Source organism: Melampsora larici-populina (assembly GCF_000204055.1).
Source record: "Melampsora larici-populina 98AG31 unplaced genomic scaffold MELLAscaffold_66, whole genome shotgun sequence".
Taxonomy (NCBI): Eukaryota; Fungi; Basidiomycota; class Pucciniomycetes; order Pucciniales; family Melampsoraceae; genus Melampsora; species Melampsora laricis-populina.
The window spans coordinates 170,805-288,668 of NW_006768830.1; the positions used below are offsets into that span (position 1 = coordinate 170,805).

General features: G+C 41.4%; 19 protein-coding genes across 19 annotated transcripts; 9 read left to right on the top strand and 10 right to left on the bottom strand.

The window, feature by feature from the left end:
• Positions 1–9,958: 9,958 nt before the first annotated feature.
• Positions 9,959–12,638, bottom strand: MELLADRAFT_112452 (uncharacterized protein; the record flags this gene model as incomplete). Its single annotated transcript, XM_007416976.1, has 7 exons — positions 9,959–10,129; positions 10,207–10,374; positions 10,445–10,774; positions 12,090–12,192; positions 12,247–12,266; positions 12,342–12,398; positions 12,594–12,638. The coding sequence occupies 7 exons, from the start codon at positions 12,636–12,638 to the stop codon at positions 9,959–9,961; spliced, it is 894 nt and encodes a 297-aa protein (XP_007417038.1).
• Positions 12,639–25,036: 12,398 nt separating this feature from the next.
• On the top strand, positions 25,037–26,569 carry MELLADRAFT_94116 (uncharacterized protein; the record flags this gene model as incomplete). Its single annotated transcript, XM_007416936.1, has 1 exon — positions 25,037–26,569. The coding sequence occupies one exon, from the start codon at positions 25,037–25,039 to the stop codon at positions 26,567–26,569; it is 1,533 nt and encodes a 510-aa protein (XP_007416998.1).
• Positions 26,570–50,454: 23,885 nt separating this feature from the next.
• On the top strand, positions 50,455–52,375 carry MELLADRAFT_68360 (uncharacterized protein; the record flags this gene model as incomplete). Its single annotated transcript, XM_007416921.1, has 4 exons — positions 50,455–50,724; positions 50,751–50,821; positions 50,873–51,347; positions 51,539–52,375. The coding sequence occupies 4 exons, from the start codon at positions 50,455–50,457 to the stop codon at positions 52,373–52,375; spliced, it is 1,653 nt and encodes a 550-aa protein (XP_007416983.1).
• Positions 52,376–53,618: 1,243 nt separating this feature from the next.
• On the bottom strand, positions 53,619–54,227 carry MELLADRAFT_112454 (uncharacterized protein; the record flags this gene model as incomplete). Its single annotated transcript, XM_007416975.1, has 3 exons — positions 53,619–53,647; positions 53,798–54,030; positions 54,091–54,227. The coding sequence occupies 3 exons, from the start codon at positions 54,225–54,227 to the stop codon at positions 53,619–53,621; spliced, it is 399 nt and encodes a 132-aa protein (XP_007417037.1).
• A 5,084-nt stretch (positions 54,228–59,311) lies between these two features.
• MELLADRAFT_94118 (uncharacterized protein) lies at positions 59,312–59,650 on the top strand (the record flags this gene model as incomplete). Its single annotated transcript, XM_007416937.1, has 3 exons — positions 59,312–59,458; positions 59,554–59,598; positions 59,639–59,650. 3 exons carry the CDS (start codon positions 59,312–59,314, stop codon positions 59,648–59,650), a joined length of 204 nt encoding a protein of 67 aa, XP_007416999.1.
• Positions 59,651–60,725: 1,075 nt separating this feature from the next.
• On the top strand, positions 60,726–62,407 carry MELLADRAFT_40147 (uncharacterized protein; the record flags this gene model as incomplete). The annotated part of the gene is made up of 5 exons (XM_007416905.1): positions 60,726–60,871; positions 61,115–61,225; positions 61,306–61,650; positions 61,942–62,114; positions 62,202–62,407. Coding segments are annotated over 5 exons (981 nt in total), but the record flags the coding sequence as incomplete, so codon positions are not given.
• A 3,279-nt stretch (positions 62,408–65,686) lies between these two features.
• Positions 65,687–66,514, bottom strand: MELLADRAFT_112456 (uncharacterized protein; the record flags this gene model as incomplete). Its single annotated transcript, XM_007416974.1, has 2 exons — positions 65,687–66,238; positions 66,338–66,514. 2 exons carry the CDS (start codon positions 66,512–66,514, stop codon positions 65,687–65,689), a joined length of 729 nt encoding a protein of 242 aa, XP_007417036.1.
• A 3,022-nt stretch (positions 66,515–69,536) lies between these two features.
• On the bottom strand, positions 69,537–70,408 carry MELLADRAFT_79403 (uncharacterized protein; the record flags this gene model as incomplete). The annotated part of the gene is made up of 2 exons (XM_007416934.1): positions 69,537–69,622; positions 69,725–70,408. The coding sequence occupies 2 exons, from the start codon at positions 70,377–70,379 to the stop codon at positions 69,537–69,539; spliced, it is 741 nt and encodes a 246-aa protein (XP_007416996.1).
• Positions 70,409–71,694: 1,286 nt separating this feature from the next.
• On the top strand, positions 71,695–72,417 carry MELLADRAFT_40132 (uncharacterized protein; the record flags this gene model as incomplete). Its single annotated transcript, XM_007416904.1, has 1 exon — positions 71,695–72,417. A coding segment is annotated over one exon (723 nt), but the record flags the coding sequence as incomplete, so codon positions are not given.
• A 7,539-nt stretch (positions 72,418–79,956) lies between these two features.
• Positions 79,957–81,025, bottom strand: MELLADRAFT_94122 (uncharacterized protein; the record flags this gene model as incomplete). The annotated part of the gene is made up of 4 exons (XM_007416938.1): positions 79,957–80,204; positions 80,306–80,624; positions 80,696–80,736; positions 80,821–81,025. 4 exons carry the CDS (start codon positions 81,023–81,025, stop codon positions 79,957–79,959), a joined length of 813 nt encoding a protein of 270 aa, XP_007417000.1.
• A 1,058-nt stretch (positions 81,026–82,083) lies between these two features.
• Positions 82,084–87,742, bottom strand: MELLADRAFT_94123 (Hypothetical protein; the record flags this gene model as incomplete). The annotated part of the gene is made up of 18 exons (XM_007416939.1): positions 82,084–82,229; positions 82,308–82,351; positions 82,422–82,454; positions 82,537–82,709; positions 82,783–82,852; positions 82,923–82,986; positions 83,054–83,143; positions 83,240–83,354; positions 83,427–83,498; positions 83,570–83,650; positions 83,716–83,908; positions 83,980–84,073; positions 84,218–84,773; positions 84,849–84,921; positions 84,987–85,258; positions 85,336–86,940; positions 87,011–87,094; positions 87,167–87,742. 18 exons carry the CDS (start codon positions 87,740–87,742, stop codon positions 82,084–82,086), a joined length of 4,341 nt encoding a protein of 1,446 aa, XP_007417001.1.
• A 177-nt stretch (positions 87,743–87,919) lies between these two features.
• MELLADRAFT_50605 (uncharacterized protein) lies at positions 87,920–90,324 on the top strand (the record flags this gene model as incomplete). Its single annotated transcript, XM_007416906.1, has 9 exons — positions 87,920–88,035; positions 88,102–88,264; positions 88,340–88,411; positions 88,502–88,619; positions 88,687–89,088; positions 89,153–89,431; positions 89,503–89,604; positions 89,712–89,719; positions 89,823–90,324. The coding sequence occupies 9 exons, from the start codon at positions 87,993–87,995 to the stop codon at positions 90,121–90,123; spliced, it is 1,488 nt and encodes a 495-aa protein (XP_007416968.1).
• A 356-nt stretch (positions 90,325–90,680) lies between these two features.
• MELLADRAFT_112462 (uncharacterized protein) lies at positions 90,681–92,377 on the bottom strand (the record flags this gene model as incomplete). The annotated part of the gene is made up of 6 exons (XM_007416973.1): positions 90,681–90,785; positions 91,265–91,342; positions 91,478–91,564; positions 91,643–91,793; positions 91,925–92,245; positions 92,334–92,377. The coding sequence occupies 6 exons, from the start codon at positions 92,375–92,377 to the stop codon at positions 90,681–90,683; spliced, it is 786 nt and encodes a 261-aa protein (XP_007417035.1).
• Positions 92,378–98,770: 6,393 nt separating this feature from the next.
• On the top strand, positions 98,771–100,938 carry MELLADRAFT_73326 (uncharacterized protein; the record flags this gene model as incomplete). The annotated part of the gene is made up of 9 exons (XM_007416927.1): positions 98,771–98,904; positions 98,976–99,049; positions 99,154–99,183; positions 99,266–99,377; positions 99,463–99,783; positions 99,913–100,051; positions 100,121–100,207; positions 100,326–100,406; positions 100,489–100,938. 9 exons carry the CDS (start codon positions 98,810–98,812, stop codon positions 100,561–100,563), a joined length of 1,014 nt encoding a protein of 337 aa, XP_007416989.1.
• A 948-nt stretch (positions 100,939–101,886) lies between these two features.
• Positions 101,887–102,861, bottom strand: MELLADRAFT_68368 (uncharacterized protein; the record flags this gene model as incomplete). Its single annotated transcript, XM_007416922.1, has 1 exon — positions 101,887–102,861. The coding sequence occupies one exon, from the start codon at positions 102,859–102,861 to the stop codon at positions 101,887–101,889; it is 975 nt and encodes a 324-aa protein (XP_007416984.1).
• Positions 102,862–103,211: 350 nt separating this feature from the next.
• On the top strand, positions 103,212–104,543 carry MELLADRAFT_94126 (uncharacterized protein; the record flags this gene model as incomplete). Its single annotated transcript, XM_007416940.1, has 8 exons — positions 103,212–103,225; positions 103,296–103,325; positions 103,408–103,435; positions 103,521–103,586; positions 103,793–103,866; positions 103,983–104,076; positions 104,149–104,375; positions 104,465–104,543. 8 exons carry the CDS (start codon positions 103,212–103,214, stop codon positions 104,541–104,543), a joined length of 612 nt encoding a protein of 203 aa, XP_007417002.1.
• Positions 104,544–105,314: 771 nt separating this feature from the next.
• On the bottom strand, positions 105,315–108,457 carry MELLADRAFT_94127 (uncharacterized protein; the record flags this gene model as incomplete). Its single annotated transcript, XM_007416941.1, has 2 exons — positions 105,315–107,954; positions 108,053–108,457. The coding sequence occupies 2 exons, from the start codon at positions 108,455–108,457 to the stop codon at positions 105,315–105,317; spliced, it is 3,045 nt and encodes a 1,014-aa protein (XP_007417003.1).
• A 1,980-nt stretch (positions 108,458–110,437) lies between these two features.
• Positions 110,438–111,373, bottom strand: MELLADRAFT_57774 (uncharacterized protein; the record flags this gene model as incomplete). The annotated part of the gene is made up of 3 exons (XM_007416910.1): positions 110,438–110,841; positions 110,905–110,952; positions 111,019–111,373. 3 exons carry the CDS (start codon positions 111,066–111,068, stop codon positions 110,631–110,633), a joined length of 309 nt encoding a protein of 102 aa, XP_007416972.1.
• Positions 111,374–112,764: 1,391 nt separating this feature from the next.
• MELLADRAFT_112468 (uncharacterized protein) lies at positions 112,765–114,508 on the top strand (the record flags this gene model as incomplete). Its single annotated transcript, XM_007416960.1, has 2 exons — positions 112,765–114,012; positions 114,419–114,508. 2 exons carry the CDS (start codon positions 112,765–112,767, stop codon positions 114,506–114,508), a joined length of 1,338 nt encoding a protein of 445 aa, XP_007417022.1.
• Between the last annotated feature and the right edge of the window lie 3,356 nt (positions 114,509–117,864).

Genomic DNA, 117,864 nt, shown 5'->3' on the forward strand with positions numbered 1-117,864 from the left:
ATTGGGTTGTCTGTTATAATAGGTACCTCATCTCAGGAACGGATGAAGAGTGTAATGAACACTAAGCAGAAATTATTCCGAACAAAGTGGAAGACATTCCACAACCTTGTTGCAAAGTATAATGATTCTAATCCAGACAACCCTCCCATGATAAATTATACTCTTGATGAAGTCAAAGCTTTCCCACTAGGCGATGTTTTTTGGAACTTTGGGCATCTCATGCATCCTAATGAGGCTTGGGCCACAGATTCTGACACCCGGCAGGGGATCCAAGCTTATTTTATATCGTCGCTCCGAAGAAGAGTTGCAAAGAATCTCACGTGAAGTAAGACAGATGCTGAAATGATCTTTGGCAACGGATGCCAAAATCCAGAAGGTTCTGACACTTTCTCGCTCAAGTAGGTCCTTTATAAATATACTCTCAATCTTTGCATGCTTTGTCTGACAATTCTTATTTCTAGCGTGGGACTCAAGGGCGGCGGTTCTGCCAATAGGATTGATTACTGGAGGTACATCTTTGCATATGACAAAAACAGCGTGGGAAGATTGTACCAATGTGTTGAGTTTGTTATACCACGGTCTCTTCGTTGACCATGCAAGACTAGTATTCCAATGGGACACCCACCTCTTGTCCTTATTGCACTGCACCCAAATCTATTGTGGAGCAACTGTCGATGAGGACAAAGCCTTAGAGACGAGGTGGAAGGATATGCTACATAGAACTATAACACGATTTTATTTCATTTCTATCTTTTATACATTGAATGATTGATAATGCATTGTATTTGATTAATTGGTGGTGAAAAAGTGAGACGGTAAGATCTAAATAAATGTGAGGGTTGCTCAGTTTGATGGGTGAGTTGTGAGAATTGAGCGTCTCAAGAAGACAGATCAGTGCAGATGAGAACCCCCCTCAAAACTGTCTGTACATACACACGCTCGATCTAAAGTATGCAGATCAGGACAGATGAGTTGACCCCTTGTTTGTACCCCTTTTTACAATGCAATACTACATACGTATTGTGGAGTTATGAGTTGCCAGATGAGAGCAGATGATTTTACCCCTGATTGTAATGTGCAATAAAATGATTTCATTTCAAGTAATATAATACATTTTGAGTCTCATCTGAATTGATGTTGTATTTGATAACAGATGAATCTGTGTGCTTTCATCAGATTGATCTGCTGGTTATATGTTGATAGACATGACTGTAGCAGATGAATCTGACCATAACACATACATTTCGAGTGATAAGTGTGCAGTCTCATCTGAGTTGATGATACTGCTTATGACAGATGAATCTATGTATGTGTGCTGTAGACAGACTCAATCTGGTGTCATATTGAGTCAGAATCGGTCAGATGAGCTTGGCTTTGGCAGATCTTGGGATTCTTGCACTGCTACAAGCATTTCAAGGTGTTGGGGGTCAAGATGGTCTCTTAAAGCCTTTTTTGAGTGCTCAGGAAGTGCATGAACACTCATGAAATGAATATTAGGCATAAGGAAATCTTTGAAGAATTGACTTCACATTTCAAAAATTTTCCTCAGATGACTCTGCCGCATCTGTCTTCATCTGCAGGGGGGTTTTGGCTATAAGCCCTTAGTAATGCACACTGACAGCTTCGGGTCTGGGCCGGACTTTCTGGGTGCCATAGGTGTCGTAGAGGATAGCAACACCAAGCTGCAATTGAAGTGACACATCTGATATCTTTTCTAGCAACCAATCAATCAAAGTGTGGCTAAAGTGTGCCCTAAAATCACCTGTGTGTAATGTATTCCTCCAAGTGTATAGGATGATACACACCCCTGTATCATCCTATAGCCTTTATTAACCCCCTTTTAGAATTTGTTAGAAAGCTAGGAGCTCCTAGGGTATCCTCAAAATTCTGCTAGGTCCCAATGCTATAAGGGGAGGGCCTTTGGCTCTCTCACACCTCAAGGCAACTATCACCACTAGCCTACAATATCACCTCTTCAGCAAAAATATCACCACCTGAAACAAAGTATTACCACCGCACTTAAAATATCACCACCAAAGAGCCCACATATCACAAACATACAAAAACTCACCACCTGTTATACTTGTCACTTTGAGATCTTACTACAGTAGCCCTACGGTCACCACCTTGAACAAAATATCACTACCAGACTCATACTCTCACCACCATGGAGCCCAAATATCACGAACATATGAAAACTCACCACTTGTAACACTTGTCACCCTCATATCTTACCACACCAACCCTACATTCAACACCTCAAAAATCAGAATAACAATAACCCCTACCCCCATATGTAAGATATTGAATCACTACTCAAACTCTTCCCTTTCAAGAACTCATCAAATCAACAATTTCACACACCCTTCAGAAGTCCCAACTCAACTCACTTGATACAACCACTCCCGACTTCACAGACTCTGTCATATGCTTCCCACAATGCCCACAACACAACAAAACCAACCTGGCCCCCAAGAAGGTTGTGTGCGCTCTCCAGCTGTAACCTCTTCCAAATCGCCCAAACATCACTTGACCATCACCACCAACGCAAAGAAACAAAGAACAGCAAACCAATCCAGCCTTTGATCAACCAACAAAAAGCAACGTCCAATGGACAATAACAATGAAGACGCGGCCAAAGATGACTACACAGATTACGACGCCAGTCCAGAACAGGACACAGATTACGGCCTATATGATCCACTCCCTGTGTCAGCCCTGAATACTAAACCAGAGTACCAATGGGCAACGTATTATAATAAAAACCCTAAAAATAGCAATTACAACTCAAGGCTCAGTTTCAAGAGTCAAGTTACATATGATTTAGCATATGTAACATGTGCAGAACTTAAATCAAAGGGTTTGAACATACATAAATTTGATGCAAACCAAAGCTACATATATTTCACAGCCGTAACACATATGTAACAAGTGAAATATACTTATAATACAATAGTAACTGTCTTACTGTAATTAACCTGACCATAGAACCACAATTTGTGCGCACTTGTAGTCCAAAGATTTCCAAGGTTCAGACTATATAAACCCTGAAAATCCAGCCAAATTGAGAGGATCAACATCATCACATTATTATTCAACAACTACACAACTTTGATTTTATTCATCTTCCTAGAACCTTTAAACTTTGCTTATCAATTACCAAACTTTAAAGGCCTGATTCTACGAACCTTGAAACTCAAACCTTGTGTCTTGTTGCTTATTCTGTGTGCTCATTCAACTTTGTTTCTGATTAGACCCCATAATCAGTAGTTCTTGTAATATCCATTTGGTGGAATTACTTGTAAGGAAGTAGTCCTTGGGTACTGCTTATATCAGATTTGGGATTCATCTGATATAAGAAACTCTAAATCTACGGGGAAATCTCTATTTGTCAGAGTGTAAAGTTCCCGGTGTTATAATAGACTTTAACACCACCTTCTTTGACCTTTCTTTGAATAAGAAGAGGATCAAATTAGGATTGAGAACTGCGCGTCATTTGCTCTTATTTTTAATTATTGTAAAGACAATATTTAACCCAAAATCCCTGGGCTAAAGCCTTTGTTTAAAGGTCAACTAACTGTAGTCTTTACTTGTCTATGACAAATAAAGCTCTTACGCCCACGTCTCTACCCGTTCATACTTGTAGATCTTGATCTACACAACTTTAGTAGAAGTTATTAGACCTTCTACAACATTTTCATTGACTCTACTAGCCTAACAGACGCTAGTAGACTCACACCCTGATACGGAGATTTCTGACCCCAAGTCACCTGTCTGACCAACCGTTGCAAATTACCATGACCTTGGTGTAGAATGGGGCCAGGCATATGCTGAAAAGATGCTTGCATCACTAGACCCCCCGAGAATAATGGGCCTTTGGCCACAGGCCTCCTTGAGGCACAAGGGCTGCAATCAAATCACAACCTAGACAAGACTATGCTTTGCATTGTCTTAAAATGCCGCAGAAATTTAGTTGCTTGATGAAGCTTTGTAAGTAAACTAGTAATTTTCTTTCCATATGTGACTTATTCAGCAGACACTCACTTTTTTTATATCTTTGCAAGCTACCAGGTTAGAAGGCCCATTGACTTGCATACCAAATATGTATACAAAATATCAAACCTACAGTAAAGTAGCGACAGATAACCCGAGTAAGAGAAATTGAAACAGCACCTGAAGCAATCCGCTTTGATCCGCTGTTTGGCAGTTTCTTTGTAGAGGGGCTTTTTTCCACTACGTAGGTAACCCTCTGTCGATGCGCTCTCAAGACGCGCCCGCTACATGGCTTGTGTAACACAGCGGCTGTTGGAGCCGCTCTTGCCCTGCTTTGTCCGTTTTCAAGCAGAGGCAGCGGGCCGAGGCAAGTTGATTTGCAACCTTATTTATTCACATATTGTTTCAATGTTGACAAAGCAAGAAATGAGCATGTTCAAATTGACTGAAGAGAGAAAAAATCAAGCATAAAAAATAGAATGAACAGGAATTAACGAGTATTTTGAAAGATTAAAGAAGAAAAAAGTCAAAAACAAACCCTATACTAAGGATGACAATGAGTGACTTGAAAGGTTAGAGGAACAAAATGAAGTGAGAAACAAGAAAAAAGAAAGAGAATGAGATGAAAGTTGGAAAATTAAATAGTAAGATCGAGATCAAAGATCAAAATGTACTACACACCACAAAAACTGATGAGCGACAGGAATCAATCAGATGAAATCAGAATGAGAAAGATTGAGATAAGGGAACTAAGATGAACCCAAGAACAAAGGTCAGACACAGGGGAAAAATCAAGACAATCACATCATTGATCTTTGTGTGCATGACTTTCAAACAAAGTGTTTGGCCTTCAAAGACAAGAAGAAGATGATCAAATCTTACCTGAGTTGACATTTTCTTTGATTTGAGACCAGGATGCAACACTTGGCCACTATCTGGTGAGAAAAAGATGAGATTTGGTAACATATGGAGGGTTCTGAATTGACCTTGAAGGCTGTTTGAGGTGTCCGAGTCGGCCATGGTGTGAAAACGCAGTCAGTGTGATGAGGCGTGATGTCCATCTTGATATCAATGACCGCTGCGACCCGCTCTAACCAGTGGCTGCGGAGCGCAACTTTATCCTGCCGTGCTAATTCCACAATCCGCTGTGTGGCCAACCCCAAACAGAAAGCGGCGGCGGGTCACTTTAACCCGCTACCCCAAAGATTTGGAAGCAAATGCGTGCGGCCGCTCCACTCCCGCTTTTTGTGGCGGGTCGCTTCAAGTGTTGATTGAAACCAATTCTGAAACTTCAGATAATGTACCAATGTATTCAAAGTAATCTTTTCATCCCAGTGCCACCCAAGGGAGTGTCAAAGGGTCTCAAAGCTTGCAACCGCATTGTGGGCTAAACATGGTCATCTTACAATCCCAAGGAGCAAGATGTTTTACTCCTTGTCTATTTGAGAGGCTCCGTGTAGCAACCAGCAAGGCATTTGCACTTACTCAAACACCCCTTGGTATAACACCATTATCATGTGACAAGCAAAAGGAAACCACCAATACACCCTCTTCAAATCCTCCTGCTTCTTGAATTGAACCCCTCAGCCCAAATGAGTTAGAAAAACATGCATCAATTTTTGAACACTTAGTCAACTCCCAGAAAGTGGCACACGATCTGCACAATGGGCGGCTCTGGAGGCATAGCAGCAAATCCAAAATTAGAACCATGGAACAGCTGATGACGAATGAAATTGGCAAGATAGGACGTCAGGTGAGTTAATTAGCTTAATTATCCCTCTCTTGACCATGACCGGCAGGACTAATTCTTCACTTTTGTTTTTGATCAGCTACACATCTTGACAAACCAATTCAACCTGCACTTTCACCTACTGCTTGCAAGATGGATACCTGAATCTCCCGCCTCTCAAGTGCTCTTGCCAGAAGAGTACACATCATGTGAAAGGTGGGCATGTTCAGAGCAGAAGACTCATATGCTCAAACATTTCACTTTTGAAGCAACAAAGGCTCCACATCATCTTTGCCTAAAAAGTGATGAACACAAGCATCAGTCCCCTGCTGCCATACGGCAGGCTGAACAACACACCAACCTGGCAAAAGCCTCCAACAATTTGATTGGTGAGCTTTTATATTATATTTCATTTGTTTTTTTTTCTTGTCCAATCCATTTAGGAGCTGATAGCACCATTCTGTCCACATAGCCCCCTATCTGCATGCTGGTTATAAAGGAAGGGGTGACAGGCCAGAGATTACCATGGCTTCATGAAATATTCCTGAAAGATTCAGGAAGATTTCAAAATTACTTCAACATTATATCATATGGGGCCATTTGCCTGTCCGACCAGCAAAATTCTGATGACATCATGTGATGTCATAAATGTGTACACACCTGCTCCTGTATTCACAGATCAAGAATATATAGTCCATCAAACTTTGTCATGTAAATTGACTGAGTTATTGAGGTTTGAAAAAAAAATCACGGAACAAAAAATACTATTGTTGTACTATACATAAGACTTGGATCTTGAATGTCTTCAATCTTTGTCAATATATATATACATTAAATTTGATAATATTATCCGCACTATGTTTCGCCACATTGATGTTCCCTACAGCCTTTGTCTATGGGTAGTATTTGTATATGTAATTGTTGATTATATACAGAAGTTGGATTTTCTGAAGTTCTTTGACCTTGAGGCAAATTGTGATGAAATGTAGGGCCCAAATTAGGCACAAATAGACTGATATGCATGTAAAGAATAATTTCCAAAAGTTTCTGCCCTCAATTTATTCATATCCTTCCTAGAATCAACAAATCAGGGAAAGATTGGACTGCTCATGTAGAATTTACAATTACATATAGAAGTATGCCTTTTGGACGAAGGCTGCAAAAATAAAGAATGTAGAAACATGTAATGTACAGTGGAATATAAAATTTATTTTGTATGTATAGATTGCGCTATTTGGCGCCCGGTTTTGAAAATACCCAACACCCGCTTTTATTGGTACTTTCCCGCGCCTCCAAGCCAAATTTGGGAAACCGGGCGTCAAATTCTACAATTGGGCAGTTAGACTGCTAAAACCGGGCATTAGTCCTGAAACCGGTTATTTCCTGCAGTATATCTTTTGATTGTCTATGTCTCTTTCAATTCCCTCCTATGCTCAGCATTACACCCTACTCAAAGACAAGGTATCAATATCAAATCCGACAGCCATCTTTCGACTTACTCATCATCATTGTGTAAGGTTCAAGAGATGAACCTTCACTGTGGATTGTGGAGACAGCTCGAAAGCTTGAAGTCACCTATAAAATATCTCTATCTGGTTTCCAAACTGGCTCCGAGTTGGAGAGTCTCCTCCAATCAGCTACCACACTAACACAATACAAAAGCAGAATATAAGAAAGAACTAAAGGATAATGTGCTTACCTGGCTCCGAGTTGGAGAGTCTCCTAAGGAGAAGATTCACTCAGGAGCCAGGGCAACTTGATGACTACACTCTTGATGTCTAAACCCATAATCCATAACAACTGAGATCTACCTGTAAGGTTTACCCTTACACCCTCCCCCTCTAAAAAAAATTGACCCGTATATATAAAAAAAAGAAAATAATTCCTCCTAAGATGTACCTTGAATTGTTTTTGTGATTGGTAAAAATGAAAAAAAATTGGCATGACTCGCCCCTAAAAAAGTTGGCATGACTCGCCCTAGAAAGAGAAGTAGATAAAAGAAACAAAGCAGAAAAAAAAGAAACCACAAAATGAAATGACAAAACCATTGAAATCGTCTTGAGCCTAATTCGTCGAATTCATAATTGTGCCAATCCCTACTTGTCAAGAAGCGGTCCAAGGATGTGCTCACAAAGTGGCCGTGGAATTGCTTTTACAACGTGTAGAAGGGTAGTGGCGGTGCATACTAGGAGAGGAACTTACTTTTGGACAATAGTCCCCAACGACGAACCCTCTTCTTCCTCCCTCCTGTACGGCTTCAATTTTGAGATGTGAAAGATTGGGTAAGTCTTGTCCTCTTCATTCAGTCGTAGTTCGTAATTTCGGCCATCATTCATAACTGATTTAATTTCATAAGGACCATCAAACCGTGCTCTCAATTTAGACACACTACGCCCCTTCCCTCCAACAATACTTTGACGATCTTGACTGTCTATAAGCACCCAGTCCCCCAACTTTAAATTCTCACCCCCTCTTCTCCGTTTATTCTACTGCAGCGCCTGTTCCACACGACTTGCCCACAACTTATCTCTCCAATTCTGCCAATCTGAGCGCCTCTTCTCAAGCCATCAATGAGCATCGCTATCTTGAATTTGTGATTCTAGCCGAGTTGGGAATAGTCTAGGTTGTCTTGCAAAGACAAATTGAAATGGACTGACCCCCGTCGCTACATTCACCGATGAGTTGATAGCATACTCCACTCCTGGCAGTGATTCTAACCACTTCGTGTGACGCGACGCAGCTAAATGGCGTAGAGGCTGACCTAATGTCTTGTTAGATCGCTCACTTCTTCCATCCGTTTGAGGGTGGTACAATGTCGACAAGTTGACCTGAGCATGTAATCTTTCATTTAGATGTCTCCAGAAACGCGAGACCCAGATTTTATCACGATCACCTATCATGGATGATGGTGCACCAAAGATTGACAGCCACGAAGCAGTGTTGGGCCGTTGCGTTGCGCTGCGCGCAACGCAACAATTCAATTTTGTACTCATCCGCCCACAACGCAACGGGCAAAGGCAACACCTGTTGCGTTGCGCGCAACACAATCGTTGCGTCCTTTGCTTTTGCGCCGTTGCTTTCCATCGTTGCTCGCCGTTGCTCACCGTTGCTACAGGCGTTGCTCACGTTGCAAGCAAAGAAAATAACTTGATGGGCATACATTTCAGCATAGTAGAACATAAAGGAATAGGCATATGGCATAAGGAAAGAGTGAACAATCAAGGGATGGGCATATGACAACTATACTTTGATAATAAAAAGTAGAAAGAGATTGATACAAACAATGAGCAAAGGAAATGTATCACTAAGTTTAAACTACAATTTAGACTTTCTATTTCTACCACCAAAGGCTTGTATGGCCTCGTTTACCTCGCTATACATGTGTGCTAAGGGTACACCCTGACGCCACCAAAAGCGTGAACCTACACAGGTTTTTGATGGTACGTGGTACAAGACGGACTCTGTCAGACGAACATATATCAGCCGCCGCTGAGAATGTTTGTTCCACTATTGCTGAACTCGCAGACAAACTCAGGTAGTCTTGTGCTAATGAGGCAAGGACTGGGAAAGCCCCACAGTGCAACTGCAACGTTAGGAAATGTCAGTGTTCCGATAAATGAAAATGAAAACAAAACATGTACATACATTCCACCATGGCAAGACGGCATGAGTCTGGCGTGCATTGTCCTTTACTGACATCGGATGAGATCCCTTGAGGTAAGCATCAATCTCGTTTGGCTCCACCTCAACATCTTGTGACTTGAATAGTTCAAACAGATTGTCGGTGTTCCTAATTGGTGAATTATCAATGTCTTGAGGCACATCCTGAGGGTGAGGGGCTGCGGAATGCTCGGTCTTGCGATTGTCAAATTTATCTTGTAGTAACTTGCGTGCTTGATTGGTGATTTCATGGTCCTTACCAAACGCACGTTCAAAAAATTGTAGTCGGAAAAAGGGATTCAGAATTGTGGCCATGACAGTCGTGTCACAATTCAAAGCCTCTTGAAAATACTTGTCCACACGAGCTTGCATTGATCGAATCATGGGAAGCAGAGCATCTCCCATGAAGAGTTTGTCCGCTTGCAAGGCAAGGTGAACTTTGAGTGCATAGAACTCGGGTATCACAATGCAACCAGTGGGTCCGTCCCCCTCCATACGTTTGGTCAACTCCAAGAAAGGCTGGATAAATTGAAAGGATGTGTTAGTGTTAGTTAGTTAGTTAGTTAGGTGATAAAATTAAGAAACATAATCACTTACTGATAGCTCATTGGTCAAGTCCTCCAGCGCACTCCAGTCATCTGGGGTGAAAAATATCTCGTGAAAGTACCCACGGGGCTTCGTGCTACCCTTGTGTCGTTTCTTTGACTTGAGAAGTGCAAGGTCATCGGCAAGAAGTTTTTTGACAACCTGTGATGGTTCAATGCATTAACCTCTCTATGTAGTAAATCATGATGACTGAAACATAAATAAATACAAACACTTACTTTACGCGCTTGGACCAACCGGTTGAGAGAATCAAACTCCGCATTCCACCGAGTCGCATTGTAACCAGGTGTTAAAGGAAGGATCTTCAAATTCATGCTTTTTGCAATCCTCGAGAAATGTCTCCTCCATGCCGCTGAACGAGCCACTCGACGAGATATGAAATTGGCCTATGGAAGAAGCATACACCTATTTGAGTTGTAGAATGAAATAAAGATACTTTTTGTATTAGCAGCGTACCTTACTGATCAATGCATTCAACCGGTTTGCGTGCTTCCGTGAAGCAGTCGTGTGGTACTTGCTCGAGGTTGTATTTTCCAAAGTAGTGTCAACTGTGGCTTCAACTTCGGGCTCCTCAGTTTTGGTTTCTTCATCACAGTCGGGTTCACCGTTGACAAAAAATTCAGCTTCGGAATCATGATTGGTATTGATTTCTTCAGGCGCAGGGTCGTCGTCCAAATTGGCATCTATAACAATAGTGGTTGACAAGGTGTGATCCTCTTCGTCTTCCTCAGCAATAACTGGCAGAGTACCTGAAAATGGAAATACACCCAGGAAATCCTTGCGTTCCTGGGTACGTGAAGGCGCGGTCCGGCCAAGCTCCTCCAGACCGCCTTTGACAGTGGAAGAGATCTTGTGTAAGAAGCATCGGGCATAGTCGGTATTCGGATTCCAAGTACACGATTTCGATTGTGAAGAGGTGACCTCCATGTCGGATTCTAGTATTTCTTGCTCATGCAACAAGAGTTGAGTATGCATTTCATTTGCCATCGTGACATTGTTTGAACCGGAATCTGTAACCTGGGCAAGCATGTGGGTATCGAAAATAAAAAGATAAACATGAAATATCATTCTGAATTCAATTTGAATGAAAAACTTATCTTGTATTGGAGTTCATGTTTCTTCATGAAGTGGACCAAAGGCTGGGCATGCCATACCCCCTTGTGATGCCACGCAATCAACTTCAAGGTCAGATGGCGAACCTTGTAATTCCAATTGTTGTCTATGAAAGTGACTGCGGCGCCTCAGAATGCATGGATATTGTTGTGTGTTGTCCAACCGTCGTGGATCAAGGTAAATTTGCCAATATTGTCCTGTTGATTGTGTCATGAGTAAGTAATTGAATTATAATGAAAATGAATTGGAGTATTTATCTTACCTTGATTTCTTTCAGGACAGTGTCCTGAAACAAAACGTACATTCCAGCAGCTTCTCTGGCCACCCATGTACGACCAAAAATCTTTGAATCACGCCAAGCATACCGAAAAGCCAGCCAAAGTAATGAATCCTCAATTCGGTTCCAAGGCAAGGCCTCCGCAAGGATCCATACAGCCAGGATCTGATTAAGTACCTCGTTCTTGAAAGGGAGCTTGCTGTTGAAAAAGTCTGGCATCTGATGTTGTCCATTGGAAACAATTTTGGTTTTGAATACAGTAGGAGGCAGTTTGATTCCACTATCGATAGCCTTTTGACGTTCTCGATAAGGTAATCGATTTCGGCCTTTATTGTACCCATCTCAATGGATTTTGAGGTTATTCAACAAGTCTGCAACCACACAGCACTGCCAGCATAGATGCCTTGGGTTGAGAAATCCGAGGCATCATTGGAGGCAAATCCTCGGACAGACCTTGTCCGAGGTTTTTGCCCAAGGTATTTTTTTGCCCTGGAAATAACCTCGGATCAAACCCTCGGGAAGCTTCTGTCCGAGGTTTTGCATCCGAGGATACCTCGGATTACAAAATCCGAGGTAAATATGTTGGCGGTGCAGACTTTCTTCTTACACCATAAACAAGGCCAAGACAATTTCTTGCTCGATTTATCCGTGAAAGAAAACATGTCAGTGAGAGAAATCTTATGGCCAATGACGGAAGTGAGTCCTACTGACCTCATCTGGTTTGTGTTCCGGTGGCCCAAAGTATTCCGTGACAGGAGCGTAATCAGCGTCTTCAGATTCGCCTTGATTCTCCAATACTTTAGCTTTCTTAGCTCTTTGTCAATCATTTAGGCCATGATCAGAATCTTGAGCCATTTCGCCTTCGGACGGGTCATCCGAATGATTTGCCTATAAGTTGTGTAAATCAATTACATCATTAGCAAGATTCAATGATGATAATACCAATACCCAAAGATAACTCACCGGTGTATTCTTTGAGTTCGAAGCTGCCTGTTTTCGCTTCCTTCGAGGTGCTGGTGGCTGTGAAGAGGGGGAATCAATTGGTTCACTTTTGGGTGGCTTTGATGCTCGTTTCTTTCGCGCAGTGGTGATGGAATTCCTTGTTTTGGGGAGAGAGATGGACAATCGGCTATCAGAGGAGGGCTGGACCATTCCAGGTTGGCTCTTACAAGGTGTCGGTGGCCTGGTTGAGCGACGAGCAGGTGTTGAACCTACTGCTATCGACATGCTTGATCGTTGGGAAGCTGGACTGCTGGACATGATTGACAGTTGACTGATTTTCGAATGAAACGATTGGTGGATAGAAGATTGTGAAATGACTGGCGCAGGAGGAAAATCAAGATAGGTATTGATTGGGATGTGTTTGATAACAATGGAAAGCGGGAAGGTTGATGTTCAGAATCGAAAGAGAAGCTTGTGACTGATCAATACTGAAGACCGGAATATTGAGAACTACAAGAATGAGATGGAAACGATTATATACGAAAACTTTCAAACGAATCTGATCAATATGTGATTTATCAAAAGATGGAACAATGATAATGAGAATCCAGCGAGACTTGGAACTATCAAACTTGGAACTATCAGTAATCAACACATTCAAATCTGGAGTTTGAAAGTAAAAGTGTGAAAGATGAGGTTTTGAAGTAAAAGTTGGAATGAACATCTGAGATCGAGTTGGGCTGAAGTTGTGCTGCCAATAGCTTTTCACCTTGCTGAATGAGGCCATATCTGGTCTAATCGGGATGTGCATTGAGGCAAGGGGTAGCTGTGAAGGGTTTGGTTGATCGAATTGGGAGATGGTGCGATCGGAAATCAAAATCTTGGATGTACCAGGCCAGGGGGGGGGCGGCCTTGGGGCTGCACCCATTGCGGGGTTGCGTTGCTCACAACGGAGCCACAACCGCAACACAACAGGTCCAAATGTTACAGCCCGTTGAGCTACGCACCGGGCAACTGCCTATTCCGGTGCGTTGCGCTGCTTTGCGTAGTATTGCACGTTGCTCAACGTTGCTGTACGTTGCTCCCTCAAAGCAACGCACCAGCCCAACGTTGCACAAAGTGAACATCCTTCGAGCAGTCTTCTCCGCATTGTCTTTCTGAGAAACCGGGATGAGCCGAACAAAACCGGAAAGGCGACATGTACAGGACAAGATCATATCATACCCGTTCACCTTAGGAAATGGTCCTACAAAATCCAAGCTGATGTGTCCTAAAGGCGCATGAGGTACTGGTGTCGCTTGAAGTCTTCCTGATATAAGGGTAGTTCTTGCTTTATTACGTTGACAACTGTCACGGGAAGATACAAAGTCTTTTACTGTATTAATCATCCCCGGCCAGAAAAATTCCTTATGTAATTGTTCAAGTGTCTTCAGGAGTCCCATGTGACCAAGAGTATCGTGGACTCTAGAGATTAGATCACATTGCAGTTTTTGAACTTCCGGGATCACCAGTCGACCGTCAAGATACATCAATTTGCCGATCCAAACACTATCCTTCCGGAGTGGTAAAGTTTGGGATAGTTTCAGGCAAAACGGGTCTGACTTATACCCTGCCACAATCATTTCCTCCGTTGCATCATCCAATTTTGCCTTAATTTCCACAGCTGCTATCTCTTCCTTTCGCGATAAGGCATCTGCAACAGAGTTGCTTTCTCCTTTTAAGTATTTGAAATCCAACTCGAAATTGGCGAGGGTCTCGAGCCATCTTGCTTGCCTTTGACTGAGATTCCGCTGCTTCAACAAGTGGACCAGGCTATGATGGTCAGACATGACATTTATCTTGAGACCTAGCAACAAGAGTTTCCATTTTTGTAAAGCATTGATTTCTGCCAAGAGTTCCTGTTGGTGAACAGGATAGTCACGCTCAGCCGGTGACATTGTGCGGCTTTCGTAAGCAATGGGTAATGAGGTTTCCCACTCTTTACCTTGGAATAAAGCAGCACCAAGACCATAGCCGCTTGCATCGGAGAATAGCCAAAGTGGGTCATTAGATTCATAATCAATCTTTTTCAACACTGGCAAGGTTGTGATTAACCGTTTGACATTTTCAAATGCCTTGTCTTCTGCCGGGCCCCAGTGAAAGTCTGAAGGTTTCTTCTTCGAGCTAGTTAAAGGCGCTAGTGTTGCAACATATTGACCTAACCCATCTACAAATTTTTACAACCATTGTACCGTTCCTAAAAATGAATTGAGTCTTTTAGCTGATGTCGGGGTCCTCCAAGAAGTTAATTTGTCAACCTGTTTTGGGTCTGGTTGAATACCATCCTTGCTGATTTCGTGACCTAAGAAGGATATCTTTTGCCTAAACAACTTGCTCTTCTTTGCTGAACAGTAAAGATTAGAATCCTGCAACTTTTTCAGAACCTCTCTCAAATGCACCTCATGTTCTTCTACTGAATTTGAAAAGATCACTATGTCATCAATGTAAACTACACAAATCTTGCCAATCAAATCTCCTAATGCTTCTTCGCACCGTGCTTGATGCGTTGCGGGTCCATTGCAGAGTCCCATTGGCATTACTACCCATTTGTACATACCCCAAGGTGTCTTTACAGCTGTCAGAGGTATGTCTTCCTCTCTCATACGTGTTTGAAAAAAACTATTGATTTGATCCACAACTGAGAAAAGCTTTCCTGTAGCAACGCAGCAACAGTTACGGAACTGATTCCGTACCTGAGATACCGGTGCAGTAGCTGAAAAAAGGTACTGCAGAAAAGCAGTACCGGGTACCGTGCATGGTTACACGCACAGTACTCGGTTCCGTGCCTTCCGGGCGCGCTCGCCTTATGACCTAAACGCCAGTATCGTAGCTTTTTCATAGGGTAGGTACGGTACAGTACCGGTACCTCCCTGAGAAAAAGCGGTACGGTACAGTGGGGTGTCTGCGCAGGTACGGCACAGTACCGTAACTAGTACCTTCACGGTATCTTGAACCATATCACAAAACAAGAAGATATTCACATTGTAAAATGAAAAGGAAAAAAGAGGATTAAACAGATAACAGGACAATAGAGAGAATACACCAAATAGACCTTATTATCATGATGAAAGTTGAGAAAAAAAACAACTAAAGAGCAATACTGATAATAATATTAACCCCCGTCGTTTCCGAGCCTTTCCATCATTCTCAAGACAAAGTTTCATGGCATCTGATGCCTGTTGAAACTTACCTTTGATCTCTACGCCTTCTACCGACCACATACGTCCAGAAACCAGCCTTTCGATTGGCCGAGGCAAGAGGGAGCTGCGATCAGCTGTGCAAACATCGGCCGCCGATGAGAAGGATCTCTCAACAGCGCATGCCGTCCCACTGATTGCCAGATAGTCGCGTGCAAGGTGGCTGAGGATTGGATACTTCCCTTCGTTCACCTTCAAAAGGACAAGACATCAGTCAGTTGGTTGGATGACAAAGAAGTAGGAAAATAATTACTCACACTCCACCATGCCAGAGCTAGGTGCGGATTCTCTCCCACCTCCAGGGCGGGCTCTTCTGCCATCTCTAAGTAAGAACGAAGCTCTTTAGCTGTGTTCTTTCGATGCTGCTCTTTGTGCCAAAGGAAATCTTCATCGGTCGTGCCTAGAGAGTGTCCTGATTTCGCAGCATTTGAAGATGATTTTGATGTGTATGGACCGTGGACTTCAAGTTCACTCTTAGTTTTTTCATAAGCTGATTCAATGAGATTTTTGGCGTAAGTTGTTTGAGTTGAGCCGGTTCCAAAGGCATAGTCAAAATAATCTAAGCGCAGACTTGGATGCATGATTGTAGCAAGGATAAGTGTGTCCGAGGCGAGAGCCTCTTTGAGGTAGGCTTCAACACGCACTAACATCGCGTGATACATTGGAAAAAGTGGTTCGGCCCGTGACTTGGTCCCATTGATTTTCTTCTGGATCTTCTTCTTAAGCTGAACATATTCACGGATGACTAAAGATCCTGTCGGTCCGTCTTGTTCAAAGAATTTGGTGAGATCTTCAAAATCCTGAAATAACGTCATGATACATTGCTAGTGTCAATGCCAAATTATCTACTACATGTCCCAGAAGAAAGTCATGAATATTTACCTGAAGTATCTCCATGATATCGCGCACTTGACGCCATTCATCTGGAGTGATCATCACTTTGTTGAAAATACCACGGGGACGATGCACATCAGGTGGTAATGGTGCCTCGCCAGGACGGGCTTGATGGTTGCCTTTTCGAGGTGGATCCATCTGATCTTCCTTGAGGATTTGATCAATCACCTAAATTTCAACATAGTAAGAATCTTTAGAGAAAGATAGAGATAGAGCTTCAGACTAAGCACTTACCTCACACGCATTATAAAGTCGTCTCCAGCATTGTAGTTTGATATTCCATCTGATTCCATAACCAGGAATTGGTCGAGGGAGCTTTTTGGAAAGCATAGATAGACACATGGCGTCAAATAGCCCACACATGACGGCCGAGCCGCCGATCTTTTGCCCAATCACATCAAGCTAGGAACAAACATTGATTTAAAATGTCAATATAAATCGAAAGGATTCGTCAATATGATAAGATAATTGATTACCAACCTTATTGATCAAACTGTGGACTGCGTTGGCCTCATTACGATCGCTAGCCTGCATCTTGACATCCTCACGTGTCACTTCAGGATCAGCATGCGGGCCGTCCTTAACTTCATACCAATCCTCGGAGTCTTGAGCTTCAGATGACTTGAGATCAGCGTCGTCAACCTCTGCATCCAGTTGGCCCTCGTCCTCGGGAGACTGGGAGGTGGCTTCTTCACCGTTGATCGACTCTTCTTCCTTGGGGATAGATTGAAGAGTGTTTGTTGGTATAGGAAAGCCGCCCAACATTGTTGATTTGACCAGGGGTGGTGGTGGAGCTTTGAGTCCCAGGCCTTGCAGTCCAGCGTTGACCATTAGTGCCAGCTTGTGGCAGACACACCGAACTTGGTGCTTCTCATGATTCCATTCAAAGACCTCATTAAGATCGGAACTGTGCTTCGTCAATCGCACTTGCATGGCTTCGGCTAAGGTATTGTTGTTGCTGCCGGAGTCATGAGTCTGTGCCAACATGTGGATATCAGAAATCAGATGAGCAAAGAAACAATTGAATGAAATGAAAGTAGAAAAACGAGACAACTTATCTTTGTATGGATGCCGTGTTTGGTCAAAAGATTGATCAACGGCTCCGCGAGCCAATCACCCTTGTGGTGCCAGGCAATCAGCTTCAGGCACAGGTGACGTGTCACAAACCTCCACTCCTTCGTGACAAAAGTCACAGTGGCCCCAAGGAATCCATAATGATTGCCCTTGGTGGTCCACGCATCATGTATCAGACCGAATTTGCTGGTAAGAGCCTGAATAAAGACAAACAATATATACATCATTATTCATGTTTATAGAGGAGGAAAATGAGGAAAATCTAAAATCATCGCTCACCTTGAGTTCGCCGAAAACAACAGCTCTCATTTCCATATACGCCTCATGCGCAAACCGGGCAACCCACATTCTGCCCAACAAGTGAGCGTTGGGGTTAGCATACCTGAAAGAAGCCCGCAGATACGGGTCTTCGACTCGGCGCCATGGTTGAGCCGTCCGGATCACCCACATTCCAAGCATCTGATTAAGGATCTTGTTGTCGAACTTGGGAACAACGTGTGCATAGGTCGAGATCAAGGTTTGACCTTCTGCAGTGTTGGCAGCTGCATTTCGACGTTTGAATTCAGTGGGAGGAAGCAAGCATCCAGCCTCGATGGCTGCATTCCTCTGCTTGCATCCGGCCTTCCCAGACTTCGTTAGCTGCTTGGATCCATCGCGGTGAACCCATAGGCCGGAGGTACCTCCTGCACTGCGAACGTCGGCTTTGCAAAACTTGCAGCAAAAGGTGCCCTTTACACCCGGGGGCTGAAGATCGTGGTGAGAAAGAATTGAATGCGAGATGATAAAAATGAAATGAATCAATAAAACGTTAAATAAAATCACGCTTAGAAATGAGGATGAATGAAAATTCTTACATCTTTGGGACCTTGGAACCCCTCATCATAGTAATCCCTCACAGGATCGTACCGATCATCTTCTTCAGTTTCGTCAACGTCTTTGATTTCTTTGACAACTTTGCGGTTCTCATCGTCTGAGTCTTGAACCAGGTCGATCTTCAGCTTCATTGAACTCGAGGCAGGTGCAGCGGCTGCTTGGGTTTGTTTTGTCGCTTGGCTGGCGACTTTGGAACCTCTCGAAGCTTTCTTGGGTGCCGACTTGTGTTTAGAGGAAGTCGAAGAAGTCAAAGATGATCGAGATTGAGAAGGTTTCAAAGCAGTCAAAGTTGATTGAGATCGAGAAGGTTTCGAAGCAGTCAAACTAGATCGAGATGGTTTCTTCAATGCCGGTGGGAGGATTTCTTCAACAGCAGATTCGGATTCATTGCTGTGGTCCTCAGAGTCATAATCTGATGGAGTTCGTTTTCGTTTCTTACTAGTACTGCGTGGTTGAACTGAAACATCTGATTCGGATCCAACATCTTCACGATGAAAAGAACGGCGAGAATCGCCAGGTAATGTTATCATGTGAGATTGATTTCTAGCTGGAGAGGGCCGAGTACTACGGCGGTTTGTTTGCGATGAGGAAGACATGTTTAGGTGTTTGGACAAACTGGATAACCTAGGATTGAAGAGTAAAGGAAATAGAGGGAAAATCAGACGATGAGGACTATGAAGGAGAATAAATGGAATGGAAGGAAAGAATTAGAATGAGAAACGGGACAAACGTTCGATGTGGTAGCAAGGGCCTGCTATTATAGCAGTTCCCTCCACTTCGTGACACTCGAAAGTGGAATAAAAAACCCATGAGCCTGGAAGTAGAATATCATACATTAGTTCGGTGAATGAAACAACGCAAGGAGTTATATTAGCTCGAAACGACTTACTTGTTGGCCAGATGGGTATCTTGGTGGTGTTATGCTGAAACACACCAGTTGCCCTCAATTGCCCCCTGGCTGGTTTGGGTATCTGGGTACTGTACAGGTACGGTACGGTACAGTAGCCTTGATGACGGGTACCAATACTCTGCAGTTCCGGTACCTTACCTGTATTCCCGGAACTCTACCTGGTACCGTACCTGATGACCAAAACCCTGTCTCAGCCCTTCCAGTACCGTAGCCAACACCGGGTACGGTACACCTAGGTACGGCACTCACCTTACTAGTGACGGTACTGCACGGTACCAGTACCAGTGCAGTCACTGTTGCTGCGTTGCCTGTAGCCACCATACGGATTGCTTCATCCGGATTAGGTAATGGTGATCTATCTTTCACGGTTACTTTATTCAGTTCCTGGTAGTCACAGACCCAACGTGGATCAGCTTCAGGGTCTTTCTTAGGAATAATAAGAGAAGGTGACCCATATTGGCTAGTTGATCTGCGAATACAACCTGCTTTAAGATGTTGATCAATGAGTCTGCGCCATGCATCTCTATGCCTCAAGGGATATCCATATTGCTTCCCATTAATGACTGCATTCGGGTCCGTCAGGCCTATCTTGTGCCGGACTTTCAAGGATTTGTTTTGCTCAGTGGGAGGGAAAAAGTCGTCCTCCCCTTCCGCCACAGCGGGCAATTCATCAGGAAATAACTTTTTAAACTCTTCAAAAACCGCTTCTTCTTTCTTGGCCACCACTCGCGCACTCTCAATTTTACCCAAATTCTCCACCACACACGCTAATAATTCTTCCTTTGGAAGCTCCTTATCAAGATTCATCAATTGGTCTTTTGATTCTTTGCATTTCAAGGTTTTGGAGTTACGATCATAAAGCATCAGTCCGCTTTTGTTATGAATTATACAACGACGGTGAACAGATATATCAACTTTGTGTAATTTCAAGAAAGGTGTGCCACAGATCATGTCGTATCCACCGTTGAGTTTCGCGACTTTGAAGAAATTTGCTCCAAATCGAATGGACGGTTCCTTAGAATCCAAGTTAGCAAACGTGAAGTGAGTAAGTTGCTTCACTGGCCCTTCAGACTCAAGAGCGAGACCCACAGTTACGGGTTTAACCAGAGGACATTTTGGTAACCGAGCCTTCTGCACCAGATACTTGTCCATGAGGTTTGTTTCGCAAGCTGAATCAAACAAAGCACGTATGGGAACACCGTTACAAACAAGGTCAACAATGATCGATGGTTCCCTTTCACCAGGTACGCACCTCTCTTGCTTTTCCTCTTCCACGCGTGCCACTAACACCTTATCCGCTCCTGCATAACGTTCCAGCTCCTCATCCGTAAGTTCAGGCAACTCGGTTACACTACAAGAAAGATGATATTTTCTGCACGGAAAAGAAAAGTCTTGACATAAAAAACTATTGAGATCTCAGGAGGAGAGCAAAAAATACAAAAATATATGCACCTTGTTGCCTGCTATCAGAGCTTTAATCCAACTTTTTTTTGGTATTTTTAGAGTCTCTTTTGATGAATGTACTAACAATAAACCTTCAATTTCATCAAATTACAACCTGTAACAAATGCTGAGATTTGGCTCACAAAGATCAAATGGACATTTTGATGTCTAAGAAACCACATAACTTTTGCATTTGGGCATGAAAAACCTTGATTTTGAGTTCATTAGAAAGCTGAACATCTGCTCCAGAGCTTTCATTGAAGGTGAAAATGTGTGGCTAGTCTGGTAAGGGCGTTATGGAGACATATGTGTGAATTGTTTCAAACTTCTATAACTTCTTTCACTCAACAGCCAGAGCTCTTAGTCCATAACAAAGTATGTCCAGAATGCATTCAGCTTTCTAATGAGTTAATGATCAAGTCCTTTGGAGCGGAATTCAAAAAGTTATGAGTTTTCTCAGAAATAAGAATGTCCATTTGATCCTCATGAGCCAAATTTCAGTCTTTGTTACAGGCTGTAATTTGATGAAATTGAAGGTTTATTGTTAGTACATTCATCAAAAGAGACTCTAAAAATACCAAAAAATACTTGAATTAAAGCTCTGATAGCAGGCAACAAGGTGCATATATTTTTGTATTTTTTGCTCTCCTCCTGAGATCTCAATATTTTTCTATGTCAAAACTTTTCTTTTCCGTGCAGAAAATATTATGTTTCTTGTAGTGTTAGTGCCGCAATGCGCGTTGGAGCCGTGTTACTGGTTGTCGGACAGCCTGCCGGTTTTTGAAGTGCGGCTCCAGGTAGAGGGCGAGGTTCGTTACGGGGTGGACGAGGTCCAGCATTGAACTGATCTGGTGGTGGGACGCTTATGAAGGTGTTGGAGAACTCGGTACAGCTTGGATTGCCACATTTCTTCTTGCAATTCATGCACAAGCCTAAATGCTTCATCCATTGTTTGTACCTCCATGCATTCTCAGCTTGTTCTTCTGGATTTCTGATTGATGTTCTAACTCCATTTCCAGTATTCGACGTTGAGTTCAATGCAGGTTGATTCGTGATAAAGGGATTTAGAGAAGATCCACGTAATTGGCCTTCCTTTACTTGACCACCATCTACCAGTCCTCGCCAGGTCGCTTTAGCACGGGATACAAAATGAATCATATTGAAATTATTATCCATTAATAACCGGTCTTTCCTAACCATGCTGTCGAAAATCGGCGGAAGTCCCCAACAAATGTATTGTGCTAATTCCTTCTGAGTGATACGAGAAAACCGTGAGATAGTGCGATGAAGTCCTTGTGCCCGTTTGATGAAAGTATCAAAAGATTCGGTAGGTCTGATTTGCAACTTTCTTAATTGTTGTTCTATGTCCGCCACCCAATCTTCCGGTAAGGTACCTAACGCGATCAAATCCATAACCTCCGACCAAGATTTGCCTTCTAACTCTGATTTGGCTGATTGATACCAGGCGGAAGCTTGTTGATCTACTAATAAAGAACCTAATAATTTCAACCGTGCTTTATCACTATTCAGCTCCTTTACATCAAAGTATTGTTCTGTGAGCCACTGCCAGTGAAATAGTTCCATGGGCTTCCCATAAGGTCCTTTATACTTTGGCACTTCAGCTAATCGTATCTTACTTGCTGTAACAGTCAAGCTCGAGTCATTGCTGTTGCTATCCGAGTTATCACTTGATGGTGTCTGAGTCGGCACGATTGGGGCAGAAGGAGGAGGAGATAATGCTGGTGACCGTGGCGATAATAGCGGAAGTGATACAGGGGCTGTTTCAGGAGGCACCCAGCGTACCGCTGGCGTTGATTGAACCCAAGGGTAGGTCCATGGCATCGCAGTTGGCGGCATCGCAAGGGTTTGACCAGATTCGGAATTGTAAGCAGGCGGGGCAGGACCAAAGTTGGAACAAGTTCGTGACGAAAGGTTGATCGGTGGTGGACCGTCTTGTTTCGCCGGCGCGTGTGTCTGGTTCGCCACAATCGGTGAAGGCGAGACTGTTCCGCTGCCCATGAATTGAGCAAATGGATTGTTCGATCGAGAAGACTGTAAGCTAAAGTCCTCAACCCGTGGTCTCGATTCTCGGCGTTCTTGAGCTAACTCCTGAACTAACGACTCCAGCGCGTCAATTCTCTCACAACGGCGTTCCAAGATTTCATTCTGATTTTGAGCTTTCTGCAACTGTCTGTTTAAAGACTCAATCTGATCTTCGTCTGGGATCTTTGACATTGGGATCTTGCCCTTTCCGGCCGATGTCAAAGGTTCTGCCATAATTCGCTTCACCGGTGCCGGAGGTGTAAATATGAAGGCGCCCGGTGGTCTCGGTGTAGCCTGCACGTCGCGTGACTTGCGAGGTGTGTTGTTGTCCGGCAGTAATCACTTGAAGAACAACTGGACAATTTCTTTGTCACTCGATCGGGATAAGTCACCGTAAGTATTTTGTGCAGGTGTCTCAAGAATAGCAGGCTTAGTCTGATTACTATGAGCTTCAATATTTTTCTGTGGTTCACTTGCAGATAGTTCACGGTATTCCGAAGCAGGAGTTTCCGGAACTTCCGGTTGCCAATTTTAGCGAGGCGGTTTTGGTGCTGGTGGACTAGAAAGCGGCGAGATAGGGTTTTGAGCAGCGCGTGATCGACGGAGTAAAGCGTTGGGATTATCAGTGTAATTCGAAGGAAGATTTCGTCGATCGGACATCCGAAAACAGAAAAGCAGACAGCACGTAGAACAGAAACAGCAGATTTGACAGCAGGGATATAAGACTCAGTCGGAGTGATTACACAGCAGGATTCGGAGATTAATAAGGTTTGTTAAAAAAAAGTATAGGTGAAAAAAGTGTAAGGTTCAAGAGATGAACCTTCACTGTGGATTGTGGAGACAGCTCGAAAGCTCGAAGTCACCTATAAAATATCTCTATCTGATTTCCAAACTGGCTCCGAGTTGGAGAGTCTCCTCCAATCAGCTACCACACTAACACAATACAAAAGCAGAATATAAGAAAGAACTAAAGGATAATGTGCTTACCTGGCTCCGAGTGGGAGAGTCTCCTAAGGAGAAGATTCACTCAGGAGCCAGGGCAACTTGATGACTACACTCTTGATGTCTAAACCCATAATCCATAACAACTGAGATCTACCTGTAAGGTATACCCTTACACATTGACATGATTGGAGTAGACTCAACCGTAAAGACAATTGCACACTTTGGTCGTGCAATTGTGCAACCAAGATCACTATCACCGCACCTCAACCACCTCCTTTTTCACCCTACCCCTACTTCTACCCTCCTTGCATCTACATATCTGTTCACCCTGACTACTGTTGTGTAGATAGACGAAAAGATGCTTATAAAAATCTACAAAAGAATGCAAGAAAGATGACCAGTTTTTGATTTGATTGACTGGTTGGAAAAGCCTAGCAGTGTTTAGACTATACTTTTCTTGAAGAATCAAGTTGGTTCTGAAGAAGTAAGAATAGCAGTAAGTTGATTGATATTTGAAGTCCGTTCTGAGTTAATCAATTTGATGGGAAGAATTGTGAAATGACAGACCGGTTTGAAACTGGGCTACAAAAAAATTGAAATTTTGAAAACCTGGCATTGTTTTTTCGAAACCGGGCGCCAAACAGTGTGATCCTATATGTATATTGATAAAGATTGAAGATCTCCAAGATCCCAGTCTTATTTATAGTACAAAAATAGTATTTTTTATCCGTGATTTTCTTTTCAAACCTCAATAACTCAGTCATTTTACATGATAAAGTTTGATAGACTATATATTCTTGATCTGTGAATACAGGAGCAGGTGTGTACACATTTATGACATCACATGATGTCATCAGAATTTTGCTGGTTGGACAGGCAAATGGCCCCATATGATATTATGTTGAAGTCATTTTGAAATCTTTCTGAATCTTCCAGGAATCTTTCATGAAGCCGTGGTAATCTCTGGCCTGCCAGAGCCTAGTATCTGGGGGCTGTGCACAGGCTCGCCCCCCCCAGCCCACAGGGTCTTCCAGAATCTATCCTGGCCAAGAAATCAAACCCTGCACGCCCTGAAGCCGAGTTGATCCATGAACCTTGAGAGAGGTTGGAGCTCAGGAGGAACCCCCCAGGAGGCCTTCTAGATCTCAAAGCGAGAGAAGGCGGAGGGGGCAGAGTAATTTGGTGCTCAGCTGAACCCCAGGAGCCCATAGCGGGGGGGACAAGTTGTGTCAACATCTGGGGAAGCATGTAATGATTCAGAGGTCTAGCATACACACCATTATTGATTGTTAGTAGGGATGGCATTCTTGGCATACCCCAATGTCAGAGTCTTGCAATTATTCAAGGCCGGTAAGTATGCTGAAGGGCAGGCCTTACTCAACCACCTGATGAACCTCGCACACCCGGGCGCAATGGAAGGTTCAGCCCCTGAGGGTAGTGGCACAATAAACCCGATCCAAGGCGGTAGCGGCATTGCTAGGTCAAGACCACAATGGTTGATACAAGAGGACCCCACGCTGAGCTCAAGTGACCTGAGCAACCTCACTTTTGCAAAGCGGCTAAGGCAGAGGGATCCCCTGACAGCCACTGCAATACACCCCACCCTGAGGTCTAGAGGGGCGGCAGTATCCCAGCATCCAACAAGATCATCCAGTCGACTTCACCCAATCTTTGATCAGCAACCCCAAGTCGGACAGTTGTCAGCAAACACGGTCACTCACCAGACACCACTTGCAAACGTCTTGAGAGAGCCACCAGCAGGTGTCGCGGAAACAAACATCAAACTAGAACTTTGGGAAGAGGCGCAGGTGAAGGTGCTGATGACTTCAAAGAAAGGCAGGCTGGTACTGAAGAAGGGAGATGTGGTAGAAAATGGTCTATACTTGGTGGCGGATCCTACCAATGAAATGGAGAAAGGTTTAACACCCTTGTCCCCGGTGCTAACACACTGGCTGCGTACCTTCAAGTCGTACATCCCCCTGACTGTATTCAACCGGGTCTTCCTGATTGACAACCAGCAGGAGTGGAGCCGTAGGAAAGCGCCTTCGGAGCCGAAGATCAAGGACGGAGCATCTTCATTACGGGTCTATGGCGGAGCTCCCCCTCCAGAGGAACTAACAATGCAATTTGAGCATTGGATTGACGACATTGGCCTCTTCATAAAATATGTGACGTTGGAGGTATGGGAGACTCTGGCAAAAAGTTTCAAAGGACATAGAGAGGTGGTAATGGAGCTTTGGGAGTCATATGGATGGATGATAGCACTTTGCTACTGTTGTCGCCTGAGACAGGGGATGATGCATGAGACCGTGGACAACAGGATCAAGCATTGTAGTACTTTACAGTCAGCAATCTTTGATGAGGCACGCCTGATGGCAGACTCACTGAACAAACGTGCATACCGGACCAATCCGTACGCGCCAGATGGACCCCTTGCACACCTCAACCCTCTCACAGGCCTGCCAAGAGTAACAAATTCATCAGCAAGCAGTAGGAAACCGGTAACAGAGGTGAAGGCGTACTCAAAGACCAAGCTGAGGGGGGTAACCAGTACAAGAAAGGACACAGACTGGATCCCTTTTTCAGAATGGGAGCTGATGAGCCAGGAGCAGAAGAGGGAGGCGAAGCAAGGTATGATCAAAGAAAAATGTATGATCAAAGCGGTGGTTCAAGTCGGTCAAGAGACTACGGTCAGTATAGAGGACAGGAGCATGAGGGGAGAGAAGACCGTGGGACTCACAAGTGTTGTAGCAGGTCTAGAAGAAGGAGCCCAGGAGGAGGCAGGCAAAAGAAGCCAGGTAGTGGAGGTAGACATCAGTGATCTTACCTAGGTTTTGAAATGCATCACAGATTACGCAGCTTAAGTGCCCAAACAAAAATGACTTGAGTGTCACTTGAACAACACCTGACACCCCTGCAACCCCCTTTTGTGCCTCTCCACCATTGTTGATGGTCTCTAGACCCATGAGTAACGCACTCCCCTATGAGGATTGAAGCCATCCAGCACCTGAGACACAGAGAATACGCCAGCGCTGGCCACCGTCCGCGCACCGCAAGATGAACATCTTGATGTGGGAAGCAGAACTCCTGAAAGCTGGTTTGTCAGCAAAGTATAGTGAAATCCCTGTTGGGTTACGGTCAGGTTTTGATCAAGGGGTAGGCATGGAACTCATACCAGGTTTACCGTACTACTGTCCCCCAAACCACGTGTTGGCAATGTTGGCTTGAGATAAGATTGAGAAGTCATTCCAGGAGGAACCCAACAAAGGACGGATGTTCGAGCCGTTCACAAAAGAAGAGGTCCAAAAACACATGGGCATCTTTCAAACAAGCCCTTTGGGGCAGTGGTCCCAGGGAACGGCTCAATGAGGCCAATCAACGACCTGTCTTACCCTTGGAATGACCCACTCCTCCTGTCGATAAATGCCGGGGTCAACAAAGAAGACTACGCCACCACCTGGGACGACTTCAAGGTGGTGGCAAGATTCTTGCGGATAACGCAAGGCCAGCTGGAATGGGCCAAAGCGTACCACCAAATCGCCACGTCACAGAGAGTGTGAGGACCGACCTGGAATTATGGCTAGAGGTGTTGCACTTGGCCAAACCAATGAGAGTAATCCCGGACTACAAGATCCAGAACATCAACTGGGTTGGCAACGCGTCTACGTTGTATGGTCATGGCATCATTGTCGGATGCAGATGGGCACAATTCCGGCTTCAGGAGGGCTGGCAGGAAGATTCAAGGCAAGCCCAAGCGCAACATTGCTTGGGCGGAGACAGTCGCAGTGAGGCTCAGCTTCCTGATGGTGGTGAGGTTGTACAGCGTGCAGGGCAGGCGCTTCCTGATGCTCACTGTTATTTCAGTGACGGAAGGTGCTGTTTGGAATGGGAAGTCCAAGGATTGTCAAGTGAATCAGGAGTGGGCGCGTCTACAGAAGATGCTGATAGCAAGCCACTGTCAGCGGGAAGCAAGGAGGGTGCAATCCGAGGACAACGCAGCTCACTTACTCTTGCAGGGCTGTGATTCATCAAAACATGTGTCAGACGGGATGTGGATCCCGGTTCCAGAGGATCTGACACATCTGTTGCACCAGGAGTAGAGGCAGGTGAGTCAGACTGGAGTCAGGGAAGGAGGGATCCGACAATTCTCACCATAAGACCTGTGTAGATGACATCAAACTTACCAAAGCACTTTCAAGAGGCAGCAGCCAACACCTCAAGGGCTGGTAGACATTCAGCGAGAGGCAGTTGGGTTGGTTCCACTCTAGCAGGTTATTCATTGGGGGTGACAAAATTGATCAAGTTCAAAACAAAGACAGATGGAGAATTTGAAGAAATTTGGCCAATCACGGACTTGGAAATCTATGATTTCATAGCTTGGGCTAGTGAAGGTAAAGGCAAGACGGAGGACGGACCTGCAAGAGTGATAAGCTCGGTAACCATCAAGAAGTATCTGGATGGGATACAAGCCTGGTATAGGGTTAAGCATACTTCTCGCCGCTCCGTTGACTCAGATATGGTTAAGACCCTCCTGCAGGCAACAAAACAGTCAGAAGAGCAGAAAGACCTGGTCTCAAACAAAAATCCGATAACAATACATCAACTATTTAACTTGGTACCGGGATGCAACAGAAGATCCAAAATTGACAAACTTACCAGTACAGTAGGCCTGGTCATGTTCTGGGGGATCACTCGTCTAGGGGAACTCTTGAGGAAGTCAGCCGCAGAAGGAGCTCTGTTGCGGCGCCATGTCAAGTTTGGAACATCAAAGGGTACCCATTTCTTTTGACTTCCCCCCCGGAAGGCTGAGACAGCCACCCCAGGCGAGGTGCAAGTGATTCACTTGCAGCAGCAGCTACACATCCTCAATCCGGTAACCGTGATCCATTGTTCAATCCACCGAAATCTTCAAATGTCCCCTGATGACCTCCTATTTGTGTCGTACAAAACCGGAAAATGTGTACCACTGACAAAGAGGAAGTTTCTGAATGGGGTGGAGAGCATTTGGGGTAGATCAAGCTTGGGTACATGGAGTGGTCATTCTTTTTGGGTTGCGGGGGCATTGCTACGGTTAAACTTAGGTGTGAAAATGGAGGCAATAGCGCGGCAGGGGCGGTGGAAGTTGTTGACGTACTTACGTTATTGCAAGCCGTTCCCGCAGGAGGAGATTGATGACTGTAGGAATTTCCTGGAGGCCATCGAGGACCCTGACTGGGTCTGTAGGTTTGACGCAGGAGAGCTGAACAAGGGGTGAGCAAATGATCAGATTGGGTGACGCAGGAGGAAATAGGGAGCAATGAATAAGATACCCAATATTCACTGTTGTACACACACCTTAAACAGGAATAAGGTTTGAGCTGAGTAACTCTAAACCAGGGAGCAAATCTGTGTGGCGTCAAGAGTAAACAAGCAGAGTAGCCACCAGAACACTCAGCGATTGTGCGTGGGGTGCACCCCTTTAGGGCCCAGGACGTTTGTTCCAAGCATTCCGGGGTTTTGGGAGTTTGGGGCACACGCACACACATCAGTAGGGGGCGGGTGGGCCTGGAGAGGTCACTTACCCAGAGGATGACTTGGTTGCAGAGAACCAAGAATTGGTTTTGTAAAACCAAGCCCTGGTTTTGTAAAACCAAGCCCTTGGGCCGGGGGCCTTTGTCCCCTGTACCTGCCCTCCTGACAGCGGTAAGGAGGGCAATGTGGTGGGTTGTTCCAACCCAGAGTGTCCAATGGAGACACAGACAGACCCCCTGCGGGGTCTGGCAGGTCCAAGACCCTCTTGAAGCTCACGTGGCAAGTGAGAGAATGGATCTTAGCATCATCAACTGATGGACATGTTATTTTATCAGTCTGAGCAATTTCATTATGTTTGTCAACCTGTGTCTTTTACAAAGACCATTTCCTTTTGAAGATAAGTTGCTTCTCTGAAATGAATTTCGTAAGGCTGTGTTGTTTCTTTGTACCTATACATACCACAACCCCTGTGTTAGAAAATGCAAATTCAATTAACAATATTGGAGTGTATATCAATTTCATCTGACCCTTTGGGTGTAGGAACTATCACTGCGAGGAGAGTTCTGTAACTCAAGCCTGAGTATGCAGTGTATTACTCAGACTCTCAGAGTGCATACTCAAAATCTGAGTGACAATTTGTCACAGCGCTGACATGTGAGTTCAAAGCAGGTTAAGCACCTTCAAGTCATGGGTTTTGCCACCCCCCTTCCCCCCTTGTATTAAACTGCCTTAGATAGGCCTTTACATACATACATATGGAAAATTGCCTAGCATACACATGTACATTCTGCTCCAAATGCTTGGTTTTACCCCTATTTAAAACCTTGTAAAATACCATACTGCATCACGACAATTATGGTAGGTGTCCGCCTTAAGGCTCCTTAAGGTCCCTCTTGCAGATCTGTCAAACCTTGGCAAACTGCAGTTTGCTTTCTTTTTGTTTTTTTTTGCAGTCAAACAAAAGCTGCAGTTTGCACCCTTCATGTTTCTTTTTATGTCATATTTAAGACTTTATCACAACTGACACAACAGACTCAAAAGAACTTTGTTCTGGATCTTCCAATGATCTCATTCATATCCTTACTCAAGCCAGATCCTTGAATTGATCTTACCATACTATCACTTTTGATCAAAAATCAAGATTAAATTACAAATTTCCTCAAACCTCAACTCAGAACCAAAATTCCACAACTTGAATCAAATTCAAAGCAAAGTTCACCATCAGATTGATCACAACATTCCTAACATTTACCATTGTTCAGCATTTTAGTCAAAGCAATGTTCAACTTATCCTCAAAGTTCATTAGAATCTGATTTCAAAAATAATTGGTTTCATTAAAAAATCAAATCAAATCAAAGAATCTGGTGAAAATCTTGTGAAAGAAATGGAAAAGAATTTAAAATTTAAAGAACACAAAAAAGTTGTATCTGGGATTCGGTTTTAAATTTGATTCAAAAGCTTGGTAAATCAAAATATAGTGAAAAGAAAGTTATTACATGATGATACTTAAAGATGAAAGTTTGTTCAAAGTAAAAAGGTTGGACACTCTGTGATTCTATCTGATCAACTGAATTGTATTTACAAGTATACAAATATGTAATTGTTTTGATTGAAGTGTTGCATTGTTTATATGCAATAATTGATCATTGAAATTAAATCAAAGTGAGCAACAATGACATGCAGTGATGAGTTAGTGATTCACAAATACCTGTTGTGATGTCAATGTTGAAGGAGGAGCACACGAGTGCAGGGTACGTTGTTGGATTGCCTGAGTCCAACTTGCAAGGGAGAAAATTTTGGCTCCAAAAGGAACCAGACGGGTCCAAACTGCAGTTTGTTTTGGTGGCCTACATGGTACATACAGAGACCTAAGCCGGGCTACATACCTAATGTACTTTTAGCTATGTGGTATGGTTTAACTCAAGATAAATTCAGTATAAGGGCAAAATGTATAGTAAGTTTTCCGTATGTGTATGTGATAGGGCCTATGTAAGTAGTTTAGTCCGAGGCGTGAAAACCCATGACTCAAGAGCACTAAGCGTGCTTTAAAATCACACGTCAGCGATGTGACAAATTGTCACTCAGATTTTGAGTGGGCACTCTGAGAGTCTGAGTAATACACTGCATACTCAGACTTGAGTGACATAACTCTCCTCGCAGTGTACCTTCCTTAGATATCTAGGGAATGTTCCAATTTATGCTCAAGCGCAACCGTGTTCTGGCTCCAAGGGACACCGCAAGAGGGACTTTGTTAAGTTAACTCAATCAGGCTTCAAACCTATTAGGGGTTGGGCGAAAAAGCGACCAACCGGTCGCTAAACGCAGTTCAATCAATGTTCAAATTTTTGGGAATGCCCTCAAGATGGCTTGAATGTACAGCTATTCCAAAAATTTGTTTCTTACTCCAAAGTTTTTTTTTTGCACTTAAGGTTTACACTAAAATACTGTCAATACCGCCCTGCATTAGTTCCTGTCCATCAACCAACAGAAGCTAAAGAAGGCTGCGCACATTAGATTTACCATTTTGCCTCCCTTCCAACACCAAATCTCACCACCCACCACCGCCAAACCTCACCTAACACCGCCAAATCTCACGTCCCTATCTAGCCAATCCCCATAGTTTCACCCTCTTACCACTTCTTCTATAATGGTCAGCATTTCTTCCTCTTTGTTATTCCCCACAACTGTTTCACTAACTCTTCTTTCAATCATGATTGTGATTTAGACATGAGAGTGAGACCAAGACCAAGATCGGGCAAGTATGATACCAGAATCAAGGTATTGGCAATCCATTACCTTTGAGAAGGCCTCGCTAAGTTGCAGGTTCAACGCCGGCTGTGATCTTCTGTCAGCGTGCGGACCCTCTCACAATGGAAATTGTTGTACCCTCAAACATATGCAGTCAGACAAAATCCGGCTGAATATGAAACCCTTGGCCGTGAGACAAGGTTGACTGATGAGGAACGTGATTTCATGCTGGAAATGGTTGATGAAAACCCTACCTCGTATCTGGATGAACTTCGAGACACCGTTTATTCAAAGACAGGAAAATGGGTTGCTCTTCCAACCATTGACGAGGACCTGAAAACCCGTCTCTCACTCAGTTTGAAAAAGACTCGCACTGTTCATCCTAATAAATTGGCCAACCTATGCGCCCAATATTTACATACCGTGAGTGGTTTGCAACCTGAAACAATGGTCTTCTTGGGTATTTCTTCTTCCTTTGGTTTTGGTATTTGAAAATCAAAGTGCTGATGTTATGTTTTTGATAGATGAATGTGCCATTCAAGAGATGAGCCTGCAAAGAGAGTACGTTTGGGCTAAACGTGGCTATTGCACAAAAAGGATGCCCTGGACCCAGGGCGGTAAGTGTTATTCTCTTGGAACCAGCAATATTCCAAGGGGGTGTTTTGCCTATGGCTTGCCAAGAGGGCAGCTTCCTTCAAAAGGACTTTGAAAGCTTCCTTAAACATCAATTGGTGTGTATTTTTGATTTCTCTACTTGTTTTTTCTCATTTTGAACTTTCTTGGTTGCAGTTTCCTGTCATGAATCCATACCCACAGGCAAATTTGGTTTTGATAATGGATAATGCGTGAATGCATCGCGGCGGACAAATGGCTGAAATGGCCGAGGAGAAGGGTATTCGCATCATATACTTACCTCCCTACTCACCTGATCTGAACTCTTTTGAGAAGGCGTTCAGCGTGCTCAAGTCCCATTTTCGCCAATTTCAATCTCTTCACCGGGCTGCTGCAGATGCAAAAATTGAAACAATTGAGAACATGACTTGGAAATCTTTCACAGCGCGCCTCATGCATAAGTTATACGCGGTCTGTGGCTATTGGATGTAGTGTCAAATTTTGTACACCTTTCCTTTTCTACACCCTTTTCTCTTTCAGACTTTTGTTGTTTCTTTTTGCCTTGTTTTTTTTTATCTTTATGAAAGGTCGTTTTTGATCTCTTTTTTGATCTTTTTGAAAGGTCATTTTGGATATCTTTTTTGACAAGCTTTTTGAGAGCTTGTTGTTTATTTTTTAGAGAGGTTATTTGTTTCCTCTTTATTCCTTTGAATGGTCAATTTTTCACTCTATCATCTTCCCAAAGGCCAAATTAGGGTGAAATGAAAGCAGGCTTGGATTTCGCTTCAACAAAAGTGAGAAGAAGTGGAAGTTCTCACTTCACAAGCCCCTGTGTTTTCTCTAAAGTTCATTTGAACTTGTCAACAAATGGAAATTGAGCACAAAGACTTCACCAGCTAGTGGTCAATGAATTCTGATGTTTCAAAGAACACCACAAGAGGAAAAGACTGATATGTTGAAATATCAGGATTGTTGGCTCGTGTGACTTATGACCTTCTTGATGGCACTTCTGATCAAGAACAGCAAGTGATTGTAACTTATTGCGCTTTTTAAGAAGCGCAGTGGGAGTTGGGATTGTTCAACTCCCTAAAAAACAATGCAGTTTCAGGTTGTATGATCAACCTGAAACTCGGTGTTTGTGAAGAAAAGATAAGTCAATGGCATTTCATTTTCATACATGTGCTTTAATCTTATGGGGACTATTACTGTACACAACTTGGAACAATGCGCCTTGGCACTGGGAAAGAACAACAACGGAAGGGATGTAAGATAGAAGGAGTGAAATTGGCACATGTGCCTTAGGATAGTGTGAAAGGAAGGAAGCACAGATTGGGGATGTAAGATAAAACAAGTGGAATCCAATCAAAAAAAACTTCAACATAAACAATTTGACAAAAACATAAATCATTAGTAGAACAAATCAATCTACATTTTTTGATTTATGAAGAAATCTTGGAACGGCCTTGAATATGTCCTCCGCATGAGCAAAGGGAATGCCCAGAGAGGGCAAGTTGGTAATCAAGTATGTGTTGCCGTAAAGCAGGCGTTCAAAGTCTTCAATACCCTTGCCAATTAAAATATCACGTCTTTTCTTCTTTCCTTCATGAATTCCAGCAAAAACTAAAAATTTGTTAAACGGTGGATACTCACCACTTGGAACAGGGGATAATCAAGACTGAGCCGGCATGGGAGAGGTGTTTGGATCTGGATGAGGATGAGCTGGGGACATCATCATGTTGGGAGTGGTGAACGGGTTGAGGCCTGCAATTCCAGGACTGGGGAAATTTTGCCCATAATAGTTATGGTATATTACCGTTCCAGAGGTTGAGGACACAGATTGGCTGGTAGTTGTGTTATGATGATTTCCAAATCCAAGGAGTTCAGCCTTTTCCGACTCATAGTTGAAAGCATTGATCAATTTGAAACCACGATGTGCCATGGGAGGATTGACCTTGTGAACCCCAGGAACACGGCCAGCCTACAAGAGAGATGTGTAAGTGGTAAGAAAATGCATGAATGAAGATAAGATCATTATAGGTTGAAGAAACTCACCCAGTCATTGGCCCAAGTGCGAATGCAAGCAGTACTAAGGAGCACCACTTGCAATGGGTCCTTGGGATTGACTGCAGTAGCAACATTCTAGCCAGCCTTGAAAGTGTTGGCAAATCGGGTCATCAATTTCTTGTACAGTCAAACCTGTGCAAATGCATACCTGTGCAGATGCATAACCTGTGACAATGCATAGAAAAATTCCTAGATCTTGATACAGTCATTTAAGAAAAGCTTGCCCCAAATTCCCCGCCAATTCGCTCGAGTTTTGCGGGCGATTTAGGGCAAGCTTTTCTTAAATGACTGTACTTTTTACCGCCAAACTAGACAATGGAATTGCATAACCCGTGAAAATGCATAGGAAAAGTCTTCCACCCAAATTATGCAATTGCACAGGTTTGACTGTATTTCTTTTCAGCGTCAGTGAGGATATCAGACTATGGTGGGACAAGGTACCTGAATTAAGTAAGAAAATGTGGAAGATTCATGAGAAGAGAATGAAAGGAAAGTCAGTATGGACTGATAACAATAAACCCAAATAGTAAGAGATACTCACACCATCAGACTCTGATCCATTGTCTTCGGAAGATGGCTCAGAAGGATCATTCCCACCTGCACTCCCAACCAAGGCTTTGAGAGTACTTGCCAGGGATCGATTCACATCCTTGTTTGTTTTGGGGTTCGGATGTGTGATTTTGATCAAGAATGTTGCACTAGACGGGGCATCAACAATGGCAGTGACAAATCGGGTGAAAGTGACAGTGTTGGTGAGGAAAATTTTGAAGTTGTTGGTTTTTTTGCAATTGGTACTGTTGAAGTTCATGATACCTTGAATCGCCAAATAACAGGTTTTTTCAGCCGCATTCAGGGCTCCTGATATGCCCGCAAGATGAGAATTACACACATCAAAGAGTTTAGCACGCCAGCCAGGCCAGGAAAATGATCCAACAGGTAAATTGTGATAGAGATGGACAAGAGGTCTGAAATTGGTCCATTGCGCTTTGGCAGGCTTCAAAGAGTTCTTGACCGAGCAACCACAAGCCTTTTTGGTTCTTCCAGTAACAGAGTCAACTTCGGGAACTTTTGGTTGATAGACATTGAACTGAATCTCAAAGTTGAAATCTGGAACGTTCTCAGGATTTACCAACGGGTCAACTAACCGGTTGCTTTGTTGACCGATGGTACCGACTTCAACACATGGACTATCAAAAATATCACCAGGAAATTCTGCAGAAATCAAAATTGTAAGAATCAAAATCAAATCTTCAGGACATATAAAAACTTACCATTGTCATCATTCTCAATGTGAATACCTGAAGCATGGGTGTCCTTCAACACCCACACCGCACCGCTCCACTCCGCTATAATCACCTTTTTGCCAAGCATAGTGATTTGGCGCTATGACAAAATCACTCTCGCTACGCTTTTTTTTGAAAGTGCTATAGGAGTTTAGAGCGGTGGGGCTTAAAAAACCGCTGTGCTCCGCTATGGTTGAAATTTGGGCAAGGTAGTGTCCAAAAGCACGGTCAAACAGTGTTTTGGTAGCCAAAGGCATCTTTTGATTGCTTGTGTGTCTCATAATCAGATGTAGAGTGGGGATTGGTAAGAAAACAAAGAAAAAAAGAAACAAAATTGCGCACAAAGTGTTTTTTCTAGATTTTTTTGACATTAAATTTTGACATTTTTTTTAAAACGCACACAAGATTCCATATAAGGTTTTAATTGATTAGTTGAAGGGTAACACATTTTTTTGTAGTTGATACTTATTTGAATTGAAGAATAGGAGAGAGGTGAACAAAAAAACAAGATTGCAACAAAGTCACTTTTTGGCCTTCTTGGCAGAGGCATTGTAAGCCTGAATCAGCAAATTTCCCAGAGAGTAAAATGTTTGCCTTTAACCACTTGTGGACACCCACAAGTCTCAAGATTTCCCTTGCCGTTAGAGAAGCACAACCAGGGACTGCAATACCGGCGGCTGAGGAGAAAGTCCTTTTGCAAGGGCAAGAGGTGCCAGAAATCCCAAGATAATCACGTGTGAGTGATGCTAGGACAGGGAAGTCTTTCTCATGCTCCTAAATGTAGTGAACAAAAAGGTCAGTTTAATGTTTTAGAGATGACATAGATGAAGAGTCAAACTTAAATTCCACCAGTCTAGCTCAGACTGACCAGCAAGCAACAAGTGAGCCCCTCCAATATAATCAATACTTTCCTCCCGGTGTTTATCAGCGGGTGACTGAGCTGTCACATCCTTGGTAGACACATCAAATTGAGAACAGTTGGGACCAAGTGAGATGGAATCAGCTTGAGTTTGAGTCGGTTGATTGTGTCTGAATTGATAGGGTCTTCAAACCATTGAGCCAGAGCACCTTCAAAGGCATCTGTGAATAACTTCTTGGCTCAAACGGTGTCTTCAGGGTAATTAAGGTCAAAAAATCGGATCCGGACCCTTGGTTTGAGCACCATGGATGGACAATTGCGTCGGAGGCGACTGCTTCTTCTTGGTAGCCCTTGAGCTTCTTGTACATTACCTCAAGCATAGCCTTGAGATCAAGATTGTTGGTGGCATGAATGAGATGGTCGATATTGTGGACCATTTGTGAGTACTTGGCAAGTAAGATGCAACCAGTGGCAGAGTTACCCTCCATTCGTTTGGTAGCATACGTAAATAACTACAAAAATATAATGTCAGCAAGAGGTCAACAAAAGAGAACAATAGTTAGAAATGAAATAAAGAACAAACCTCAAGAATCTTGACCAGGCTCTCAATTGAGTCCCACTTGTCAGCAGTGATATGAATACCTTGACAATAACAAGTTTTGCGGTCACTGAGTAGAATCGCATCTACAACCTATGCATCAATTCAAATTGGAAAGGAGTGAAAGAAAGAAATAGATGTGATAGATGTGATGGTACTTACATCACAAGCATCACTGAGTCGTTTAAGTTAATTGGCATCCACATTCCAAGGTACTCCCCATCCAGATATGGGTGAGCGACCCTTGTAGTCCAACTGCTTGGCCTTGGCTATAAGCTCCTGTCTTCTAGCGGAGCTCCTGGTGCAAAGACCGTTGAAACGTTTGGCCTATGATGACTGAGAAATTAGAAATATAACTTATAAAGTTATGAAAGTCAAATCTACTTACTTTACAAACGGTGCGGGCAACAGCAGAAACAGATTGTGGGTCACCATCTTTGGAATCAGATCCCCCAAATTTGTCCATAGGTAAGTCATCAGGATTGTGATCATTGTCATCATCTTCCTTGTCTTCGGATGAGTTGAATGTGATGCTATCATCACCGTTGTTCACAATCATAGTGGGAGTTGGTAATGTAACTCCTGGTGAAGTTGTGGGCTTGATGTGACCGGCACTCATACCCAACGAATTGAGGCCGGCTTTAACTACAAGCCCAATCTTGTGGGTGTGTCACTTCACCTGATTGGCCGAGGGATCCCAATCAACAGAATCCTTAGCATCCAGAAACATACTGGATAGCTTGTTAGCCATTGTGGCATTTGAACTAGCTGAATTGGTTGTTTTAGCTATCATGTAAGAGAAGAAAGTGTAATGATTAGCTTTGATTAAGAAAAAACAAGAATAAAAAGGGAGAAATAGAGAATAGACAAGATAAAAGACATATCTTTTTGTGTAGACCGTTGTCAATTAAAAATCGCCCAACTGGCTGTGCCAGGAGACGTCCTGCATGGTGCCAGGTGACCAATTTGAGGGTGAGGTGAATTGTTTGGAACTTCCAATTGTCGTCGATATATGTAGCTGACACCCCGATGAAAGCTTTACAATGTCCCTTAGTGGTCCATACGTTGTAGATCAGACAGAACTTACCCCTGTTAGACTATCAGAATGAATGTCATAACATTTTGATGATAGTCAGCAAACAAGTCAAAGTTTTATATTGATGATATGAAAGGAAGGAGTGAAAACCATACTTACTTGAAGCTTGCTGATAATGGCTTGAGAGAGCTCTTGATAGATACACTTGGCGGTCTCGGATGCCCAGGTGGTGCCACAAATGTCAGCCAATTGGTTGCTAAGCTTGAAAGCAGCTCTGAGCGGGGGATCATTGAAACGTGAAAACGGAAGAGCGTGTCTTAAAATCCAGATTACCAATACCGTGTTGAGAAGCTCAACACTAAAAGTCAATTGAGATAAAAAAGAATCCAAAGTGGCTTTTGGGTTGGAGGAAGATACTCGGACAATATTGTCTTGCTGCTGTTGCCAAGTACGAGGCAGTTCTTGACCCTCTTTGATTGCAAGATGACGTTTAGGGCATTCCGGTCAATCCTTTGCTCCATCATGATGCAAATACAAGTTGTAATAGCTGTGTTTGCCTCTTGTGAAGAACACCAGGCAGTATTTACACTTCTACCTACAAGGATTGTTGCCAGTCTAAAGGAATTAAAACAATGGTCAAAGATACAAACTCATCAAAAAGAAAAACAGATATATATATTAAAATCAAATTTGGACTGACCTCCCCTTTCACATGAATAGGGTCATGGTAATGCTCCAAGAGTTTTGCAACCCGGCCAAGACAAGCCCGTCGAACCCCTGTGTAAGGTCTTTGTAGACCTTCACTAGAGTCCGGAAACTTAGTCCGGCACGACTTCTCGAGAGAGCAGATTAACTTAGAACTTTGGTTTGATTACGAACTAGCTCCAAAGGAATCCCAAGTGTGCTCTCTGAGGAGTCAGCAACACAACAAAGATGAAGAAGATATACAAGAGAAATGAAGTAATTGTGAAATACTCACCTAGCTCCAAAGGAATCCCAAGTGTGCTCTCTGAGGAGTGAGGATCCTTTGAAGCCAGGCGTTGACAATGAAAGCTATAGTGCTCCTGTATAAACCCATAACCCTTTAGCCATACTCCCGGCCCACACGTGTACCCTTACACCCTGGTGTCTTGATTTCTTCAAACTCGGATGTTGGTCACTTTCAAGACCAGCAGGTACATCATAGTCCTATGATTGTGATATTAAAAAAGTCAACCAATCTATAGTTATATAGATAGAGATAGGAGAAAATTTCATACCTGAATTACTGTGGTTGATTTTCGTTTTTTCACCATGACAAGATCACGAGATGGTGATGAGTTGGAAACATTATGAGAGCCAGATCCTTTGCGCTTGCCTTTCACAACATCACTTTTGCCACTCTTGGGAATTTGTTTCTTGAGGTGTTTTTGAATTCAAGCAGGAACCGGTACCTCTAATTGTGAATGATCGGATGGTTCTGATGCTTCTGATGCACCGTCTTCAGTTACAAACCCATCTGATTCATCAGCAGGTAATCGAAGGGCTTGACGGGAATTGGGTGACTGGATGACAAAGCCAGGTCAAGGCCTTACAGGACTAAGGACACAAAGTGATCGAGATGAAGTTGAAAGTGGAGCAAGAGCAGCCGTAGGTTCAACTTGGAGAGTAGACTGAGTATAATTTTTGGTGTTATTGGAGGTAGAAGGAGACATCGTTTGATAATCAAAAAAGAATCAATTGGACAGTACTATTGGTAAAGAAATGGAATTGTTTGATTAGAGGTATAAGAGTTGGCAAAAGCAAACAATTCTAGATATCTACGAGATGGATATGGGGAAAGGAAAAACTTACCATTACAAGGTCCTCTTAGAGTCAAATCCAAGGGATCCAAAAGCATACTTTGATGCATATGCAATTCTATTTGTTTCCAGGTTGCGTGGAATTAGATTAGGTGAAACGGGAGAAGACGTGATGAGGGCTTCTGGGGTTGGTAGGAGGAAGTAGTTGAGTGGTGTGGGAGAGTATGATCTATTCCTCATCGGCGATGAGGGGGATTGAACGGCTGGGCTTGAGGGTTGTTGAGCTTCTGAGGTTATTGCAAGGAAGGAGTCAGGTGATGGGGGAGGGTATGGACTATCCGTATTGACGACAAGGGGGATTGAATGGCCGGGATCGAGAGCTGTTAAGCCTTGTTGAACCGTGAAGTGGGGTTTGGTACAGTAACCAGGTTGAGAGCACAAGGAAACCGTGGTCACAACCTGTGGCGCTAGGTGCGCTAGGAGGCGCCCCATCGTGGTGCAGAATTCTGCTATACATGGCTTCAAAATAAATTGCTAATTTTTTGGGGGTATGGCCATAGCTATAGCTATGGTAAAAAACCGCTATACGGCCATATCCATAGCCCGGGTGGTGCGTCCGCTCCGCTACTGCCCTGTTGCCGCTTTTTTGGGTGGTGCGACGTGGGTGTTGTGTCCTTTGTACTGTAAATTTGATTGGTTATGTTACCTAAACTGGTGGATTGGTGGCCAAAGGAAGTGCTGTTGTTCATGATTGCAGGGTTGATATGAACATTGACCAATTCCGAGATCACTGCGATACACTGCAATATCTGACCAGTTTTGGATATCGTAGTGTTAGTACAATATGTTATATCTTTTCACCGCTGCGATATAAGCCTTCACCGATATCTGGATCTTATATCGCAGAGGTGGTCCACTTTAAGGGCACTATATAGTTGCTATAGTGGTAAATCCCAGAAAGCCACCAAGGCTTAGGGGTCTCTCGCTGTGCGACACACAAGTTTAATATGTACAAAGAAGTTTTTATTATCATCCAATAAGTGAGCAAAGCAGTTTGAGTAAGGACAGACAATGAAAGAGAACAGTAAGACATCTATAAGGTGTAAACAGGGACAGAAAAGAAATTGAGTAAGAAAACAAAAGAGAGTATAAAAGACGAGCCAGAACAGAAATTCAGGTGAAAATAAACGAGAGTATAAAGACGAGACATAAAAGAAAACAAGGCAAAAACAAAAGAGTATACAAGACAAGACAGAGAAGAAATTGAAGTGAAAACAAAAGAGAGCATAAAGTATTGGACGGAATTGTGTTTGCGCACTGAGAAAAGAGACAGAAAAGAAAACACAAAGTGAGGCTTTGAGGAGTGGGGATAAAGAAATTCAATCATAACCAAGATTAACAAAGATAAGAAGTGACGGGAAACAAAGATAAGAAGTGAGGAAAGATAAATAGAAAATTATAAGAAAATCATTTTTTCTTAGACTTGTACTTGCGCAACAAAGCTTGTGCCTCAGCCCATTCCCCAGAAACTTCTAAATCCATCTTCATCCAAGCACTAGAGCCCACTGACTGATCAATAGTCTTGGAAACCAGGCCGCTACGAGCGTTAGTTGGATCCGACCAGCCGAGGAAAAGTGTCGTTCCTCGCAGCAGGACGTAGCAGTGAGGGAAAGATAATCCCGAGCAATTGTTGCCAAAACTGGGAAGCTACTGGAGTTCTCCTGATGAATACAATTACACAAAGAAACCAGTAATGAGAAAGTCAGTATGAGTGACAGTGAACTGAACAAAAGACCACACCAAAAGTTGCTTACCTGCCACCATGCGAGGTGGTCATTTGACTTTGCAGGTTTCTTACCACCTGTGTACATGTTGAGTTCTTCGTTTTCATTGGTGTCGAGGATGGTATCAGATGCATACACATCATACTTGCTGACTGAATCAGATGTAGATTCCAATGTAGAGGAAGGTTGAGAGATGCATAGGGTTTTTTTTTCCAAGACGCTCAGCTAGAGTTTGTGAAAAAGATTCACGTAAAAGGTTCTTAGCACGCTCAGAATGAGCTGGGTAAAGCTTATCAAAACAGCGGGTTTGGCAGCAAGGATTAAGAACAGTGGCCAATATGACCGAATCACAACAAAGAGCTTTGTTTTGGTAGATCTTCAACTTGACCATCATGATCTTGATCATGTGGTATATACTAGCATATGATGTTGATCTCAAGAGTGAGGTAAGTTCATCAAGAACCTGGTTGTAATCCTGCAAGAGTAGTGCGCCAGAAGAATGATCTCCTTCCATCCAATGGGTTGCACGCTGAAATATCTGAAACAAAACAAGAAGAAGGTTAATGCAATTGTGATCATGACATACAAGTTGAAGATGAGACACTGACTTCAAAAACTTCATTGAAAGCTGGAATCGCAGTCCATTCACTTGAGGAAATCATGATCTCCTTGAAGTAGCAGTCAGAGTCCTCGGAGAGCATCTTGTTTACTACCTAGAAACGCAAGCAAAATCATGACTGAGTATGAGGTACATGGTAATAATAAGATAAGATAAAATGAACTTACTACCGAAGCATCACACATCTGCTTCTGATTCTAGTACAAAGTGTTCCATTGTTGGGCATGTGGAGGTTGAGGGTGTGGTCCAAAATAACCAACTTCCTTGGCAAGGACATTCCATTGACTCCTGCGAGCAGCCAATCGAGTTGTCAACTGACTGACTTGATTGATCTGCATATAAGAAGATGATAGTACAAGATCAGCTTTCAGGATTCATATCAAAGATGTGAAACAATACCTACCTTATCAATTGCTACCTTAACCACATCAGTCTTGAACTTTTGTACATCCAAAACCGGGAGGTCATCTGACTCAATGTGGGCAGATACGGCTGCTAAATCAAACTCATCAAGGCCATCATCATCCAACCCATGCTCGGATCCATCTTGACTTGCTTCATCTTCTGGATGATCTTGATAAATTCAAGATTATCACAAACAAAATATCAGAAAGGGTCAGAAGGAACCAAAGATGCGAGTGAGTTGAACAAGTGAAAACAACTTACCTGATTCATCATCAGAGTCACTCATTACAATGTCATCTGCTCCAGAATTCATTTCAATAGCTGGAATAATTGCAACATGTGGCAAAGGTTGAGATGGCTGGGTTGTTGGTTTGACGTGCCCAGTAGGAACTTTGAGGTAGTCAAGACCCGCTTTCACAACACAAGCGAGCTTATGACAATAGCACCGCGCATGATTCTTCTGTGAATCCCAAGTCGCAGGTTCAGGTGCTTCAGAAAACATACGGCTCATCTTGAGCACGGCTGGAAAGTTGTTACTGCCCGAGTCAGTGGTCTGTGCAAGCATGTGAAAACATGAAGAGAAACTAATTAGCTAATCACAAAGGTTGGAAGATAGATATAATTGAAATACTAATCAGGTGGTGGAGGTTGTGTCGGATAAGGAAACAGGCGACTGGTCGAGCAAGCAATTCTCCAAAGTGCCTCCAAGCAAGGAACTTCAGACCAAGGTGAAGTGTCTTAAAATTCCAATTACGGTCAACAAATGTAGCTGAAAACCCAATGAATGCATGCCTATTTCCGGTGGTCGTCCAAACATCATGAACTAAGGTAAATTTGCTTCCAGAGTCCTAAAAATGAGACATCAATCGAAATAACTCAGCAAATGAAGAATGGCACGAAATGAAGAATTACAAGAGGAGAAAACAACTTACTCTCAAGAGGGTTAAGGCAGAGCTTTTCAATACCATGTAGAGCTCTTTAGCGGCCTTTGCAGCCCAAGTCAAAGAGCGAATGATTGCTGAAACGTTAGAAAGATTGAATGCGGCTCGAAGCGCCGGGTCTTGCATTCGAGCCCAAGCAAGCCTTTCTTGAAGCAACCATATGACTAAAACACGATTTACCTTTTTGGAGCTGAACTTCTCTCTTGATACAAAAGCATCAAGGGTACCTTTTTGAGACGACACCTGGGAAGCTTGAGCCTCTTCCGCACGTGCTTGTTGATAGGTTTTGGGGAGGTTGTAGACTACAGGATCAGCAAGATGACGCTTCGAGCAAGTGGGTCGACTTTCAGCCCCATCACGGTGAGTATATGAATTAGAGTAGCTGTTGAGGCCTTGAGTAAAGGGTAACTTGCAGAACCAACACTTGTAGGAACGGGGAGGAAGACCTTTATTTCTCTGAAATCAAACACTGTGTCAGTACATGAATTTGATATTTAAAGCAGAATGAAATAATTTACCTCTCCAGGTAGATGTCGAGGAGCATGAAAACACCTGAATAGATTGGCTAGGCGCTTGCTTACACTCTTTCTTGATCAAGGATTGGTATTTGGCTGGACCTCGGGTTCTGAGTCTTGATCAATATCCATATCCTTTGCTTGGCCATCCTACGTTAAGACAGTCAGAATAGGAGATAATTGAGATGATTTAACTCAAGCACACTTACATCCTTGTGTGATTTCTTCTTCTTGGGCTTCTTTTGAGATCGCTTGACATGACACCCAGAGCGCTTACGAGTTTGCCGGACTGGACTAGGTGATGGTGACTCTGAGCAGGGAGGATCTTCATTGGAGTCATTGGAATCACAGTTGAGCATCAAAAACTCTGGATCAGAGCTTTGACTGGGTGAGCGGGAATTGGATCTTTGACTAGATGTGGAGCAAGGACACGAGATAGATCTTCTGGAATCAGGGCATGGAAGTATGAAACCAGGACGGGGACGAATGGGGCTGCGGATCCTCAAAGTACAATCAGATTGTTGACTGGGCAGGGCTTGGGGAATTGTGAGGCGGCTGGTACTAAAGGATAGATTGGTTTGGGTAGGATCTTGGGAAAGCATGATGAGTTTTTGGAAGTAGTATGTGGTGAGGGAAGAAACCTTTCAAAAACACTCACAATATATATTTGAGGCTGGTGTTTGGTAGGAATTGATCGATGACGTAGTGGAATCACTCCATTTGACAGAATGGAAGTTGAACCTGAAAAATTTAACAAAACATTTGAGAACAATGTTGAAGGAACCAAACTTTCCAACACATACCTACCTAATCATGATCCTCTTTGAAACGGTGGCAGATGCCGTGTTGGTTGAGGAAGTAAATTGAATGAATTGGTGGACTGGGCAAAGTTGACGGTGGTGGTTGATGGACTGGATGCTGGTGAAGCGTGGTTCACTAAAAAGGACGTAATAGGACTTAATGGAAAGCTGGTGTCACTCTTTGGCACTTCTAGAAACTGGCGTATGTAACAACTATTGCCGATAAATATCAGAGATCACAGCGGTATCGTATCTGCCCGGCCGATATCCCACTGCCCTATTTCTCATAGCGTAGTGCTCACACAATATAAGCATATGCCTATAGTGATATCGCAACTGCGCTACAATACACCTATGATACAACTATCCCTGTTGCAGCAATCTCAGCATTGCATTGAAGTGAGATAAATAATGTTGGGGAGGGGATTTTGGAGCAAAAATTGAGGGGGATGGTAAGATGCCTTGCTGTTGAAGAGTCACAGGTGAGACACTACTATACTATACTATACTGTGACTATACTCGGTATAGTATAGTTCAACTATACTATACTTGAACTATACTCGGTATAGTATAGTACAACTATAATCATCTATACTATACTATACTGTGCAGTATAGTTGAACATGCTGATGGAAAACTTGTGTAACCCTTGTCCATGTATAGTTGATCAATTAATACTATACTGAGTATAGTTGAGAAGAGTATAGTTCCAACTATACTATACTGGGTATAGTGTAGTACAAGTTAAACTATACTATACCCAACTATACTCATACCGGTATAGTATAGTGGCACCCTTGCTTTTAATGCCAGACCTCCTGCCTTGGATGGTCTGGATTGAGAATTAATGGTGCTATGTGAGTTTGGTCCCAAGATACTCCGTTGATCCACGTAGTGTTTGAACCGGTCAACATGGTAGGTCATTGCATGGTTGTGATTGCTTGAACGGAAGCGCTGAATTGGAAAGTTTGTGATGAGTTGGGTGAGGATGGATGTTGATTGATTGATCTTTGATTTGATGAGAGGATCGGTTGGTGAATGGCCTACTGAATGGTCTACCACCAATCCATTTGGTTTGTATCCTAGCCTCTAGGTGGTGGAAGGCCAGGGGGAAACCTAATGCTCAGCCATCTTTAGGTTCCGCTTCTACAGGGACTGGAGGTAACTCAGATTGGACTATGTACAGCACTGTACTGACAGTATTTTAGTGTAAACCTTAAGTGCAAAAAAAGAACTTTGGAGTAAGACATGAATTTCCAGAATAGCTGTAATATTAAAGCCAACTAAAACAAACCAACACTTTTATCCCACTTTTTGCTTTGCAAAAAAACAGACCAGTATGAAGTCCCTCTAGATCACGTTAAAGCTCTAACCATTCAAAAGTCTTACAGCAAAAAGGAACTTGCCCTGCTGGAAGCCATGAAAACGCCCCCTTTTCTCCATAGACAGATCCCCAGGCGCTCCTGTGAAAGGTGCAAAAGCTTCTGGAGGAGAAAAATGAGACCCAAAGACTGCTTTGGGTCTCTTTGGGTAACCTGGCACAGCAAGGGATCTGTGAAACCTGCACCCAGTTGATCTCGGCCATCTTTGGCTGTTTTCCACTTACTTCACAACAGAGCAAAACCGGTTGGTTGCTTCTTTGCCCAACCCCTATTCACAGCCCCCATCTACTGGGCTCTGGCAGGCCAGAGCCTACCACTTACTTCATGAGAAATTCATGAAAAATTCAGAAAGATTTCATGGAAGCTTCAATATGTTGTCAATCAAGCTTCAATATAGCTTCAGCTGGACATATGACCCAGCACAACTCACATGCATTCATCTGACATCAAGGAATCAATTATGGGCCCAGTCTATGTTATTCTCTCCTGCTCTCAATTGTCACAACAAGTTTTGACTTGGTCATGTATAAATTTGAAGCATATGGTTTCCATGTGGTCACATAAAAACCATATGACATGACAATTACATGTAACTCCACTTGTACAGGAGGTTTCCATGAGGCCTCATGGAAACCATATTGCATGACAATTACATGTAACTCCACTTGTACAGGAGGTTTCCATGAGGCCTCATGGAAACCATATGACATGACAATTACATGCAACTCCACTTGTACAGGAGGTTTCCATGAGGCCACATGGAAACCATATGACATGACAATTACATGTAACTCCACATGTACAGGTTGATTGGGCTCTGAGTCCACAGATATAGGTTTCCATGTGGCCACATGGAAACCATATGACATGACAACTACATGTATCTCCACATGTACAGAACCGTGTAATCACTGGCCCTCAGGATATAGGTTTCCATGTGGCCATATGGAAGCCATCTGGCTTCTTGATTACATGTTACTACACATGTGCAGCCATGTAATTACTGGCCTCTTTGGTCTGGAGACCTGTTCAGATTTTTGCAGGCATCATCTTAAGCTCTTTTGAAGCTTCTCTGAAGCTAGCATAATGTTTTGGTGAAATCTTTTGGAAACTCAAGTTCTGGCCTGCCAGAGCCCAGTAGATGGGGGCTGTGATTCATTCCCGCTGTGTAACCCATTCCTTGTTCGACACTTAGTGGCTCAGTAACAGGTAACACAAGACCCTGGAAAGCGCCTACTGAGGCATCTGATGCAAAACCCGACATCTTGTTGGCAAGGCTTTTGGGCACTAAACATCACATTCAAGAGACCTACAGTAGTGCAAAATGTGAGTGATATACAAGGCTTTCATTTGAGCTAGCTTTTAGTCTTGTAGCACCTATACTTCCGGAGATAATTGGATGTAACAGTCAAAAACAGCCTCAAAATTGAATGTTAGGATCAGGCCTCTGAGGCACGGAAGAATTTTGTGCCAATTGATTTTGCGCCCAATTGAGCGAAGTTGAGAGCCGCGGAGTAGGCGTGTTTGATAGCCCTACTCTATGCGCATCCTTTGAAGTGCTCTGGACCTTGAGGGAAGGAGTGGTGTGTTGTGTGGAGCCCAAAAACTGAAAAACAGGTTTCATCAGACGCCTCGGTTCAAGTTGTGGGCACCAGGGTGGGTGCACTGCACAGGGGTGCGGAAGCACCCTGCGACGCACCTGTCGCACCCAAGGAGCCAAAAAAGGGGGTGCGTGGGGTGCGACAGGGATGAGCTGCAAGGGATCCTAAACCTGCCAGTGCCAACAGGCAGATTTTTTTTCTTCAGCTCCCTCTCACATACTTCAATGTCAGGTCCAAACAGCTCCAAGTGGAGTCTGCCCAACTCCAAACAAGGGCCCTCAGGCCAAAAAACAAGCTTTGAAAAGCGATATCAATACTGAAGAAGCTCTTGCTGAGCAAGACTTGGGCCTGGCCGAAGAATTGGAATATTTTGAAGGTGTATTCGCTCATCTGGACCCTATTTATTCCAGTCTTTATGTGGAAGAAACTGGATTTATCACTTCCATCTTTGATTTCCGATTATTTGAGAAAAGTTGTTCATCTAGTCTGGCTCAAGAGTTGCATGTTATGGATGTTCCAGACAGTCCTGGAGTGGCCTGGAGTGCCAATGATCTCTTCAAATGATTTCCTATGAAATTTCTCAATTTATCCTGTCTGATAAAAATTTCATCCATAATAATGTACAAGTTTGTATGATGAAATATATGTATTCCGCTGCTTTTATCTAAAACAAAGAGACTCGAGACGAGGGTGCGTCGCACCGTCGCACAGGGGTGCAAGGCAATTTTTTTTGTGAAAACAGGCGCACCGGTGCGCCTGACTTTTCAAAACACGCGCCCACAACTTGAGCCTCGGTAGGAGTTTTCCAGGGTCCTGGGAACACACATGGTTTGTACGAAATCCTTTCACAGGACTCATTTGAAATGATGATAACCCATACACCAGGGGGTAATGGTCCTCGGCCTCGGCCGGTTCCTGTGACGATTTCAAAGGCTTCGTCACCAGAACCGCCCAGGAAGGTGTGGAACCGGGTTCGCCGAAACCGTTTCGGACCCCGTTCCACGACCGCTTCTGGAACGAGCTGCATCTCGCAACCGTTTGAGAACGGCTGCAGAGGCGGTGGTGAAGCGGTTTGTTCGACACCGATTGCAATCGGTGTCGAACTGTCTCTCCAAGCTAAACCGATTCCCAAGTTTTTACTCATGATCAAATCTAAAGTCAAAATAGATAAAAAACTTGAGATGGTCGAAAATGAGATTAAGATAGCCATTTGAAGATCAAAACAACTGATTAAAGTGGATGCTAAAGACATCAAACTGATTAAGATCGGTTTGAAATAATGAGTTGAATGGAATTGGTTTGTAAATGATAAGATGGAGATTGATAAACATAAACTTCCTTCAAGGTTAAAGAAACAAACACCTAAGAGTTCAAGATAAAAATATAAGAGATGATGATGATGAGGCGGATGTTGTTTTCTAAAGTTAATGATCAAAAGATAAAGTGTAAATGAAATCGAAAAACCAAAGCCAAGTGAAGCGATCGATTTCCTTGAAGACTTAAAAACCAAGAACAAAGTCAAGAAAGTTGAAAGAAACAAATGGAAGTACGATTCGAAAGCATCATGGTGTGACATACGGGGTTTCTTCTTGTGGTTGGTATCACCACGTGCATACAGCTGACGTAACAAATGTTACGTCGCGCTGACGTATACACAGACTCCGCGTGGGAAACAGCGCGTGGTACAGTGTGTGCAACAGCAACTGCGACACCCGATCCTGTCTGCTCTTGTCTGCTACACCTCACTTTTTCCCACACTCCTCGATCATATTCATTTTTGTACATTATACATCTTGAAAATCCGAGTATCAAGGGCCAATCCCAAAATCCGAGTATCAAGGGCTAATCCCAAAATCCGAGTATCAAGGGCTAATCCCAAAATCCGAGTATCAAGGGATAATCCCATGGAGCTGCGATGACATATTCGGAATGTAAACACGTAAACACGCCGCTCGAACACCTGCAGTGTCCATCTTAAGAACCCAGTCAAACCATCACTTCCCCCTCAGCTTCAGTTCCCTTTTCCCTTTAGTAGTATCCTTTGGTATTTGTTCAATCTTGGTTAATCGTTTAACTTCTGTCAAATATCATACTATTTCTGTCGAATACCTCTTGGTGGTCGAAAGTCTTCTAGCTTTATCAAACTCTTCTATCTCTGTCTTCAATCCCTGAATCATGTCGGAAAACTTATCTTCCGAACTCAAAGCTTTTGTCGCTAGCCAGCTCGCCGAACTTAAAAGTCAAGTTGAATCAAAAGATGAAGATATTGCTCTACTTCGAAACCAGCTCAATGAGATGAAGATGGACAAGAAGTCGAAGGCTTCGTCATCTTCTCGAAAGGCAACGACTACTTTCTCAGAGGAAACCATCTCCAACAAAGCCTCCACTTCGAGGAAGTATTCAGAAACACCTACAAGGCCATCGTCTAAGAAGCACCCAACACCTGTTCGATCTGCATCCACTCCAATCAGAACTGTCTCAAAATCCAGCAAGAAGGTAAAACCTCCGACTCCGAAGCGACACCCTTGCCAGCTGCTGGAGTGTGAGTTGGATGATAATGTCAAGCCTGTCAAGGTAAGCACTTTGTATGTAGTTGTTGTCGAAAGAAGTCAAATACTGATACCATTTACGATACTCAGGACGCGCTCTTTTTGACAATCCAAGTTCTCTGGGGTCTGGTAGACAAGGGTGCAGTTCCAGAGGCGCCAGATCCGAAGACATTGAAGGAGTTCTATTCCCGGTTCACCACACAAGCTGAGATTGAAAGCGTCGCTCAGAATGCAAATTCACTCGCCCTCATCGCACACAACGAAATTACCACTCTAAAGGACAAACAACTTACTCAAAAGGCCGGTCGTGGGACTCTCCATCTCAAAGATATACACATACTGTTCATTCATGCCAGTCTTGCTAAGCTAGGTCTTCGACGTTGGGGACCAGACCTGAGTGAAGCAACCGATTCACTTCTCAACTCCGCCTGTAGAATCAGTGCGATTTTGGCATTTCGCCAAGTCGCTGCCGGTGGAGCGTTTGACACTGCAAACATGGATGAGAGTTATATCAACAATGTTCCACTTTTAATTCAAATTTACGATCACTATGTACATTATCTTATGGCTGGAAAGTTCAAGAAAGAATTGAAGGAAGCTGGGAAGTGTGCAGAGGATGCGGCACGTAAGGCTGCACAAACAGGTAGAAGACGTGTACGTACTGAATCTTCGTTCATCTTGGACATCATGCTGACTTGATGTTTGTTTAGCTTCGAAATCATCGCTTGGCTTTTGCTACCGCCATGAATTATCAGCAACGTTATAAGAACTTCTTGGAGGATATTGTGTCTCATAGTGACGACGAGCCCAGTAAAGATGGTAATTACTGGATTATCAAGAAGTTAGCTTATCGTTCCGAGAACGCGACTCAATTACTGCGCCGTTTGGATCAAGAAATCGCCAATGCCAACCCAGCTCTCATCAAACCGACTCAATTTCGTACCAGGAAGGTACCAATATTGCCCAGAAAGTCAACATTTATCCGTCCACCTCAACGTTGCTTGCTTGATACTTTGTCACCAACTTACTTCAATTCACTCCCACAGCATCTCAAATATACACTTGTTAAGACGGACAAGGTGATATTCCTCCCTAATGCTAAAAAGTCATTACTCCAGAAACCCCACACCCATCCCGGCGAAAAATTGAGTGATTCAAAGTTTATCAAAAAATATTATGAGAAGATATCGGCTCCTTACGCTCTGGATCCTGTCGAAACGTCTTCATCTTCGTCTGCATCCGAGGAAGATGAAGATCCTCGTGGTAAAGGTAAAGCTAAAGCTAAAGGCAGCGACGTTGATACAGACGAAGGAACCAGCATCCACTTGAGCGACACTTCGGGCGAAGATGAAGATGAAGCCTGTTATGAGGAAGGAGAATTTGAAGATGACGATTTTCTTGACTCTGAGGAAGACAAAGGCTCAGAAGTGGATGAAGATTTTGACCCTACTAAGCATAAAATCCCTTCCTCTGGTGATGAATCATCCAAGAAGGATCAACGAGATGATCAAGGTGACAAGTCTGCCATGATCATTGATGAGGACTGAATCTAAGGTATGTCAAGACTGCTTCTTTCTTAACTCACATCCCTCTCTCTCATTGAATTCTGACCCCTAGCTTTTGTTTTGGCCATTGGCTATACAGTTTCTATCCCAGCTACCTGAGGCTCTGTTTTTTATGGTCATAGTGTCTATAGTTGTTCATAGTGTAAATAATCTCAAGCAGTCGCAATTTTCCATGTCGAGTCTTTGTTTTTGTTCATAGTGTAGATAATGTGAAAGAACGTAGTAGTATATAGCTGTTCATAGTGCACATAGTTCAAATTTGGATATGTTTCTTTTCTCAGTGATCAAGCAATTAACATCGTACACAAAAAAGAACAAAAAAGAACCCTACATCGCGCACATAAGAGTCACTTCAAAAAAGAAACTTGAGTCATACAAAAGAAAAATACCGAGTCATATAAAAAAAAGACGAGCCTAACTAGCTAGAATATGAGAATACGACTAGCCAATGTAGTACACCTCCGCGTTGGAAAACCAGCGTTTGGGAAAATATTCCCTGGGCCAAACAAAATTCATGACATATCCTTTCTGGGTAGCTGGTATACAATCCCAATGCCATGCATTCATTCGAGCCAATCTATTCGTATCATGCACGAGAACCAATCTGGTCATACGCGTGAGTTCTGGATGTTCCAGAGCAGCCATGTTGAGTTTGACTAAAGCCACCAACCCATGGACTTCAATTTGTTTCCATGCCCTACAAAAACACACGTTAGCACGGCATCTACTCTACCAAATCATAGTGCACAAAACTCACTCTCGGATCATAGCACTGTGCCAGTTCTTGCACACGAGGGTGAGACCCACGCGGTGGATGCCGTAGTAACGATCTGGAACGTATGCAAAGATGTTCGCCAGGATGTGTTTGGGGAGATTTCCCCAATGCATCCCTTGACTCATGATGTAAAACTAGTGATTTGATGGACGTATATCAAAAAATAGCTACGAGTTATAGCCAATAGCGGGGATTATATTATAACGGGGAAACAGATGGGGGTGGATTGAAATTTGGTATTGAAAATCTAATAGATGTGGGTGGATTGAAGCCCATCTATACGAAGCTTTTGCTTCTTTATACGCGAAGACGCGCAGTGGACAACCTCAAACGTCTCATGGGGGAACATTTCCAATCTCAATCGTCCCTTGTGGAACTCTCGTGGAAGCGTTTCATTGCATTTCCAATCTCAATCCTACTTTTCAAATCGTACTTCATTTTCATTGACATTCATTCATTCACACCCATACAGACGATCACTATTGTTCAAAGAAGACACTGGAACCAACGATTGAAATCTATTGAGAGATGGATGGATCAGACCTTGTAATCAGCAAGTGCGAATCAAAGTGATTACAAGACTTGAGTACCACGTACAAAGGTTTAACACAGCTACATAAGATACGCACCACCACAGTTGGGGGTCCATGAGAAGCAATAAAAGTCTGGCCAAACAAAATTGGCAGCAGAGCCTTTTTCCTTGGGAGGTATCGACATCCAATGTTCTTCTGAAAACTCATACCATTTCACATTGTATATTTCAAGCTCGGTGGTCATTGCTGCAAGGTCTGGCCGAGCAAAAGCGATCTTATTAAGTTTGATGGTGTTCACCAATCCGTAAATCTCGAGATTTTTCCAACAACTAATATTTGAAATGTAAGTCTTACAGACATATATCATATTGTGGATGATGTTAACTCACACATAGATGCCTTCGTCATACCAATGCTTACAGACTTGTGTAAGAAGGACGCGATGCACCCCGTTGAACCAATTGGGAAGAAATTGAAATATTCTCGACAATATTCCACGCGGTAGGTTGGCCCATGAAACTGGCATTTTGGATGAATAATCAAGTGTGGTAAGTTTCTTTTTGGGATGACAAGATTCTGGGATGGTATAATCAAGAAAGGATAGGCACAAAGCCTTGATATTTATACGGAAAAAGGAGCATTTGGTCACCCCCTATCTCTCAAAAGATTTGTCGACCTCAGTGATGGACCTACCGAGCCGGAGACAATTGTAGACGTTAATTGTAGAACTTTCACAAATACCTAATGACGTTTCCTTTTGATTTACAAAATAGTAAAAGGTTGGTACCCAACATTATTTACGAAATAGTAAAAGGTTGGTACCCAACATCTTCATATCTTCGCTTAAAAGTCAGAAAAACGTGACTTTGGCTACTTTAAACCTTGACTCTGGCTTCCTCTACACCAAGTTTAATCGTATCAGAGCGAAGATGTCGCTTTTTGATGCCCATGCTGAGGGTTCCTATTCAAGGGAAAGTTCGATTTGGACCTTTTCATCAAAGTTTCTAAGCCACCCCGTGAACATCACTTTGGACGTCGTCCTACGCCTGGCAACTTTATTATCTTATCGATGGACCGTCAAAACCCACCTTTTCCATATTGAAGGGGCCCTCAGTGTTATAAGACCTACTTGGACTCTCACTATTTCATTTGGCATGGGTTTCACAACAACCGTTTTCAATTTTGAATTCAAGCTCACGCTGGCTCTAGCGTATCTTTGGTCCCGATTTGTGGCCATCCTGGGGTACTTGTTTTTACCTATCTAACTTACCTCTGCAGCCGTGAGTCACCAATTCATTTTCATATAAATGACTTCTTCGCCGCGTATATTTATTTCTACAATATGGATTTAGATGCACAAGTTCCGATGCGGCACTTTATCGAGGCGATTTCTTACCATGGTGGTCGATTAATTACATGAAAGTAGCACTTATGATTCATTCACATTTATTCACAATTCACAAGAAGTAAGAAGATAGTATTTACAGTATTTACATAGATGATGGAAATGAAAAATGAAGCGAAATATGTACATGACCCAAGAAGCCTAAGCATCCTCCATTTCCACATCCTCGTCCAGAGTGCCAATGAAATTACCAATTTCTTTTTCTGTTAAATCAATCTGCATTTCCGTATCCTCTTCCAGAGAGCCATATGAATTTACGACTTTGTTGTCCTTTACAAGATGAGGATCAAGCAAGTTCAGCTCAATAGAGCGGAGGATGATTCCACCTTCAGGAATTGCAAAAGTATGAGGAGGAAGATTGCAATAGGCAGCCACGCCAGTAATCTTCTTTGGTTTGAGAAATATGTACAATTCCTCGTCCTGTACAGCTGTTCCAACCACGCATCGGAGATGTGAAAGTTGTAGTCAAAATGCGGTAGAAGAACTTTCGGTCCGAATCTTTGGGTAAAGATTTGTGATTGGTGCGACCCACACTAGAGTTTGGGGTTTGATGGACCCCGTGGTAGTTAACTTGTAGATTTGTTTGACAAATCCGTACTTTCGTACCCCGGCTTCCCAGTAAAAGATTAAATTATTCGGGGCCATAAGTGAGATTCGGAGGTATTTAGAGCAGTGATGGACTGCGACTGGTATTGCTCGGGTTTGTAGGACTGAAGATGAAGGTGGATGGGGGAGCATTTCGTAGTGGCGAATATGTGGGTAAATGGTACGTAGATGGTTCAACAACCGGAGATACATGATATCTGTGAGCTCAATCTTTGCTGAGCTTGGTGTTTTTTTTTTCGGTTCGACAGTTACTTCAATTTGATGACTCGCCTGCAAACGCTGCAGTTCGCACGTTTTACGCATCATAGTCCCATCCATCTGATCTGGATGCAGAGGGATGTATGTAAGTGCGAGTTGAAAATGTGGTCAACTTCTGATCAACGTGACTTACTTAGATGTCGATTTGTCTTGAGTTTTTGAAGTATCCCATTCATCCTTTCTCCGGCAAACTCAGAGATGCCCATCAATGGACCCCAATATCGAAGTTGATCTGGTATATGTAGGGCGTAGTGATGGTTGGGTGTAATTCGAAGTTCATTAAATAAGGCCTTAGACGTCGATCCATAATGATTGTATAGCTTCTCAAACTTCGCGCAGTCTTGTTCTGTCACCGCTTTTGAAGCAACAATGTTGGTGCATGAAATCAAAGCAGATATGTTGTCCAGGATGAGAGCACGGTTCGAAATCTCCTTGAAGTCATTAACATCGATGATTAAAAGATCAAAAATCGCGAGAGGTAAACAGATGGAAAATAAAGAATGCCACTGGGATGCCTTCAGTTTTCCGTGTGACACTTGACCAAGATTTTTCGGAATTTTTGTAATGCCTGATGGTAATACTGTTTGCCTCAGTGCTTGTTGAATATGATCACGCTCTTTGGTGGTGAAGAGAGGCAACTTAGACCCTTTTTTTAGATCAAAGTCATCGGACCAGGTATCTTCATCAGTTTTCATGTTGAACCCGATATCTTCTGAATCACTCTCGTCTGGACGAGGGATCGGAGCTTTGCTGGCTGACGTAGAAGCGTTGTATTCGTTTTCGAAACCCCACCGCTTCCGGAAGTGATGCTGGAGTACCCCTTTGAACCAGTTATGCATGACTCCAAGTGGTACATGCATAACTGGGTCTCGGGAAGGAAGTTGATTGAGCTCCGACCATCAGAGTCCAGTGGCTTTCGTGATCTTGTCCTGTTCTTCGGATGTCTTTGAATCTTTCCATTTCAACGCTTGCGCCAAAGTTTCGTCCTTCTTTCGAAGCCGTCCAATTCTCAGTTGCTTTACATCCTTCCTTGTACAATAGCACAATGCACAGAAATATGTATGTGAATGAGATGCAAATCCAGCAACTTTGTGAGCGGCCACGATATCCGCAATCAAAGGAAGGATCTTAACTTGAACGACTCGTCCTTTTGGATATTGATGTGTAGAAATGATTGTACCTTTGTCGAGTATCAAGAGTTGCTCCATGAATGGGTCTAGGACATGGCTTATAGTGACGTTGTTGGGTTCGCGAGGCCCAGGAATTATACCAGCAATGCACGTGTTTGTTGTTTTCCATCGACTTTGGATTGGAAGGTTGAGACAATTGAGAGCTTCTAGGCCAATTGACGCTTTCTTTCCGGCGATCTTGTTACCCCAGGGATTAAACCAATCAATGAAGACACTGAAGACTAGTCGAATTGATGGAGCTGAGCTTTTGAGATTGGGCTCATTCCAGTCAAGACTCTCCCAAGCTGGAGATTGCTGAACGTCGTATATGGCAGGTCCTTCAGAAGCTGACAACACGCTAGTCCAGTTATCAATGTCTGATTCTACTTCAGGCCTTCCAAGAAACCAGGTGATCCACGTTAAAAGATCTTGTGTTACATATACACATCGTGGTATCTCAGTTGAGGAAAAGAAGTTGAAAGGACGAGTTGAGGACGATCCTATGCTGCTCTGGCCTTTGTCTTTAATGGCTCCAAACGTTGTCTTCGTTTCGAAAAGTGGCTCGCCACACTCGTCAGCATCTGATGCGCGCTGGTAAGTACAGAAAATCGGTGCGGATCGAGGAGTGTATATTTTGAAGCAAGAAGGACAGCAGATCAGTTGAATCAGGGTGGGGGTAAGATTGAGCTGCTTGATAATAGTTCGAGTGTCCTTTCGTATCAGAGGTCCAATATCAATCCCGGCTGGTATCCTCTGACCACCTTCGATGATCTTCACGATTCAATCTCGCGCAATTCGACAGTTTTGCAAACTCACATTGCAGAATAAATGAAGCCAAGCAATGAATACCAATACAATAACTAAACAGGTATTGTCATTAGTGATTTCGACTTATCAATGACTTTCTTCACGTATGTATGTACTCACGGGTATAGTCTGCAACTGGCACTCTATCGTTACTAGAGCAGCTACCTGAATTGCTGGTGTGGTCGGATGAAGTTGACGGTGGTTTCTCTACAGCTTTTTTCTTCACAGTCACAGGCCTTCTCTCATCCTCTTGGAGGTGTTTATTTCTGGTTGACTTTGATTGAAACCTTCCTACTCGAACCTGACCGCTGGTGTCTTTCCAGGAATGCTGAGTGCACTTCAAACACGAACAAAGCTGCATCTCAAGTTGTCTGATGAATAAGGGAATAGGGATGGGCTCTGGGACTCGACTTTCTCAATCATTGCTCACTTATGAACCTCTTCAGGATGAGCATCATACCCAGCCTCTCTCGTTGCAAGGGATGATCAAGTCTTGAATTTCATCAGAGGTCTATGATTCCTCATTTTTGTCGAATGAGGATGAGGACTGATGAAAAAGATTTGATGAGTCCCCATCCGTACATAGAGTCTCACTGCTGTCGCCGAGGCTGTATCAACGTGCGTGTTGATACAGCAGGCGCTGTATCAACATTTCTGACAGCTGTATCACACGCGAGGCGTGTGAATGCTTCGGCGCGACGTCGGTTTTGTGTGCTACACCTGTATGCACGTGGTGTATAGTGTAGAGGTGAAAGACTGGGGTTTGCCCCGGGGTTGATCAGTTTTGAGCCTGTGTTCAAGCCCCACTGCCTTATTCCCTTTTTGCAAACTCTACGCCGTAACTCAGAACGTTCCACGGACCGTGTTCGAGGGGTCACCGAGGCGGTTTGCTCGCACCGCCCAAAACGGTGATGGGAACCGCATTCTTGTGGTCCCATCTGAAATTGATTCAGAAACGTCGCAAGTAGTTAAAAACGGACGGCAAGAAAACGGTTTTCGAAACCGTTTTCTTGCCGTCACGGTTTTAAACTACTTGTGTCGTTTCTGAGACAATTTCAGATGGGACCGTACGAATGCGGTTCCCATCACCGTTTTTGGCGGTGCAAGCAAACGGCCTTGGTGACCTCTGAACACGGTCCCTGGAACGATCTGAGGTACGGCGTAGAGTGTGCAAAAAGGGAATCGGGCAGTGGAACTTGAACACAGGCTCAAAAGCGAGCACGAGCCCAAACCCGAGTCTTTCACCGCTACACCAAACCGACCATACTGGAGGGTGCAATGCTGGCTACAGTACTAGCAGGTACAACAGATTAACTAGGAGAATATTATTACAATGAAGGTAAACGACTCGAGACATACCGAGGGATGGGAAGTCTAGATGCTATGGAACATGGTAAAGCAGCACAACAGGCAGTCAAAAAGGAAGCCCAAGCTTCTAAGAAGGCTGAAACGTTCGACAATGCGACTACCTCGCCTTACTTTTCTGAAAGTGATGCAGTCCGTGTAGCACAAGTTGAGTTTATCTTTTGACTTCTACTGATCCAGGATGAGTAATGAAGACATTTAATCTGAATACTAATCTTGACCACGTTTACTTTTTATACCAGGGAGTGACGGGAGCAGTAGTAGACAAAGGATCACTAAAGAAATTTGTGCCATATCTTTTTACTGGTTTACAACATTCACTTCAAGATGTTGGAATGAAATCGATTGGAGATTTGTCACTTTGTTACTGTTCATATATTGACAGTTCGACACCGATTGCAATCGGTGTCGAAAAAACCGCTTCACCACCGCCTCAGCAGCCGTTCTCAAACGGTTGCTGAGGCGGTGGTGGAACGGTGTCCGAATCGGTTTCGGCGAAACCGGTTCCACACCTTCCTGGGCGGTTCAGGTGACGAAACCTTTGAAATCGTCACAGGAACCGGCCGAGGCCGAGGACCATTACCCCCTGGTGTACCTGTATGATAGTCTGAATTCTCACGAAGTTCATCATCTTCAGTTTCTCCAACTTTCACTTTAAACCTATAATCATGTCACCTTCATCAACTTCTGAATCGAAGCAATGTCAACCAACGTACTCAGAACCACCCTCATTCGAAATCCCTACAGAACCAAGACGAACTGACTGCTTACCTAGAAATCCCGACCAAGAATCCGAAGTTGATCATGATGTGAAACGCGACAAAAACCGCGACTTCCACGCGCAACGACGTGGTCTTATTCAATCAGGACAACATGATATTACACACTCCCATCGCAATGAATCTTTCGAGCGGCCGCCAGAGGAATTCGCCCGTAGCACAACTTTACGCCGAAATTCGACTGGTCGTGAGAAGAGAAACACATCAGGATCCACGTCAAAAGCCGCGGCGAAGAATCTTCATGCTACTCTCGAGGATGTAGATGACCAACATGTCTCCAACAAAAAGCAAGACGAAGCCGAGATACCGAACTCTCAGCTTAAAGCTTCAACCATGCTCCCCCCTGCTGTCCACTATTTTCAGCCTGACCGCAGTCTCGACTCAAGGAGAAAGGATGATGAAATCAGCTACACAACTTCACAATACGTAGAAGATCAAACTGATGAACCCGATAGTCACGTTCAACCACATGAAGCCAATGCTTACGTCACATCAGAGGCCGAAGATGGTGACGGCGATCTCCACGATCAATCTCAAGAAGACGATGAAGACGATGAATCCCTGGATGATCGAACAGATGCCGAATTAGCTGCCATTGCTCTGGAGATCAAAGACTTGGAAGATTCTGTCCCATTATTGAAACCTCGTATCATCTTCTAGATAGACTCGGAGAAGGGACTTTTTCATCTGTTTATAAAGCTATTGACCTTCATCATAACCTATATGACAATTCAAACTGGACTTCTCATGACGAGGTAGATGAATCCATTCCCTCTGCTTCGTCGGATGTGAGAAACTTCGCTTCAACAAACACCTCCTCAAGCTCCGGCTCAATCTTTGATGATCCACGTTCTGCGACCAAGAAGACTTTATCCGCTAATCCGTCCCTCCCAAAAGATACTACGACCCCTCCTGATCCTTTCTCTGCTCTTGTTGGTGAACAAGCCACCAACAAATTTGCTGAAACTCTACAGCGACACGCTCTTGAATGCGGTAAGTTGCCTAGCGCTTATAAGACTGGCAGTAAGACTAAAAGGAAGAGCGAGGGCAACGTGTATGTTGCTTTGAAGCGAATTTACGTCACGTCAAGTCCTCAAAGAATAATGAATGAATTGGAGCTAATGACTCAGTTGAGGTTGGTACTGTTCATATTTGACTTGATTGAAGAGCTGGGGAATTCAAGTTCTCTCAATTTTTGGCTTGCAATGTTTTCAGGGATGCACGTTATGTGGCGTATCTGATTCAAGCTATCCGACACGAGGACCAGGTGATTGCAATTATGCCGTATAGAAAACATCAAGACTTTCGGGAATATTACCGTACGGCTTCGCTATCAACCATTCGACGTTATCTTTTTTGTCTCTTTTCTGCTCTACAAGACACGCATGCCAAGGGCATCATCCACAGAGACATCAAACCTGCCAACTTTCTCTTCAATGTGGAATCTAAAATGGGCGTCTTGTGCGATTTCGGACTTGCTGAGCGATTTCGACCCAACGATTGGCACGGGAAATGCTTACACTCCTTACCGGAGCCAAAAATGAACGATTTTCATGGGAAGTTACTAGCAAGGCCCAAACCGACACATGAGCAAAAGATGGAACAGTGGAAGAGATGGAAAGCTCGGGTTCACAAATGTAAAACTAACTTCATTCAACGTCTCGGCCGACCACTCAAACATGATAACGAGTTTAGCGACTCTCATGAGTTTGAAACTCTTTATGCTAAAATACCTTTTGACCATGAGCCAGATGAAGATGATTTGACAAACGCACCGAGTGATGAATGGTACGAGGCCTGGAAGCCCAATAACAAAACTGGGGGGTTATGGGGCGGTGGGTTTGGTAAAAGAAAGCTTCAACAATCGCTCGGCAACACACATGATCATACCTATCATGGCCAAGGCTGCGAACGCGTTGGATTCAAAAAAGATGACACTCGACCTGGCGCTAAAGCAAACCGTGCCGGAACTCGAGGCTTTCGCGCTCCTGAAGTCCTCCTGAAATGCCCGGACCAGACCGGAGGTAAGTTGATGATCTTGTACATTTAAGATATCTGAGTAGCGAGTTGATATGGTGTTTCCTCCCCATTCCTCGCTCTCGAATTGTTAGCCCTTGATATATGGTCCGTGGGGATCATTCTGCTATGTTTTTTGACTCGACGTTTCCCCTTTTTCAACTCCAATGACGACACTGATGCGCTGATGGAGATTGCTACATTGTTTGGGCGGGCTAAACTAGAGAAAACTGCAACTCTTCATAGTCAGTTGTTTTTGCTTCATTTTCTTTACCGTTCACTTTACCGTTCACTTTACTGATTATACAATTCCAGATCGTACCTTTATCAGCAACATTCCAGAGGTCAACTCACCCAGGTTCACCTCATTCCATACGCTAGTGAGAACTTTGAACCCCAGTCTCTACGAGGAACAAAAGATCAAGTTTGACACCTCCACAAATCTTAGCGTTGAACGTTCAACATCCATCATCTTCCAAGCGCACAAAACTTTTTCTGATGCCGTTGAGATCCGTGGCGAGGACTTGAATCCGTATGAGGAAACATGGTACTTAAGGAGCGAGTTATGGTACTTAGTAGACCTTTTGAAAAAGACTTTGGATTTGGACTGTACGCAACGTATAACTGCTTCACAGGCACTGAAGCACAAGTTTTTCTTGCTATCCAGTTAACAGTGGCTCTCTTTCTAGTTCTTCGTTTTATTCTCTGTAATGTTTTCATCTTTAAGAATAATTATTTATTTTTTGACTTTCAAAATACCTTCGCTATGTTCATGTGCATTATTAAACTTTTGGTCCTAATCTATAAAGCTTCGAGGGCTATAGACATTCATATCATCAGGCAGTTTGTGGGGAGAAATCAAAACTAACTGCTCGGTCTCAAATTCTCTTGCCTTGAACAGATTGTTGCCCAGTCAAAGCATAGAGACCTTGTTGACCGTTACTTAATGTCTATCGTGGCCTATTAAGCTCATCATAGTCATCGCATTTGAGAATTACAAACCAAAAATGCCTTTGTTTATATTGAGTAGTGAGGCAAACAGGCGCCTTGCAAAGAAAAGTAGGCAATGTAGTAAAGAAGAAGAGTTCCATAAACTTGACTCAAATGCACATATTCAAAAAATATGTAATACAAAATGCTGACCAGACTGATAAGAAGGTAACCTTCTACACAACCCAGCAAAATTTGAGGAAAAGTTGTCAGGAGATTTCCAAAGAAATCCAGTTGTAGCCTGTTCCTGGTCAAGACCGCAACATGACCCGGGCTTCAAGTGGTTCCTTTATTTTTGTCAGGAGGTGACCCTGGCAGTACTGCTCAGGCTCTCAGAGGAATTGGATAACCTGAAAAACTCTAAATTCATATAAGTCCCTCTGTGTTCAGAGTTGAAAGAACTTCAAAATATCAGTAGGTGGTATTTCCCTTGATTAATCAACTCTAGAGTAGATTGTTTTTGGCTTGGGCACATAACCAGACTGTAGTTTCTACTTGCAATCTTGCCGGAACACTTTTAGTCTTGCATTATTTCCTGAATAAAGATCAAAATCCTCTGTTAAGAGGTCTTGACTGAAGTCGGTGCTGATTTGATCACACTACTTCCTCGATAACTGTGTTTGGACCTTGAAACAAAGCTCTCACACAATCAATGAACTCAGTTTATCAAGGAAACCTTATCTGTTGGTGTTTTACTTGCCCAAAAGACGCTAGTAGCTCACAACTGTAGATTTTTCTCAAGTTTCTGCTCTCATTGTATGTCTGTGATGTGCCTGTGATAGATTAAATTTATGTGTGTTTTGCCAATAAGCTTTCTTTTGTGCATCTTTTTTTTATCAATTCAATTCTTGTCAATCAAATATGTGGTTCAGCATTTCACTGTGAGCCTGTAAGCAAAATGGTAAGAAAATAGACACTGAAAGACTGCAAGCCGGACAAAAAAATTGGGACCACTCCAATGTTCCACTTCCTTGAAACCCGTGAAGACGTGAGCCTAAGATTTTGGTATGTCATAGGTTCAGCAGGGCTTGTTGGGTATATGTTCTTGCCCAAGCAGCCAAAATCAGTCCTTGCCTGGGGGTCAACCTGGTTTTGTGGTATACACAAACAACCACACCAAAGACAAAGAGTGCCCACATTACAACAAGATTGAACAAACATCAAATATGCTGCATAGTTGCATTGTGTTTGTATGAGAAATGTGAACACACAGCAAGATTTCTGAACAAAATTTAAAAGGTTTTTGAAAAATCTTGATTGGGGAGTATCACTCAATACACTCACTGGTTTGTACTCTGGATCAATCCTAATCAACGACGTCATTTGGCTTGATCTTCAACGAGCCGGCTGTGCGGCGTAGGGGTTAGCCCAATAGCTCACAGAGTTTGAATTACAGTCAATTTCACAAAGCTTGGAAAGAATTCCAACGCCAATTTGCCCAAGTTTGGCGGGCAAAAGTTTCCAAGCTTTCTGCAATCGACTGTATCTCTCACTTTTCCTGTCAATTCAATATTCTAGGTTGTGCGACGATTTAGGACCTCTCAGCATGTGCTTATGATTCCTTTATGGCGTGTTCCGAAGCCGTTCATTCAGTTTTTTTTATCAAACAAGTTCGCTTTCACTCGTTTTTCAGTGTCTGATGACCTCACTCCAGCGATTACCGCCAGTCTATTAGTATCACCTTCTTTTCGTAGCAATTCTTGCTATTGATTTCATCCTATTCCTTCATGTTGCTGTTAATTCATTTTCTGAGCCTTATCTGAGGCCGAGGGCAGAGTCCGGGAATGGTACTCCAGTCCGAGGGAGAACCCTTTCTGGAAAGTATCGATATAACGGCGTGTTTGTATGCACGATGTCTGGAATGTAAATAACGGCAGAGCTACCCTGAGGTATTTCAACACAAAGGATAAGGATTCAAAGAGGGTTTAAAGAATTGATATCAAGTAGATATTTATGTATCCACATGTTTCACCGATTGCATGAGGCTACATCCCCTCATACAATTCCAGATCTTCGGATTTCGCAAGAGAGAGTTTTGCCGAAGAAATTCAACGAGGCCTCATCCAGCGTGCTGCGAGGTCGTGCCTCTGGTGGTATCAATCATAGAACAGTGATTGACAACCCACCAAAGATCAATGGGATATGGTTCAACTTCCATGATGGGTGGAAAGCAGAGAAGTTTTGTTTTAAATCAAAAAAGTCGCAGTCTAATTTAGAGAAAACGTTTCTTATCATTCAAATTCTTTATACAATCCGAAAATATTGGTTTCTTCCTGTAAATATACTTACAAAACTCAAAGAGTACAAACACTGTGAATTGATTCTATGGTACATATGAACGTTCTTTTTTTGTTTTTTTTTGCTAAAGGATCCAAGTTGATTATCCAAATGTGTCAGAAGAAAATATATAATAATGGGGGAATGAGGAACTTATACAATAAGTGGGAAATAGAATTATATGTACAAAAAAAGTAGTTTGATATCCTAAAGAAAGATTAGTTACAAGTCTCTTAGAAATCAATTTAAAGAGTATGAGAGATCATCCTAACCAGCTTCAAGATTTAGAAAAAAACACTGAAAGATGTGAGATTTAAGCTTGAGCAACCTGAACAGATTCATTTCTTGTGACTCTGACCAATTTAGGTCCAGAAGGTAATCCGATCTTCCTTTTGTTCATTTTCTCCTGTTTAATTCTCTTTTGATAAGAATTGATGAAGTGTTCCCCATTTTTTCTATAACATGGACCAAGGTAACTTTCTAAACAACCTAAAGCTTCGTCTGAAAGTCTATTCAATCCTACCATATCTATACCAGCGATTTTATCCATGTATCTTGAATATTTCTCTTGGTATGATAAGCTTCTAGTTCTGAATGTGATAGGTTGATCTTCAACTAAAAAAGTTTGGTAAGCTTTTGATGCTCTTCTAGGTAAATCCGCGTTTTCTGATGTATATAAAACTGCATCAGGATTTTCAATCAAAAGTGATGGTATAATCGAGCTACAGGTTTTAGTGACGTGTCTGACTCCATTTGTCTCTGGAATCGAATCTGGACTGAAAGGTTCACTAGAGAGAGGTGAATATTCGTGAAGTTCCAAGAGGCAAGGGAAAGCTGTAGTCGAAACTGGATCAAGATCACATTTCTGAATAATTGAAAAGAAGCAAAGTATATCAGTATATTGATAATGTATGGAAAAAAAGGTCTCCCTTCAATAAGTATTGAGGAAAAGACGAAAACTTACTTTGATTCTTACATCTATTTCTTTAATGTCGCCATCCAAGTTTTCTCTAGTATTCAAATGCTTTGACTTCATATTTTCAAATCCTATTGGGATTGGAGAGGATATTTCTGAAATGGAAGTGGTAGAAGTATTGAGAGTAGGACAAGTGTAAATCGATTCAACTGTTGTTCGCGACATTCTATTTGTCAAAAAAAGAAGTTAAGGATGCGAATGGAAAGTTGATAATTTCGATGCTTTGATATAATGTAGAATTGAAAGTATGAAAAGGACTTAGAAAGAGACGCGAATTGGGTTTGATTCGATTTTTATATGAACAAAAAAGTTATGGTAATGGGAAAGGTGATTATTTCTCCAGGGTATGTTGTTCTTCTTGAATATGAACAAGATAAAATGAATCCTACTATGAACAGGTCAAAATATCCTATGAACAAACTCTTAAAATGTCTTCAGATGATTTCAATTTGTAAGAGAAATTAATTCTTCACCAAAAAAAATTCAAGACTGAAAAGTAGTAGGTGGAATGGGAATGTACAATCTTGAAATCTATATACGAATGATGGAGCAGGGTGAAAGAGATGAATCCAGCAAGGCTCTTATGACCTGATGAAATTTCATCAAGACATATCTGTCAGTCAAAGTTGTCTTGGTTCGAGTCGATACTACGTTTTACCCAGTTGGCTGATGACTATTTTTTCGTCACCTTGGTTGTTGAGGCCTTGGTATCAAGATCGCATTGAGCCAGCGACATAGTCACTGAAACGTATCTTCTATTCATTTGCAGAAACGATGCAATTTGCACTCTAGGGGATTTTGATGTCAGGTTGAAGCCGAATGTCTCGACACAGAACAATGTTAGAACGAGCATCGCATATCTCCTAATTCACAACGGGTATCAATAAATTCAAGATCAATTCATCCATCAGGCCACTTCCTTCTGACATTTATCTAAATGGAGTTTTTCGTCTCCCTTGCTTCCGTTATCACAAGTTTGACAATAGGGCCAGTTTTGCTCTTTGCTATAGAAATGACGTGCGTGCAATCAAGCAGACAAGTTACGGTCAAACAAGTTGAAGTTCATGAACACATATAGTGCCTACACCAAAACAAACAGAAAGAATCAATTGTGGTTGGTACCTGGTTATCAACAAAAGGGAACGTGGGATAATTTGGACCTTTATCATAACGGTACTAATATCTCGGAGACTTTTGCAGCTATTCTTTGGTCAACAGTGATGCTGTCATGGATATTCCCCAGCTGTTTACCACCATTGCAAATTTCCAATCAAGTTCACTTTTGTAAAAAAAAATCTTTTTCTCTATCATCATTCACAATTATTGCTTACTTTTTAGTGTCCCTCCCACCTCTTATCCCTGGTTATTTGATTTGGTATTCATTTTGTATAAATACTTTTTACATTGCAGTTTATTCAACAGTCTAAGTTTACTTCAATTTATGTGTGCTTTGTCCTTTTTTGAAAAAAACAGTCATGTTCAAATTCTATTGGTAATCAGTCGGTTATTTATCTTCTATTCATATCAAGTACTAAAATTAGTATTTATATGATTGATCTATTTTGTTCATTGCTTTTGTTATCCTCAAACATGGGCTAATTTTTGTTAGGTCATCTTTTCATTGTGTCCACTACCCCCATGTAGGGTGTGTTATGAAGGAATTATTTACCCCAGGCATTACGCCTTGGGTTTTTTGCCCAAACACTTTGCTTTTAATTTAAAGAATTTCTGCTTAGTCCAATAGTGAGTTTACTTATCCAAGTTCATTGAAAAGGTTCAAGGTTTGAAACATTCTGTATGAAGGTTCAAGACATTAGGGCATGTCAAGTAGGGCCTTTTTCTGCTTGTTTCCAATTTACCTATTGCTCGAATGTTTTATTTTGAGATTTATTGACATTTACACGGACCTCCCTAACTAAACCTAACTAAGTCCCTCTTGGATGGATGAGTAGTCAAGAGAGGGACTTATAGCTTATCCACAAAATTTGGTGTGTGAGCCTGTGGACCTTTGGCTGGAGCATTTTTTCACCTTGCTGCCACTGTTACCAAACCCAGTTCCAGTAATTGATTGCTCCAATGCTCTGAACCCTGAGTATTTGGAGCACTCACATACAAATAACAGCCACTGTGTTTGATTTTGCTTATGATGCCACTTTGCTGATGGGATCAAGATCAAAGAGTTTACAAAAACTGCAAAAGATCAGGGGGTAGCCACAAGGGATGCGGCTATCACTTGTGATGATAAGCGTAGGTTTCTGATCACCTTTTCACAAAATTACGCAAGACGTAATGTGGATGATAATGAGATATCTGTGATGACAAGAAGATAAATTACTCCAGGGGTTTCAATATCATGTAATTAGTTTAGGAAAAGCTCACCTTCAGTAAACTACCACACTAAAGCTATTGTGCTCTTCTACAATCATTCAGCTGATTGTATCACACAATACACTACTGTACCATCTTTGCCTGTTCTTCCAAAAGCAACAGAACTTACCCTATACATGGTGTATCATAAGGGTGTGAGGTGTTAACAAAAAAAACCTACTGAATAACATGGTAGAGATTTTCTGGATAACAGATCTTGGACAAAAGATAGTTACAGCACTCCAAGGATTCTGATACCATGATATTAAAAGTTTAGTGATGTATATCCTTCAAACTCTCCTAAGATGAACAACTGCACTACATACCACTTTCCTGCTCATTTACTCTGAGTAAGCATTACACATACAGATTTTTCCTTTGAATTGCACTCCTCAGGTATGGTATATTTCGTGTCATTCATCAACTATACTCCAGAAGAGAATAAATGTCACTAAAGGCCTAGTAACTGAAAATGTATACAAGGGTCAAAGACTTCATGAGAAGATCAGGTGAATAACCTCAAAGTGTACTTGGGCTTAATAACACTGATCAAAGGTCTACATAGTAACTGAAGTTCTTTACAGGATTGAAAGTTTCTCATGTGAAGATCAGTTGAATAACCTCAAAGTGAACTTTAAACTTCAATAGTTTTTATAGCAAAACAAAGCAAAGAAAACCAAAAAAGGCATTCTAATTAAACTTCATCTCACCAAAACAAAAAATCACAATCTCTTTTCTTGTGAAGAAGATCAAATCCATTTTTTTGTTTGGTTTGAAAAAAAACTGCTTTCATTTCAATCAAAATTCCAAAGATCAATCATCAATAAGGTTTAAATTTTCTAGAATTTCTCATTCTTTCAACTCTAGCTTTATCTTCATCAAATTTCTTCCTAAGTTCAAACATTTCTATCCAAAGAAAAAAACAAAGTCAAAGTCAAATCATAAAATCCATCAATTTAGAAAATCAAAAACAGAAAAAAGAAGTGAAAGTTTTCATAGTTAACTTACTATTTTTTTTATTTTCATTCACATTACTTCTATAAAACCCAGTATTCAATTCACCACCTTTTCGTTTTGGATTGTTTTGACTTTCGAGTTCATCTTTATCAAAAGCTTCTAAGAACCCTCTTTTCATGACTTTAACACCTGCAGATGAATCTCTACCCGCCATTGAGCTTTGAGCATACGGATCGGCTCCTTTTGAATCTTGTGGTTGAGTGGGTATAGTTGATGATCTACCATGTTGTCCTCCTCTTGTGACTGTAATCCATTCTCCTTCTCCATCATCTTCATCTACTTTCATTTCATCTTTGGATTCTTCTTCTTCTTCTTCTCCAGAACCTTTCTTAGCCGATTTTCCTTTCACAACCAATGAGATCGGTTTGATCACACCAGATTCAGAGGCAAGCATCCATGCATCTGTATGAGCTTTGACTGATTCATGAGAAGGTCGAAGAAGCTTTCGTTGAGTTCGATATTTCGATAACCAATTTGATTTTGATGAATTAGATTGATCATTTTCAGATAATGAAGGCCATCGAAGAGGCAGTTTAGCAGGATCAATTGAAAGAAGTTGACAAAGTTGATCAGATGATTTAAACCTAACCAAAGCCTTTGATAAAAGTTGATTCGAATGAGAATCCAAAACATCATTCTGAACCATCAAAGAAGGAATCTTAATGGGTTTGGAAGATTCTTGATTTTGATTTTTTTTCTTTGATTTTGATTTTGATGTTTCTGATGCTTCAGATAACTGTTTAAATAAGTTTTCAATTTCGATTTCACGTTTGATCAAACTCATTCTACAACAATTTCTATTCGATCGATCTTCATTAATTTGAATCAAGACTTCAATCTGATCTGTCTCAATCATCAAATTGAACCCTAAAAGGTTCTTAATATCTTCAACTGTTAAATTAGAATCTAAATTGATCATCAAAATCGTTCTTCTTCCATCATCATCATGATCTGGTGGAATAGATGAATTCGAACTTGGAAAAGTTGCTTTACTTGAAACATATAAATTCATAATAGTCTTTGAATCGGTTTTATTATAAATCGGTAAACAATAAAAATTAGACGAAATTGATTTTAATTGATTTGTAGGTTTAATCCCTTCATTAGGTTTTTCTAATGTGGGTCTTGTTGAAGTTGGAATTAAAAAACTTTCAGCTACTTCTTCATCTTGGTCAATTTTTTCATGTTTTTCTGGTTTTGATTTTTTAATTGATTGTTTTGATTTCTTTGGTTTTGGTTGTGGTGCTAATGGTGGCATTCTGTTTCTTGAAAGAGAAATAATTCTTGATGTTTAATACCGGTATTCGTGAAAAGTTAAATCGAAAATCTTCAGTGAGTGCTGATTGATGAAAATGAAAATTTAAATCAAAAGATTTGTGAACCATCTATGGCTGTAGCCTGTATGTATTGTTCTGACATATAGGTTATGGCATTGGTGGCATCCAGCGCACTTGTGAGCTATGGGTTATCGCAGCTGTCCCGACCCGATTTATTGAGTAATGTATGGGTTATGGGTTATGGATATGTAGTCTTGTGATAATTTGTGTTGATGGGTTGAATGAAATCGATTGAGTGTTGATGAAGATGAAGATGATCAGAACAATCAATTAAATTCTCAACTTCAACTTCTCAACTTCAACTTCAATCAAATCAACAACAGCAACAACAACAACTCAATCAGAAACACATCATGATAACATTCCTTTACCTCAAAAATCAAATTCAAACCATAGACTAAATGAAATCTTAAACAGAATGGAAAACAATGCGATCAAAACTATTCAAAACAGACAAAAACTAACTGAAGATCGTAAGTTCAACTTCTCTCCAAACAAGTTCAATCATTCAAGTTCATTGTCAATCCAATTACTGATTCATCTTAATCTCACATTTGAATTCAATCATCAGGTAAAAACTTAAAGTCATCAGGATCTATACAAAGAAACCAAAGATCAACCAGTCCATCAACCTTTATAAAGAACCCAATCGACATCACAAACTTAACCTTATCAACTTTAATCTCAGCAAGTTCACATTTAGGTCACAACAAATCTCTAAGCTCACCCATAAGTTATCCATTGATCTATGGAACAAGATCCAACATTTCAATCATAGATCTCCGACAAACCTTAAGTTATTTACATCGAGCATGTAATGTGATACGAGAAACTGTAGAGAAAGATGGAATCGTTTTGTTTGGGACCGGAATAGATGGAACACAAGATTCGATCAAATTAGCAAGTCAAAGGTTAGGATCTAATGGATATTCATTAGGACATAGACCGAATCATCAAAATGGAATTTGGATAAGAGGTACAATCACAAACTCAATAGAAGTATTAAAGAAACCAAAACAAGTAACCAAACAAACCAAACTCAATCAAATCTTAAACCAATCACAACCAAACTCAAAAAAAAATCAATCACCACTAGATAATTTAGAATCTTTAAAATTCTTACCATCTTTAATCGTTATCTTTTCACCACATCAATCTAAAGTTTTATTAAGAGAAGCTTCTTTAAAACAAATTCCAACGATTGGAATCATCGATTCAGATTTAGATCCTCGTTTAGTTACTTATCCGATTCCTGCTAATGATGATTCGATTAGATCGATCGAATTAATTGCTGGTGTGTTATCTAAAGCTGGTCAAGAAGGTTTAAAAAGACGTCAAGAAAGGTAAGTTACTCAATCTTGATGTCGATGTCGATTTCCTAATGTCTCATGCTAATTGTTTTTTGACTTGGTTTCTTTTAAAATATATAGACTTTCTAGAAATATGCTCACTTCTTCACAAGATAAATTAATGAATGAAACTATCAAAAGGTCAATTTGATTCTAAAAAACTTGTACATAGGATACCTTGAAATCTCATCAATCTCAAACCAATCATTCACATCGATTTTGATCGATTGATTCATACCAAACTTGGTCTCTAGAATCAATCCTCTTGAACATCTAAATCAAATACCTTACTTGACTTTGACGTATACTTGATGCTCATATCTTAGTGATTTCAAACTGAGTATATAAACAAAATAACTATGTATCTCAAAAGGTGCCAATCTTTTCCTGTTATCTTTTGTTGTTGTACACACGAATTTCACTTAACTTACTTGAGTTGAGTTTTCAAAATACTTTGTGTATTGATTTTCATCAAAATATTGTTGACCAGAACCAAGGATTCACTCAGCAAAACTCTGAATACCAGACTTTTCTCGTTGGTATCACAATATCTAGAGTTGAATGCTCCAAGATCATCTTATTGAAGTTTGATCTACTCTAAATCTAAGATGATCTTGGATCATTCAACTGTCTAGATATTATGAAACTGACACCAATCTGATCAATTTATTTCATTCAAAAGTTTATGATAAGAATCCTTGGTTCTGCTCAACGACATTTTGATACAAGATCAATAAAAGTGTAAACGATCAAGGACCAACCGGGCTCATGACCAATCACAATAAGTCTAAAAAAACTGTGGGAATCTCTACATGGTTTAGTAATTAGTAGTGATAATGATCACCAGTGACCGAAAGGAGTAAAGCAAACCTGATTGTAATGTAAGAGTAGAATTGGTAAAGAGAAAGAGAAGTGTAAAGAAGTTTTGTCTTTATATACTAATGAACACTACAAGATGATCACAGCACAAACACTAATAGATCACACATGGGTATGTTTGACATGAGTAATGAAGAAGAAAACATATCAATCTTAGAATAGAACACCCAAATACTTCATGATCTCAATTGTTCTTTTGCCCATCTGGTACTTTGGGTCCTACATGGAGACTGAGTGGAAGTATGTATTAGCACTGAGCAGAACTGAAGTTTAAAGTTTCACACATCTTTCGGAAAAGTTCTCTTGATAAGTCATGATGTTTGAAGATATTCCTCTCTATGAATGATTCCTGTGCGGAAGAGCAAAATCTCATTTATGAGTCATTTCAATCAACGGAAATGCATAGGAGAGCACTATTTGGCGCCCGCTTTAAAATACCCGAAGCCCGGTTGATTCCGGTGCTTTACCCGTTCATCCCGCAAAGACCCGGACCCGACTGGGCCAAATTTCCCCGCAGCCGCAGCAGTATGCGGGCGTAATGTTACCATACAGCCCGGTTTTTTGGAAAACCGCCATAACCGGGCGGCAGTCAAAGAAACCGGGCTGCAGAAGCCCATCCGATCGGCAAACACCGTGCGGTGAACTCTTGATTACCATCAAAAACCGGGCGGTGAACTCTCGATTACCATCACTCCTCATCTGATGGACCACCAACATCCTAAACTCGAAGTCAAGTACCATCCTCCCAATCCGGACATCCCTCAAGCCACCCATACGCCACATCCCAAAATGGTAAGTTTGTCCACTTTCTCCCTCACTCTCCTTTTGAAGACACAAGTGCTGATTATCCCCTTCTATACGAACAGGCGTCCTCGTATCTTTTGATCATCGGTTGTCTCGATTCCGGCCACCAAGTTCTTATCCTCGTTGCTGATAATCGAGTTGATCGAATACAAATTGTCTTAAGGTCCAGAATGTCCAACATCCCTTCGACTTCAACATCAAAGTCAGTAAACGGCCATGCTTACCCACCAGCTTCCATCCCATCACCCTACACCTACCCCGGCCCCCATCAAACATCCAACTACAATCCATACTTTCACCCTGGTTTTATGTACCCACCTTATCAGTACCCAAATTCTCAGTACTGGCCTCCACATCCTCCTCCTTTTGCATATCAATCTTCCGGAAATACCGCCCACACGACTGCCCCTGAGACGACTCAGCATTCCCAAATCAATTGGCAACACCAACATCCTCCTTACCTGCCTCACCCACCAGCGTCTTATCCTCCACATCCTTACGGAGCGTTGAACCAATGTCGTCTTCCTAGTCCTCCTCAACATGCCCTTAATTCGATTTCAACATCATCAAAGTCATCAAGCTCAATTGTTACAAGTCCGAAATCAAGTTTGTCCAAAACGAGCACGAACACAATCAACAGTCCCAAAATCAACTTGAGCACAATGATCAGATCAGCTACTTTGAACATTACCAAATCTGAACCATCCATTCCTACGCGTAATTCTACTACCAGTCATCAACCTAGCAAAACAGCCGACAATCACACAGTTGATCATGGTCCTATTGATCAAGGCACACCTGACAAACAAGACATCCCTGATGATTCCGCGGACAAAGACGAGATCCTGGATCTTCAAGCTGAGAGAGACAAAGACTGGCCTCCTATCGGTATGATAATGATTTCCATTTCATACCAATTCGTTGTAATTAATCAATCGATTTGATCTGACCCAAGATTTTGTTCCACTATATTTTATAGGAATTGAACCTGTTCGGCTTATGCAATCACCAGTTTTTGGTAAACAGTTTGTCAAGATGACCAGTGGGCTTATGTATTTGAATGCTGTCGCCCGACATGAAGGCTACGGAATTGCAATAAAGAGTCACAAGACCGAAAACCAACGAAAAGTCCGAATCTACTTTTGGTGTTCACTTGGCCGGGATGTCGAATCAGTAGCCAAGGTTCGAAGCTCCTCCACCAAAATGACTAAATGCCCGTATGAAATTTCGCTCAACTACCTTTCAAGCATTGATCGATGGATTGTGAAGCAAGACCTGAAGACTCCATCCAAGCACAAACATAACCACCCTCCTTTTGACCAACCAAATCACCTTGCAAAAAACCGACGCTTTCCAGATGAGGTTCTATCTCAAATCAACCTGTTATTGTCAGCTGGATGTACCGCTAGCCAGATCCGAGGCCTGATCAACTTCGCTCCGGGTTCTGAACCTTTGGTGCGAGACATACGCAATGCTCTCAACCAACAGAGAGATCGGTGGTTATGCGGGAGGACTCCAATTCAAGGCTTGTTTGACCTCATAACTGAAGACAAGTGGGCCTTTCGTACCACCACTTCAAGTGATGGTACCCTTCAATCCCTTTTCATGGCAAGTCCTCAAGGCATCGTGTTAGCTCGACGTTTTCCGACCGTAATTGGACTCGACTGTACTTACAAGACGAACCGATTCAATCTTCCCCTCCTTCACATCATTGGAACGACGAACACTCACAAAACCTTCACCATCGGACTTTGTTTTATGCACAGCGAAGTAGAAGATCGATATGTCTGGGCCATGGAACAATTAAAAACCGTCGTTTTCGATGGTCAATCCGAAGATTTGCAAGATACTCAGCTACCTCAAACCTTCTGCACCGACGCCGAGCCAGCTTTGTACAACGCCATAGCTAAAGTTTTCCCCAATGCCACGCATATATTATGCATATGGCATATTAATCACAACATAGCAAAAAAGTGCAAGAAGAAGTTCAAGGGCCCTGAGTGGACGGAATTCATGAAGATATGGAATCGGTTTTTGCAAAGCACCACCACCGAAGACTATGACGAAAATCTCAAGGCGGTCACAACTATCACTGCGAATATAATGTATTTTTCCGAGGTGAAAAATGATTACATTTATTTCACAAAATGATTAAAAATGCATTAATTCTGCATTAATTCTGCATTTTTCTGCATTAATTCTGCATTATTAATCATTATGTGCATTAATGTCAATCATTTTTCACCTTGGAAAAATACATTATTTTTTCAGTGTATGGCTCAACGTCACAACATATGGGATTATCTTGAGAAGACATGGCTACACCGAGCTGAGAAGTTTGTAGCTTTGTTCACCTCTCAAACCCCCCACTTTGGCAATTCTTCCACGTCTTGAGTCGAGGGAGCCCACCATCGACTTAAAAACTTCTTAGACGGTAGCAACAACGATTTCATCACGTGTTTCAAAGCTTTCAAGCGTGCAGGCGAGGCTGAGTACAAGGAAATTACGATCATGACTGGAATCGAGAGCCAGAAGACACTTCTCGGCTTACCTCCCTGCTTTCAAGAACTGAATGGTGTAATATCTCATTTCGCTCTCAACAAAATCAAAGGACAGTATGACCTGATGAAGGACTCTTTTGACCAGAAGTGTACCAAGTCTTTCCGTGGCGCTTGGGGTTTACCGTGTGCACACGAGCTTGCACAAAACACCATGGGGGATGCAGCTAACTTATCGCCCAATCTAGTTCACGAGCAATGGCATTTGAGCCTCGTGGCACGTCCTCAAAGTTACGAAGCACTCCAAAGAGCCGTTAAATCGAAGCTGGAACATCTTATTGAGTTACCCGAGCACACTCTCCGCAAAATCTACGAAGAGCTTGCAAAACTCGAAACAGGACGCTATTCTCTCATTCCAATAGCGGCCCCCGAGGTTAAAGTCAACAACCGTGGGAGACCTCGTGATAAACGTGTCAGTTCACAGAAGGAAGGCCGATGGAAATCGGATATGGAGCTGGCTGACGAAGAAGAAGCAAAAAGGCAATCCAAACGAACTCGAGTATCTCATTGTAGTTTATGTTCACAGCCCGGCCACCATTGAACCACATGTCTTTCCAAGCTGACTGATGCAGAGGCAGCCCTTGATGATGAAGAGGGGGGAACACTGGACGATCTGCCACTCTTTCAGGTAGGCAATCAAATGGAAACGGACCTAGTTCAACCCCCAGTGCAAACGGACCATTGAAACCCGACAGCTTCATCATCCAGACGAGTTCCCATTGAAGGTTGAAAACCATCAAGGCATGCTGAAAAACCTAAAGCGACTCAGAGTCAATCTTGTCATACTAGATCATTCACTCAGAAAGAAGTACCTCAAACTCAATCCGGTGAAACAACCCAAGCGGACAGACTGAAACCTCAAGAATCAGCAAATGACCACCTGCGACCTCCGTCACAAGCTCCTAAACGCGTGTACAAATGTAGCAATTGTAAAACACCAGGCCACCGTGCCAATGCCTGTGCGTCACAGACGGATGACTTACCGACAGCGGATTCTTTGCTAGAACCAACTACTATATCATCTTCAATCACGAAACCCTCTGTAATTGAAGCAGAAGAATCAGACAATGTCATCCACATTGACTCGAGCAGCAGTGACAGCAGCGACAGCAGCAGTGACTCCAAAACCGAACCCAATGCAGACTTATGTCCTTTTTGTGACGACCCGCTTCCAAAGTCGCCTTCCGAAAAACTCATCAGGCTGAAAGCCACCCTGCTTGCTTTACCTAATGCACGCAAGAGATTAGGTCACGCGGAGGCTGTTTCATTACCGGTGAGTTAGATTTTTATATGGGCTTCATTGTTGGCTTTCAAATTTTCTGATGAAAACCCTCGTAAGTTTCCACAAACCGCATCATTCTGTGAACTTCATCAGGTTGAAGTGGATGTCATACCATCTGGTATACGCCAAGGATGGCCAACAGTAATTGACTTCGGAAAACTAGAACAGTAAGTCTGTCCTGTTTCAAAGAAGCTTTGGACAATTGTACTAATACATTTGGTTTAGGCGCATCCAAAACCATGCTGATTATATTTCCCAAATCATCAACCGTCAAAGATCGTCAAGTTTTCTGGACGAAGCAAAATCACAATGGAACAAACAGGGTCGGTACATGTTCAGCATGGCGGGCGAGTTTGAGAGATTTCAAGTGGAACAGCCCGGGTAGTAAGTAACTAATCAAAGGCTTGGTGCGGATACATGAGCTAACTAATCTATGCTTCATGCTAGTTATGGCCAATTAGGTCTTGAGGTGATGGTCAAGACTTTGTCGAATATGTTCTTGAAAGGATTGTCAACCCTAGTCAGCCAAACTGCGCCATTCCCTCCTGAATACTTCCTCCGACGTGTTCTAGTACCCGAAGTGGCTATGTTGCTCATTTCCGAAGATTTGGACCTGCCGCCGTCGGACCCAAAAGTCAAAGCTACACTTGAAGCGAGCCGAAGATTTGGAATGGCGGTTTTCTCCTCGGAAGACCTGGAAAACCAACACGTAATCAACGAACACCCTGAACCAGCGTCGTCCAGCCGTGAGTGTGAGAAAAGTGTGCTTTCTTCGCCCCAGGATCAGATCATCTTAAGGCAACTGCCTAAGTTTATGGTACCTTTCATTGCGTCAACATTCGATCCGCCGCCTTTTGGGAATTGTGGCTATTATGCTATCGCGGCGGGTGTGGGAACGTATTCCGAAGACTCTTATATCGATGTTTGTCGGAAATTACTCGACGAGCTGTCATCGCATCTTGAAGACCATGAACTCTTGTTATCTTCTGCGCGGACCCGACCATCCACAAAAATTCGGAGAAAGCAGACATTTGCAGCCGAAGTGGTTGAAGACCTCCTTTTTCGGTTGGATTACCTCGAAGTTAAATGCGCACAGGAATACTGGATGCGAATGCCCTATCTGGGTTATGTTATCGCCAGTGCATACAATCGTCCAACCGTGCTATTAGATCCCCAAGAAGCAAACTGCCATACTTTCTTTCCCTATCGCACAGCGCCAAACAAGCAGGATCGGATTGTACTGGCCTTTGTGAATCAAATGCATTTTGTCAGCTTGGGGACCAAACCCAATCATCCGTTGCCATTTCCAGAAGTCTTTGGTAAGGAACGGAACACGGCCATGCTCAACACCACCACGATACCCAGTTGGACCAAATTTTATCAAGAGCAATTGGACGGCTGGAGGAATCACAGCTGGATTAATAAAAAACGGCAGATGTAGAATCATGTTCATTGCGCTGCTTTCTTGTTCTCAACTTTGTTGCCCTTACATACAATAACTAAGAATCCTGTGTTCTTGTCTCTTATCTTACGTGTACTCTCGTGTTTCTGAAAAAAGGTCTTTTTCTTTTTCTTTCTTTTCATGTTTTGTTGTGAGATGTGAGATGTGAGAAAGAAGAATGGCCTGAATCGGTATGGGATGAGATAAGAGAAGAAGTGATTCTGACACATGGATGGATGGGAACACACGCATCCATCCGGATTGAAAAAAAAGTAAGTATGTAACACACACACCCACACCCCAGAATCCACACTTAAAAAAAAAAAACTGCAGCCCGGTTTGAATTGAAAGCGGGCTACGAAAAGTTGCAGCCCGGTCGGAATATCCGAGAACCGGGCTTCGGGTATTTAAAAGCGGGCGCCAAATAGTGCTTTCCAAATGCATATCGTGCTATAAAGTCTATTTATATTGATCATGAAGTCAAAAACATTAACACAGATAAGTAATACGATACGATTCACAAGAATCCTATAAAACATGAATGACATCAAATATTAATTTATAGATAAAGCTTCATTTTTTTGGAAGATCGAATTGATTTATTTTCTTTGGTTCAAAGCTAGCAGGAATTTCAATCTTCTCAATCGAATCCCAATCAAAATCTTTCATCCAAGGATCTAATTTAATTTGATCTAATGAACTGATCCTTTGACTAGGATTAAATTCAAGTAATCGATTCACAAACTCTTGACAAATTGAATCAATTCCAAATGGGATTCGAATCTTTTCTCTTTGAGATGAATCGGGAACTGAGTATGCTTCTAAAGAATGAAATATCAAGAAGAATCAGTCTCAGTAATTAACCTACATAGGTATGTAGCATGGAAAACTTTTGGAAACCAAATTGAGAAATCTTACTCACTATCAATTGAACCAGGATATGAAGCAGTAAGCATTTCGAATGCCAGACAACCGAGGCTATACCAATCAGTCTCAAAACCATACTCTCTACCTCCCAACATTTCAGGTGACATGTATTGCAAAGTTCCAACCAACACGCCCGTTTCAATGTCCCAAATATATTGAGCCAATCCAAAGTCTGTGAGTTTTACGTGCCCGTTTGAGTTCACAAGTACATTATCGGGTTTGAGGTCTCTGTAAACAATGTTCTTGCGATGAAGATGATCTAGAACTACAGCCAATTCTGCAACAAAGAACTTGACGTGTTTAGTAGGCCATAGCTAATTTGATACGAACAAAACATGTAAGCATCTTGTAAGAGTTAACAGTGTCATGAAGAGAAGAGACTTACCCTACGGTTGTATGTCAGACTACATTGATATAATTCACCACCTTCGACCAGCTCAAGAACCAGGAAGTGAAAGTGTTGGTCGCATGAGTAACTCAAGAGGTCAATGATCAATGGACAATCCTTACCAGCCTCAAGTCCTCGAAGTTCTGAATCAAGGATTTTCTCCACCGACATGTAGTTAACCATATTTGCGTTCGGGATCAGTTTGATGGCGCACATCTTTTGATGCTCAAGTGAATATGCTGCCCAAACTTCCCCATAGCTACCTTCACCTATTTGTTTCATGAACTTGTAGCCAGGAAGGGTGGGAGAGAAGTTTATAAGAGACATAATACCTTTCTTGGAGTATTATGTGATGAAGTTAAAGTTGTGTAGTTTTAAATGAGTTCGTAGGGTCTAACACCTGGTCAGATAAATAAATATTTTGTCAATGTTGTCCTATGACGCGGTGAGTAGGAAAGAATGAGCCCAATCATGTTCACTGTGAAGACGAGTTTATATAGTTCTGCTATCGAATCGTTCATCTCAGCACCAGGCTTTTAAGAAAAGTCAGAAAAGCATCAGATAATGTCAAGACAAGTAAGAAAATGTTGGTCATCTTTAATGCGAAAGGGGAATCATCGTGCTTTTCTGAGTAGTGCTGAGCATTATATTGTCTGCCAAATTGTTTGATTATCGAGTGTTGCTGCCCCGAACCTAACTGGAAGGCATTGCAAAATGGACAAAGAGAATGCATTTTAATCCACGAGGTCACGAGTAATTTTTCCAAAAATCATTTCGTGATATTTTCTGAGGCACAGTGAAATGATGATTAGCTATTGCTGAGCATTTGGTTTAGCATATGATGCCTCCAGAAGCGAGCTGCAGGTTCCACGCGTGCGCTGCAAGTGTGGACAATTTCGTTGGGATGCGGTTGGGCGACCGAGGACGACCAATTGAATACTTCATGTTTTTTTATCCCAAAGAAAATGTGGATCTAATAATGATTGCAAGTTACATGTATGAGTAAATGAAATCAAGCAACAATCAATGACATCATAACACGTTCTTCAAAAACCTTTTTATCCCCTTCTCGATCATCTCCATCGTGTCATTAACACTACAACAAATACCAACGTACAGAAAGGATAAAAGTTCTATGTAAAAAAAACCAATAGTCCACTTACAATTGAGTCTGTTTATACGTACAAACCTCAGGAGAGGTTCGCATTCTTTGATCATATCAATAAATGTGATAGAATACTTCTTAAAACCATCGGAATTTCACTAGATTTTTCAACACGATAAGCCTGTTGTGGTAACACTTTCGGAAGCCTAAAGTTCCCCCGATCCCCAAATAAATGTAAACACACGTATCATAGGAATTGATACTCTTTCACAAAACACGCTTACCAAACAGTTTCACTACCTTCACCAATTGCAATCAATCCAGTTTTAACTGATCTATTTCGGTTCATTGCATCTTTTAAGACTTGAGAAGTAATTCCATATCGATCAAAATTCGCATCTGAGATTGCAATCACAATTGCTTCATCTTTTTAAAGAAATTAGATATGACGTTATTTTCATCAATGTTTAGATCGTATTGACTTTTGATTGAATTTCAACTTACCTGATTCAACCTCCGCGACCTTGTCTACAGCTTTCTCGATAGCTCTATGCAAACCCATCCAAATCAACATTAAACTCTGATATCTTTGAATCTCAAAAAGACCAAGAGACTTACTCGACCGTATGGTCTCCTGCAATAGCATACTGACTAAATCTATAAACCAAGACACGAAAACAAAAGAAAGTTGAACATCAATCTCCAGGAAACTCTATTCACCTTCACCACTCACGTTCTCATCTTCTCTACGACCTTCCATTGTGACTGGATTCCACCTTCTTCAAATTCTAAATCAATCTCTGGTCCATCACCAGCATGTCCAATCATATCCCAATGATATCTTTCAGGTCTTTTTAATCTACTAAAGCTTTCCATGATCATGATAGCAGTTTGACAAGATCGATCCTAAGTGAAAAACATGTCATCCTTAGATGCAGCCCGAGGCTCTGAGTTTTTCGATTGTTCTGATTGAACTCACTAATCTTCCATCAGCTTGGAATCTATACATACTGGAACTGATATCAAAAACAAACCGGATCCGTTTCGGTCTGTAGATAAAAAATCACAAGAGCATCAATGTCTCATCAAATCAAATCACAAAGGCTCGTCAAATATTACTTCAATTGTGGTCGACCAGGTTCAGGTTGTTGATTAACTCTGCGCTTATAAATCGCAGACTCACCTAAAGAGACACAAAAATCAAATCTCAGCCACAAAATCAAGCAAGACAAATGAAGAAGATAACTAACCAATCAAACCATCTACTAATCTCTGTTCATCAAATTCACCATCACTTTGTCCCTTCACCCAAACCCTTTCTTCCTCTCTAGCTTCTAAATCTGAGAAGCAAAACAATTTTTCACATTCAAAACATCAACACACATTCAATCCAATGAATCGATAACCAAAAAACAAATTCACAGAACAAAACTCACTCTCGAGGATATCCACAAGTAGTGGAATATGAGCTTCAATAGGTTTATAATAATAACCATAATAACTCACTTCTCCAATCCTCATTGACAAATCTTTCAACTTCTTTTCCAATTCCTAATAAGTTGCAAATCGATCAGTTCTATCATTTGAAACTCACATTTTTTGAGAAACATCAAACAAACTTACTTCTCTACTTAAAGCTTTTGCTCTCTCGCGAATTTGCTCTCCGATTTGAGTATCACTAGATCCATTAGGTTTCTAAATATCGAATTCACTAATTAATTTTCAACAAACAGAAATCAATCAAAACAATCACATTGAAAACTTACTTGATCGTATACATTTGTCCGTCTCAAAATCTTTTTAGATCCAATTCCTCCTCTCATCCCCGATGAATCCAAACTTCCTACCTATCATATGACAACAATTCCATCAATTGACTTGAAAAGAAACCAAAAGACAAAATATCACTCACACCACCACCCCAAGATTCACCATCACCGTCACCTTCTTCTCCAATCTCTGCTTCTACTCCGTTCTCATCATGCCCACCTCCAACCTCATCACCAAAAACTTTAACTTGTCTCACCACTCGAATCTGATCCTCACTATTGATTTCTTCTCCCAATTCCCTAATCCTTTCAATCCCAAGCTTTCGAACTTTAAATCTACAAAAAAAAGAAAATCCTACTAAATGTCTCATTTATAACCCAGTTCAAATCAAAAGTCAAATGCTTACCCATTCTTGATCAGAGCTTCATTTACTTTATCGATCGTATCTGTTCTATGTATATCAAAGTCAAATACATTTCTCATCCCAACTTCTAATCCATCTTGAGGGAAAGATTTCAAATGTTTCACTAAATTCAACAACTCTAAAAAACCCAATTGATAAATTAGTATTCAATCCTTCATTTCACTTCAGGAAACTGGAACTCTTGACGATTAAAGGTTCAAAGCAAGAAAAACGAACAAACCTCTAAGAGAAAACGGATAACTAATCATTCCATTCTCAAAATCTTCTCTAAGTAAATGAAAAACCCCAACCAATCGTCTACCAAACCCCTTCTGTTCTTCTAAACTTTCACCAAACACACTTTTTTCATTTCCCATTTGATTATCATTCATCAATAATAATTGTTCAACTAATTCGATTTCACTTTCTAAATCTGGATTTTTAATTCCATAACAACCGAATCCATCACCTAAAACTTGTAAAAACTGATGACCTAAAAATGGATATCCAGGGCGATTAGCAAGTAAAACCATTTTGAATTTCGAATGAATTTCAATTTCTCCTTTTCCCGATTTAGTTTTTTTCTTGACTATTCTTCTACCATCACCTAGACTCATTTCGCCTCTTTCTGATAATGATTTCAATGCACCTGTTACATGTTCTGGTGCTTTATCTGCTTCATCTACTACTAACACTCTTCCATATCTTACGGCTCTGAGTAATGGTGAATCCAGGTATTGGATCGTACCATCGACCACACTGGTCTGAAACATTAACTGCTGGACCGTTGAGTCTCGCTTAATAAACACATCCATAAATCAGTATTCTTTAGGTCTACACATCTATAAAGGTCCTCAAGTCAGCCAACTCACGTGTAATTGAATATACTCCCTGGGTCTACCTGATAACATCAACAACCGATCAATGATCTTATTCTTCCCAACCCTGAATCCAAAAAACCACTGAACAGTTAGTTTCTTAACCCCAAGGATTTTTCATACAAAACTTACCCTTGATTTCCTAAAAGAACCAAATGATTTCCCATCAACATCAAATCGATTCCAATATCCCTTATCAATCCATTCTGTTCACGATTTTCAAAAAACCAACTCATTTGAGGTACTAATCCATTATCTTCTTTATCATTCTTCGACTCTCTTTCAATTTGACATTCTTTTAACCTCAAATCCTGATGATGATCTTTACTACTTAACAAAAGATTTTGAGCGCTAGGAAAGATTAAGTAACGTTGATCAGAAGAAAGAATAGGTGGTAAATAATCCTTTGATCATAAAAGAGATCATAAAATCAGTTTCACGAGTAAATCAGTCAAAATCAACAAATGGATCAAGACCGTACCCATTCTTCTCCAATCTTAATCTCAGCCAACTCCAAACAACTTTCAAAATCCATCCGTTCAGTTTTAGGTAAAAATTCAACTAAAAGTATTCTTTTCAACGTTCTACCCAAATCCCATTCTTCTTCAGGAAAACATCCTAATCTTTTACAAATCCTTAACAAACCTCTTGTACCTAATCTTCTAAACTTACCTCCTTGGCTAGATAAATCCCTATAAGCTTTAACAAAAACTGATAGCTTATTTAAAAGAGTTTCATTAATTCCGATGTTTTTCGTTAATTCAACTTCTTCTTCCCATCTTAATCCAATCATTTCAATCATCATAGTTATATTTCCAAGTTCATCATTTGTCATCCATTCAGGTGCTCTTCCTGAATGAGAGGTTCCCATCCCAGATTTTGTAGCCGTACAAATCACCCTAAAGCTAGGATTAACAACACTAACCATTGGATCCTCGTTCTGAATTTTTTGTTCAAATGGTACTAATCTTTTACCACCCCATAGCTCAAGAGATCGACCATCAAGTAAACCACTAATAGTACCAACACTCGACCCAATCAAATCAATCCCCGTAATTTCGACCAAAGCTCCAGCCTGAGCACCTTCTACTAACCTACTAGGAGCCCAACCCGTCTGATTACTTTCATCGACAGTTCTTCTCATCACTAATTCTTTTCCTGTCATCTCACGATAAAGATGAATAGATTCTTCTGGTTTAGGACCATAACCAAAGACTTGAGAAAAGGTTTGGATTAAGAAACTTGTAGATGATGAAGCTTGTTCAGTAGGTCTAGGTAATAAAGTAAAATCTAGATTGATTGTATGAATTTGAGCCATTAAATTAAACAAATGATCAAATCTTGAACTGATCACTACCCCGCTAGTTGAAAGGTTAGATTTAACTTCAATGATTGGAATAAGAGGTGATGATCCACATTTCACAAGACATTGAACTGTTTGATTTGAATAATTTCGACTAGACTCAAAATGTGCCCGAGCATGATATGAATTAATTCGTTCCACTTTCACAAGTTTATAACCAAATAATCCACCACCATCAGGATCGATTTCAGGTAAAGAACTTTGTAAAGTACCAAGTCCAGCTTTTTCAAAATGTTGATTAAGTAAATTCCAAGCATCAGAAGAAAGAAATGAAAGCCTTGGATGAAGTAATCTGGCTAAATTTGAAAGTTCTTGAGAAGGAATCGAATCCGAAACTGGAAAGTTTTCCAATAGAGTTTTGAGTCTTGACAAACTAGGAATCGGAAAATTAGGTAAAGTAGCAGGACTTGAAGCAAGAGCAAGAGAAGATGATCTAGCTTCATTTGAAAGTTGAATAGTCATAACTACTTCTTTAAATTTAATCCAAAGAGGTTGAGGTGAAAATGGAGACGCAAGAGCTAGAGATGCTCCTAAGGAATCAATATACCGAGCTTGAAAACGTGAACGAAAGGGAGGATCTAGAGGATAACCTGTGAAAGGCGGAACTGGTAGACTGATACAAATCACTTGAAAAGATCGAGAGGCGGAGATAAAGTTGGATGGGAGCGATCCTTCGCGGGATAAAGACTCGTAACGATCGGGATGAATAATGTGGGTACCATCCTCACTTTAGTTTGTTGAGATCAAGTCGTTTGGTAGGAAAAAAGGCAGTTGATTGAATAAGTTTCAAGACCTTTTCAGTGAGTTTTTTGAGATATTGTGATTTAACAAACAGGTTCATTTCTCGATTCTCCAATAAATTATTCAACAGTGGCAACTATAGAAGTCAACCGAATCAGTCAATCATGAAGTAGCTGACTGTGAAGTGAAGGATAAGATACTAACTTACGATTCCACGTTCAGCTTTTTCCAGTCCATCAAGAATCAGAATCCTACCCAATTTAACAGACCTAACAGTAGCCGAATCAATAAACTGAAGTTCTGATTTTTTATCATCCGAACCAGAAATAGACGCCGAAATTTCTCTAGATTGTTTTAATTCGTTTTCACTTAAATCTCTATGAATCCCAATATATTCATATTCACGTTTAGCCAACTCACAAAAACCTAAAACCAATTTACGAGTAAATGGACAAGAAGCAGTAGGTGAAATTAAACAAATGTCTTGAGATAATAAAACTTTTTGTGATATCCATCTTAAATGAGATAACGTGAACGGATTCGAAATAAGTGAAGTTGGTAGAGGTGATGGTAAACGACTTGGTGGTTGTTTCGATGTTGGTGATGACCAGATTGGTAATGAGATATCAGAAATCGTTAAATGACCTAATAGAATTGGTGATGTTTGTTGCTTTTGTTCTGGTGCTGATTCGATTGGTTTTGGAGTGAATTTAGTTGAAGTTGAAAGTGTTTTTAATAATGAATTTAATCTAACCTGAGCTCTATTATTATTTTGATTATTCATGATATGAGATTTGCTTCATTGATTGTTCTTTCTATCTTGCTGAGCTGTGGTTGATGCTGAGCTTTGATTCAAAGTTGTTGAGATTGATCGATGGATGAAACCGGTAACCGGGTTTAATTCGATTACCGGTGATTACATAATACCACTTACTGATCGATGACTTCTCAAACAATACCCACCACTGCCAGTGACCACACCACCTACATATCATCAACAACATCACTTCTCAAAGGAAGCACCAATCACCAAGATGGGACAACCAATCAAATCGTCATCAAATCAAACTATCAGCAGTAAGTTCATTGATTCATTCATTCATTGGGAAACACATTCTTATCTCATTCGGTTTCATGTAAAAGTCATCGATAACCGAACTGGAAAATCGATCGAAGTACCAATTGAAAACAATTCAATCCCAGCCACTGCTTTGAAAAAACTATCCATCAAATTTAACCCTAATTCAAAACAATCTAATCGTCCTGAAGATGAATTAGAAGCTGGTTTAAGAGTTTTTGATCCTGGGTTAGTTAAACTCTAGTATATCATATCATATAATCAAACTAATTTGTCAAATCGATCCTACCAACCAAAACACAGATTCATGAATACCGCTGTCATCAAGAGTCAAATCACTTATATCAATGGAACAGCCGGAGAACTTCGTTATAGGTAATCCAAAGGTATCTTCAGTCTCTTAAAACAAACGCTTAGAATCTAACTTTCTTTTCGTGGTTTGTTTTGGTTTTGATGATTTTTTAGAGGTTATCCAATCGAACAACTAGCAGAAAAAAGTTCATATTTAGAAGTTTCTTATCTTTTATTATATGGACAATTACCAACCCAAGATCAATTTAAATATTTTGAAAAAGAAGTCATGGTTTGTCATTCATTCATTAATCAAATTCAATCAATAAGAATCAATCCCTAATCAACTTTTTTATTAGCGTCATACGTATGTTCATGTAGACTTAGAACAAATCGTTGGTGCTTTTAGATATGATGCGCATCCCATGGCGATTTTGATTTCATCGTTCGCAGCATTAGGTGCCTTTGCGCCAGAAGCCAATCCATCACTTCAAGGTCAAACACTTTATACTAAACAAGACTTACATTCACAAATGGTAATGGATAAACAGATTTTTAGACTTTTGGGTAAATCGATTTCTTTAGCTGCAATGGCATATCGAATTCGAATGGGTAGAGGTTTTAATAGACCACCGGTTGGTAGATCTTATACCGAAACGTTTTTGTATATGTTGGATTATCTTAATGAAGGTGAAGGATATCGTCCTAACCCTGTGATTGCGAAGGCTCTTGATGTACTTTTCATCTTGCATGCCGATCATGTTTGTCCATTCTCTTTCTCTCTGTGTTTTTTGTCTTAAGCTGAGTAATTTTATTTCGATCCAGGAACTCAATGCAGGTACAGCGACGGTCTTGCAGACCGGTAGTACACTAGTCGATCCCTATAGTGCAGTAGCAGCAGCGACTGCAGCACTCTATGGACCACTTCATGGTGGAGCCAATGAAGCAGTCATCAGGATGTTAATCAAGATTGGTTCACCAGAAGGTGTACCGGATTTCATTGCTAAAGTGAAAACTAAGGAAGAAGTTTTGAGTGGCTTTGGACATCGGGTTTATAAGACTTCGGATCCTAGATCGTTTATTATTCGCAAAACGGCTGATGAGGTATACATTCATCAAGTTTTTTCAAAGAAGAGGAGGTAGAGGTTAATTTTTGGTTTGGATTTTTGGTTTAGGTTTTTGCGATTACTGGAAAGGATAAGTTGTTGGATACTGCGATTGCTTTACATGAGTTTGCGATGAAAGATGAATACTTTCAATCGAGAAACCTTTACCCTGTACGTTGATCAAGTCGACGATGATTGGTTTGTAAAGCTACTTACAAAGATTAGTATGAACTGATGAGTTTTGTATTTTCCAATGACTCGTGGGATTTAATTGATAGAATGTTGAGTAAGTGTTTCTCAGATAACATATTGGAATGTTTCCAAGATCAACAGTATATAGGTTTATTGAGATTGACCATTTTTTGCTCCTGAACTCTCTTGATTCACAGTTTCTGGAGTGGATTGATTTATAGAGCCTTAGGTTTTCCAACCGATTTTTATCCAGTTTTATTTGCAGTACCAAGAGTAGTAGGATGGTTAGCACATTGGAGACAAATGCAACATCAAAAAGGAGGCGTAAAAATATGGAGACCTAGACAAGTTTATGTTGGTGAAGGAATTCGAGATTATGTTGAGATTGAAGATCGAACAACCGGAAAAGGTGGTGAAGAACCAAGTAGGGTTGAACACATTTTCTCTGGTAGACATTTTTTAGCTACTTGGGAAGGGAAAGGTAAAAGTAAATTGTAAGGAGGATAATGTAGATTTTAAAGAGTTCCAAAGGGACGGGGGTCTAATAGCGGGTTTTTACGGTCTTAACAATTTTGATGATTGTGAATTTGAGTGAACAAAAGTGAGTATACATAGTTGAGGTGGGTTTGGAAGTGTTTTAAATGTTGTCTGTTTATTAGATGTTTGAGTATTAAGCAAAAAAATGAGTTATGTCGTTATAATGAGATGTCGGTTTGGTCAGGTCAAGAGATTTGAGGTGATTGAGAAGGTTATCTGTCAATCAAGATAAAACCATTTTCTTCGCGCTTTGGAGGACTGATCCTCAAAAAATTCGAGACACAATTGAACTTTTCTGACTTTGTTGCGAGGGCATCTTGAATGTCCTCCTTGACTTGTCAAGATTGTATGTTTACCAATTCATAGCTCTTTAGCCCATCACTTTTCTTTAACGGCACTCGACCGGTTCCGTGGTTTTCTTTATCGTAAGGTGTACATAAGTATATATGTATTGCAAAAAGATTCGGTGGGATTTGAAAGACTGGAAATGCCGGGTTTCAAGTGACGGTAGGTCTCAATTAGTTATGTGGAGTAGAAAATCTGTACACTACTATATCATTTTGTAAGTCACCACAGGTCACTACCAATGCCAAATGACAAGGATCCTGACAAGATCGCGAAAACTATGAGAAGTGAAACAGATCAAATGTCAAGAATTAATCCGCTGCAAAATTTCTTATTGTCCATATCAATGCGCCACGACAAAATTGTAAATGTTCTGAGCAAACTAAAAATAAAAGATTGGAAAGTATAAGGAATGATAAAGATCAAAAGTGAAGCTTTAAGGAACCGCAAACTTTCTGATGTCCATATCAAGGTGTTGCAACAAATTCCCAAAGGTTTTGAGCAAACTGACCACCAAGGATATAAAGGATTGGAAAGTATAAACAGCGAAAAATTATTACAATTGAAGATCCTAGCAAGTCAACCAAGAAATTCCTCATTAGATTCATTAATTATACTTTGTCACAAAATTGTAAAGGGTTTGCGAAATGATATTATGAATACGCGGGATTACGTGAATATGGTCCTGAAAATGTTGATTTCAAATACCTGATTAGGATAGAGACATTTTGACTTTTATAAAGATGAGGGGGCTTACATAAAAGAGATATCTATCGATATCTTTACACACAATATGGTTCATGAGACATCGGCCAGTCACGTACGTTAAACCGAACTACGCAAGAAAGATGAGTTGATCAGTTAACTCAGAAAGATTCTGATGTTTCGATATCTTTTCCTTCACCATGGCAACTGGTTATCTGTTCTGATGTGCGACAAAAGATGAGTATGTACACTGAAGGTCTCTTACATTTGCTGGAGTCGTTAGAAATGCATTCCAAATGCCTGAAATATCGTAAACCAATGTGTTGGATAGCTTCATAGCAGATATAAGTCCCTAGTTTTCAAAAATGAATGTGCGCATTGCGTTAAGTTGTCTGACACTTCATGGGCTTATGACCTGATTGTGACTAACCGCGTTATACTGGGCAATGAGCAATTGCATCAGCTTGGTGAGTGCTTTCCGTTTTGTTGCATCGCCCTTTGTCCAAAGTTGTATCGAATCTTGAAACATTGTGGCAGAGCTAATATCAGGCATTGTGATTACCAAAACTCTCGGTGGTATTCTGATAGTCAAACCAAGAAACAAGAAAGCAGCCAGGATAGATAGCCAAATTTGAGGAAAAGTGTATCAGTGTGAGTGACTGTGTGGTATCATGCGTATTGAGGTCTGCAAGGCTAGATTGAAAAACTAAACTTGTCTATAGAGGAATATGTACGTAGAAGATCCACCTGGTATTGCACTTCTGCTATCTGTTGCTGAACTCTTTGGGTGGCCTTTATGAAGAGAGCGTCTGATGTCGATTGTGCACCAATGCCACCATTCCGCTGAGGCTGGCAGGCTTCGAACCAAATCGTCTTGATTGAATTAATCCCCACCCACAACACGTATAGCGTTTGACCGTTACCGCGTGGAACTTTTCCAGCTCTAGAGTCTGCCAGATAAAATCCAATCTGTTTTCGGCTGTCTGGAACTGTGCCCATGTAAGTCAGGTTGTTATTGGCAGGTGCACCATCACTTGAGAGTGTATCAAGGTGTATCAAGAAGTCATCATTTATCAGCTTTGCCCAACTCCAACAGCTTGTTGTTTTTCAGATCCACTCACTAGGCGTAATTGTACATCTTCGCGAGCGCATCCCTGGACTTCATATTCTGTAGGAATACGTTGGGCCATGTGACTGCCCTACCCTTGTTACCCAAATCCTTATAAATCTCATCTAGTTCCAAGTGTATCTTTGTCAGATTGTGTAGGTGTCCCGCTTGTGATATGGATGTTACTCACTCATGTAAGGATCTAGATTATGACCATTTGCTACAAAGTGAATGGCATCAGCATCAAAATATGACAAGCTTGACGTTCTGATACGTGAAACTTACACGTGTAAGAATCGCCAAATACTATCAAGGATGATATCGCTGGTTTCGGCAGACTAGGCAGTGCGCTTGAGCTGGATTGATTTTGGCCATTAGATTGCGTATGTCATAAATCATTATATCTTGCAAAATTTGGTTCACCTAGTCAACAAGCAAGCCGAGCAGAAAAACAAAATCTTCGAGAGGATTGATCGAGTTGCAAAGGAGGGAATCCGGAAAGAAAGTGAGTAGGCCATCCAAGAGAAACTTATGAATTATGTTGCTGGCACCAAGGTAAGAAATTGCAAACTTTGGAAGGGAAATTCACTCGCGCAGAAATTTATGAGGAATATTTACTTCAAAACTTTTCAAAGGAACAACACAATCCAAGATGCTGGAACACGCGGCGGGGGTTTTGAGAACAAAATGAGGAGTTCGGACGGGAGTTCGCATTTGACATTGCGCACGATTGCGCGTTTGCCTTCTCTGCGATAACAGACATTCACAGATTATTTTGAATTTCAAATCCCGAGGGTGCAATCAAACTTGAGAGACTTAAATAAAGTGGAGTGTGGGGCGGGGTGAAGACAGGTGAAGACAGATATGAGAGACATATACATGGCATTGGCGATGGGGTTTATGTACTTATTCTGAATTATTTCACTCATTTTCGTAAACTTAACAAAGTCCCACGCTCGCGCATCCTCGCGAGGCGTCGAGCGAGGGACTTACGCCAAACTTGCACGCTCCATAACCTCGCGGTGGAGAGTTTTGCAGGGAGCGCCCTTCAATGCCGTTTATCTTCTTCCACACCGAGGATTCGGGCATGGTCCAAAGAGAAAAAATATGCGCCAGGATAAGGCGCATATTGTACACAATTTTCACCGAGGAAAGTGTTCTTATTATGTAGATAATGGAGGAACAAAACTCGCCTTTGTGACCGATCCATCCCATTTACAGCAGTTCCATGTGTGGTTTACATGTACAGTGGCCATTGAAGCCAAAACTTTGAAGCACTTTTGTTCACAAAGGGGAGCAGTTTCCTCGGTGAAAAAACTGTACAATATGCGCCTTACTCTGGCGCATATTTTTTCTCTTTGGACCATGCCCGAATCCTCGGTGTGGAAGAAGATAAACGGCATTGAAGGGCGCTCCCTGCAAAACTCTCCACCGCGAGGTTATGGAGCGTGCAAGTTTGGCGTAAGTCCCTCGCTCGACGCCTCGCGAGGATGCGCGAGCGTGGGACTTTGTTAAGTTTATCATTTTCGACTCTGTCGAGACTTTTTCGACATGTTTGAATGAGTATCAGATTCCATTGCATTCCAATGCCTTGATTTGGATGATGATCGATGTTGGAGAGGAAGAAAAACACAACAAGCCTCGTAATACCATCCTAACCACCACGAGCTTGATGTCGGTGCTGTAAAGGGTCTTGGGCATGATCGATTTCAAAAAGAGGATTGTCTTTGGAAGATGAATAAAAAAAGGCTGAATTTTTGGCTCAAATCAAGAGAAGATGATTGAAGGAGGGGAAATATGAAAAGTCGGGTGTATAGAAAAATAAATTGAAATCGGACGAGAGGAAGGAACAAATGATCAGAGGAAGTCCAGAGGCGAGGAGAGGCAAGAGGAAAAGGTCTGGGAGAAGAGACGATGGGGGGAGAATCAAGAAAGCCGCTGGGGCAAGACTTGAGAAACCCTTTGTACATATATACAGGTATATGGAAGGGTTTCTTGGTCTCGAAACTGTATATGATGTATGTGAGAGCCGTCGAGTCGGAGAAATGTCAGTAGATTGACATCTACTGACATCTATCTCACGGTACAGATGGAGAAAAAAAGGGTTTTGGCAGTTTTTGGCAGTTTTGGGTTAAATCCCGACACAACACATTTGTTAGAAAAATTACCGATGATTCTCACAACAGCTGTAGTCCCTCGCGGCTTCTTGCACGAGCGCAGCGAGGGACTTTTGACAAACTCATACGCTTTTCCCGATGAAGGAAATTGCTTTTTGCAGGAGAAAATTGACCTCCTTTATAAAACTTTTTTCTCTGGCTGGAAATTTGTGAGCCAAAGAAACTGTTTGTTTGTCTCTGAACTTATCTGATACCCCGCAGATGAAGTATCTTTCCCAAGTGAAAAATGATTGAAAATATAGTAATTCTGTATTTTTCTGCATCAACACAGCATTTTTAATAATTTTTGACATTGATTGAAATCAATTTGCATGGTGGAAAAATACTACTTGTGCAGTGTGAGACAAATCAGCTGTGTTCAAACCTAAACCGGTTGACACTAAAACCTGGTACACCCAGTTGTGTTTGTGGTGGAAACTTTGTGTATCTATTGACAGCCCTTGACAGCATCCAGCCAAAAATTCAACTGGGTGTACTGGGTTTTTGTGCAACCTGGTTTGGTTTGTCTATTGATTCATAAAAAAAACCTGAGGAATCCAAGGAATCTTCCCCCAACTGGCTCTTGAAGTTCAAGATTTTTGTCAAACTTGTCCTGTAGTTTGGCTTATAATCCTTTTGATTTTCAAATACAAGACACAACACGATCTAAAACACTTGAAAATCTCAAACTCCAGAAAGAAACTGAGAGAGGATTCCTTGGATTCCTCAAGATGATTTTTATAGATCTGTGCGTCTCCTGGAATTACAAGAGCCATTGGATTGAACAAGTTGATTTTTGAAGCTCTGTACATTTGGTGAAGAGATCTGGGCAGCTTGTTGATGAATCACTTGTCTGGGTGGTTTTGAACAGGATGGTGAGTTTGAAAGGGTTGGTGACAAGATGGTAGATAGTTTGAATTTCTTTGATAGACTTGAGTATAGTTCCAGAGTCTTGAATTCTTTCTTCTTAGGTCAACCAGCTTTGTCAGCTGAATCATCACCTAGATTTACTACCTTGTTTAGGTCTTTGTTGTCTTCCTTGCCATTGCTTGACAAGAACCAGTGATACATAGTATATCATTGCTTGATGTATGAAGATATTTCTCTAGGTTCTGTGAGAGCCAATCCATGATGATGATTGGGACAGTATTGCCATAAGTGCAGATGGTGAGTGATCAACAATTTGCCAAGTGGTCCAAATGCAATTATGTAGATGATTGCCCATGACTTTGAGATGAACAGGTATCATGAGGGACCCAACTTTCAATGATTCCGGCCAAAGAGGGTGTTTCAAAACATTGGATGACTGAAAACTCTCACCCCTAGAAACTCCCCTTTCACATCACGTACAGTTGGCGACACAAGATATTGTATGTACCTTTACCATAACTTGCCTGTTTGGCAAGTCTCAACAAGTGTATCTAGCTCACAATCTCACTACTGCTATACCTGAAAGTACATGGTCTTGATGGCCACTCATCAGATTACATATGATCAAATTTCAGGATTCATAACTGTAATGTAGACTCTAAAATACAATGACTTTTACCAGCAAGGGTGTCTACTCACGTGGTGGGCATGGCGTGAAAAGTGCATGTTTTAGGTGTGCCTGGGCTGGGTGCAAGGGCGCGCCTGGGAAGTCAAAATATAGGGGAGGCGCACCCCTTGCTGTCTAAGGTCAAAAGCACAAAAGATAATGCTCTGAAAGATCTAAAATATAAAAATGTGCAAGCAACTTGCATGAACTACTGTTTAGTCCCTTTGCTCCGGTCCTCTTTCCCCCAGGTCAGCTTTCATGCTTTTTAGATGTTTCACTTTGAGTGTGATTGCAGCATGTTGCCTTTCTTAGTGTTCCATGCACTTTTCTAACGGTTCACATTCACCCGTGTGCTTCTTCAGTTTTTGAATGTTTCAGTTCTATTGTGATAGTGACATGTTGTCTTCCTTAGTGTTTCCAGTATGTAATTGCATTATCCTTTGCCATTATGCTTTGTTGGTGCACACCTGTGCTTTTCCAACCTCGCGCAAAGGAAACAATGTGCTTTGATCTTCACTTTCCAATTCTGCTTCTTTCTGATGTTTTCTTTTTTTCTTGTTTGATTGTGCAATCACACTTCCTTTGTTTGGGTAACCTTCCATACTTTTACCTGAAGTATCTGAAATGATCCCAATATTTGTGCCAGCAATGCTGTTGTTTGTCTGCCCTGCAAGGCTTGAGAGCAAGCTTTTCAGATCCTGACCCCATATGTCATGTTTGAAGCCCGCTATACATTTTTTTACTCTATAAAAAGGTACCATCTCGCACCCATTTTGATTTCCTCAACCGTCCTAGCATATTTTCCTGCCTCAAAGCTAATCCTATAGCTCTATCTTTTATCCAATCTGTTAAGGCCCTATACATTTCCTATTGTCTCTTTTTTTCTGGCCCCTTTTTCAAAGAACTACACTGTAATCCATCTTCTATCTGGATTATTTGTACCCACCTACATTTGCTTCAATCTCTCACCAAGCCTACAACCTCAATCGCTCACCAAGCCTACAACCTGTAGCTGTATTCAATCTCTGTCTTTTGTTATCTTTCCGGTTACCTGCTATCCTTGTATGGAAAAGCCAGAGGATGAGTTCAAAAAGTAAAGGCATGATTTAAAATCAGTGTACAATCCTTTTTGAATTGTGTATTGATTGGATCAGGTAGGAAGGCATGAAAATATTACTCTTGATGATCAAGGCTCTAGGAAAGTCACTTTGGGTGGTCAAGCCCAATCTGTTTTCATCTATTGGGGATGCTCACAAAAAGGCCAGCCTGCATATGGCCAGAACATTTATAAGCACCAATGTCCTCCAAGCCCACATGTGCCTTGAATTTGTTGAGGACTGCAAGTTCAAACACTGAGATCACAAACCAAATGTCTTGGACAATTCTGACAAAGGTTTGAGAAGCCGGTCAATACAGACTTCAGGTTCACCTTGAGTAAGTCCATTTCCCGTGGCATTTGTTCCCTTCTTCATTCACTGCTCAAAGCTACTGTTGATATTTCACACAGAATAATATAAAGCTCAAACAAGAATAGTGGCAAACTTATCATTCAACCATTAGTCATTGGAGTATTTGAATATGGAGAAAGGTTACAAATTGTCTTTACTGGTATAAGCGGGGTGACTCTTGCTTCTGGTTGAGTTGTGGAACAGTCAAACTGTGGCGGGCATGCCCGCATGTTCCCTAGTGATATCAAAAAAGATGAACAGTTTGAAGACCTTGACCAACTTCAAGAATTTGATGACAGAGGTCTTTTAGATGATTCAGCAGAACTCAATGAAATCCCAATTGAGGAACAAACCTACATGCATAGAATCTGTATTTGACATCACCTTGTTCAATAGTGCCAATTCTGATCAAGTATTTACAGATGTCATGGTATGTGGTGGATACTGATTCTGACTATGAATTATGGGAGGAAGACAATCTCTTTATTTGATTTTTATTATTCTTATATAATCCTTATTATTCCACTGTTTTTCATCCAAGTGATGCAGTGTTTTGCAAGATTTGATCATTATGTTTCCCCCTTCAACACTCTTAGCAGATCTTTTGCCATTTTTTCATTTTTTTATTTTGTGTACTCAAAGGGCGTGCCTTTTCCTGACTCAAAAAGGCGCACTGGGCGCGTCCCACATGTAAACCCCGCGCCCACCACGTGAGTGTCCCCTGTGCTTTGAGTGCAGCCTTGATTCTATCAGGCATGGATTCAACTACATAAAGCTTGAAGCTTTCTCTGAGGGATTACATACTTTCCACTTTGTCAAAGCAAAACCAGACTCAGAAAATGAAGTAAGAAGGGTGTGCACAAGTATGCTACCTGCAAGCAGTATCCAAAGCTGATGCTGTGTGGGCTCAGCCTGAATTGGATATTCTCTAGATCACCATCTGATTGTAATCAAAAATGCTTAACCACAAATCTCGGGCTCCTAGTGTAACAACAAAATTGTGAGAAACATTTTTAAAGAGAACAGAAGCCAAGCTCATTAAGGACTTTTCTCTCGACTTTTCGGGCTTCTGACCTCGCATATAAGCATGCATACTGTCCGCACGCTCGCACCCGCTCCCAACCCAAGAAAATTCGAAGATCGCTTTGCCGCGCGTGGGAAAATTGATAAAATTGGGTTGCTTCGGAGATAGCAAATGTGAATGGATTCGGTTGAAGATGTTCAGGAGGCTGTGGCCGCGCGAAAATTGAAGAAAGCGATTAGAATAAAACCCTCAGCCCTGGGCCTGGTACGTAATAGCATCCGCTATCTCAATAATATTCCGTCTTTAACGTTTCTCTTTTCTTTAATGGCAAACCTTCGTTTCTGCACCGTCCATTCGTTTCGATACCAATTAATTCGCCTTGCGATATCCTATTTCTGTGTTTTTAATTTCACCGCCAAGTATGTACACATACTTTAAACCATTCCTGCGAGTGCATCACATTGATCTCCTGGTATCAAACCCCGTCTAGGTGTAGCTCAGTACTTCCACGCGCTGCAGGCGCTCAATATACAAGCCTGATCACATTTGGCGATTCTTTCACGTGTGCGTTGTGACTAAAACCGAGTGTTGGATGTCCTTGATGCGTCCTTTCGCCTGACAATTTTTTTTCACAACTTACCTACACGTGTTTTTCTTCTGTTTTAAAGCCAATGGCCGTAACGCAGATCCTTTGATGAGTGAGTCATATTTGAGCCAGATGACGCGAGGAGTTCCATGAACAATCTCATAACCGTAGAAATTGTACAATTTAAATTGTAGATGAATTATACGCTCCTCTGGGGGAGAAAGGTAGGGCGGTGAATTGGCCAAATATCTTTTTGAAAGACGTGAATTCTACCGGCACCGCTGCTAAGCTGTACAATTACGCATTGTCAGTGAATTCTTGTCTCACTTCCTGTGAGAGAAATGAATAGTAGCTGATATAATGTCAATACCAACATCCTGCTCTTTTCAAGCAACGGCGCGCCTGCTAACAGCAACCTAACCTATATGGGTATCGTACCAGACACTCGAACACAAATCGAGATGTTCATGACCGACTCAAAAGCTGGAAAAATTGATAGAGGCGGAGGCCGAGTATTGTACACCATGTGGGTAGGCATTAACCCGTTGAAATCCATCTGGTTCGACGCTTGCGATCCTCAACGGAATGGGGGCAAGGGTGCACAACATCCTACGGATCCGCTCTTCGTGAAGGCTGTTCAAAGAGTACAGCAAGAGATAGATGAAGTCAGTTATCAAATGAACCGTCTACGATCAATTTCCACGGTGGACAAGTTTAGTTACTCTCATCAGCCCGTAATCCACAACCAAAATTAATTGAGGTCATATATGGTGATTGCTAACCTCTGTCTCTGGACATCTTCGACGTGATCATATCTTGCTTTATTCACATCACCTCGTAGATACGTGGTCATCACAGTACCCGATCTCAGTGACGCCGCTAACTTCCAAGATGCGATAAAAGTATGGACAAAGGGTGACGTGACAAAGGCAAAAGACTTGGTTAAACTTTTGCAATTACTTACCCAACAATACAACAAGGTCAGTGGATATTCTTTCAACGATGACCAGGTTGTCTTATAACATATCTCGAGCTCTTTTTTCCCTCAGGGACTGCGGTCTGTTATCACAACCTCAAATACTTTTCTATACGATATTTCCAACCTGTGGAATTCGATCCGCTCATCTCCCCAAAAGGTAAGAGGTCTCCTGAAATTCCAAGTGAAAATCAACACAGCAAGTGATGGCAAAGAAAAAAGCATCTTTGCAAAGTATCATTTTGAGCATTCTCTGATCAACGCTTTTGCATTTTCAGTATGGGTTTAAAAACGTGACCGGGCGGTGCTACGACGCGAACAAGGTTGTGTGTTCCAATCCCGATGAATACCTCTATTGGGCAAGTGTTCTTTGGTTAGGTGATTGAGTTTCAAAGAGATATTGACTTGCTTCTTTTTTCTTTTGGTTTTTCTACCTACCAGGATCACATCCATCCAACTCCCCATGCGCATAGACTCATTGGGAATGACATATATAGATTTGCCGAGGCTCTTTGATGATGATCCAATGCTTTCGTGGCGTACTTGTTTGGTCTAGTCTACTGGTTTATCTAGTGACTTAGAGCATACCAACCATTCTATACCTTATTCTCATGAGGCGGCTTATCTCAATGAGAAGAGGTATAAGTACATTGTAGATTTCTTGTGGCATGTATTGGTACATACTATGTTTATATTGATTTGTGAGGTTTTTGGTGTCAAAAGCTTATTTATTTTTCATGTTTCCATCCTAATAATTTTCTCATCTCATTGGACAATAAGGAAAACCCTTCATGATGGCATATGCAAGTCTTCTTCTCTTCCATCCTCATGATTGCACTTATAGATTGAAGTGAGGTGCAGGGTTTTTCATCTTGGGCCTCTTCACTGCTGTTCCATAAAGACAAGGGTGGCTTACAGGTTCAGGAATTTCTGCTGTATTCCAATCTGTGATGAATCTGAAGAGATCTGAATCAGTCTTTGAGAGTGTGGCATCTCTTCACTAAAAATAACAAACACTCAACTCCGGTCTTTCCCATGTCATGTAGTTTTTTCTTTACATGATTTCCCTTGTTGGCCCAGAGGTCTTCTATGATACGGACCCATTGCAAGTGTTGTCCATGAAATGGTACAAGAAAGAAGTTGATCAAACTTACATAACCAAATCCCTCAATGAGCTGTACTGGCCAGCCTTGTCTGAGCTGGCTGGTACATCTCATTGAGGGACATATTTAGATTTGGGAGTTGACTATAGCTGAACTTGTAAGCTATACTCTGGGAGAGAGGACCACAAGAACACTTCATGATTGCAAAACTAAGCATGGTTTGAGTATGTGAATATGATTCAAGACAGTTCAAAATTTGTTGCAGGATGAAAATTGAGTATTGCACATCTTCATTCTATGCAACCTGGGCTTTCAAGGTACTTCAAGCTTTTAATTCAAAGACAAACAATTGAAAGTGAAGGTCCAAGTTCTGTGTGAGTATCAGGATTCAAAGCCTCAGTATCTTCACAAGGAGATCATATTGTACAATATCAAAGGTCTTACTAACCATGGTGTGAGAAGGATATCCAAAGGAAACATGTTTTAGGATTATCTTGCACAATGAAAGTTGTCCAAAATTAATATGTGGGTTACAGATTAGTACTTTGAATGCAATCCTTTGATGGAAACTCTTGATGGTATCTGTTTATCACACTACAATTGTTGATTTGAGTTGGTTCCTGTGTTTGTTCATGAGGATGTCCAATCAAAAAGTCTCACTTGGAGATAAAGAGTCACATGAAAAGATAAAGTATATCAAAGGTTTTTCTCAATCTTTTCAAGGTCTAAAATGAATTCAAGTACGAGAAAAGCCAAGTACAACTAAAAGAGTTTCTTCAGGTATACCCAATCTCCTTAACCAATCAGCGATTTCTTCTTTTTCAACATGATCCGATTTATTATGATGAGGATTAAGAAGTTTTTTTCTTGAATGAGAAATCATGAATTCAGTAACTTCTTTCATTTGACCAAAACATCTTTTAACCTTAACTTCTCTCATCACTTCAGTAACTTTTTTTTGAAATGATGGAATATCAGCCCATGAAACCGTTTTGATTTCTGACCAATACCGTTCGATTTCCAAAACTTGATGATAATCAATTTCAATGGCTAACCAAGCTGGTTTTCCTGCCATCACAAATCCTGTCATAGAATATTTGATGGCAAGATTGACTAAATCATTTCGTTTTGATTTAGTTGAAAGTGATGGAAATTTAAACCAAGCACGAGTACACATCAGTTCATTTGAATGATCATGATCTTCAAGTCCAATAGAAGAAGGATTTTGTACAATAGTAATAGGTGTAGAGATAGATAGATCAGAGCTTTTGATTTCTTGAACCCATTCAGGTAATTTTTGTGACAGATGAGTAAGAGTATCCGTAAGGTTTTCAATTGTGACTATAGATAATTCTGATTTAAGTTCATTTTCGATTCGACCTGAAAGTTGTTGCCATGATGAATGATCTAGATGAGAATGTCGATCGAGCCAAAGTTTAGGATTCGTATGATTGGTTTTCAAATCCAATGAACAACCAATATATAATGAATCAACTTGAGATAAAAACTTAATCGAATCTTTTGGGATATCGACTCGTAGTTTGAAATTTAATTCAGAAAGATCTTGTTGCCAATTGTAAGGTTCTGATTCACTTGGTGGGTTGTGAAGGAGTTTTGAAGTTGGTTCGTCCATGATTAATTCACCCTCGAGAGGGAAGATGGCCTGTAAAAGTTCCAAGAAATCGTGCGCATCTTGATATCGATGATTCATGAGCTCAACAAGTGATGAAGTGCGTTGAGAATGAGATGATGGTTCATTCTGTGTTGCTGAGCAAGTCTCAAATCGATTTAAGGATTTCGAAACTAAATTGGAATGCTAATACTCCAGTAGTACACAGTGGATATTAAGATTTCATGCTTATATTGAAATAAGAGCTCATCCTGATGATCAAGTTTCCCTTTGAAGCACCACCAACTTCCAACTTCCACATCCACAGCCTCACTTTACCAGATCCATCAATGAACTCAAGATTTTAAAACAAAGGAAACGAATCAGGATCAGAAACCAAAACCTAGACTTCAAATATCTTATCCATCAAATTCTTGAAAGATTAATCTATCATGGATTGGGCAGAGTAAGTTAATCTCTTTAAAGTCATATCTCGAATCAATCAATTGACTTTCAATGACTATCTTCTCATCCAGATGTCCGCCTATTACCAAAATTTACCTTGTGTAAGTCATCAACCTTTCATCGAAAACAAAGCTTCAGAAAACCAATCATCAATTCTGATTCTTTTTGGGTATTTATCAATAGTGGAGCATTAGCCACGAGTGTAGCAGTCGTAAGTGACAATTTGAATTGATTCATAACTCATCCATAACTTTTAACATAGTTTCTGATCTTGGTGATCATGAATGAATTTCTAGCAATGTCATTTAGTAACTCCTTACCAGCTTTATTTTACATATCGAGCCACTTTTGAACATGTTCAGGTTAGTTTCTTTAATTCTGATGTTAAATCAAACGTATCAATTATGAAATCTAAAAACTAACAAACATCTTATTTTGACCTTCTTATCATCTTTTCGAACCAAATGAAAAAAATCAATCTCCTCTCGATATCAAACTTCAACTTCTTATTCTATCTCTTCAAACAAAACCATCCAATCAAAAAAAATACAAATCGATTTTCTCTTAGCTTTGGCGACTAGTGACTAATTTCCTTTACTTTGGTCCCTTAAGTCTTGATTTCTTTTTCCATTTATTCTTCTTGTAAGTCCAATAAAATCCAACTTAAACATAATCCTCAAATCTTAATAAACTAATTCAATATATGATTTATTTCTTCGATCTAATTTCTTTTTTTCAAAAATCAATTCATAATCTAGTATGAGATATTCCAAAATGTTAGAAGAAAATACTTACCATGGTCATCGAGCCGACTACGCCTGGCTCCTAATAGTCTGTTGTACCCTTCTCCTAGTAAGTCCAAGCTTCCAAACCTCTTTCCAATCCCCCCAAAAAACTAAAAAAAACTAATCTTTTACTATATAGTTACTCTCACCACTCTCACCCGCTCCATTCTTATCAGCTCCATTAAGTTTCACATTAGTTTATCTATGGGCAAGACTAAACTCATCAGTTAGATTATCACTCTTTGGAGTGATCACCATCTCAGCTGGTCATCTACCATACGCACTTGTCTTATTTAGTTGGGCATTAAATAGTGGTTATCATGGTGTAGTAGGTGATCTACTTGGAATCGCTGTTGGTCATGTATGGTTTGTATATTTTCTTTAAATCTTACAGGTTTAATTGGATCTCTTATTTTCACAGATTACTGATATGTTTTTGTTTTCGGAAACCTTAGGTATTTCTTTACCGAGATTTGGAAAAGAGAATTAGCAAGTGGTGAAAAGAATTGGTTAAAAACTCCTGATCTTTTGTAAGAAACCTCAACCCCTTCCTTCCTCCCCACAACTTTTTTTCTAATTCGAATTTGAACTTCAAATCAAACAAATACAAAACCCAAAATTCATTAACATTTCTTTTTGATTTCTTTTCTTTTTTTGGTTGGTTTGGTGGATGGTTTAACAGGGTAAGATTAATTGATGGACCTGAAGCTTTAAATACAGAAGAAGAAGAAGAGAATGGAAATGAAATTGATTTAATTGCAAGATGATCAAAGAAAACGAACGAAGGAGAAGGAGGAAGAACAAAAAAATCAAAAGAGATCAGTTTGGGTTTTTTGTTTTGTTTGATTTATGTAAAACAGATATACTTGAAAGATGTTTTGCAATGGAAAAAAAACATAAATTCATTTTTCGATGATTTTTTTTTCGTAAAAAACAAAATGTTTGAATGATGTTTTTTTGAACAAAGAAACTGATTTTGAAAAACCATGGAAGGTAAAATGAGCTCATCTTGAAATAAAATTGGTCATTTGATCAGCCTACTTAAGAGTCTCAATAGGTCTCAATACAAACTTGAAATCACTTATGTACATTATATGTTTCAATTGAGAAAAAGTTCCCATATGTTTTCAATAAGTATATAGTGATACTTACTGCTTTCAATAAATAATTTAAAATTGATCATCATATAAACCACCCAAAAGTTAAAACAAACAACCAAACAAAATCTAATAAGAAACAATGATCATCATCTCACAATCCACAAATATACAACATATCACAAACAAGAACATTTTCTTTGGTCGTCTAAGAATTAGATTTAGGTATGGTAGGTGAACAAAGACTTGGATCCACATGATTTTCAATCTGAATTTCCACATCTAAACTACTTAACACATCAGATTCTTCAATTAATGGAACCGATTTTGGATCTTCAAGACCATTTGAAGTTTGAAGGCAGATCATAGAAGAGTTTGGTATTTTGACTTCTTCTTCGATGTTCATGGAAGTAGATTGTTCATCGGTTTGATCAACTAAAGGAACATCACTCGGATTTGAATTTGAATCTGGTTCTGGCTTTTCAAGAAGTGGTAAAACTTGAGGAAGAGAGCCAAGAGGCGAGTCTGGTAGTTTTACTTCTTGTTCTACAATCATGGAAGTAGTTTGTTCAACAGTTTGATCAACTAAAGCAATATTACCTACTTCAACCGTCCCAGGTGGCATGTCGGGTGAAATGATTGTTGGAATATGAATCACGCAAGGTTGTAGAGATGCTTGAGGAGATCTCGGTAAAATCTCAGTAACGATAGATTGCTCATTCGAGATCCCCGATTCAAGCTTTTGATGAGATTCACTTTCGACCGGCTCGCTCACAGAAGGTTCAATCTCGATCTGATCTTCAAGATCCAGTTTTGATGTTGAACTCTCTACAGTGGAGGTCTCAATGGTCGAGGGTGGGAGTGGTGCGACGTCCGGATTAGAGTTGTGATGAGCTACTGGAGCAAGCTGAGTCATCTCATCGTCGAAATCTTCTCTGATCGCAGGAGGCGAATCACCAACCAACGCTGTCGTACTCATTTCTACATTGAAAGAATCCACTCGAGTTTCATTTAGACCTACTTCCGGTTCAGTAGTACGTAAAGACTCATCATACATCTCCATCACACCAAGTGGACTAGGTTTGAACGTTTGAGATTTGGATCCATCAGATGTTACCACATTCAAATGACTTAAATTACTAATCTTAGCTTTCTTTTTCGCTTTGGGACCCTTCGTCACCGTCGTAACACTTTGACTTGATGAACTGGTGGGAGAAACCGGTCTTGATGAAGGCGATGGAACCCGACGTCTTTTACGTGCTTTGGTCTCATTAGCCATTTCGACTAATTTCATTTCTTCTTTCACTCTACGTTGATATTCAATAGCATCAAGTCTATCAAGTTGATTTTGTTCAGCTAGGTAAACCGGATAAAGTTCTGATAAAGCTTGCCATTTTGAAGATGTAGAGGTGGTAGTAGATCCATCGATTTGATTTGAAGGGTCAGATGGAGTCACAGCCTTTGTTGAATTAACTCGATGGAGACATGCTTCAATGTCTTCTGGTGGCGGATATTTAAAGTCTGGACCTGGGTTCAATCGTGCAATTCCACCTCCATAGACACTTACACAAGGATAATAACCCATGGTTCCATCATCATGAAGATTTTCACGATTTGCAGTTAAAGGTTCAAGTGAAGTACTCTCTGTGAGATTCGTCACCAGATTAGAATTCAATTTATCTTGAGACGATGTTGTATGCGCTCTGAGTGGTAGAAAATCCAATAAGTCTTGAAACGCTACTCCTTGACAAACACCATTTCTAAAAAACGCCAACTTAGATCCTTTCAGAACAGGTAATTCACGTTGAACAATTCCAGTAGGTTCAACCTGAGAAGTAGGAATAGGTGCAGCGATCGGTTTTTGACCTGGTACCGGTTTCTTCACAGCAGGTGGAGGAGGTAAAGTAGACCGAAACTGAGGTTTAGGTTTAAGTTTCGATGGTGAAGCAGCATCGGCCAAGTCTTCCATTTCTTTTGAGATTGGATATTCAGGTGATTCAAAGTAAAGCTGACGTCGATATCTGATTGGGATCCGACGACGTTCGATTCGAGCAGGATCATGAGGATCATCCGGATCAGGTGATCTCATAGGCGGTAAATCAACATAAACCCCAATCACATCACCTGATTTGAATGCTTCTCCATACGGTTCAAGTTTAGATAAATGTACTTTTTCTCCAGTCTTATCTCGAATGCCATAAGAATAACCATCAATCCCAACGGGTGCATTTAAACCTGATTCTCTTCTTGCTAAACCGATCCGAACATGAGCATGTTCAGGTTCAGAACGTGAACCTGGATTAGCTTCACCACCTGCACGATCGAGAATGATTTCAAAATAAAAACGACCTTGTCGAATCGGAAGATTAGCTCTTGCAGAACGAAAGCCTCGATCAGTGGTGACAGCTAAACCATCTTTTGTGATATAAACATAATTACTACGATCTTCCCATGCCCATTTCACTTGACCTTGAGGTACAGTTTCAATAGCATGATAGACAGGATATCTATCATTCATTCCTGGTGAATCGTTTGGTTCATCTGATCGAGCTGGACCACATGCCAAATACCGAAATCCGGACCGATTCCAAGGATGAGAACGAGTAGCAAAAAAGTTAAAAGGTATATGACCCGATAAGGTTTGAAATGCCGGAGGAATCGCAACGGTTGAAGAATCTATATGTCTTGGTGAATGAAGTTTATTAAATGGATTGGTAGTGGAAATCGAATCATCAAATAATTCAGATTCATTTTGTTCAGGTTTGATTTGAGGATCATTGATTGATGTTAAATCAGATTCGAGAAGGTTGAGTTGATTAGAATGATCTGGTTGGCAAGTATTATTAAACTACAAATCGTCAAAATCAAACCAATTGGCTAGGTATCAATCATTCTACAGAAAACAAAAAATATTCGAGCTAGATGAGAAATTGAGCAATTAATTACTTCCTGCTTCACGCCTTCGTTCCTTGACAAGATATTGTCGGTTTGAAGATTGATGATTTCCACTTTACTCGCTTCAGGTTCGGTTTCCAAATCACCTTCCATTGTTGTTAGACCCGATTCTCTTTCGATCATCATGTCTCGATCGTTGATTAAGCTAGTAAGGCCGTCTTCAGTCGGTAAACCTGTCTGATCTTCATCATCAGGAGACATTTCTCGTTCTTCTGGAATTCCACATATTGGCCAAGGCTTTGTGAGTCGAGGTTCTCCTTCATCATCTTCTGCTTCCTCGTCATCTTCTACTTCCTCCTCCTCCTGATCCTCTTTTACAGGTAGGTCTGGTTCTGGTTCTGGTTCGCATTGGCTGATCGGATCGACAGAATCAAGATTTTGAATAGACTCGGACATTTTCTGATTCTGGGAAAAACTACAAGAAGAACCAAAAATATAAATAACAGTTTGGCATCATTCAGCACGAATAAGAAAAACCAACCTTGACAAAGAACTGTGTCTATGTACCCTTTTTAAGGATCCTTCCTGATTGTTTATCGTATCCCAGTTAAGCCTTCCTTTTGATGAATTCGTGAATATTCAGATTGAGACAAAAGAGGCGTGTCCAGAAAGTTTCTTGATCGAATTCTATCAATCGATTCCCGGGTTGATCGAATTGGATGGAGTGACTGTCTTAAGTGATAAAAGCTAAGTACATAGTAAGTACATAACCGATCGGGTATTTAAATCGAAATCAGTTTGCTTCTTCGATCCTTCCAGTCTCATTCTCATTCATCCATCGACTACATCATATCATCTCATCAACTTACTTATATTCTTAAACAACTTCAACTCATCAGATTCACATTCTTGATCAAAACCAACAATCATGCCTTCTATGGCTCACTCTCCTACTTCGGTTCAGAATCAACCTTCAAGCCGACCTGATCGTGAATTACGTATGGATGGTTATAGTTTACCCTCTGAACCACCTACTGCTAAACCTGTTCTTAACGGTGGACATGATACAGGTTCAACTCATCCACATGCCAAAGTCATTAACGCTCAAAAGATTTATATCGGTGGATTACCTGAAATCACTCGTTCCGAAGACCTTCAAGATTGTTTTTCTCAATTGGGCAAGATTCTGACTATCGAACTAAAGACCGGCTACGGATTCGTGGTGAGCCTTTAGACACTTGCTCACTCAACTCAAGCAGCCTTCAATCGAAAGAGTCTAGCTCTTTCTCCTTCAAACCATCTACCATCTACCATCGCTTTCTTCGGTCTTTTGTCTTGCGTTTCTTTTCTTTCGTCAGACAACCTCTTTTGACTTCTCCTATGGGAGGATTCTTGCGATTTCCTTGCTATGCCTCTAAGCAATAGCCATCTCGTTCACCATTTTATCAAACGCGCGCTAGCACTCGTGGTTGGATCTAGGTCGACTACTGATCATCTTGTCGTACGAAAACGAGTTCTATGTCATCTCTTGCCTGTGATGCTTTCTTCTTAGACGACTTGATCTTGCGCACCACATCAATCACTTTCTAAGCAATTCAATCGATCCTTGGTGCAACCTCACTCAAGTCCTTCTCATCCTTTTCTCACTGTTCCAGGAATTCGACAACTCTCAATCTGCTACTGATGCTGTCACCAAGTATCACGAGGGTCACTTCTTAGGCGCTCAAATCAAAGTCGAAATCTCTCATGGCGGTAGTCGTCCTAGGCATATCGCGGTTGCTGCTAACCCTGAAGCTTGCTATAGCTGTGGTGTTGCTGGTCATCGAGCTCGAGATTGTCAAGAGGCTGATCCTACTCTTCAAAGACGGTTGGTTCTCTTCGCTGGAGTTGTGATCACTATGGTGGCCTATCAGACGCCTCTCTCACCCACAAACGCACACCTTGACCAAAACCTTCTCTCTTGCTCTCGTCTGTCTCTACTCTCACAGTCCGATTCGACCACGCTCTCGTAGCCCCTTGCCGATCCGCGATGAACTTCCCATCAGACACACACGTGATCATTATGACCCTCCTCCGCGCGAAGATCCTCGACATTATCCCGAGAGGTTGCGTCCTGCTGATCCTTTACTCACTCACCGTGAACGTGATCGATTTCCGCCTATCATCGAATCAAGACGTGATGATGACAGGCGCGATATCAGGCGTGATGATAGGCTTGATGACCGCCGCGATGATAGGCGACTCGATCGTCGAGTCGAGCGACGTGATGATAGACGCGATGAGCGACCAGATGAGCGGCGTGATGATAGGCGTGATGATAGGCGTTTTGAACGACGAGATGATCGGCGTGACGACAGGCGTGACGATAGGCGTGATGATAGGCGTGATGATCGGCGTGATGATCGGCGTGACGAACGGCCAGATGGTAGACGAATTGACCGGCGGGACGATGACCGCTACCGAGCAGAACCGCCATCTAGCGATTTCAGAGAACGTATTGATCCACGGGGTTTGCCTATCAGTAGCCACGCTCGAGAGGTGTATATTCCACCTTCAGCATCGGCCGCTTCCTTTCCTCCAAAGTATGATGATCATCTTCGTCACGAGTATCATTCACGAGCTCCTCGGCCTACCTCTCATGCTCACTTAACTCCACCTCGAGATCCTTATGAAAGTCGAGCGGCTCGTTATCCTCCTCGTCATCCTGAGCCTCTCCCTCCACATTCAAGTTTTGAGAGTCGTCTGGGCGCTCATGGCGAGCCTGAGAGGTATCCAGAACGCATGCCATTGGAGCCACGTGGTCGCATCGATCGCCGGTCTCCGCGAATTTTAGACCGAAGGTGAGTTTGTAAAAAGTGCTTCTTTGAGTAATCGCTGATGAGTGTTGGAATTTGATGTCACAGGCTGGAACCATCTCACCCTCCCAGTACTCGAGAACGTTCACCTCGCCGGTAATCATTCTTCACACCCCGTCTTGACAATCTTTAAGTTTTACTGACCTTTGAGTTATCTGTTAGGCCATCACGTCGCTCCCTTTCTCCTCGCCGAGCAGCCTATCCTGCCTCATCCTATAGATTTCATTCACCACCGCCTATGAGAGTCGAACGTCTTGTTCGAATGAGTCCACCTCCTGCTAGTTACGGTCGTCCGATTCATGTGTCATCAAGACGTTAAGTATGGGATATTGTTTATCCCATGAACTGTATCGTCTTTACAACTAATTATCATTTAGTGATCTCTCATTATTTAATTAGTCTTACAAAACGATGCGTAAATCAGCAAATCTGTAAAAGCTCTTGTGAAGATGAAAATTATCAAATCTAAACCCTTTGAACTAGACAAACTACAAAAACATCAGATTGCATTCATGACAACATTATGGGTGAAGTGCTATTAGGGTTTGATTATCTGTCAAAAGGTTTTTCCATTCAATTATGGAAGGCTTTGACGATATTATCGCACATGATTTGATACTTGGTCTATCTAATTCTGATCACATTGGGTACCCAGAACAATAAACCCTTGGGTCCAGAAAAGTTGAAAAAATAGGCTTACATCCTCAATTGATGTATTGGGTCTTGAAAGTTTGATTCCAGAAATTCATATGCATTTGATGCGTGTTGAGAGAATTGTTTGTTTTATTCGGTCAATAAATTGCAGAGTATTCCAAGGGGGATGGAACTGGCGAGAGCTGAAAGTGGAGCAAACGCGAGCGCGACATTCCCACACTTCGCGCTCGATTGTACTCGCCAGTTCCCCTGGTTTCGATTTACTCTCCGGGGTTCAGAGGAAGCATGGTGAGAGATTTCCAACACAAAAGAAATATATACTTGCCTACACCATGGGGCAACTTTTCACCAGGACCACTTGAAATGAAACCAAGGTATCCTCATGACGAGTGGTTGTGTAGAATCAGGTGACAGCAGTGTGAGTACGGCTACATAGTCCTCACCTATGCGTGTCAGTGTCACTTAGCCTTTATGTAACCTGCAAGACCACGACAGCGTAACATGATTTATCAGCCAATCAGTGGGTGAGCTGCTTGGTTGTGCAAGCGTGTCCTGTCAGCCAGGTGCTCAACACCCAAATCAGCTTAGAGGTTATGAATCCTCAATCTTTGTAAGTACTTGTCATTATAATTTTCATTCAGCTTTGTGTTATTAATACACCATGTCCGTGTGGTGTTTGCTTGTTGACAAGCACGTGTGTTTTCCGCTCATTTTGCGTATTTTTGCATGCCTTTGGTTTTGAAAGATCTTCCAAATCAAAAGGCTCAACAGGGAATATCAGTTCACAAACTCAAATTTGGTCCAAAAATAGCAAGATTTGGGCAAATACCTATCGCTCGTCGTCGGGCGACTGCCACAAGGACATGGTGATTATTAGAATTTACACCAAACGCGGATCTTTCTTTGGTATTTTACACCGGAACAAGTAATTGTAGTAAGTTTGATGGTCCCATTGTCTAGTCGTCAATAAATCAAGATACAATAAGAGAACGAGTCTCTTTGATCAGTAGGCTCGGAAAAGGTAAGAGTCATTAGACAAAGAACACCTCTGATAAAAGAAATTGCAAAAGCAAAGCAGTAGAAAAACATCGATATTTTTGACAAGTCTTATCGTGCTTTCGACGAGTTAGGAAACCGAGTGATCCATGACCAAGATACTCAGAAATGTTGCCACACTGCTTTATATCTCTGAGAAGTTTTTCCTCTTGAATCGTTAATATCCAAACCCTCAACATCCCACAACTCAAAAACAAAATGTCAGCTGAATTATCTCAATCATCCGAATCAGACAGTAAAACCTCGAATCAATCACCACAACCAATCAGTAAAGATGAAAATCCTTCAATCAAAGTTCTACGGATAATCATTAAATTCTACATTTCCCATTTCAAGTTCTATCCTGGATTATTGGAAATGAACGACCCTAACCCATACCTTGCCCCGTCAATTGATTCAACTCAGGCACTCCTTCGATTACGTTTAGTTTGTAAGGATTGGGCTGAAGCTGTGCTTCCTTTAGTCTTTAATTCGATCTGTTTGAATAGATCAAGAAAGATACAGTCTTTGATTGAGAATTGGAAAGATTCGGTTCTTGATTCAGATTCTTCTCCTGTTCAGCGACTTTATATTGAAAATCTAGTATACGGGAATAAGAAAACCTCAGAAGAAGAATTAAAGGATTGGCAAATGTATACGGTTCCAATGAATCATGCATCAGAACTAATTTTATTCCTTGGTCGAAACTTGACTGACTTGACTTTGGAGTTATATAGCTCAATGGGATTTTCACCCGACCTCATCAACGCAATCGGTCAAATCAAATGTCTCACGAGTTTGACTATCCGATCTTGTGCGGCTACAACAAGCCCTACAAATTTGGAATCATTAGTTGACTTACTAAATCTTACTACGGACTTGGAATCTTTATCAATTCTGATTCGTCATCTAGAAATTTTCGAATTAAAACCTGGAGCTTTATCAAAATTAAAACACTTACGGTTTGAAGATCACCCAAATAACAAACGTGCAATCGATCATCTCTGTCAATCTACGAAAAAAAGTTTAAAAGTAATCGAATCTAAAAATCCAGAAGGAGGATTAGTATTAGAACCATTAAACGAAAATCTTGAATGTCTCATCACAATTTTCTTTCCAGATCATCTACCACATAAATTATCAAAGATGAGATTTCCAAAACTTCGTATAATCTATAGTACTTTGATGTATAGACAATCATGGGGGTCTCTTGATTGGCTTCAATGGCCATTCTGTTCTAATCTTCGAACTTTGGTCATGGATTTTGAAAGTGGAAAATTGTTTTGGGACAAAGCTTTGGTTAAACTTGGGCATGGTCATCTTGTAAAACCACCTAATTTAAAACACTTTGTTTTTCTTAGTATCAAGCAGGATCCTACAATAGAGGTCGAACGACTCGTTAGAACTTTGAAGATTCATGGGATAGAGTCTCATTTCACTTGTAAATTGAATTATGCTGAAATCTTGGTAAGTATGACTCTAAATCTATATATCAGTGATCGGTTGAGATTTAAAGGTGCTGACTTTGATTTATTTTTCTCTTGACTTAATATTCAGGATTTGGACGAAAAGCTTCATGGGCCAATAAATGAGTAAATCTACTTATGAGACCTTACATCTTTGAAGAAATTTTTGTGTTGAATTGAAAATTGTTTTTACTTGTAATGCTCTCTTGTTTGGAATATCTTCTTTGGTTTCTCTGAATTAAACTAACTTTGGAAATTGGTAAACCTGCCTGAACCATGAGGTTGTTCAAAACAGTCGAAACAAAACCAAGAAACCACTTCAATAGGTAATCTGTGATCAGTAATAGTATGTACCATCTTCTCACCATCGCAATAAGAGATACATGTGTTTATGATGGCTTGAGGAGTCATGGAGAGGACCAATATATGGCAAAGTCACAGTCGTGAGGAAAAATGTCTCTCAGAAGAACCATGAGAACATAATTTATCATTCGTAGATTTTTGAGGTCTGCTTTGTATCTATGTTTGCCGTTTTCTAGAGAATATAGTAAACCAATAATAAAGAAAGCCAATAGAGAGCATCAGAGTCTGAGGAGACAACTGACAATATACCAAGATGCAACAAAAGACAATTCTCTTTGACTGAAACTTGAAAGTCTTGAAAAGATTAAGAGTCAAAAACAATATCATAGGCATCTTTACCCATATGAATTATGGCAAAAGCAAAGCAGTAGAACCACTGCCGTTCTCTAAGAGTCTTATTGTGTTTTTGACAAGCTAGGAAATTATGTGATCAATGATCATCATCCGTGCTGGTGCACTGCGTTTGTTTTCCAGCATGTTTATTCCTCAGCAATTCTTGTTTTTGTACTCTCAGAATCCCACAACCCAAACATACAATGTTGGACCAACCACCTCAATAAAACACCAAACTTGGAAGTGAATGGTGTCCAATAGAATCGATATAAGGAGTGTGAGGTTTTTCCAAACACCCATTTCCAAATAACAATGTTTGAAAATTGTGTTAGCCGTAAAATCAATGTTTCCATGAGCCATTCTTTATTTTTACAAGAGTAGTTTTGGGCTCTTGGGTGATTCGAGCTAAAATCACGATGTGGGAGTTTTAGCCAGAATTGAGGCGTAGAGCCCAAGGTTCAATGTAATGAATGAGTTATGGCAGAATAGTATCTAAGTACATATGCAACCTGACTCAAAGGTATAAAATAGGCGGACTAAAAATATCAGATAACAAAGGGAGAGGTGGGCAGGACCAAAAAAATATATAATGGATGAGATAGGTATAAGCAAGATTATATCTGAACAGGAGACTACTCTTTGGACAAGCAATTTTAATTGTTTGAAGCAATGAATGATAAAAAGTTGGAAGAACCAGAGTTCAAGATCATTCACTAATTATATATAGTAATCATCTCAATGGTAAAGAGCATCATCATTGTGAATTTGTAAAATTTTGTAAAGGTAAAGTACAGGAAGTGCAAAATTCACGCAATGCAATTGGCTTACACATTGTGTGACAAGTCAATATCACATGACACCTGTGACCCATCTTTGTATCTAGAAGCTCATTTCTGGTGTGCATTCACCTGATTTTTGGAAGTTTGAAAAAAAACAGTCATAAAAAAACTGAAAATTATCATACTATTAAATTACATATGTAACTTTTACATCACAGTGAGAAATTTTGAGAAATTTTCTCTCAGTGTGGTGTCCAAGCCAAATATGTTGGCAGTGTTGATACTCCATAGGTGCCCACATGATTTTCTGGTTGGAACTTCTTTCAAATTTTTGAAGCAGACTGTCATGATTGTCAAACATGCACTTGCTTTTGCACAATTTTTTGCTTGTAAATCCTGATTGTAATTTGTCAGGATGAGTGAGGTTTTATTGATTGCCCTTATGATTTACAACCTGGCTGTTATGATGTTTTTGGATAGCTATCAGACTCAGGCCAGGGGTGTGTCTGAAAAAACACACCAAACAAACTCAGAAAGTAGGCAGGCATACCCAAAAGTACTATGCTAGGTTTGGCTGTGTTCTGGTTTGGGAAATTGCTTGGTTGTGCTTAGTCTAGCCAAAAATTGGTCTTTCTTCAGTTGGAAATGCCAAGATCAAGCATTCAACTCAAGTCAAGGACTAAGAGTAGTTGAATCAAGAAGCTATCCAATAACATTTCAATCCCCAAAATCCCCCAATCCTTGTGGGATAAAGTCCTTCTTGACCAAAACATTGCACCCAATGCACCTATAACGTGCCCAGTGGTGCCTAGGCGCGGTCATGAAGCCAAAGAAGGTGTGCTGGCACACTTTTTGAAAAAACGACGTGCCTCAGCCTGATATCATCAATGACTGCAACACCAATTGCTATGTTGCTTACCAAATCATTTGATTTTGGTTGATGCTCAGCTACAGCTACAAAATGAAGCGAGTTTTGCAATTATATGCAGTGATTAGTAGTACATCATGTAGTTTTTGGAAAGTGTAGATGTATAAACAGGACTTGCAGGCTGGATTGAGAAGATTTGATATAAATATTTCCAAATTTTGTACAGAATGTTGCAATTTGGTTAAGTGTGCTGTTGCTTCAAGTTCTTGTTTTTCCATACAAATCATTGCCTTTGTATCCATACAAAATATCATAGTATTGAATGGTGCATATGTACCAATATATCCATCATTCACAATCTACTTGTCAAGACATGTTTTAAATTCACATCCATATCTCAGAGGCTCACATTTCTATTTGTGGGGTCAAGTATTTATAACCACACCCTTATTTAATTCTATTGTATTTCCAAATTTTATTATCTACTGTCTAAGTCATTCTAAACATAAGCTACCTAATCAGAAGACTTCTTAAGTTGTGAGACTCATATGCATCTGAGTCTCACCACGTGTTTGGGGGGGTCCGGGGGCCGGTGGTGTTCCGATGGGGTAGGCTCTCTGCGCGGCAGGGTGCAGGGGTGGGAGGGAGGAAAAGAAAAATTTTCTAGAAATGTGAAGCCTCTTATTACCTTGCTGATGCTTTTTGTTGAGCTCAGCTATTGTTGAGGGATGGAGGAAAAAGTTGTAAGGTATTACAAATGTCTTACAAACTTTTGCTTCTGTTGGGGAAGACTCTTCCCGTCTTGACTCGGTACTGTGATTCACCAGTACCGAGTATGTCTGAGCTCTGTGCTCCTGTTCCCTTGTTTATGGAACTACGCAGGTACCGTCATGCATTTGGGTACCTGCCACATTCATATTATAATGGGTTTTTGTGGCTGTATGTGGATAAATGAGTGGTGATATAAGTGGATAAGACCCTGTTCAACTCTGTTCAAGTCAGAATTCTTGTTGAAGCTGTGGTAGATCAACATTTGGTTGTATTCTTAAAGATCTCCAGGACTCCTGGAAGTGCACAAGTGGGAAAACCTAACCCTGATGGCTCAACAATCCCCTTCCATGTCACATACATCAAATTCACACCTCTAGAAACTCCCCTTTCACATCGTGTACAGTCAGTAACACAAATTGTATCTACCTGCAGTTTAACTCACCTGTTTGGAAACTCTCAACAAGTATATCTAGCTCACAATCTCACTCTTGCTGTACCTGAAATCTCTTGGTCTATATGGGAACTCAACATAGTAAATATGCTCAAAGTTCAAAATTCATGATTGTAATGTAGACTCTAAGATACAATGACTCTTAACAGTGAGTGTGTCTACCCTTTGCTTTGAGCACAGACTTGATTTGATTAGGCATGGATGCAACTAAACCTTAAAGCTTGCTCTCAGGTATGAATTTCTACTTGGTATACACTGCTTCACACCTTTCTTGAAATTTTTGGGGCT